The 144,179-nt window shown below is 42.7% G+C and overlaps 7 protein-coding genes across 10 annotated transcripts in view; all 7 read left to right on the top strand.

Moving 5' to 3' along the window:
• Positions 1–2,429, top strand: part of tfe3b (transcription factor binding to IGHM enhancer 3b) — an 11,771-nt gene extending 9,342 nt beyond the window's left edge. For all 3 annotated transcript variants that reach the window (XM_084172929.1, XM_084172930.1, XM_084172928.1), the window contains exon 9: positions 60–2,429. In XM_084172929.1, the coding sequence (XP_084029055.1) occupies positions 60–497 (438 nt within the window). In that variant the 3' untranslated portion in view covers positions 498–2,429. The remainder of the gene's footprint in view (positions 1–59) is intronic.
• A 23,559-nt stretch (positions 2,430–25,988) lies between these two features.
• Positions 25,989–34,370, top strand: cxxc1b (CXXC finger protein 1b). Of its 2 annotated transcripts, XM_084172924.1 has the most exons (14): positions 25,989–26,127; positions 27,070–27,182; positions 27,300–27,400; positions 27,494–27,636; positions 27,758–27,913; positions 28,031–28,177; positions 28,372–28,479; positions 28,691–28,869; positions 28,955–29,162; positions 29,337–29,447; positions 29,831–29,880; positions 29,982–30,078; positions 30,202–30,354; positions 33,173–34,370. In XM_084172924.1, exons 1-14 carry the CDS (start codon positions 26,125–26,127, stop codon positions 33,317–33,319), a joined length of 1,716 nt encoding a protein of 571 aa, XP_084029050.1. In that variant the 5' UTR covers positions 25,989–26,124; the 3' UTR covers positions 33,320–34,370. The 2 variants fall into 2 exon arrangements, with proteins under 2 accessions (XP_084029050.1, XP_084029049.1); XM_084172923.1 differs by lacking the exon at positions 25,989–26,127 and having other exon boundaries at positions 26,150–27,182.
• A 24,719-nt stretch (positions 34,371–59,089) lies between these two features.
• Positions 59,090–91,441, top strand: mbd1b (methyl-CpG binding domain protein 1b). The gene is made up of 17 exons (XM_084172921.1): positions 59,090–59,404; positions 60,463–61,166; positions 61,591–61,734; positions 62,020–62,158; positions 62,277–62,605; positions 66,462–66,544; positions 66,714–66,763; positions 66,966–67,106; positions 79,929–79,982; positions 80,215–80,235; positions 80,369–80,464; positions 80,745–80,909; positions 81,103–81,315; positions 88,845–88,922; positions 89,059–89,145; positions 89,346–89,522; positions 89,768–91,441. Exons 2-17 carry the CDS (start codon positions 60,748–60,750, stop codon positions 90,242–90,244), a joined length of 2,673 nt encoding a protein of 890 aa, XP_084029047.1. The 5' UTR covers positions 59,090–59,404; positions 60,463–60,747; the 3' UTR covers positions 90,245–91,441.
• Positions 91,442–104,474: 13,033 nt separating this feature from the next.
• LOC311138250 (coiled-coil domain-containing protein 120-like) lies at positions 104,475–112,513 on the top strand (the record flags this gene model as incomplete). Its single annotated transcript, XM_084172927.1, has 9 exons — positions 104,475–104,523; positions 105,374–105,492; positions 109,471–109,572; positions 109,675–109,795; positions 110,125–110,184; positions 110,579–110,729; positions 110,811–110,912; positions 111,290–112,306; positions 112,426–112,513. 9 exons carry the CDS (start codon positions 104,475–104,477, stop codon positions 112,511–112,513), a joined length of 1,809 nt encoding a protein of 602 aa, XP_084029053.1.
• Positions 112,514–116,629: 4,116 nt separating this feature from the next.
• On the top strand, positions 116,630–122,217 carry LOC311138249 (SRSF protein kinase 3-like; the record flags this gene model as incomplete). The annotated part of the gene is made up of 14 exons (XM_084172926.1): positions 116,630–116,942; positions 117,057–117,165; positions 117,281–117,368; positions 117,828–117,915; positions 118,035–118,141; positions 118,286–118,451; positions 118,738–118,763; positions 118,912–118,968; positions 119,518–119,884; positions 120,188–120,285; positions 120,451–120,558; positions 120,648–120,717; positions 120,813–120,905; positions 121,066–122,217. The coding sequence occupies 14 exons, from the start codon at positions 116,630–116,632 to the stop codon at positions 121,248–121,250; spliced, it is 1,875 nt and encodes a 624-aa protein (XP_084029052.1). The 3' UTR covers positions 121,251–122,217.
• A 6,907-nt stretch (positions 122,218–129,124) lies between these two features.
• On the top strand, positions 129,125–132,156 carry LOC311138348 (catechol O-methyltransferase B-like; the record flags this gene model as incomplete). The annotated part of the gene is made up of 5 exons (XM_084173016.1): positions 129,125–129,295; positions 129,767–129,890; positions 131,129–131,322; positions 131,468–131,599; positions 131,950–132,156. The coding sequence occupies 5 exons, from the start codon at positions 129,125–129,127 to the stop codon at positions 132,154–132,156; spliced, it is 828 nt and encodes a 275-aa protein (XP_084029142.1).
• A 4,736-nt stretch (positions 132,157–136,892) lies between these two features.
• The window catches only part of LOC311138246 (metabotropic glutamate receptor 6-like), a gene marked incomplete at both ends in the record, with an annotated part of 17,856 nt that continues 10,569 nt past the window's right edge, over positions 136,893–144,179 (top strand). The window contains 6 exons of the mRNA XM_084172922.1: positions 136,893–137,447; positions 142,790–143,006; positions 143,166–143,301; positions 143,469–143,623; positions 143,780–143,920; positions 144,037–144,179. The exon at positions 144,037–144,179 is cut by the window's right edge and continues 62 nt beyond it. Of these exons, the coding sequence (XP_084029048.1) occupies positions 136,893–137,447; positions 142,790–143,006; positions 143,166–143,301; positions 143,469–143,623; positions 143,780–143,920; positions 144,037–144,179 (1,347 nt within the window). The remainder of the gene's footprint in view (positions 137,448–142,789; positions 143,007–143,165; positions 143,302–143,468; positions 143,624–143,779; positions 143,921–144,036) is intronic.

Raw genomic sequence — 144,179 nt, 5'->3', positions numbered from 1 at the left:
CTATCATACAATGTATTTAGTGATTGTGACTAATTTTCCCTTATTGTTCTTTTGTGAAGGAGTTGGAGGTGCAGGCTCAGCTTCATGGACTCTCTGGTCTGAGTTCAGACCTCTCCCTCCTCCAGCAGCAGCACCTTCAGCAGGGACGTCATACACTAGGGCCCAGTGCTGGAAAGGCCTGCTCCCAAACCTTTCTCAGCCTGGGTTCAGCAGCCATGGCACAGCCTGTCCCTACCTCCTTCCTCTCTCCACCGTCCTCTGACTCCCCTGTGGGTGTGACCATAGACAGCCCCCTAGATCTGGGCAGTCTGAGCTTCGCAGAGCTGGATGACCCCTCCAATGCTGGGCTGTTCCCAGACGTGGGGTTGGGGGACATCCTCATGGACGAGGGGTGCACACTGTCCCCTGAGAGGGTGGACCTACTGTTTTTTGTGTCACCAGGTGCCTCAAAGACCAGCAGTCGTAGGAGCAGCTTCAGCATGGAGGAGGACTTGTAAAAGGGTCATATTGGGGTCAAGCTGGTCGATAGAGACAAGAGATTTGGGGAATGAAAGGGCTGGGGAAGGAGGAGGAGCCCAGGAAAATAAAAGCCCCAGAGTTAGAACACTGCATATGGCACTGGACTCTGCTTTAAAACAAAGCCAATTGTTTAACTAAACAGGACTTTGATCTGAATCATGCATCAGTATAAAATAAATGACAATCCTTTCCTCTCTTACCAAGTTAATATTGGTTCCTAAACGTAGAAAAATAAAACAAACTTTTCAGTACACTGTCAATAGTAATGCAATTATTTTCAAATGGAACATAGTAGAATTAGGATTTGGATATGGACAATGGACATTGATTTTTGCAAGCCTCAACTCAACCAAGAGTTCCCTGCAGAGAAATGAAAGAGGAAATAGTGGTGGTTTAGTCAAGTATATTATTGCTCCTTGTAGAGCATGCACTTTGCAACTTTTGTGGGAAGAAAGCAGTGAGGTTCTTGTGTCTTGGCATGAACTACATAATGGGTGCTCTATTGAATTTAGATATTTTTTAACTGACTTGAATCAGGATTTGTTAGCTTAAAGTGTGCCAGTGTATGCCTGTTTTTACACATCTCAGAAGGTTTGTCTAACAAAAAGTATTATTTATTAAATATATGGCACATTGTGTTTGTGATATAAAAAAACATTTGATGACCAGTAAAAACAAAAAAATCTAGATTTACTGTATCTTACATTTACTTTCAAAACATGTTTGTTGCACCTTTTCCTGTTGTCTATGCATTTATTAAAGCTTTTGTCCGTTGAATGGCTGTACAGCCGGTCAGTAACATAACAAGAGAAGGAGAGAAGTAAAGGCTACTGCAGCTAGTCAGCCAAAGCAGGCCACCTTTCACAGAACGGTCATATATTTAAGTCATTATACAGGTGTGTTATATATTTGTTATATAATAAATGGAAGTATAGCTTTAACGTATGTCAATCTCTGGAACACTGCATGCAACATGTGTGTTTGTGTTGCAAAAACATGTACTGGGTTGTGTGTAGTCGTCTATTTCTGAGACAGTCATATGGTCATTTGTGATGATATGATAGTAATAAGATTAATATAGCTATTTTCCAAGGCCTCTTAACATACAGTTAAAATGTATCCTTAATCCGCTACTTTTTCCTGAGTCATCTAATCTGAAAAGGAGTATGGTGATGGGACTGTAACATTCCCCATGATTTTCCCAGAGATTGAAATCTGTATATGGTTATTGTGTATCACTGCTCTAGCCCCCATAGTCTTTCTTTCATTTGTATTGACAAGCTTTTCAAAGAAAAGTACATTCATTACCTGTATATGTTTAGGGATCTGTTTCCACATCTGGAACTCTGTTTTGCTATGTATTGCCATTGATGCTTCCCAGATGCTTCTCACTGTTGAAACAATTGTGCCTTTCCTCCATGTCAATGAAGATACCTGCACAGTGTACTCTCCTAACACAGGCTTTTATACAGTAAAACACTATGAAGATGAAAATGTTTGAGACATGAACTCGAAAAACAATGCAATATCTGTCTGTCTGATTATCTGTTTCTAATGCACATTGTAGTGTTTGTTTGTGTCAATTAATCCCTTAAAGGATGTGTTGCCAACTGGCGGTTTGACACAAATACAATTTCATTTATTAATTAATTGTCTGTGATTTGATATGAGATCCTCTAATTTGAATCATTTAGAAAAATATATTTTTGCTGTTCTGATTTTCAGTAATGGTTCTGCTTTTACTGGAATGCAAACCTCTAACAGCCTTAAAGGGAATATATTGTTGTTGGCCACTTTTAATTATATTTGAATGTGTATGGAATTACTTGCTTTTTCTATACTCCGATAAGCAACCTGTCTAAATCTACACTATTGTCTGGTGTGTTTGTTTATTTTAAACTAAATAAAAATCTGGAAAAAACTTTTGCCTATGTTGATTGCTTTTCATTGCAGTGATGCAATTACAGTTTCATGCTTGGTCTATTTAATCATGGTATTTCACAATGGAAAAAGGGTTTTCAGAGTGCATTGTGTCTCTATGGTTGGCCTTCATTGTTCCAAACATGCTTTTCTTGCATACCCGCTGCTTTCTCAGACTGGCCCTTGGATTAGGAATGTATTCAATGGGTAAAAGCAATTTAGTAGTGTTGTGGCTTTCATTCCATTATAAATCATTTTTCTTGAATGTAAGGAACGGCAACACTAATTTTCTGTAAATGTATACAGTATATTTTTACATTTTTAGTCATTTAGCAGACGCTCTTATCCAGAGCGACTTACAGAAGCAATTAGGGTTAAGTGCCTTGCTCAAGGGCACATCGACAGATTTTTCACCTAGTTGGCTCGGGGATTAGAACCAGCGACCTTTCGGTTACTGGCACAACGCTCTTACCCACTAAGCTACCTGCCGCCGCTACCTGCCGTATACTTAGGTGACTTCTGAATATCAAACCATACTGAAAATGTGCCCTATCCTGCCAATATATTACATTAGTAGAATTCATCAACTTGATTGTCCATAATAATGGTACCATACTTCTGTTAACATTTCATTATCGGTTGTCCTTTCAAATGCTGATGCCTTCCTTGCTACTAAGAACTCCAGATCATTTACCCTACCCCCACCTCACTCACCACTTAAGGCCACTTTGCTCTGAAGTAAATGTACATTTGTATATGAGCAGAGTTATGGTTTAGTTAATCACTACTCTCAATTAACTGTACTTAGAGTGCAGTGGTACCCTCTCTCTCAACAGTCTCGCTCCCTTCCTATCAGCAATAAATTATCACAGAGTTGTCTGTATGTGGTTACAGTGGGCTCTCGTTTACATTGTGTTCCACCTTGAGTCATTGGTTAGAAAATCATGTTGCCAGTGCAGATTTCGAAATGCAAAGAACCAAGCAGACTTTGTCAGTTACCCCAAGATCTAAATTAAATGTAACAACTACATTTGTTAGATGACTGAGTGGATTCGTTATTGTCCTTTGAGTTTGGCCCACACGATCTCTACAATCTCTGACTCTTGACAGTGTTCACAATCGTTTGACACTAACCAGGTTAGTGGAAGAGCATTTGTGAGATCTCCATGCCTAGATCCACACACTCGGTGGCCTGTATGCATATATCACAGACACAGCACTCAAATCCTGGATCTACACACAGGCAGCAGTGGGCATCCATACACCCACAGCAGCCACAGTGATGGGTCATGTCCAGCAAAGGCTCCAGGGAATCAGGCTCACAGCAGCACACTGTGGTGCACAGGGAGGAGCACAGGGACGAGGCACAGGCATGGCATCCTTTCCCCGTGGCCAGTAAACAGTCCCAAGGCTGGCAGAAAATACATGCCAAGAGGATGGAGGCACACAGGTGTGAAAAGACAGGAAGCAGGGAAACATGGATTGGAAGGCATTTGTAAAGAGGAAAGTACAAAACTATAAATACAAAACTACATTTAAATCTATAAGTAATTTATTTCTTCACATTCAGAAAAGGCTCTCACCATCTCCATCCACTTGGTTGATCTGGACAGCAGAGGTTTTGTGGCTGCTCTTTCTGATTGAAGTGGATGGCTGTCTCATTTGGTATGGTGGGCAATGCTTTGAGGTGGTCAACTGTGGGGAAATGGGCTGTGGTTGTTATTTTGCCACAGACCATTGTTGTGCTTCATTCATCGTGTCCGTTGGTAAGGTAATATGGATGTTCTGGTGGTGAAATTCAGAATTCTCATCAATTGGAGGTTCTGAATATGATATGCAATTAGATTAAGAAATAAGTGGTTACTCTTTCAGCTAATGCAATGTCATCTTGTACAATATTCTTGTGTACAGATTGCTTCAATCTTCATTCAAAATGATACCTAATCTTGTTGTCGGTAATGCAGAATGAATAGGTAGCAGGCAGGAACTCTCATTGGCAGAAACATCAGTCAAAGATAGTTGACTGTCCTCATGATGCATCCAGTCCAACAAAGTGGTATCCTCTGTCAAAGATTATTTAATTGGGAAGAAAATACCATGTTACAACATGCAATATTAGTTTCCTGGGTGAGGGGAAGAAAACATAACACATAGCAATGAGATGAGAATACATAGCATCACCCAGATAATGGTGAACATTCACTTTGAAAGGCTAGCAATCTGAAGCACATGAAGTACCTGTGTGGTCCACTGTCGATCCATTGGGAGCATTTTGTGCACTTAGGTCGTCTATTACATAGCACAACTGTGATCTCTCTGGATTCACTTCTCCAGACTCCAGGTTACCATCCATGGCATCAGTTATGAAACATTTGCTGTCTCCAAAGCAGCACAGTCAATTTGAAATCTAAAAGGCAACAAAGAGACAAAGGATATTTCAGCCATTCACAAAATTGGTTCCAGGCAGTTTTAAGTACTTTCATTTACAATCAGGACCTGGTGGAAATGCACAGATATGCAAGAAATAGCATGGTTATTAATCTATTATTAATCTCCATTTTGGAAAAGACATCTGGATACTGGCCAGGATGAGGAAATGCTGACATCCTAATGAAAGTACAGGAGCACACCATTTTCTTTTTCTAGCAATAAGCAAGAGTTTTGATAGGTTTGTAAGTGTAGGAATTGACCTATACATCAGCACAACCCCCTTCACTGGCCAGGAGTCCCTTTTGAGGTACCAGTCTTGACCAGCAGGCACAGGATATATGGCCCCGATCAGCCTGCAAACTTAACCCATGTATATCATGTATTCTAAACATATTTAAAAATGAATATATAAAATACTTGTATTTGCTTTGACTACAATGAACGATAGAGAGTAGAATCCACATCACATTCAGAAGCAATTCAATGTTCATGTTTCTCAAGACACATAATACCAAATTATACTAAATGAAATATTGAAAGGGGTATTGGTTTGATCAAATGCATAGCAAATATGTTTTACTTATTGTGAATCTATTTCTAAATTGATTGAGAATAATTCATTTGTACAGGACAGAAGTATCACACAAAGTATCATGCACAGTATCATACACACAATGAATTGTACTACAGTTTTTCTCGATTGCTAAGACACATTTCTTGAAAGCTGCTCTCCTTTTCTCTTAACTGTGAAAACAAAACCCAATTTTCAAGCTACATTCACAAAACCTCAGACTCTTCTTGCAAAACCAAACTTTCACCTCAAAACAGTTCAATCTGTGCTCAAAACTGAACTATGTTGTCAAATCGTGCCCCGAGTCAATCAAAATTAAAAACACTACTGAACAGTCACTAAACACTACGTAGAAAAACAGAAAACACAATGCTCAGGACATGAAGCTGGAGAAATAAATGTTTATTGTTCACTGTAGGCTAAATGCATGTTGCAAAACAAAAAAAAAACTGTGCATTTAGCACTTGTACAAAAAGACAAAACAGAAATCTTGTGCATTTACATGTAGCACTTGTAAAAACAAACAGAAATCTTATGCGTTTGCCACTTGTGTACAGTAAGCCCATGTAAAAATAAAGTACAAAAATATACAAATAAGTGCATTACTCAGCCACAGCATCATGTCTCCGTACTGGGTCAGGCCACAGGACTTCATCCACATCACAGGCCACATTTTGTCTGGCCAGGCAACGGGGGAAAAAACCCCTGGCATGCCGTATCCAGGCTTGGCATGCCTCCACACCTATGTCACCACAGGCAAGTCCCATGGCTTGCAGGAGATTTACCCTGGTGTAAGGTTGGCGTTCATATACCTTCCACCGCCATGAGGAGAATAATTCCTCAATGGGGTTTAGGAAAGGGGAGTACGGTGGAAGGCAAAGATTGATAAAACCTTGGTTCATATTGTACCACTCTCTAACCTGGAGGGCTCTGTGAAAACTCACATTGTCCCAAACAACAACATAGATGGGATGCTCATCCTGCTGCCCTAACAAAGCATCTCGCATGTGATTGAGGAAAATGAGGAGCTGGTGAGTGTTGTAGGGCCCCAGGTTGGCATGATGGTGGACAACCCCATGATTGCTGATGGCAGCACATAATGTGACATTGCCACCACGCTGCCCAGGAACACCAACAATGGCCCGATGGCCAATCACATTACGGCCTCTCCTTCTCCTTTTGGTGACATTAAACCCAGCTTCATCCATGTAGATGTATTGATGGGGTCTTTCCATTGCATCCAGTTGAAAAACCCTCTGTAGAAATAGATATAGTTTTGTAAGTGATACGGAAAAAGTGATTTAGGCCACTACAGTAAATCACTACTTAGAGTAATCAACATTGAATGTGTCTGGATATATGCCAACCTGTACATACTGGAATCTTTGCTCTTTGACTCGGTCTGAGTTGCGATCAAAGGGCACTCTGTATAGCTGTTTCATGCGCAGTCTGTTGCGCTTGAGGACACGATCAACAGTAGAGAGGCTGACACTGTTGATACCCTCAAAATGTAAATGGTCCTCAATGATCTTCTGCTGAATTTCGCTCAGTTTAATGGCATTGTTCTCACGGACCATATCAACAATTAGGGTCTCTTGGTGTGGGGAGAACATACCTGTCCTCCCACCCCCATGTGGCAGTCTTTCAATTCTACAAAAAGAGAACATGGAGTTACAAAAAATATACATGGAATACTAGGCCTACAAACAGTTAGACCAACCCTCCATTACAATACTACAGTACATTGGTACAGTGATGTACTGAAACATATATTTACTTACAGTATATAGTATGTCATACAGTAATTGCTGTCAACATTTACATACTGTACTATAATGTCAAAAAAAGGTAATTACCTGTTCTCTTCTCTAAATCTTCGGATTATGGTGGACACAGTGAATCTACTGATGTTTGGTTGTACCCTTTGTCCAGCCTCCCTCATGCTCATACCATGGACAAGAACATGGTCAATCACAGTAGCTCTGATTTCATCAGATATTACTGTTCTTTGTCTTCGCTGACCACCTCGACCACCTCGACCTCCTAACACACGAACTCTTCCTCTCAGATTTCTATCCATTGTAGGGCCTCACAAACCAGTGCTCTCTGAACTGGCTTACTGTATATGTTCCCTCACATCATTAGCCACAAGTGTGATCAATTTTGAGTTGTTGTGTTCAAGTGGTGACACCTGTGCTCTAATTGTGTTTGACTTTTGTCACCTGTGCTCACCATTATGCAGCACGGGTGCATCACAATGAAAATGTGTTGGCAAGTTATGTCTAAACAGGTGAAAAGTGCTTATGGTTTTGCCAAAAGAGTGATTGATTCAATCAGTGGGTTCAGGCAACTGAGCATTTGGTTCAGACAATAGGGTTTAGTGTTTTAGCAATTGAGAAAAACTGTAATAGATAAATAAAGACTTTGCAATGCAACCACCGTAATTACATATTCTGTTATAAACTAAATGTACTTACATTAGAAGCTTGAGCTTGGATAGAAGCTCTCTGGCATTGTAGTCGAAAGTGGACATAGCCTACTGTACTAACAACCTAAACAACATTGCGGACTACCTATCCCCTCCCTCTCATGCTCCTCTCCCTGGTGTATGCGTGTGTGTGTGTGGGTGCGTGCGTGCGTGTGTGGGGGAGAGAGAGAGAGAGAGAGAGAGAGAGAGAGAGAGAGAGAGAGAGAGAGAGAGAGAGAGAGAGAGAGAGAGAGAGAGAGAAATAGAGAGGAGGGGGGTGAGATGAGACTTGATTCAGAAACAATAACTATGTGGGATGTAATGCTGCTATCTTAAATCTAACCAAGTCAAACAAGGTAAAACGTTTCACATTTGGAATGCACCCCATTTAGTGACGCCTTGATGATAGACGCCAACCAAGACATCCTGCAGTCACGGCAACTGGGGAATGCTGGGAGCGAGGAGGGTAAGCAGAGGGCATACGGGTGGACAATCGGGCAGAAGGTGGTAGAATATGGACTGGGGGAGAGAGAGATAGGGCCGGCAGTTGCGTTGGGGAACATTCCTCTGTGGCTGTTTCCGAAACCAAGTGTAGATGTGGACATGATTGAGGGCAGGAGAGAATGGGGTGAGGACATGACGGTGTGTGGTCCTCTGTAGCTCAATGTGGTCCTCTGTAGCTCAATTGGTAGAGCATGGCGCTTGTAACGCCAGGGTAGTGGGTTCGATCCCCGGGACCACCCATACGTAAAAATGTATGCGGACATGACTGTAAGTCGCTTTGGATAAAAGCGTCTGCTAAATGGCATATTATTATTATATAGATAATCGGTTTTATTCGTTTTTAAGGATACAGATGGTTCAAAGGATCCAGTCAGTGGAAGGGTGGGGGCTGGGGTGTATATCCCAGATTTCAATGTTAGAGTATATAAGTGGTTAACTGATTATTTGTCAGTGTATGCGGCAGAGTTGATGGCAATGATTTTGAGATCGGTGGACGAGGTGAAACCACTTAGAGTGGTGATCTGCTCTGATTCAGCTGCAGTGTTGAGTAGTGTGAAGACAGGCATGTTGGATAGGGGAGACTTGTTTTTGGAGATGATGGTGCTGTTAATGTGATTGGAGAGGATGGGAGTGGTGGTAAGCTTTTGCTGGGTTCCCGCCCATGTGGGTGGGTGTGGAGTGTAATGAGAAGGCCGATGTGGTGGCTAAGAATGCTGTGAGGAGAGAAGGGGTAGATATTCAGGTCCTGCTGGGCCGCAGGGAAGTCAAGTCCCTGATCCGGGCAAAAGGACTCGATCTTTGGCAAAGGGAGTGGGATGCTAGTAGTTAAGGAATAGGTGGGGATTATGGGATGTAGGAGGAAATTGTGTGGAGTAGACTACGGTTGTGGATGAAAGGGAAACATGAAACAGGTCTGTGTGATGAGTGTTTAGTTGAGGAAACGGTGGAGCATGTGTTGATATCTTGTGAATTGTATGACATAGATAGGGAGAGATTGTGTGAAAGGGTTAGGGAGGCTAGATGGTGTTGGGGTTTGGGGGGAGGAAAGGGGAGGGAAGTGGTGTCTAGGGCTCTATTTCACTTTCTTAAAGAAGCAGGACTAAGGAAGAGAATTTAATGTACAGTGGCTTGCGAAAGTATTCACCCCCCTTGGCATTTTTCCTATTTTGTTGCCTTACAACCTGGAATTATAATGGATTTTTTGGGGTTTGTATCTTTTGATTTACACAACATGCCTACCACTTTGAAGATGCAAAATATTTTTTGTGTGAAACAAACAAAAAATAAGACAAAAGAACAGAAAACTTGAGGCAAACTGCTCCAGCTCTTTCAAGTCGGATGGGTTCCGCTGGTGTACAGCAATCTTTAAGTCATACCACAGATTCTCAATTGGATTGAGGTCTGGGATTTGACTAGGCCATTCCAAGACATTTAAATGTTTCCCCTTAAACCACTCAAGTGTTGCTTTAGCAGTATGCTTAGGGTCAAGAACTTCCCTGTATTTAGCGCCATCCATCATTCCTTCAATTCTGACCAGTTTCCCAGTCCCTGCCGATGAAAAACATCCCCACAGCATGATGCTGCCACCACCATGCTTCACTGTGGGGATGGTGTTCTCAGGGTGATGAAAGGTGTTGGGTTTGCGCCAGACATAGCGTTTTCCTTGATGGCCAAAAAGCTCAGTTTTAGTCTCCTCTGACCAGAGTACCTTCTTCCATATGTTTGGGGAGTCTCCCACATGCCTTTTGGCGAACACCAACGTGTTTCCTTATTTTCCTGGCTTTTTTCTGGCCACTCTTGGCAGGTTTGTTGTGGTGCCATATTATTTCAATTTTTTAATAATGGATTTAATGGTGCTCTGTGGGATGTTCAAAGTTTCAGATAAAAAAATTTATAACCCAACCCTGATTTGTACTTCTCCACAACTTTGTCCCTGACCTGTTTGGAGAGCTCCTTGGTCTTCATGGTGCCGCTTGCTTGGTGGTACCGCTTGCTTAGTGGTGTTGCAGACTGGGGCCTTTCAGAACAGATGTATATATACTGAGATCATGTGACAGATCATGTGACACTTAGATTGTACACAGGTGGACTTTATTTAACTAATTATGTGACTTCTGAAGGTAATTGGTTGCACCAGATCTTATTTAGGGGCTTCATAGCAAAGGGGGTGAATAAATATATGCACGCACCACTTTTCGTTTTTTATTTTTTAGAAATTGTTTTCATTTCACTTCACCAATTTTGACTATTTTGATCTATGTCCTTTACATGAAATCTAAATGAAAATCAATTTAAATTACAGGTTGTAATGCAACAAAATAGGAAAAACGCCAAGGGGGATGAATAGTTTTGCAAGGCACTGTAGTTAGGCCGTGACTGGCCTCACACTCCAGTACAGTACGTGGCGGTGTATGCACCTTGAGATTTGGATGCGATCCGCCAACCCAATCCCAAAGAAGAAGAAGAAAAAGAAGAAGAAATCCCACTCCGTACATTCTATTGTTTTTTTATGAAGAGTATATACCTTATCACGTGTATTTGGGTTATATGAGATTCCCTGTGAGCCTTCATGCTCAAACCCATGCATTGTGATAAATGTAAATTATTTGGTCATGCGTCAAGTGTATGTAGACGGGAGGAGTATTATGTGCCAGCTGAGCCTAAATGCTACAATAGTGGCGATGAACATGCACCCGAATTTCAGAAGTGCAAGAATAAGGGCTGTCCAGAATGTATCCTATCCTGAGGCGTTGAGAAGAGTGGAAGAAAGGATTGAAGTTGAAGAAGTAATGGTAGAATCCGCTGCTCGTTGAGAAGAGTAAGAACGATACGTGCTTTCACGTCAGAGTCTCCAAAAGTCTCCATTTTTTTTTGGAAAATGTGTCGCTAGAGGTGTCTGAATACTTAGCGACAAAGTCACTAAGTTGGCAACACTGAAGGAGGGGGATGGTTGTTTGATTTACTTTTGTATTTTGTCAGGTCCCTGTACAGTAGGTGGCGGCAATACACAAATATGTGTAGTCTGCCATAAGAAGAAAAATGGTTGGTCAGAGTGTTGTTCAACAGTTGAGGGACACTGATATGCTGATTGTGAAAAATGTGGATTTTATTATGTTTATCACACGTGATTAATTGTACTGCACAAACGAACAAAAAGTCAAAGAAACTGGACATAATAGTATCTGCGTCTGAAAGGTTTTTGGGTTTCCAGAATTTTACTACCGAAACATTGCAAAGAATACTGTCCGAAGATGCTCTTCCTTCTCAGGCCTGTAGAGATGGGCGTTGGTAGTTGAATCTGAATAAAGGAGTACATTGAGTTGTGTTTTTGTTTAGTTTTATTTTGTTAAGTATTTGGGCAGATAGCCAAAACAGTAGGTGGTGGCATGCAACTATACGCAGCATATGTTTGCGGACCGCCATAATATTTACATTTTAGTCATTTAGCAGACGCTCTTATCCAGAGCGACTTACAGGTAGTGAGTGCATACTTTTTTTTATATACTGGCCACCCGTCGGAATCGAACCCACAACCCTGGCGTTGCAAACGCCATGCTCTACCAACTGAGCTACATCCCTGCCGGCCATTACCTCCCCTACCCTGGACGACGCTGGGCCAATTGTGCGCCGCCCCATGGGTCTCCCGGTCGCGGCCGGCTACGACAGAGCCTGGATTCGAACCAGGATCTCTAGTGGCACAGCTAGCACTGCGATGCAGTGACTTAGACCACTGAGCCACTCAAAGAAGAAGACCCATTACAGGAGGTGGCAGCAATACACCAATAGGTGTAGTCTGCCATAAAACTTTAAAGAGGCAGGTGTGTTTTGCAATGTCTGGCCCTCCAACTCCTCTTCCAAGCTGTCAGTGGGGTACTAGGGGGTAACTATCCCAATGGGACAACTGCCCTACAGTGAAGCATGGTGGTGGCAGCATCATGCTGTGGTGAAGTGTTTCAGCGGCAGGGGCTGGGAGACTAGTCAGGATCGAGGAAAAGATGAACGGAGCAAAGTACAGACAGATCCTTGAAGAAAACCTGCTCCAGAGCACTCAGGACCTCAGACTGGGGCGAAGGTTCACCTTCCAACAGGACAACGACCCTAAGCACACAGCCAAGACAATGCAGGACTGGCTTCAGGACAAGTCTCTGAATGTCCTTGAGTGGCCCAGCCAGAACCTTGACTTGAACCCGATTGAACATCTCTGGAGAGACCTGAAAATAGCTGTGCAGAGAAGAATGGGAGAAACCCCAAATACAGGTGTGCCAAGCTTGTAGCGTCATACCCAAGAAGACTAGAGGCTGTAATCTCTGCCAAAGGTGCTTCAACAAAGTACAGAGTAAAGGGTCTGAATACTTATGTAAACGTAATATTTCCGTTTTTTATTTTTAATAAATTTGCTAAAATTTCTACAAAACAGTTTTTGCTTTGTCATTATGGGGTATTGTGTGTAGATTGATGAGGAACAAATCAATTTGATCCATTTTAGAATACGTCTCTAACGTAACAAAATGTGGAAAAAGTCCAGGGGTCTGAATACTTTCCGAATGCACTATATTTACAAATTAGAATTGTGCAATAGCAGAGCATAAGAGAGTTGCCACATCAATGTTACACTGAATTAATGTTATATTCCAATGTTATTTAATGTTATTAGTTCTATTCCTACATTCTATATTCCAATGAATCTTTTTTTTTTTTATGAATTAAAACAACTATTGAAAACCTTTTGCTCCTGAATGTAATTTTAAAGATTGATGGGATTTAAAAGCTTGCATTATTTGAATCATATTTAGTGCAATTGTACATAATGGATAATATGGAAAAGGAACAACAAAGAAAGAACAAAGAAAATGTTAAAAAGAGGGACTTTACATCAAATCTCCTCATAGTGTGGATATTAATGGTGACATGTGCAACACCATTTCCCCCCCATATTTGATTTAAATAATAAAAATAAGACAACTAGACTTACCTTTTTAAGTATTACTTACTAAATAATTTCTAAATAAAACAGATGAAATGGATTTCAACACACTTGTGTGAAACCCTATCCCATAATCTTCTACCGGGGTAATCTTTTCTAAAAACAACATTTCATTAAATAACAAAAAAAGTGTAAACTGTAGCCATTTATTTCCCTTTATAGTTTAAGCATGACCTTCATCCACATACCAATTTTTTTCTCCAAATGTTGCTTTTTTGTGTCAGCAAATATACATTGTTCTAGTTACCCCCTAGTACCCTATAGCAAACTTCATATAGCTGCCCTTGTAGTAACTGTGTGTGTGTCTGTAAAGTTATGTAATTAAGCACGTGGAGTAATGAGTAGGATTCTGTGTTTTCACGTGAAAAGTGATTGCTATTGATGAAAACGCTTTATGGATTCCTGGGGCTGGTGCTAGTTGAACTCCTAAGAGTGCAAGGCGGTTGGTAAAGGGGTCGATTGCTGGTGACTGCTGGAGCCGAAGAGTCGGAAATGACTTCGAGTATTGCGGACGAAATGGAGGAAATGGAGAAAAAGTTGGTGAAGCAACAGCTGTGCTGGAATGCGAACAATATGGGTGTCAGTTTTGATGGTATGGAGCGGGAGGATGAGGGTCAAGGACCGGAATGGTCGGTAGTGGAAAGACATAGGAAGAAGAGAGATCATGATACAGAAAGCAATGGAGCGTCTAGTAAAGAAAGCATAAAGAGGGCCAAGGAAGCAAGAGTAATGATGTGTTGGAGTGGAAAGTGGTGATAGTGTTTGATGAGACCACAGGGCCTCACTTACACCCTATTCAACTAACTAATGCCTTAGAGAAAGAGGTAGGTGAAGTGAAATTAGCTTGGTTCAGCAAGAGAAGATTCTGAAAATGGAAAATTCTAATAGGAAGAAGATTAAAAGTCATGTCCCTGGTGCTTATGCTAGATTGAGGGGAGTCATTACTGGGGTCCCAATATCTAGGTCCATAGATTATATTAAAGAAAATGTGAAGTGAGGAATAGTGATTGAGGCCAGAAGGTTGATCAGTAGGAAAGAAGGTCAAAGTGAAAGCCTCAGTGCTGCTGAGGTTTGAGAAGGTTATGCATGGGGAAGTACAGATAGGAATCCTTAGTTTCAATGTTAGAGAGTTTGTCCCATATGCACTGCAGTGTATTAAATGCCAAAGAATGGGACTTGTAGCTGTTCAATGTAAAGGAAGGAAAAGATGTGCCAAGTGTGAAAATGAACATGATTACGGTAAATGTGGGCGCAATGTGAAGGTTAAGTGTTGTAATTGTGGGGGGGGAACATAGTGCAGCATTTGGTTGATGCCAGGTGCAGAGAGAGGCTAGAGAGGCTCAGAGATATAGAATTAGTCATGATGTATCGTATGCAGAGGCTTTAAGACAGATTGGTGGAACTACAGTGTGGAATGATGGAGCTTCAATAGCTGCTCCTGTAGTAAGTGGACCTAATGTCGGGGCTGGTGTTTCTGCTGGTCCTGGCATGGTGTCGAGGCCTGTTCAGAAATCTTGCGGTCATTAATGTGCTGTGTCAAAGGACGCTTTGATAATGAATCAAGTTTACTTCATAGCTTTTATTGGTAAGGTTATCAGTACGACTCGGGGGAGGGTGTGGTAGAAGCTAGTAGGGATATATTTGTTTTGTTTTTTATTTTCATGGTAGTACAGAATTGTTCAGATCATGATTGATCGTACATTCCAGTGTAACAGTACTCTTCTTGCGTTGTGTACAATCAATCATCAACACGAACTCCATCTTGTAACACCAGTCATGGAGCTTTATTCTGATAGGAACAGCACAAAATTGCACGTCATGCAATGCACGACTCACCATCCAACTCTGCACTCACGCACGCTGGTTTGGTGCTTGTGTAACAGGTCAAAGAATTACAGATTTTTGCAACCGTTCATTTTCTATTTTTTATGTTATTTTGTGAGTTGATTTCACCAAAATATTGTATTGTTCAGCATTTCGTGTAGTTTACAGATATTGGGAGAGTTAGTTGTGTAAGTGCGCCCTCTAGAGTGTTGGTTTGGTTATATGCGGAGGGGTCTCATGCTTTTCTCAGTCTGCATTGTACTCGACTGAGAGAGGTATGTGTTCACTTCGGCGTGATATAAACTTGATATACCTGTTAAAACTAAAACGTTTCAGTGCACATAGTAACTTGTATGTATATTATATGATGAGTGTACATACATTTAATCAAGCTGTTTCGTGAATTTAGCTGTTTTAGAGAGTTTGAGAAATTGCTAACTTAGCTAACCTCGTGTTTTGTTTAGCTGTAAGTTAGCAATCGTCATTCTATCCTCTTGTGTTGAAGCCCACGTTGTTCTTTTTATGTTAGGCGGATTCTGGTCGAGGGTAGAGTTTTGAACATTTTCTCTCCTTGATGTTGAACAGGTATGTATTCCCTATATCAGGTTAAAAATATGTGTTCATTTAAAATGTTTTCATGTATTGATTAGTGTTTAATGGCACTGAAAAGCTCAAATGTGAAGGATTACATGTTGCTTCGTGCATATTACTGTATGTATTACCTATTTGAAAGATGGTTTATGTCATGTTGCACAGTATTAATGTAAAGGCTAAAAGCTCAGAGTTTTTGGCAGAGATAACATGCAATATGACACATACATAAGATATACACCAGATGCGATGTTTATTTTCCAATTATGTTGTATTTTATTCCTTGTATTTTTGAATGTGATTATACTAAGTCTGCATTGTACTCGACTGAGAGAGGCGGATTCTGGTCGAGGGTAGAGTTTTGAACATTTTCTCTCCTTGATGTTGAACAGATTGAGAGAGTTGTACACAATAAAGTGCCTTCAAGTACGCCAGTGTCTTGTCTTCAGTGCACCGGAACACAACGCAGTAGTCGGCAACGAGCAGACCGCGCCGGCTACATTGGTGCCGTGACCCGGATATCTTCGCTTCAGATCATCGCCAGGGTGATCGCCGGTGGTTGCTGTGACGAGTAGGAACCTCTTCGGAACGTTGACAAGTATAAGGGCAAACATTAATGTGTAAATTGTAGCTCTTAATTGCTTACCTCAGCTACTTCTATCATTTTACATTTTTTTTTTCATATTCATATGTTCTGGTGATTCACATATCATTACCATAGTCTATTACAACTTTCTATTTAAAGAAAAAAAAATGACTGATCGTAAGGATGCACAGACACCATTTAGTGTTGGAGATGCTGCAGGGGTAAGCCTGGGGAGGGGCAGGTTTATGAGTAGGGTGGAGAGCACGCCGGTTAGGGGTGCTGGTATACTAGGCAGACCTGTACTCTCGTCCACACGCTTACGCACTGATGAATATTCCCCCGCACCACACATGCGTAGCTTAAGAGATGCTCCAGACATTGCAAGCAGCGTTAGTTCAGTGGGCCGCCCTGCATTTTCATACACTCACACCCAAACAGATGAACATTCTCCACGTCAGCCAGTGTCTAGTTCACATGTGAGTTCTGCAGACCTAGGGAGTCTCATCACACAGTTAGCTCATGAAATAGGAGAGAACATTGCTAGCCAATTACAGAGATCTGTTGGTAGTGCAGATAACCAAACCACTCCTACGCCTAGCCTGAACTTAGGATATGGACAGTCTGATTTGAACATGACAGGAGTAAAGTTAGTCATGAAGACAGATGTCAAAGAGCCGCCGTACTTCAGGGGTGATGGAACAGACAAACACACAGTGCATGAGTGGGAAGAGATTATGAGCGTTTACCTGAATAAGAGGGGTGTACACCCGCAAGAGCACTCCCATGAGATAATGTCAAGACTAATGGGAAAGGCTAGAGACATTGTTAAAGTTACCCTGCGCAGTATGCCATCGCTGCAGCCAGCTGAGAACTCCAAGCTCGTCTTTGATATTCTGAAACAACATTTCAGTGAGTTAACCTACTCCTCTATGCCTTTAGCAGATTTCTATAACACACTTCCTCTGGCCGGAGAAAGTCCCATGGACTATTGGATACGCTTGAACAAGGCTGTGGATGTCGCAGATGAGTGTCTGAGAAGGCAGGGGCGAAACATTGAGGACCCTTCTCACGAAGTCACAATGATGCTGGTGAAACACTGTCCCGACCCCGCTCTTGCAAGTGTCCTAAAGTGCAAAACAGCTGAAAAGTGGACAGCAAATGAGATTCAGGAACACCTCGTTGAACATCAGAGAGAGGCTAGAACAATGTGTCAAGCCAAATCTTATCGGCCAAAGAACATTGGTGCACATGCTCAGGCATTAACCACAGAGACAGTCGCTGCTGAAAACCCAACAGACCTTACTGGTTACCCAAAGGCAATGGGGCTTCCATCCTCTCCTCAGACAGAGAGCATCTGCATGCAGTCTCTCATTGGCTTGCTGAACCGTGTGCTAGAGCAGACGGCACACACAACAGCAGTCGTGCCACCAAGCAGGGGGCCAGCAGCCATTGTTCAGAGTAGATGTAAAGTCTGTCAGTCTGCCGAACACTCAACTACTGCACACTGTAGACAGGCGAACCTCTGTATGGGCTGTTACAAGCCCGGCCACTGGAAGAGAGAATGCCAACAGCGCCGGCCAATAATTAACGCTCAGCCACAGTTAGCGCACACACCACCTAACTCTGAGCAAGGTGGAGCCAGTTTAAACTAGATAGCTCACATACGGAAAGGGGATGTGTGAGCGTTGAAGATTCAACCCTTGAAGAAAGTGAAGAATTTAAGGAGATGTATGTCAATGTCTGTAAAGCAATGTCTGATAATTGCACGGTAATTGTTCAGAATATTCACAGAGTTGAGACGTTCAGTGAGTTATTTCACGCACCGGTGACAGTTAATGGCTGTGCTCAGTTGCAAGGGCTCCTCGATACAGGCTCAATGGCCTGCACGATAAGTGAAGAGGCAGAGCAGAGACTACTATCGGATAGCGTCTTGACCCCACATCAAGAACTCTCACAGCATATCATCCTTGTTGGCTGTGGAGGAGTACAAGTGCGCCCCAAGTGCATGTATGACATGGAACTAAGTCTGTATGGGGTAAAGTGCATGGTCCCAGTTCTGGTGATCACTGGTCAGAAAGACGACATAATAGTAGGCACCAACATGTTGAAACGTGTACTGCATCAGCTGAAAAACGAGAACAGTTATTGGACACTTATCTCGAGCAACACAAAAGGGTCTCCAGATGGCGAACAGTTTCTAGAAATGATGACCAGTCTCACAAGATGGAGGGGTGAAGATGTCCCAGGAAAAGTAGGGACAGTGAAGCTAACTCAGGCGGTGACTCTCCTTCCCAAACAAGAGTACCTGCTGTGGGGAAGACTGCCAAGTAATATGCCCAAGTCACCTGGGAGTACAGTTATGGTGGAGCCTACAACCTCCAGGTGTGTGCCTCGGGGCATTATGGTGGGGAGAGTGGTAACACCGCTATGGGGAGATGGCTGGACTCCCATGAAAATCACTAATATCTCAGACAAACCACTCACACTGAAAAGGAACAGCAAGCTTGCGGACGTCTCTACTTGTGTTGCAGCTGAAGATCTCACACTGTTCCAGGGTTCCTGTCAGAGTGATGCTGGCTCTGTTAGAGTGACTCATGTGAAACAGGACGACAACGGTGACCTGAAAGACAGATTGCAGAAGTCTGGTCTAGGAAATGTCGACATTGATCATTGTGAAGCGAGCCCCTCCACCAAGCTCCAACTTGTGACATTGCTGGAGAAATATCAGGATATATTTTCAAAGCATAATCTTGACTGTGGAGAAGCCAAGGGCTTTGCCCATAGGATCCGCCTCACTGACGACCGTCCCTTCCGTCTTCCATATCGCAGAGTGCCGCCAGCCCACTATCAAAAGCTGCGCCAAGTTCTCACCGAGATGGAGGAACAGGAAATCATACGGAAATCAATGAGTGAATATGCTTCTCCACTCGTGATGGTTTGGAAGAAAAATGGCGACCTCCGGATATGCACAGACTTTCGATGGCTGAATGCAAGAACTATCAAGGATGCTCATCCTTTGCCCCATCAATCGGACTGCTTGGCTGCCCTTGGCGGTAATGCTGTCTTCAGCACCATGGACCTCACGTCTGGATTTTATAACTTGCCCATGCATGAGGAGGACAAAAAGTATACCGCCTTCACAACACCATTAGGCCTGCACGAGTATAACAGAATGCCACAGGGGCTTTGCAACAGTCCAGCGTCCTTCATGAGGATGATGCTGAGTATCTTTGGCGATCTTAACTTCAGCAGTCTCTTGTGCTACCTAGATGATCTCTTGATATTTGCCCCCAATGAACAGCAGGCCCTCAGCAGATTAGAGGTTGTTTTCCAGAGGCTACGGGAGCACAATCTAAAGTTGAGTCCAAAAAAATGCCATCTGTTGCGGAGATCTGTGAAGTTTCTCGGACACATCGTTGACAGTGACGGTGTTGCTGTTGACCCAGAGAAGGTCGAGGTCATCACCAAAATGTCAAAGAGGGACTTGATGGAAGATGATGGCTGCACTCCTTCAGTTCGCAGAGTGAAGTCGTTCCTGGGGATGGTATTTTATTACCAACACTACATACCAAATTGCTCCTCCATCGCAAAACCCCTGTTTGCTCTCACAGCTGGCCAGAAACGGAGAGGAAAGGCCGGGAAGTACAGTCAGAATGCGGGAGTTTACAGAAAGCTCAAACCTGCGGATTGGACCCTTGACTGCGATTCCGCTTTCGCCGGCCTTAAGGGGAAGCTCCTGAATTGTGTGGTCCTTAGCCATCCAGACTTTTCTAAGCCCTTGGTTCTGTCCATTGATGCGTCTCTTGATGGCCTTGGGGCAGTTCTGTCCCAGATACCAGAAGGAGAAACGAAGGCACGCCCGATCGCCTTTGCCAGCAAGACCCTCACTGGCTCACAAAAGAGGTATCCTGCTCACCGACTGGAGTTCTTGGCGCTCAAATGGAGTGTTTGTGAAAAATTCAGCCACTGGTTGAAAGGCCACACTTTTACAGTGTGGACCGACAATAATCCTTTGACCTATATAATGACCAAACCAAAACTTGACGCTTGCGAACAGAGGTGGGTGGCAAAGTTTTCCCCCTACACCTTCAGTATCAAACACATTCCTGGGGTAAAGAACATTGTGGCAGATGCCCTGAGTAGAGATCCGTTTGCTAAATCAGTGAGCCAAAGGTTGATCAGTGAGCCCTATGGAAGTCTTTTGGCCGAGGCGGAGGGAACCAAAGAGGAGAAAGTCCAAGATCTCTTCCGGAGTAAGACCCAGTGTCTCCAGGCACATGATGCAGGGTGCTGTGTAACTATGGACCCCACTCAAGACAGGCTGGCCGGCAGTCAAGAACCCTCTCATGTGAAATCTGCTTGTGAAGCTCATGTAGAGTGGGAAAGGGGAGCAGAGATAAGAGCAACACAGTTTCTCAATGCTCTTCCCCAGGCGGTGCCCTCAGAACAAGACACACTTCCAGCCCTCTCCATCGGCGAGCTGAGGCACAGCCAGGAAATAGATCCAGTTATCAGGGAAGTCCTGCCACTCATTCAGAGGGGTGAGCCACCACCTAGGCGAGGGAGGAGGAGGTTAGCTCTTACGACCCAGACACTGTGCAAGCAGTGGCATCATCTAAAAGTCCAGGACGGAGTCCTATATAGGGTAACCAAAGACCCATTAAGCAGAGAGAAGAGGTATCAGTTTGTGCTGCCTGCTAGCTTGAAGGCCAAAGCTCTCGCTGGTGTGCATGATTTCGCTGGGCATCAAGGGCAGGCTAGAACAGCACACCTCGCCCGACAGCGTTTCTTCTGGCCGCAAATGGGAAGAGACATCAAGGAATATGTGAAATGCTGCCAACGCTGTATCCTTGCAAAGACCCCTGAACCAGCTGCCCGAGCTCCCTTGGAGAGCATTCGCACTTCGGCACCCATGGAGCTGGTGTGCATTGATTTTTGGAGTGCTGAGGACTGTAAGCAAAGATCTGTCGATGTGTTAGTCATAACAGACCACTTTACAAAATTGGCTCATGCCTTTCCCTGCATAAACCAAACTGCAAAGCAAATAGCAAAGAAGTTATGGGATAACGTATTCTGCATCTACGGTTTCCCAGAGCGAATACATTCTGATCAAGGGGCCAATTTTGAAAGCAAACTCATAGCTGAACTCCTCAGCCTCACAGGGATTATGAAAACACACACAACAGCATACCATCCCATGGGAAATGGGCAAACCGAAAGGTTCAATAGGACACTTGGCAGTATGTTGCGTGCCCTACCCCTGACAGCTAAGCAACACTGGGTCCAACAGATACAGACTTTGACTTTTGCGTATAATGCCACCACTCATGAAACAACTGGTTATCCTCCATTCTATTTGATGTATGGTCGAGTCCCCAGACTCCCAGTAGACATGGTCTTCAAACAAGTCTTGAGGGATCCAGTCGTGGTGAATTATAAGACCTATGCAGAGAAACTGATGGCGAACCTCCATGTGGCTGCCGACATAGCTCAGCAGCATGCGAGGAAAGGACAGCAACATCGAGCTGATGGCTACAACAAGAGAGTTCATGGAACCCACTTGAACGTTGGCGACCGAGTTTTGTTAGCTAATAAAGCAGAGAGAGGGAAGAGGAAGTTAGCGGATAAGTGGGAAGCCACTATGTATACCATCATAGACCGGAACCCTCAGACTCACGTTTACAAAGTCAGAGACGAAAGTGGGAAAACAAAAGTTGTTCATCGGAATTTGATGTTGGACGTGAGCTTCTTGCCCATGCCAGAACTAAGCGATGAAGAGATGAATGGAGCTACCTCGGATGTGGCCAGTGAGTTTCAGCCTCCTTCTGTTGATGCTTTGAGTGGCCTAGCAGTAGATGCTTCTGAGGACCGTACATGTTCGTGGTTAAACGCATCCTCTGACTCTGAGTCTATTGGAGAAGCTGATGAGTCTGAGATGGAGAATGAGATGCCCCACTCTCTGTCCAGGAAGTCTGTTCAACTGACACCCACGAGAGCCCAGTCTAAAGAGGTCAGAGGCCAAGGGGAAAATGAATACTCACCTGTGAGAGACTTGTCGGATTCCAGTGACCCCCCTGATTTGCACATGACTGACACTGACTCTGTTGCCCCAATTGATGTTCCTGACTTAGATGAGACAGGGTCTTCGGACGTCAATTCACCTGTTACACTGACTGATAGTCAGATACCCTCCCAAGTACAAGGGTTTGAAAGTCAGGTTGTCAGAACACGTACTGGCAGGGTTGTTAAGGCAGTCGATCGCTTGATAGAGAACATGATGCAAAAACCACTCACCAAGGGTTTTGTTACAGGAGTCAGAAGGTCACTGTCTTTCCGTTCTTTATTTTAGATACATTTTTGAGATTAAGATATTTTTCTTTATTACCAGTAGTATGACCTGGGTCATGAGATGTTCATAATGGAGGGAAAGTGTTCCAAGATTTCATATGATGTATAAGGCATCATATTCACTAGAAGGGGCAGTAGCCTGATCAACTGCTGTTTTCTTTTAACTTACTTTGTAAGTAGCTTTATACGCTGTATATGGGAAATGGAGTCCCAGGGCTATCTTGGACCAAGTGGACAAGAGTTTTATTCTATATGGTGTTGGTTATTTTCCACCCTCGACGTGCGAAGGATTTTGGTGAAATTAAAGAGGGGTGAATGTAACAGGTCAAAGAATTACAGATTTTTGCAACCGTTCATTTTCTATTTTTTATTTTATTTTGTGAGTTGATTTCACCAAAATATTGTATTGTTCAGCATTTCGTGTAGTTTACAGATATTGGGAGAGTTAGTTGTGTAAGTGCGCCCTCTAGAGTGTTGGTTTGGTTATATGCGGAGGGGTCTCATGCTTTTCTCAGTCTGCATTGTACTCGACTGAGAGGTATGTGTTCACTTCGGCGTGATATAAACTTGATATACCTGTTAAAACTAAAACGTTTCAGTGCACATAGTAACTTGTATGTATATTATATGATGAGTGTACGTACATTTAATCAAGCTGTGTCGTGAATTTAGCTGTTTTTGAAAGTTTGAGAAATTGCTAACTTAGCTAACCTCGTGTTTTGTTTAGCTGTAAGTTAGCAATCGTCGTTCTATCCTCTTGTGTTGAAGCCCACGTTGTTCTTTTTATGTTAGGCGGATTCTGGTCGAGGGTAGAGTTTTGAACATTTTCTCTCCTTGATGTTGAACAGGTATGTATTCCCTATATCAGGTAAAAAATATGTGTTCATTTAAAATGTTTTCATATATTGATTAGTGTTTAATGGCACTGAAAAGCTCAAATGTGAAGGATTACATGTTGCTTCGTGCATATTACTGTATGTATTACCTATTTGAAAGATGGTTTATGTCATGTTGCACAGTATTAATGTAAAGGCTAAAAGCTCAGAGTTTTTGGCAGAGATAACATGCAATATGACACATACATAAGATATACACCAGATGCGATGTTTATTTTCCAATTATGTTGTATTTTATTCCTTGTATTTTTGAATGTGATTATACTAAGTCTGCATTGTACTCGACTGAGAGAGGCGGATTCTGGTCGGGGGTAGAGTTTTGAACATTTTCTCTCCTTGATGTTGAACAGATTGAGAGAGTTGTACACAATAAAGTGCCTTCAAGTACGCCAGTGTCTTGTCTTCAGTGCACCGGAACACAACGCAGTAGTCGGCAACGAGCAGACCGCGCCGGCTACACTTGTTCACTGGGGCATGTAGTTACCAAAATAATACAATTACAATATAATATCTTTAACAATGTACCTGATAGGAACAGCACAAAATTGCACGTCATGCAATGCACGGCTCACCATCCAACTCTGCACTCACGCACTGTACAAAATATACAAACCCCCCACCAGACACAGTAAGTTGCTAGCTAGTATTAGCTGGAATTCTCTACAACAAAATGCACAACAAATATTCCCCAAAAAACACTGCATCTTATGTGTGATGTTCGAATAACATTTACAAACAAATTGATATAAATTATACATTTACATCATCACTTGGGAGTATAAAAATCACTTTTGACGTACAGTGCTTTGCAACCAACAACTTACCGCTGGTTTGGTGCTTGTTCACTGGGACGATTCTAACTGAAACATCCTCCCTCGTAAGCAAGCTACGCCAACCAGCCAATAAGATGCCATGTTGAGTAGGTGAAGGCAAGACAAAACCAAAAACCCATTGGCTTAACAATAAAGTGGCAAGGGGAATCACCAATATAACCCTGTTACACCAGCACAGTAGGTGGCGGCATGCACTTAAACGATTGTTTGCGGACGGACATGATATCATAGAAGCAAACTTTAAAGAAGAAGAAGAAGGGTTGGTCCGATATCCGAGGCCACTGTAAAGTGGAATCGGTGAGGGTAACCAGAAGTGGTCTAGTGATAATTGTTTGTGTTTCTGTTGGTCAGAGGAAGCTCAATTGGTAGAGCATGGCGCTTGTAACGCCAGGGTAGTGGGTTCGATCCCCGGGACCACCCATACGTAAAAAATGTATGCACACATGACTGTAAGTCGCTTTGGATAAAAGCGTCTGCTAAATGGCATATTATTATTATAGGGAGAAGGCGCTCAGATTTAGACAAATGGGGGAAAGAGTGGTGAATTGTTTCGCTCTCAAGAAAAGGGCGCCATTGAAAGGAGTGATTACTGGGGTAGCAGTAAATGTAAAAATTGACCAACTGAAGGGGAAGATTCCCGGTGTGTGTGATGCTCATCGTTTGGTGCGACACAAACAGGGGGGCAAGAGTGGGGAAACAGAGGAGTCATTGTCTGTTCTTTTGAGTCTTTGCCTGATAAAGTGAAGTTAGGGTATATAAGTTATCCTGTACGAGCTTATGTGCCGAATACATTACGATGTTACAGGTGTCAAACTTATGGGCATGTGGCAGCAGTGTGTAGGAGGGAGGTTCCAAGGTGTGAGAAGTGTGCAGAAGGTCATGAGACAAAGGAATGTGTAGCATTGGGGAAAGTAGTGGTATGTGCTAATTGTATGGGTGCCAATGGAGCTGGGGATCAGAAATGTCCTGTGCGAGAGAGGCAGGTTGAGGTTTCCAGGGTAAGAGTAGTGAAGAAGTTGCCATATGCTGAGGCAGTGAAGAAAGTATAGGAAGATGGGTCAAGGGGGATGAGTGGTGAGAGTAGTAGAGATGTACCAATGCAGAGGAATAGGACAACAAGTGATATGTTTCAGTAAGATTGGATTTTTAGCATTTATAGCAATGGTTATTAATTGTACTGCAGGGATGGAACGTAATTCTAAGAAAATTGAGGTTGTGGTGGAGAGCTGCAGAGAGGTATTTGGGTGTGCGAGACTTAACATCAGAAGAGTTACAGGAAGTGGTGATGTTCCATCATCTCAGGTTGAGGGCATGAGGTAGGAATGAATATATTTAAATAGTGGAGTGGGGTGGTGTTAATTATTAATAATAATTTTGAATTTGTGAGTGTAGTGTTAGATGGTAGGGTATTTTTTTAATTTTTCAAGCAAAATATAAGGGAGTTGTACACCAGTCTAGTAGGTGGCGGTAAAGCAACAAATTGGATGCCAACCGCCGTTAAACCTCATCGAAGAAGAAAAAGAATGGTCCGATATCCGAGTTCAGCCGATTATTTGATTTCCGGCGTCTTGAACCCAGATTGTGACCCTGAGCAGTTGTTTAGCTAGGTACTATCGTTGAAGTTTGATCGAGGATTGCAAATACATCACACATGGTACTGTTAGTTAGCTAAGTTAATGCAAAGAAAACCGTTTTGGTTTATGTGAATTTCATGTTTAGTTGCCTAACATAGCAGTTGGCTAGATTGGTGTCTTCGCCTTGCTAAACCAGCTACAATGCTAGCCAGCATTTTTAGCTAGCTAACGGTAGCTAGCTGTGTTAGCTAGCTAGCCAGTCGCAATGGAAATGCAAACAGCTTGCTGATTTATTTTCAGACTTTTGGCTTGTTACCTTTATTGTTAGTTAAGCGTTAGCAATCTGTTTAATGTCTGAAGTTATTACTACCCAGCTAGATATAGCTAGCGAAGTTGCCATCTGGAATGCGGAATACATTTTTTTAACCAACAAAATATTGTATCGTTTGGGCAGACTAGTATGTCCGAGTCGATGTAGAGTAGACAGTAGTATAATAACTTTTGATATTATACAAATTAATATATGTTGTGTTTGCCATCAGAGTGGAGGTCTATCCGACGGTCCATTGAAAGCATGGTGCATTTATTTTCAACTAACATTTACTTGACTATACTTGCACTGGCGTGTCTTTATAAACGGATGTTTCCAGTTGCAGGGGTAACTCCAAAAACGAGAGAATATTCAGAAAAATTAGGAATGGCTTGTCGCATGTGTGTAAATCTTTGTTTGGGTTGTTTGCGAGATATCCAGCAGATAAAATGCTGAGGGAACTCCGTGCAAAAAGTGGATTTTATATTTTAATGAACATTCTCTGGTTATCTGAGTTCCACCTGCAAATGGAAACAGATGTCTAAGACACCAGTGCCTAACAAATCGAGAATGAAAAAAGTATCGCCAAGTAAAGGTTGAAAATAAAATTGGCAAGCTTTCAATGGACCATCTGATCGACCTCCAGTACAAGCAGTATTAGTTATGCCGCTGGAGGTTCAGTCTGGTTGGCTAGATGATGTTTCTCTTCCAGGACAGTGAAGTGTCAGACTTTGAGCCTGCACCAGGGCTTGAGAGCAGTATGGAGGGCGAGAATGCACCAGTGTACTGCATTTGTCGAAAACCTGACATCAATTGCTTCATGATGTGAGTTTAATCAGATGATCATAACAGCAACACCTTCAACACAAGTAATCATAACATGACCTTGAAACATTCCATAACCTTGATTTCATGGGGCTCATATCTGTGTTTTTCTTGTAGTGGTTGTGACAACTGTAATGAGTGGTTTCATGGTAACTGCATCAATCTCACAGAGAAGATGGCCAAAGCTATCAGGCAGTGGTACTGCCTGCGATGCCGAGGTGAGGTTTTAATGGTTTCCCATTCACTATCATCCACATGGGTACTTGTCACATGCGCTTACTAATCTTACAATGTCTGTTACTTTTGATTAGACAAAAACCCATCATTGGAGATAAAATACCGTCCAAAGAAGAGCCGTGAAAAAGAGGCAGAGGGCCAGAGAGAGCCAGAGAGAAGATTTGAAAGACAGAACAGCACTCCAGATTATAAATCTGAAAGGCGCCGTGGATCTAAGGTTAGTTATTTTACATCTAAACGTTATGTCCCCATTTTCCTTCAATGTATCTCTAAAATTGTGCGTCTTTGGAACTACTCTGTTGGCAAACATATCTTTGTCTCTTTTGTGTTTGTCTCAGGTTAAGCGCTCTGCTCGTATGTGTGGGGAGTGTGAGCCCTGCTTGAGGACTGAGGACTGCGCCACATGCGACTTCTGCAAGGACATGAAGAAATTTGGGGGTCCCAACAAAATAAGACAGAAGTGTCGATTTAGGCAGTGTGATGTCCGAGCCAGGGTGAGTTTCCTAATGAGACTATTCCATCTATTTTTCTGCTAACATCTTTTCAACTGGTGTAGTCAAAAAAACATGTAGTCTTGCAAACGGTGAAACAATGCCTCGTATTCTCTGCAGAAAATGTTGCGTGTAAAGGATGAAGAGTTTAATTTGCGTGAAAGGCGGGATAATTCCTACCACCGGCGAAGACGATATTCAGACGACTACGATAGTGAGGCAGAACTCTATGAAAAGTACAAGGCAGCGGGATACGACGACAACATGGTATTGCAATAGTCTTCAGCCATGTTTCTCATTCATCTATCAAGAACTATTTGAAACACATTCAAAATACACACAGATCCTTATTATTGTCCTACTGTTGCACTTACACTCCCATATCCACTTGTTCTTTAGCTTGAATAGCCCTTTTTCAAGTATTTTGAATCTGTTCATCTTATTGTTTCTGTTCAACCCAGCCATGGCTCAGTGATGAGGATGACGGGCCTCCCTTCAGCCCTGTCCTGCGAAAGAAAGCTGTGAAGGTCAAGCATGTGAAGAGACGGGAAAATAAATTTGACAAGAAAGTAAGCTAACTTAATTTTTTACATCTTGCAGACACACAATGATTATTGTAAATTTTTATCCATGCAGTTGCAGTCCACATCTACCAAATATTTGAAGCTTTTAGCTTTTTTTATTGCATCATGGGAATATTACTATTGACAGAATTCATAAGTACAATGATTTTACATGTTAATGTGTGCAATGCGATTTGTTTTTGTGAATGCACATCAGAAAGAGTCACGGCGGCACAAACAGAAGCAGAAGCACAAGGACAAAGTCAGGCACAGCGATAGGGGCGATGCCAGGGATGGAGTAGGGCAGCGACAGTGCCTCGGGCCCAGCTGTGTGGAAGCTGCACGAGCCAACTCCAAATACTGCTCAGAGGAATGTGGCATGAAGCTGGCTACAAAGTAAGCGCACAAACACCAAAACTACAACCCTGACACATGCAACTGTAAGAAAGTTAATCAACTGTAAAATACTTTGTCTCTGTAGCCGGCTCTATGAGATCCTCCCTCAACGTATCCAGCAGTGGCAGCAGAGCCCCTGCATCGCTGAGGAGCAGGGCAAGAAGCAACTGGAGCGGATCCGAAGGGATCAGCAGAATGCACGCATGCGTCTCACCGACATGGAGAAACGCTTCCACGAGCTGGAGGGCATCATTGCTAAGGCCAAGCAGCAGGTAGTCCAGCAGGATGAGGAGGTGAGTCACTTTAGTATGTTTACTTTTTATTGGCCACTGCGGTATTTATCCAGTGGGGTCAGAGCTCCTCGGCTAGAGAAATGTTTTGCCCGTTCAAGCCTGTGTTCAAATCTTTCAGGTGCTTCCTGGGTGAAACATTGTTTTGAAATGTTTTTCTTTTGGTTCTCGTTTCAGACGAATGAAGGGGACAATGAGGAAACAGACCTGCTGATTTTCTGTGTGTCCTGCAGTCACCCTATCAACCCAAAGGTGGCACTGCGACATATGGAGAGGTGTTATGCTAAGGTGAGCCTGTGGATGTTGATCCAAAATTCTTACTTTTTATCCAGCCTATATGTCAAACCCAAAAATGCTTTAGCGTATCCTTCCTTTAACACCTTCCCTCTAACTCAGTTAGCTTAGCGCAACAGGGTTTCAGACTGCAGCCATTTTCTTGTACACGGTAAGACAGAGACTTCCTATTTAGTTCTCTGATCTTGGTTGTGACAGTTTGTGGTATACATCCAGAGTGCAGTGGCTGATAAGTGTCTGCAACATCCTATATGGGGAGAGGATGACATGTACAGAATTAAACTTAATATAGAGTACTAGCAATACGAATATATGTTGCCAATATGCACTTCTGATAATATTCTGATATATACTCTCGCTCTTTTTTGCATTGACAGTATGAGAGCCAGACATCTTTCGGTTCCATGTACCCAACAAAGATCGAAGGGTAAGAGTCAAGCACTTTGAATGGGTTTGCTAGAAGTGAACAAGTTTTTTTGTTTCCATATTGTTTCACCACGGTAGTCTATGTACCTTTTGTATTCTCAGAGCAACAAGACTCTTCTGCGACGTGTACAACCCCCAGAGCAAGACCTACTGCAAGAGGCTTCAGGTCTTGTGCCCAGAACATTCCAGGGACCCAAAGGTCAGTGATGATTGGGAAGTCAAATGCAAAAAACGTTGCCAATAAAGCACACTAATTGTCCTGCTGTATGACTTATGATGTATAATCTTGGCTTCTCTTGCCCTTATCTTGTTTTGTGGTTAGGTCCCAGGGGATGAGGTGTGCGGCTGTCCTCTGGTCCGTAATGTGTTTGAGGCAACAGGCGAATACTGCAGGGTTTCTAAACGCAAATGTAATAAGCACTACAACTGGGAGAAGCTCAGGAGAGCTGAGGTGGACCTGGAGCGTGTCAGAGTGGTTAGTAGTGGAATGCACCACATCAATCTCTTATTTTGGGCCACTTTGTCAGGGTTGTGGCATGTCTTGTGGGGTATGCATGGTTGTCCGAGCTGTGCGCCAGCAGCTCAAACAGACAGCTTGGTGCACTCAACATGTCAATACGTCTCATAAATACAAGTAGTGATTGTTAACTCAAAATGACACAACGACTAGGTTCCAGTTTAACAACGTTTACTTCACTGTATTTCCACAGTACACAGTTGCCATTGCACTCAGGCCAGGTCCATCAACAGAGAGACTACCGCGCAGGCGTACTCATAAGAGGGAAGGCACCGTAATAACAGAAATCTAGGGATACTTAAAACATGAACTTAACAGTGATGAAGTCAATCTCTCCTCCACTTTGAGCCAGGAGAGATTTAACATGCATATTATTAATATTAGCTCTCTGTGTACATCCAATAGCCAGCCATGCTGCCCTGTTCTGAGCCAATTACAATTTTCCTAAGTCCCTTTTTGTGGCACCTGACCACACGACTGAACAGTAGTCCAGGTGCGACAAAATTCCTGATTCTACCTGGATTATGTTGGAGAGGCTTCCATTAGACAGGTACAGTGCCTTGCAAGTATTCATCCCCCTTGGCATTTTTCTTATTTTGTTGCATTACAACCTGTAATTTAAATTGATTTCTATTTGGACTTCATGTAATGGACATACACAAAATAGTCCAAATTGGTGAAGTGAAATGAAAAAAATAACTTGTTAAAAAAAAATCTCAAAAATAAATAACGGAAAAGTGGTGCGTGCATATGAATTCACCCCCTTTGCTATGAAGCCCCTAAATAAGATCTGGTGCAACCAATTACCTTCATATGTCACATAATTAGTTAAATAAAGTCCACCTGTGTGCAATCTAAGTGTCACATGATCTGTCACATCATCTCAGTGTATATATATACACCTGTTCTGAAAGGCCCCAGAGTCTGCAACACCACTAAGCAAGGGGCACCACCAAGCAAACGGCACCATAAAGGCCAAGGAGCTCTCCAAACAGGTCAGGGACAAAGTTGTGGAGAAGTACAGATCAGGGTTGGGTTATAAAAAAATATCCGAAACGTTGAACATCCCACGGAGCACCATTAAATCCATTATTAAAAAATGGAAAGAATATTCCACCACAACAAACCTGCCAAGAGAGGGCCGCCCACCAAAACTCACGGACCAGGCAAGGAGGGCATTAATCAGAGAGGCAACAAAGAGACCAAAGATAACCATGAAGGAGCTGCAAAGCTCCACAGTATTTGTCCATAGGACAACTTTAAGCCGTACACTCCACAGAGCTGGGCTTTACAGAAGAGTGGCCAGAAAAAAGCCATTGCTTTAAAAAAAAAAATGCATGTGGGAGACTCCCCAAACATATGGAAGAAGGTACTCTGGTCAGATCAGACAAAAATTGAACTTTTTGGCCATCAAGGAAAACGCTATGTCTGGCGCAAACCCAACACCTCTCATCACCCCGAGAACACACCAGCATGGTGGTGGCAGCATGTTGTGGGGATGTTTTTCATCGGCAGGCACTGGGAAACTGGTCAGAATTGAAGGAATGATGGATGGCGCTAAATACAGGGAAATTCTTGAGGGAAACCTGTTTCAGTCTTCCAGAGATTTGAGAAGGTTCACCTTCCAGCAGGACAATAAGCATACTGCTAAAGCAACACTCGAGTGGTTTAAGGGAAACATTTAAATGTCTTGGAATGGCTTAGTCAAAGCCCAGAATGAGCTGGAGCAGTTTTTCCTTGAAGAATGGGCAAAAATCCCATTCTTGCCAATAAAAAAATAATTTAAGTAGTTGGCAATATCAGTTTTTGTGATGAATGAGCCATCTGGTTCAATGAGTGATGGAGCTGAGTTTGCCTTTTTCCCCAAAATTCCATTTTAAGCTTTTTACTATCATTCTTTGTCATTTATCTTTGATTCATAGTGTAGTTTCTTCTTTTTATTCAGTTTAGTCACATGATTTCTCAATTTATTATACGTTTGCCAATCGGTTGTGCAGCCAGACTTATTTGCCATTCCTTTTGCCTCAACCCTCTCAACCATACAATTTTTCAATTCCTCATCGATCCATAGGGATTTAACCGTTTTTAGTCATTTTCTTAATGGGTGCATGCTTATTAGTAACTGGAATAAGCAATTTCATAAATGTGTCAAGTGCAGCGTCTGTTTGCTCCTCATTACACACCACGGACCAACAAATATTCTTTACATCAACAACATAGGAATCACTACAAAACTTATTGTATGACCTCTTATACACTATATTAGGCCCAGCCTTTGGAACTTTTGTTTTTCCTAGATATGGCTACTATATTGTGATCACGACATCTAATGGATCTGGATACTGCTTTCAAGCAAATTTCTGCAGCATGAGTAAATATGTGATCAATACATGTTGATGATTTCATTCCTGTGATGTTTGTAACTACCCTGGTAGGTTGACTGATAACCTGAACCAGGTTGCAGGCGCTGGTTACAGTTTGAAGCTTTTTCTTGAGTGGGCAGCTTGATGAAAGCCATTCAATATTTAAGTCACCCAGAAAATATACTTCTCTGTTGATATCACATGCATTTCAGAAAGATCCCAGAATTCCAGTGATTTTTAGCTAACGTGAAAAGAAATTGACTAAGACCCTGGTTATAACAAACATATTATTGGCCATCATAAATGGTAGTTGATATGAATTATGAAAGTGAGTTAGACAGTTGATTTTCAAAGAGTTTTGGTATATTAATCATTACCCCTTGCTTTTCTCCCAAAAATGTATTTGTGAACAGTGGTACAAGCTGGACGAGCTCTTTGAGCAGGAGCGCAACGTCAGGACTGCTATGACCAACAGGGCTGGTCTACTTGCTCTCATGCTGCACCAAACCATTCAGCACGACCCCCTGACAACGGATCTCCGTTGCAACAAGGACAGATAGCCAGCTGCATCTTCATGTTATTTCTGAGTGGCATTTTCGTACATTTATGTTAGATTTATAGTATATATATTAGATTTAGAATATAATCCTTTATCTTTTTGTAGAGACTTTGGATTTTAAGACTTTTGTGCTGAAGTTGAAAAACTGAAATATTTGAATGGTAAATGAATATATATTTTCCTTGTGTCCAGCACTATCGCTGTCTTGTCACTGCTGGTATCTCGCTCATTATAGTCCAAAAATAAAGACTGCGGTCAAGCTATCCTGCAAATGAAAATCCTCGGTCAAGCCATCCGCCCTGTAGAATTTGTGTGCACGCATGCACTCACATTATGGTAGGGCTGACCCCATTTAGTTGACTGGTTGATTGTTTGGTAGATAGGCTGTTGGTCGAGCGAGATTTCTTTAGTCGAGCTTGTAGCAAAAATAATAATGTAATTGTGTACAAGACACCTGTCTGATTCGTGCCTGTCTGGGTGGACTCATCCATTGTGGAGGCCGTGGGGATGGCATAGTCCCATCAGTCTAAGAAATGTGCTACTGAAATTGTATATGGTTATATTACATAAGAACAATGGTGCAACACTAATAACCATTATATTATTTTAAAACAAATGCGCTTTCTCCCGTGTTGGATAGTGGTCGCTGTCCACGGTTCAGAAAAATGTCAGTGCGCTCTTGAATTGGCGCCTTTTCCTAGACCATGTTGCTATGTGCATAATAGCAGAGTTAACCGGCATATTGGTGTTGAGAACAATGCAGTGGAGGCAGCCCTTGCCTTAATTGTCTAAAGAAAAGTGAGGAGAAAGGGAAACTCAACTTAATTAGGTCTAATCAGTAGCCTAACTGTTAAATGTGCCTGGCTTTATAAATCAATATATCTACAGAAATAAGACAGATCCTGCTTCTGTTGCATGTTTGAGTGTTTGTTTAGTAGCCTACTGATTCAGTGAGCACCAAGCCTCACACAACTACATGTCAAGTAAACCATTTTACAAATTCAGCTGTTTTTAATCTTTGCTTTGCTGTAATAAAGGCTTTATACTTTTCAGCCTCTGGTATTATTTATTTAGTGTTAACACTTCCCAATTGTCAGAAAAAATAATAATGCTACTTTTTCTTGATCTCCTTATTGTTATTTGTAGTTGTGTTTATTAAGGATTCCCATTAGCTGCTGCTTTGGCAGCAGCTACTCTTCTTGGGGTCCAGCAAAATGAAGGCAGTGAAACCATTAAAAAAGCATTACAAGACATTCACAACACATTAAGTGTGCACCTTCAGGCCCCTACTTTACTACAACTTATCTACCACAAACGTGTGTACGTGTGTGTATAGTGAGTATGTTTTGTGTGTGCATGCATGTGTCTGCCTATGTTTGTGTTGCTTCACAGTCCCCGCTGTTCCATAAGGTGTATTTTTATTTTACTGCTTGCATGAGTTACTTGATGTGGAATAGAGTTCCATGTAGTACTGTGCGCCTCCCATAGTCTGTTCTGGACTTGGGGACTGTGAAGAGACCTCTGGTGGCATGTCTTGTGGGGTATGCATGGGTGTCCAAGCTGTGTGCCAGTAGTTGAAACAGACAGCTTGGTGCATTCAACATGTCAATACCTCTCACAAATACAAGTAGTGATGAAGTCAATCTCTCCTCCACTTTGAGCCAGGAGAGATTGACAATGTTCGCTCTCTGTGTACATCCAAAGGCCAGCCGTGCTGCCCTGTTCTGAGCCAATTGCAATTTTCCTCTCCATCTTAGCTACTGTTGTAGCAATATGTTTTGACCATGACAGTTTACAATCCAGGGTTATTCCAAGCAGTTCAGTCACCTCAACTTGCTCAATTTCCACATTATTCATTACAAGATTTAGTTGAGGTTTAGGGTTTAGTGAATGATTTGTCCCAAATACAATGCTTTTAGTTTTTGAAATATTTAGGACTAACTTATTCCTTACCACCCACTCTGAAACTAACTGCAGCTCTTTAAGTGTTGCAGTCATTTCAGTCGCTGTAGTAGCTGACGTGTATAGTGTTGAGTCATCCGCATACATAGACACACTGGCTTTACTCAAAGCAAGTGGCATGTCTTTAGTAATATTGAAAAAAGCAAGGGGCTTAGACAGCTGCTCTGGGGAATTCCTGATTCTACCTGGAGAGGCTTCCATTAAAGAACACCCTCTGTGGGGGCTGTTTTGTTAGACTTCAGTGCTGCTTTTGACATTATCGATCATAGCCTGCTGCTGGAAAAACGTATGTGTTATGGCTTTACACCCCCTCCTATATTGTGGATAAAGAGTTACCTGTCTAACAGAACACAATCTATGATCATAAGTAATGTCATTATCATTAGTAAGCAGCCTTGTATAACCACCATTGAGCTGTAGGCCTAAGAGTGCATCCTGTTTAGTCTTAATACCGTAATTTACTTAGGCCTATATTTCAATACTTATATAGGCTACTGTATCAATCATTCATTTGTTCATGTCATCACACAGCATACGAGTCATTCATGATTTTAAATGCAATCAAGCGTTTTAAAATAAAGAGAGCGTTGAATAATTAGCTTAAACAAATAAACCATTCCATTTTGGAAGTTGCGTTCACGGATATATGCTACTATTTTGGTCTTTGCTGTAATAAAGGTTTAACAAAAAAATGCTAACAGACTCTCTGGTACGTTTTAATTTATTTAGTGTGTACATTGATCCAAATTATATTGTAATCTATACAGCACCTTTTTGGCACACATAATATGCACGCAGCGCTTGCTCCTTACCTTATTTTTCTTGATCTCCAGTAACTAGTCAAATTTATTCCAAACATCTGACTTTCCCTTTACCTCCTGAACAACCAGTAAACATTCTCCCATTTGAAGTTTATTTGTCACGTCCTCTACATCCATTTTGCTGTCATGTGTTACGGTGTTCAGAGTTTGTTATAACCAATTTATTGATGTGATATGTTATAGGTCAGGCCCTATTGAGCCCTATTCAGACGGGATTAGTTTTACTGGGCAGGTTGGGTAATGTAATTATGTGCTGCAGCAGGGAGGAGAGAGAGGAAACAGGTTCTAGTCACATAGTCGTCTTTTTTTTTTTAACACAGTGCAGCAAGTTTGACCCTGGCACAATCAAATCAATTGCTGGTCGGACTCCATCTAGTCATTTGTGTGTCTTAATTATTTAATCAAACGGCGTGCTTAAAGCATCAGACAAGCTCAGTGAATATAGTTGGTTGAAATAAAACACATAGGATGTGTCAATATATGGAAAAATACTGTACATGTTTTAGTCTGGGACAGCACTACATTATGGTATCACGCAGAATATGCATGAAAGGGAGAGATGCTCCATTCTCTGAACCTCTTCTAAACAGATTGTCGCCAGTGAATTGTGTGATATGTTTATAGCCAGTAACTTCATTCAAAAAGTTAAGGAAATTGGGAGCTGTGTGCGTAGGGTCGTTATCCTGTTGGAAGGTGAACCTTTGCCCCAGTCTGAGGTCCTGAGCGCTCTGGAGCAGGTTTTCATCAAGGATCTCTCTGTACTTTGCTCCGTTCATCTTTGCCTCGATCCTGACTAGTCTCCCAGTCCCGGCCGCTGAAAAACATCCCCACAGCATGATGCTGCCACCACCATGCTTCACCGTAGGGATGGTGCCAGGTTTCTTCCAGAAGTGACGCTTGGCATTCAGGTCAAAGAGTTCAATCTTAGTTTCATCAGAACAGATAATCTTGTTTCTCATGGTCTGAGAGTCTTTAGGTGCCTTTTGGCAAACTCCAAGCGGGCTGTCTTGTGCCTTTTACTGAGGAGTGGCTTCTGTCTGGCCACTCTACCATAAAGGGCTGATTGGTGGAGTGCTGCAGAGATGGTTGTCCTTCTGGAAGGTTCTCCCATCTCCAAAGAGGAACTCTGGAGCTCTGTCAGAGTGACCATCGGGTTCTTGGTCACCTCCCTGACCAAGGCCCTTCTCCCCCAATTGCTCAGTTTGGCCGGGCGGCCAGCTCTAGGAAGAGTCTTGGTGGTTCCAAACTTCTTCCATTTAAGAATGATGGAGGCCACTGTGTTCTTGGGGACCTTCAATGCTGCAGAAGGTTTATGGTACCCTTCCCCAGATCTGTGCCTCGACACAATCCTGTCTCGGAGCTCTATGGAAAATTCCTTCGACCTCATGGCTTAGTTATTGCTCTGACATGCACTGTCATATAGACAGGTGTGTGCCTTTCCAAATCATGTCCAATAAATTGAATTTACCACAAGTGGACTCCAATCAAGTTGTAGAAACATCAAGGATGATCAATGGAAACAGGATGCACCTGAGCTCATATTGGAGACTTGAAAGTTTAACATACTGTTTCAAATATGTACCATTTTGAAAATACACATATCGCATTCATAGTAATTAAGAAATAAGGCCTGAGGGGGTGTGGTATATGGTCAATATACCATGGCTAAGGGCTGATCTTAGGCATGACGCGAAGTGAAGTGCCTGGATACAGCCATTAGCCGTGGTATATTGGCCAAATACAACAAACCCCCAAGGTGCCTTATTGCTATTATAAACTGGTAACCAACATAGAACAGTAAACAATTATTTTTGCATCATACCCATGGTGTGTTGTCTGATATACCACGGCTTTCAGCCGATCAGCATCCAGGACCCAAACTATAATGGCATTTAACCCATCTTTGAGACTCAATTAAAGAACCATTTCAAATATGTAGTCAGCAAACTCAATGGATTAATAGAGAACAACTAGTCATCTATGTTATGGACTGGAAGCATTTTTACACTACCATTTTGAAAATGCACCCCTCCAAACCTACTTACATCGCATACGTGATAATGGCATTTATCCTATATTGGAGACTCAATTAAAGTAATGTTTCAAATACTTTGTCAGCAAACTCAATGGATTAATAGAGAACAACTACCCATCTATCTATGATATGGATTAGAAGCATGCTGAGACTAAATCAGAGATTAAATCCATGCTATTCTATACCTTCACCATAAGTACTGACATCTACCTCTGGACTGCTTGGACGTGTGAACTGTTAACACACCAACCACCTACCATCATTACCCACCCTGTGCAACTCCTGTAACACCCTCCATTGACTCCTGCTCAATGGCTTCCATGTTCCGAGTACTCTACTTCTCCAATATTCTTAAATCTAAGGCCCTCACTGCAATTGGAAGGAAGGATGTTTCTTGGTCCTTGACAGTACTTCGTTTTATGTTCATGATGCTGGTGTGGCAGGACTATTCTTTGTATTGCTAAATTCATTTTGTTTGGGACAGACTGATGGACCTTAACGATATGTTGATATCCTTCTGCTCCCTTCACTTTTATACCAAATTAAGGACATCTACATACACTGTAGCTCCGCTCTAAGTAAAAAAAGATAACATATACAGAAATAAATGACAGGTTATAGCATTTAACTTAAGAGGAATTGTTGCAAGGTGGAATGGAATTGGAGGAAACTTCAAAAACATTATATAGGACCTGAAGAACAGTTTGCAGTTCTCCCAGGGTCAGCTCGATGAGGTGAAACAGGAGAACGGCAAGATGACGGCAATCTGTAAGTCATTGAGAGAGGACATCAGTTCTGTGTGTGAATCCATGATAACAATGACGGATAAATCAGACTCGAGGGCCAATGAAGGCGGAACAACATGGTTTTGCACGGAATTGCAGAATCTCCACATGAGACCTGAGAAATTGAAGATGGACCACAGGAAGATTGAGATGGAGCGCGCCCACAGGACTGGAAAACCCACCACCGGCCAGGTGCCAGGCTCAGGCCGATAATGGTAAAGTTCCTGAGGTTCAAGGACAAGGTAGCTGTTCTGGAAAGAGCCAAGAACTTGAGAGGAACATATATCTTCCTCAACAAGGACTATCCTGAAGCTGTGCGCCAGAAGAGGAAAGAACTTATCCCAGCCATGAAAGCTGCCAGAGCGTGTGGGGACATTGCTTACATCCGCTATGACAGGCTCATTGTCCACCCTCCCTCCCAGAAGCCTGGAAGGGATGAGAGAGCCAAGCCTATGGGTTCGTAGCTTCAACCCCGCAGCACACACACACACACCAATTGATTAATGGACTGCTGAATGTATATATTTTTTATCTAGCTTTATTTGCGCTTTTCCATATTATGTCTATCTCTGATAAGCTACCCAGGAAAGGGCTGATAACATTCATATACATTCATCAGATAACATTAATCAGATAACATTCATATTAGCCATTTCTGAGACTCGCTTAGACAATTCATTTGATGATAGAGCAGTAGCAATACAAGGATATAACATCTATAGAAGCGACAGAAATGCTTATGGGGGAGGTGTTGCTGTATATATACACTGCTAAAAAAAAATACTAACACTAAAATAACATCCTAGATCTGAATGAATGAAATAATCTTATTAAATACTTTTTTCTTTACATAGTTGAATGTGCTGACAACAAAATCACACAAAAATTATCAATGGAAATCAAATTTATCAACCCATGGAGGTCTGGATTTGGAGTCACCCTCAAAATTAAAGTGGAAAACCACACTACAGGCTGATCCAACTTTGATGTAATGTCCTTAAAACAAGTCAAAATGAGGCTCAGTAGTGTGTGTGGCCTCCATGTGCCTGTATGACCTCCCTACAACGCCTGGGCATGCTCCTGATGAGGTGGTGGATGGTCTCCTGAGGGATCTCCTCCCAGACCTGGACTAAAGCATCCGCCAACTCCTGGACAGTCTGTGGTGCAACGTGGCGTTGGTGGATGGAGCGAGACATGATGTCCCAGATGTGCTCAATTGGATTCAGGTCTGGGGAACGGGCGGGCCAGTCCATATCATCAATGCCTTCCTCTTGCAGGAACTGCTGACACACTCCAGCCACATGAGGTCTAGCATTGTCTTGCATTAGGAGGAACCCAGGGCCAACCGCACCAGCATATGGTCTCACAAGGGGTCGGAGGATCTCATCTCGGTACCTAATGGCAGTCAGGCTACCTCTGGCGAGCACATGGAGGGCTGTGCGGCCCCCCAAAGAAATGCCACCCCACACCATGACTGACCCACCGCCAAACCGGTCATGCTGGAGGATGTTGCAGGCAGCAGAACGTTCTCCACGGCGTCTCCAGACTCTGTCACGTCTGTCACATGTGCTCAGTGTGAACCTGCTTTCATCTGTGAAGAGCACAGGGCACCAGTGGCGAATTTGCCAATCTTGGTGTTCTCTGGCAAATGCCAAACGTCCTGCACGGTGTTGGGCTGTAAGCACATCCCCCACCTGTGGACGTCGGGTCCTCATACCACCCTCATGGAGTCTGTTTCTGACCGTTTGAGCAGACACATGCACATTTGTGGCCTGCTGGAGGTCATTTTGCAGGGCTCTGGCAGTGCTCCTCCTGCTCCTCCTTGCACAAAGGCGGAGGTAGCAGTCCTGCTGCTGGGTTGTTGCCCTCCTACGGCCTCCTCCACGTCTCCTGATGTACTGGCCTGTCTCCTGGTAGCGCCTCCATGCTCTGGACACTACGCTGACAGACACAGCAAACCTTCTTGCCACAGCTCGCATTGATGTGCCATCCTGGATGAGCTGCACTACCTGAGCCACTTGTGTGGGTTGTAGACTCCGTCTCATGCTACCACTAGAGTGAAAGCACCGCCAGCATTCAAAAGTGACCAAAACATCAGCCAGGAAGCATAGGAACTGAGAAGTGGTCTGTGGTCACCACCTGCAAAACCAGTCCTTTATTGGGGGTGTCTTGCTAATTGCCTATAATTTCCACCTGTTGTCTATTCTATTTGCACAACAGCATGTGAAATGTATTGTCAATCAGTGTTGCTTCCTAAGTGGACAGTTTGATTTCACAGAAGTGTGATTGACTTGGAGTTACATTGTGTTGTTTAAGTGTTCCCTTTATTTTTTTGAGCAGTGTATATTCAGAGCCATATCCCTGTAATGCTTAGAGAAGATCTTATGTCAAGTGTTATTGAAGTGTTGTAGTTGCAGTTTCACTTGGCACATCTAAAGCCTTTTCTTTTGGGGTGTTGATATAGGCCACCAAGAGCTAACAGTCAGTATCTAAATAATATGTGTGAAATGCTTGATAGTGTATGTGATGTAAACAGAGAGGTCTACTTTCTTGGGGACCTGAATATTGACTGGTTTTCATCAACCTGTCCGCTCAAGAGGAAGCTTCTCACTGTAACCAGTGCCTGTAATCTGATTCAAGTTATTAATCTACCTACCAGGGTGTTTACAAACACTACAGGAACAAGATCATCCACATGTAACGATCACATTTTTACTAATACTGTAGAACTTCGTTCTAAAGCTGTATCCGTACCCATTGGATGCAGTGATAACAATATTGTGGCTATATCCAGGAAAGCCAAAGTTCTTTAAAGCTGGGTCTAAAATAGTGTATAAGAGATCATAAAAAATATTTTGCTGTGACTCCTCTGTGGATGATGTAAACATTATTTGTTGGTGTAATGTGATTAATAAGGAGCATCCATAGGCTGCACTTCATGAATTTATGAAATTGCTTCTTCCAATTATTGATAAACATGCATCTGTTAAGAAACTAACTGTTAGAACTGTTAAGGCTCCATAGATTGATGAGGAATTGAAAAACTGTATGGTTGAAAGAGATTGGGCAAAAGGAGTGGCTAATAAGTCTGGCTACACATCTGACTGGCTGACTTACTGCAAATTGAGAAATTATGTGACTAAACTCAACAACAAAAAATAAGAAACTGTCTATGAAGCCAAGATCAATGATATAAAAAATGATGGAGAAAAAAACTTTGGAGTACTTTAAATGAAATTATGGGCACAAAGACAAATTCATCACAAAACCATTTGATGTTGCCAATTATTTTAATGATTACTTCATTGGCAAAGTGGGCAAACTTAGGCAGGAAATGCCAACAACGAACAATGAGCCATCGTATTCATGCATAAAACTACAAATAATGAAAAAGCACTGCAAGTTTGAATTTTGTAAAGTTAGTGTGGTAGACGTGGAAAAATGATTGTTAACGATCAATAATGACAAACCTGGCATTGACAACTTAGATGGAAAGCTACTGAGAATGGTAGCTGACACTATAGCCACTCCTATCTGTCATATATTTAATCTATGCCTAGAGGAAAGTATTTGTCCTCAGGCCTGGAGGGAAGCCAAAGTAATTCCGCTACCCAAGAGTGGTAAAGCGGCCTTTACTGGTTCTACCAGCAGACCTATAAACTTGCTGCCAGCTCTTAGCAAACTGTCGGAAAAAAATGGTGTTTGACGAAATACAATGCTATTTCGCTGTAAACGAATTAACAACACACTTTCAGCATGCTTATAGAGAAGGGCACTCAACATGTACTGCACTGACACAAATGACTGATGATTGGTTGAAAGAAATTGATAATAAGATTGTGAGCTGTACTTTTAGATTTCAGTGCAGCCTTTGATATTATTGACCATAACCTGTTGTTGAAAAAACATATGTGTTATGGCTTTTCAACCTCTGCCATATAGTGGATTCAGAGCTATCTATCTAATAGAACTCAAAGGGTTTTCTTTAATGAAAGCTTCTCTAATTTCAAACATGTAAAGTGTGGTGTACTGCAGGGCAGCTCTCTAGGCCCTCTATGTTGACCAATTACAGTGAGGGAAAAAAGTATTTGATCCCCTGCTGATTTTGTACGTTTGCCCACTGACAAAGAAATGATCAGACTATAATTTTAATGGTAGGTTTATTTGAACAGTGAGAGACAGAATAACAACAACAAAATCCAGAAAAACGCATGTCAAAAATGTTATAAATTGATTTGCATTTTAATGAGGGAAATAAGTATTTGACCCCCTCTCAGTCAGAAAGATTTCTGGCTCCCAGGTGTCTTATACAGGTAACGAGCTGAGATTAGGAGCACACTCTTAAAGGGAGTGCTCCTAATCTCAGCTTGTTACCTGTATAAAAGACACCTGTCCACAGAAGCAATCAATCAATCAGATTCCAAACTCTCCACCATGGCCAAGACCAAAGAGCTCTCCAAGGATGTCAGGGACAAGATTGTAGACCTACACAAGGCTGGAATGGGCTACAAGACCATCGCCAAGCAGCTTGGTGAGAAGGTGACAACAGTTGGTGCGATTATTCGCAAATGGAAGAAACACAAAAGAACTGTCAATCTCCCTCGGCCTGGGGCTCCATGCAAGATTTCACCTCGTGGAGTTGCAATGATCATGAGAATGGTGAGGAATCAGCCCAGAACTACACAGGAGGATCGTGTGAATGATCTCAAGGCAGCTGGGACCATAGTCACCAAGAAAACAATTGGTAACACACTACGCCGTGAAGGACTGAAATCCTGCAGCGCCCGCAAGGTCCCCCTGCTCAAGAAAGCACATATACAGTGGGGAAAAAAAGTATTTAGTCAGCCACCAATTGTGCAAGTTCTCCCACTTAAAAATATGAGAGAGGCCTGTAATTTTCATCATAGGTACACGTCAACTATGACAGACAAAATGAGAGAAAGAAAATCCAGAAAATCACATTGTAGGATTTTTAATGAATTTATTTGCAAATTATGGTGGAAAATAAGTATTTGGTCAAAAACTAACGTTTCTCAATACTTTGTTATATACCCTTTGTTGGCAATGACACAGGTCAAACGTTTTCTGTAAGTCTTCACAAGGTTTTCACACACTGTTGCTGGTATTTTGGCCCATTCCTCCATGCAGATCTCCTCTAGAGCAGTGATGTTTTGGGGCTGTCGCTGGGCAACACGGACTTTCAACTCCCTCCAAAGATTTTCTATGGGGTTGAGATCTGGAGACTGGCTAGGCCACTCCAGGACCTTGAAATGCTTCTTACGAAGCCACTCCTTCGTTGCCCGGGCGGTGTGTTTGGGATCATTGTCATGCTGAAAGACCCAGCCACGTTTCATCTTCAATGCCCTTGCTGATGGAAGGAGGTTTTCACTCAAAATCTCACGATACATGGCCCCATTCATTCTTTCCTTTACACGGATCAGTCGTCCTGGTCCCTTTGCAGAAAAACAGCCCCAAAGCATGATGTTTCCACCCCCATGCTTCACAGTAGGTATGGTGTTCTTTGGATGCAACTCAGCATTCTTTGTCCTCCAAACACGACGAGTTGAGTTTTTACCAAAATAGAACTGGTTTCATCTGACCATATGACATTCTCCCAATCCTCTTCTGGATCATCCAAATGCACTCTAGCAAACTTCAGACGGGCCTGGACATGTACTGGCTTAAGCAGGGGGACACGTCTGGCACTGCAGGATTTGAGTCCCTGGCAGCGTAGTTTGTTACTGATGGTAGGCTTTGTTACTTTGGTCCCAGCTCTCTGCAGGTCATTCACTAGGTCCCCCCGTGTGGTTCTGGGATTTTTGCTCACCGTTCTTGTGATCATTTTGACCCCACGGGTGAGATCTTGCGTGGAGCCCCAGATCGAGGGAGATTATCAGTGGTCTTGTATGTCTTCCATTTCCTAATAATTGCTCCCACAGTTGATTTCTTCAAACCAAGCTGCTTACCTATTGCAGATTCAGTCTTCCCAGCCCGGTGCAGGTCTACAATTTTGTTTCTGGTGTCCTTTGACAGCTCTTTGGTCTTGGCCATAGTGGAGTTTGGAGTGTGACTGTTTGAGGTTGTGGACAGGTGTCTTTTATACTGATAACAAGTTCAAAGAGGTGCCATTAATACAGGTAACGAGTGGAGGACAGAGGAGCCTCTTAAAGAAGAAGTTACAGGTCTGTGAGAGCCAGAAATCTTGCTTGTTTGTAGGTGACCAAATACTTATTTTCCACCATAATTTGCAAATAAATTCATTAAAAATCCTACAATGTGATTTTCTGGAAATTCTTTCCTCAATTTGTCTGTCATAGTTGACGTGTACCTATGATGAAAATTACAGGCCTCTCTCATCTTTTTAAGTGGGAGAACATGCACAATTGGTGGCTGACTAAATACTTTTTTTCCCCACTGTACAGGCCCGTTTGAAGTTTGCCAATGAACATCTGAATGATTCAGAGGAGAACTGGGTGAAAGTGTTGTGGTCAGATGAGACCAAAATCGAGCTCTTTGGCATCAACTCAACTCGCCGTGTTTGGAGGAGGCGGAATGCTGCCTATGACCCCAAGAACACCATCCCCACCGTCAAATATGGAGGTGGAAACATTATGCTTTGGGGGTGTTTTTCTGCTAAGGGGACAGGACAACTTCACAGCATCAAAGGGACGATGGACGGGGCCATGTACCGTCAAATCTTGGGTGAGAACCTCCTTCCCTCAGCCAGGGCATTGAAAATGGGTCGTGGATGGGTATTCCAGCATGACAATGACCCAAAACACACGGCCAAGGCAACAAAGGAGTGGCTCAAGAAGAAGCACATTAAGGTCCTGGAGTGGCCTAGCCAGTCTCCAGACCTTAATCCCATAGAAAATCTGTAGAGGGAGCTGAAGGTTCGAGTTGCCAAACGTCAGCCTCGAAACCTTAATGACTTGGAGAAGATCCTCACAGAGGAGAGCGACAAAATTCCTCCTGAGATGTGTGCAAACCTGGTGGCCAACTACAAGAAACGTCTGACCTCTGTGATTGCCAACAAGGGTTTTGCCACCAAGTACTAAGTCATGTTTTGCAGAAGGGTCAAATACTTATTTCCCTCATTAAAATGCAAATCAATTTATAACATTTTTGACATGCGTTTTTCTAGATTTTTTTGTTGTTATTCTGTCTCTCACTGTTCAAATAAACATACCATTAAAATTATAGACTAATCATGTCTTTGTCAGTGGGCAAACGTACAAAATCAGCAGGGGATCAAATACTTTTTTCCCTCACTGTATCTGCCACTGGCATTAAACAAAGCATGTGTGTCCATGTATGCTGATGATTCAACCATATACGCATCAGCAACCACAGCTAATGAAGTCACTGAAACCCTTAACAAAGAGTTGCAGTCTGTTTTGGAATGGGTGGCCAGTAATAAACTGGTCCTGAACATCTCTAAAACTAAGAGCATTGTATTTGGTACAAATCATTCCCTAAGTTCTAGACCTCAGCTGAATCTGGTAATGGATGGTGTGGCTGTTGAACAAGTTGAGGAGACTAAATTACTTGGCGTTACCTTAGATTGTAAACTGTCATGGTCAAAACATATATATTCAATGGTTGTAAAGATGGGTAGAGGTTTGTCCGTAGTAAAGAGATGCTCTGCTTTTTTGACACCACATTCCAAAGTCCTGCAGGCTCTAGTTTTGTCTTATCTTGATTATTGCCCAGTCATGTGGTTGAGTGCTGCAAGGAAAGACCTAGTTAAACTGATTGAGAGGGGGTCAAATACTTATTTCCCTCATTAAAATGCAAATTAATTTATAACATTTTTGACGTGCGTTTTCTGGATTTTTTTGATGTTATTCTGTCTCTCACTGTTCAAATAGACTGATATATAGACTGATAATTTCTTTGTCAGTGGGCAAACGTACAAAATCAGCAGGGGATCAAATTCTTTTTTCCCCTCACTGTATATCCATAGTAAAATGAGTCCTATATCAACATAACCTGAAAGGCCGCTCAGCAAGAAAGAAGCCACTGCTCCAAAACCGCCATAAAAAAGCTAGACTACGGTTCGCAACTGCACATGGGGACAAAGATCGTACTTTTTGGAGAAATGTCCTCTGGTCTGATGAAACAAAAATAGAACTGTTTGGCCATAATGACCATCGTTATGTTTGGAGGAAAAAGGGGGTGCTTGCAAGCTGAAGAACACCATCCCAACCGTGAAGCACGGGGGTGGCAGCATCATGCTGTGGGGGTGCTTTGCTGCAGAAGGGACTGGTGCACTTCACAAAATAGATGGCATCATGAGGAAGGAAAATTAAGTGGATATATTGAAGCAACATCTCAAGACATCATTCAGGAAGTTAAAGCTTGGTCGCAAATGGGTCTTCCAAATGGACAATGACCCCAAGCATACTTACAAAGTTGTGGCAAAATGGCTTAAGGACAACAAAGTCAAGGTATTGGAGTGGCCATCACAAAGCCCTGACCTCAATCTAATAGAACATTTGAGGGCAGAACTGAAAAAAGCGTGTGTGAGCAAGGAGGCCTACAAACCTGACCCAGTTACACCAGCTCTGTCAGGAGGAATGGGCCAAAATTCACCCAACTTATTGTGGGAAGCTTGTGGAAGGCTACCTGAAACGTTTGACCCAAGTTAAACAATTTAAAGGCAATGCTACCAAATACTAATTGAGTGTATGTAAACTTCTGACCCACTGGGAATGTGATGAAAGAAATAAAAGCTTAAATAAATCATTCTCCACTATTATTCTGACATTTCACATTCTTAAAATAAAGTGGTGATCCTAACTGACCTAAGACAGGGAATTCTTACTAGGATTAAATGTCAGGAATTGTGAAAAACTGAGTTGAAATGTATTTGGCTAAGGTGTATGTAAACTTCCGACTTCAACTGTAAATACTATGCATGCCAGTCTCTCTTGGCTAAGAGTTGAGGAGAGACTGACTGCATCACTTCTTATTTTTATAAGAAACATTAATGTGTTGAAAATCCCAAATTCTTTGCATAGTCAACTTACACCCAGCTCTGACACACACAGTTACCCCACCAGACATGCCACCAGGGGTCTTTTGACAGTACACAAATCCAGAACAAATTCAAGAAAGCGTACAGTATTATATGGTGGTCCTCTGTAGCTCAGCTGGTAGAGCACGGCGCTTGTAACGCCAAGGTAGTGGGTTCGATCCCCGGGACCACCCATACACAAAAATGTATGCACGCATGACTGTAAGTCGCTTTGGATAAAAGCGTCTGCTAAATGGCGTATTATTATATAGAGCCATTATTGCATGGAACTCCGTTCCATCTCATTTTGCTCAAATGAACAGCAAACCTGGTTTTAAAAAACAGATAAAGCAACACCTCACATCACAATGCCTCTCCCCTATTTGACTTAGATAGTTTGTGTGTATGTATTGATATGTAGGCTACGTGTGCCTTTTTATATTTTTTAATTGATGTAGTTCTGTTCTTGTCTATTAATGTTCTGTATTATGTCATGTTTCATGTTTTTGTGTAGCTAATGGGGATCCTAATAAAATACCAAAACTCCAACTCCTAGTTGCTTGGAAGCGTGGAAAGAAGGCCACAACAACCTCTCTTTGGGCGTTTTATTACCAGCTTGTAAATAGTACAATGCACTTAGACCGACTAGCTCCAATATGAGAACTAGCTTGGTTCCGTACTGGGGCAATACGTACAGTCAAAATCTGACGTTTCTTCTTCGTCAGTGAGGTTTAACGGTGGTTGGCATCTAATAAGTTGCTGGCGGGCAGGTTCATGGGTCTCTTGCAGCTGTGTTTGCAGGTTGTCCACAAAGGTAGGTATGTCTCTTTCCTTGTTTTGCAGTTCTGCTGTGTGAAGCCAGTTGTCCTGCGGTTGATGCACCTCTCTGCCCACCATCATTCTGTTGGGTGTGAACCCAGTTGTAGAGAGTGGGTAGGCAGCAGTGAGTAGGGGTAAGTGCTGGTCCCAGTTCTTTTGATTCTCGTCGATGTGGCAGTGGATCATCTGCAGGAGCATGCGATTAAAGTGCTCTACCTGACCATTTGAGGATGGATGGTAACGTGTGGTTTTTGTTATCTGCAGTAGGCGGCACACTTCCTTCAGTCAAAATCTGACGCCTAAACCAAAGTGCAAGAAATACAGTACCAGTCAAAAGTTTGGACACGCCTACTCATTTCAGGGTTTTTCTTTATTTTTACTATTTTCTACATTGTAGAATAATAGTGAAGACATCAAAACTATGAAATAACATTTAGGGAATCATGTAGTAACCAAAGAAGTGTTTAAAAAATCAAAATATATTTTAGATTCTTCAAATAGCCACCCTTTGCCTTGATGACAGCTTTGCACACTCTTGGCATTCTCTCAACAAGCTTCACCTGGAATGCTTTTCCAACAGTCTTGAAGGAGTTCCCACATATGCTGAGCACTTGTTGGCTGCTTTTCCTTCACTCTACAGTCCGACTCATCCCAAACCATCTCAATTGGGTTGAGGTCGGGGGATTGTGGAGGCCAGGTCATCTGATGCAACACTCCATCACTCTCCTTCTTGGTAAAATAGCCCTTACACTGCCTGGGGGTGTGTTTTGGGTCATTGTCCTGTTGAAAAACAAATGATAGTCCCATTAAGCCCAAACTAGATGGAATGGCGTATCGCTGCAGAATGCTGTGGTAGCCATGCTGGTTAAGTGTGCCTTGAATTCTACGTAAATCACAGACAGTGTCACCAGCAAAGCACCCCCACACCATAACACCTCCCCCTCCATGTTTTACGGTTGGAAATACACATGCGGAGATCATATTTTCACCCACACCGCGTCTCACAAAGACAGCGGTTGGAACCAAAAATCTCAAATTTGGACTCCAGACCAAAGGACAAATTTCCACCGGTCTAATGTCCATTGCTCGTGTTTCTTGGCCCAAGCAAGTCTCTTCTTATTGGTGTCCTTTTAGTAATGGTTTCTTTGCAGCAATTCGACCATGAAGGCCTGATTCACGCAGTCTCTGAACAGTTGATGTTGAGATGTGTCTGTGACTTGAACTCTGTGAAGCATTTATTTGGGCTGCAATTTCTGAGGCTGGTAACTCTAATGAACGTATCCTCTGCAGCAGAGGTAACTCTGGGTCTTACATTCCTGTGGCGGTCCTCATGAGAGCCAGTTTCATCATAGCGTTTGATGGTTTTTGACATGCCAGGTCATCTGATGCAGCACTCCATCACTGTCCTTCTTGGTCAAATAGCCCTTACACAGCCTGGAGGTGTGTTGGGTCATTGTCCTGTTGAAAAACAAATGATAGTCCCATTAAGCCCAAACCAGATGGGATGGCGTATCGCTGCAGAATGCTGTGGTAGCCATGCTGGTTAAGTGTGCCTTGAATTCAAAAAATTATCACAGACAGTGTCACCAGCAAAGCACCCCCACACCATAACACCTCCTCCTCCATGCTTTACGGTGGGAAATACACATGCAGAGATTATCCGTTCACCCACACCGCGTCTCATAAAGACACGGCGGTTGGAACACAATATCTCAAATTGGACTCATCAGACCAAAGGACAGATTTCCACCGGTCTAATGTCCATTGCAAGTCTCTTCTTCTTATTGGTGTCTTTTTGTAGTGGTTTCTTTGCAGTCTCCTCTGAACAGTTGATGTTGAGATGTGTCTGTTACTTGAACTCTGAAGCATTTATTTGGGCTGCAATTTCTGAGGCTGGTAACTCTAATGAACTTATCCTCTGCAGCAGAGGTAACTCTGGGTCTTCCATTCCTGTGGCGGTCCTCATGAGAGACAGTTTCATCATAGTGCTTGATGGTTTTTGCGACTGCACTTGAAGAAACTTTCAAAGTTGAAATTTTCCGGATTGACTGACCTTCATGTCTTACCGCCGAGTGGCGCAGTGGTCTAAGGCACTGCATCGCAGTGCTAGCTGTGCCACTAGAGATCCTGGTTCGAATCCAGGCTCTGTCGTAGCCGGCCGCGACCGGGAGACCCATGGGGCGGCGCACAATTGGCCCAGCGTCGTCCAGGGTAGGGGAGGGAATGGCCGGCAGGGATGTAGCTCAGTTGGTAGAGCATCGCGTTTGCAACGCCAGGGTTGTGGGTTCGTTTCCCACGGGGGGTATAAAAAAATAATGTATGCACTCACTAACTGTAAGTCGCTCTGGATAAGAGCGTCTGCTAAATGACTAAAAATGTTAAAAATGTTAAAGTAATGATGGACTGTCGTTTCTCTTTGCTTATTTGAGCTGTTCTTGCCATGTTACTACATGATTCCATATGTGTTATTTCATAGTTTTGATGTCTTCACTATTATTCTACAATGTAGCAAATAGTAAAAATAAAGAAAAACCCTGGAATGAGTAGGTGTGTCCAAACTTTTGACTGGTACTGTATGCAGAGGTTGAGATGTGTGTCCTGGTGAAAGGAGAGGAAGGTCATGTTTTTCAGGACGTTCTTCCTCAGAGGGAGCAGCATCAGAAGCAGCAGGCTAGAGCCCTAACACACTAACCCCTTCAGATAGGACAGAGGGTACGACAGTCTGCCTCCTCACTCCCCTCCCCCCTCACACATACACATGCACACACACAAATCTCGTAAGATTCTCGGTGCAGACTAAGCCTTTCTATGTGGAAATTACGACCATGTGTGTGTCCGTGTGTGCTCATCCATTCCTGTTTGTGCGTGTTACCTGTAGGGAGTGGTCTAGCTGCTGCAGCAGCTCCATGTCTATGGATGTTCTTCTCTACTGAACATGTGTAGGATGTGGGGGATTGTAAGGGCCTGTAATTCTGCATCCAGCGTCTATGGAGAATGAAGAATCTACACACAGAGTCAAATACAAAGTCAATTTAGATCATCGCAAATTACACACGGCCCCTGTCCCTCCCTAGAAAAACAAAGGGGAAATACAGTGGGGAAAAAAGTATTTAGTCAGCCACCAATTGTGCAAGTTCTCCCACTTAAAAAGATGAGAGAGGCCTGTAATTTTCATCATAGGTACACGTCAACTATGACAGACAAATTGAGAAAAAAAAATCCAGAAAATCACATTGTAGGATTTTTAATGAATTGATTTGCAAATTATGGTGGAAAATAAGTATTTGGTCAATAACAAAAGTTTCTCAATACTTTGTTATATACCCTTTGTTGGCAATGACACAGGTCAAACGTTTTCTGTAAGTCTTCACAAGGTTTTCACACACTGTTGCTGGTATTTTGGCCCATTCCTCCATGCAGATCTCCTCTAGAGCAGTGATGTTTTGGGGCTGTCGCTGGGCAACACGGACTTTCAACTCCCTCCAAAGATTTTCTATGGGGTTGAGATCTGGAGACTGGCTAGGCCACTCCAGGACCTTGAAATGCTTCTTACGAAGCCACTCCTTCGTTGCCCGGGCGGTGTGTTTGGGATCATTGTCATGCTGAAAGACCCAGCCACGTTTCATCTTCAATGCCCTTGCTGATGGAAGGAGGTTTTCACTCAAAATCTCACGATACATGGCCCCATTCATTCTTTCCTTTACACGGATCAGTCGTCCTGGTCCCTTTGCAGAAAAACAGCCCCAAAGCATGATGTTTCCACCCCCATGCTTCACAGTAGGTATGGTGTTCTTTGGATGCAACTCAGCATTCTTTGTCCTCCAAACACGACGAGTTGAGTTTTTACCAAAAAGTTCTATTTTGGTTTCATCTGACCATATGACATTCTCCCAATCCTCTTCTGGATCATCCAAATGCACTCTAGCAAACTTCAGACGGGCCTGGACATGTACTGGCTTAAGCAGGGGGACACGTCTGGCACTGCAGGATTTGAGTCCCTGGCGGCATAGTGTGTTACTGATGGTAGGCTTTGTTACTTTGGTCCCAGCTCTCTGCAGGTCATTCACTAGGTCCCCCCGTGTGGTTCTGGGATTTCTGCTCACCGTTCTTGTGATAATTTTGACCCCACGGGGTGAGATCTTGCGTGGAGCCCCAGATCGAGGGAGATTATCAGTGGTCTTGTATGTCTTCCATTTCCTAATAATTGCTCCCACAATTGATTTCTTCAAACCAAGCTGCTTACCTATTGCAGATTCAGTCTTCCCAGCCTGGTGCAGTTCTACAATTTTGTTTCTGGTGTCCTTTGACAGCTCTTTGGTCTTGGCTATAGTGGAGTTTGGAGTGTGACTGTTTGAGGTTGTGGACAGGTGTCTTTTATACTGATAACAAGTTCAAACAGGTGCCATTAATACAGGTAATGAGTGGAGGACAGAGGAGCCTCTTAAAGAAGAAGTTACAGGTCTGTGAGAGCCAGAAATCTTGCTTGTTTGTAGGTGACCAAATACTTATTTTCCACCATAATTTGCAAATAAATTCATTAAAAATCCTACAATGTGATTATCTGGAGAAAAAAATGCTCAATTTGTCTGTCATAGTTGACGTGTACCTATGATGAAAATTACAGGCCTCTCTCATCTTTTTAAGTGGGAGAACATGCACAATTGGTGGCTGACTAAATACTTTTTTCCCCCACTGTATGTAATTATACTCTAATACAGGGGTATTCAACTCTTAACCTACGAGGTCCGGAGCCTGCTGGTTCTGTTCTACCTGATAATGAATTGCACCCACCTGGTGTCCCAGGCCTAAAATCAGTCCCTGATTAGAGGGGATCAATGAAAAAGGGCAGTGGAACAGGCTTGGAGGTGCAGAGTGTAGTTTGAGGGCTCTAGTATATACAAAGCTATACAATAATGTCAGTTATGGGAGCTATGTGGAGCCGGAGGGTCAGACCCAGACCCAGACCTCCAGCATGGGCAATGGAGAGGGATATGGCATGAGTGAGGAAGAGGACGATGATGAGGAAGAGGCAGCTCGGAGGAGAGGTCCCAGTGTGCTGTCCCAGGTGCAGCTGAGTGAGGATGAGGACAGCGAAGAGTTCAGGTCCATTGGGGGTGACAGTGACATGGACTCAGACAACTAGAGAAGTGTTCCACCGCACACACACACACACTTAAAGACGCAAATGCGGTCTACAATCATTATAACAGACAGATCCACATCCATACATGTGAGCTCAGGCTCACTGAATGAATACATCTTAAAAACTTGCAGGCTGAATTACATGCATGTACTGTCATAACTTTATCTCATGTCAGTCAATCCCCCAATGATAGTTCAGACTGTTTGCTGTCCAGTCATTACCACACCTATGAAGACTCTATGATAAACTCCTCTGTGAGATCAATATTGTACAAAATGTTCAATCAAACTGAAGTGAGCTTGTTTATCTGTAATGGCAGGATTTGATTGGAGTTGATGCTTTAAATCAATGTTTTCTACTGGTTATGCTCTTTTCAGTGTACCGACACATGTATATATACTTTTTACAATTATGTACTATTATGTATTATTTTATGGTTGTGCAGAACTTTGGCCAAAATGTAGATATTTGAATAGTCAGCTTTGACAATTGTTTGTTTTCAGTGCCAGGTCTCATCTCAACTTTTTGTGTTGAGACACTGGGTTGAGTGATCGAAAAATACTGTTATTCCCCATTAACTTTTATGGTTGCATCCTGGATTTTCAGGCATTTCAGGCACTGTTATTAGGAAACTCAAACTTCCAAGGAGATCCTAAATAAAAACCAGATATGATGCCATCATCTTTTCATTGTTTGATTTCGGGGATAAATGTTAGCGGTATCTGATGTAACCACGTTGAAGTTGTCCTTTCGTGTTATGCTGTCTTGCTTATCGAAAGTAAGAGGCACTGTTCAATACCAGTCTGCAGTAACACATTAACAAGAATATGTAATTTTATTACAGAAGTCTGTAGTGTGTTCTATCATCAAGGTGCTTCCTCTTTCCCTGCTTTTTTCTATCCTGCCATACCTTACAGGCTTTCCCTTGTTCATATCTTAGTCAGGACAGTGATCATACAAGCTGAACATGAACTCTGTTCCACCGTAAACTCATGATTATTGTAGGGAGTCACGTATATAACGTGTCAAGTATAAAATAGTACAGTACGTGTGTGAAGATCCCCTGTAGCTCAGTTGGTAGAGCATGGCGCTTGCAACGCCAGGGTTGTGGGTTCGTTTTCCACGGGGGGCCAGTATTAAAAATGTATGCACTCACTAACTGTAAGTCGCTCCGGATAAGAGCGTCTGCTAAATGACAAAAATTTTAAAATGTAAGGCAGGGAATGGCAGAAGTGTTGTGCCTGCCTACAGTGGCTTGCGAAAGTATTCACCCCCCTTGGCATTTTTCCTATTTTGTTGCCTTACAACCTGGAATTAAAATGGATTTTTGGGGGGTTTGTATCATTTGATTTATACTTTGAAGATACAAAATATTTTTTATTGTGAAACAAACAAGAAATAAGACAAAAAACTGAAAATGTGAGCGTGTATAACTATTCACCCCACCCCCCCCCCCAAAAGTCAATACTTTGTAGAGCCACCTTTTGCAGCAATTACAGCTGCAAGTCTCTTGGGGTATGTCTCTATAAGCTTGGCACATCTAGCCACTGGGATTTTTGCCCATTCTTCAAGGCAAAACTGCTCCAGCTCCTTCAAGTTGGATGGGTTCCGCTGGTTTACAGCAATCTTTGAGTCATACCACAGATTCTCAATTGGATTGAGGTCTGGGATTTGACTAGGCCATTCCAAGACATTTAAATGTTTCCCCTTAAACCACTCGAGTGTTGCTTTAGCAGTATGCTTAGGGTCAATGTCCTGCTGGAAGGTGAACCTCCGTCCCAGTCTCAAATCTCTGGAAGACTGAAACAGGTTTCCCTCAAGAATTTCCCTGTATTTAGCGCCATCCATCATTCCTTCAATTCTGACCAGTTTCCCAGTCCCTGCTGATGAAAAACATCACCACAGCATGATGCTGCCACCACCATGCTTCACTGTGGGGATGGTGTTCTCGGGGTGATGAGAGGTGTTGTGTTTGCACCAGACATAGCGTTTTCCTTGATGGCCAAAAAGCACAATTTTAGTCTCATCTGACCAGAGTACCTTCTTCCATATGTTTGGGGAGCCTCCCACATGCCTTTGGGCGAACACCAAACATGTTTGCATATTTATTTTTTCAAGCAATGGCTTTTTTCTGCCACTCTTCTGTAAAGCCCAGCTCTGTGGAGTGTACAGTCATGGTCAAAAGTCTTCACAAAGTTCGCTGCTTCAGTGTTATGAGATATTTTTGTCAGATGTTACCATGGTATACTGAAGTATAATTACAAGCATTCCATAAGTGTCAAAGGCTTTTATTGATAATTAAATTTTTCAAGACCTCTGCAATCCGCCCTGGCATGCTGTCAATTAACTTCTGGGCCACATCCTGACTAATGGCAGCCCATTCTTGCATAATCAATGCTTGGAGTTTGTGGGGTTTTGTTTGCCCACCCGCCTCTTGAGGATCGACCACAAGTTCTCAATGGGATTAAGGTCTGGGGAGTTACCTGGCCATGGACCCAAAATGTCGATGTTTTGTTCCCCGAGCCACTTAGTTATCACTTTTGCCTTATGGCAAGGTGCTCCATCATGCTGGAAAAGGCATTGTTCGTCACCAAACTGTTCTTGGATTTTCACTCCCTTGGTTGAGAAGCAACCCTACACATGAATGGTCTCAGGATGCTTTACTGTTGGTATGACAGAGGACTGATGGTAGCGCTCACCTTGTCTTCTCCGGACAAGGTGTTTTCCGGATGCCCCAAACAATCGGAAAGGGGATTCATCAAAGAAAATGACTTTACCCCCAGACCTCAGCAGTCCAATCCCTGTACCTTTTGCAGAATATCAGTCTGTCCCTGATGTTTTTCCTGGAGAGAAGTAGCTTCTTTCCTGTCCTTCTTGACACCAGGCCATCCTCCAAAAGTATTCGCCTCACTGTGCGTGCAGATGCACTCACACCTGCCTGCTGCCATTCCTGAGCAAGCTCTGCACTGGTGGTGCCCCGATCCCAAATGCTGGACTTTCTTGGGCGCCCTGACGCCTTCTTCACAACAATTGAAACTATCTCCTTGAAGTTCTTGATGATCCGATAAATGGTTGATTTAGGTGCAATCTTACTAGCAGCAATATCCTTGCTCGTGAAGCCCTTTTTGTGCAAAGCAATGATGACGGCACGTGTTTCCTTGCAGGTAACCATGGTTAACAGAGGAAGGACAATGATTTCAAGCACCACCCTCCCTTTAAAGCTTCCAGTCTGATATTCTAACTCAATTAGCATGACAGAGTGATCTCCAGCCTTGTCCTCGTCAACAGTCACCTGTGTTAACGAGAGAATCACTGACATGATGGCAGCTGGTCTTTTTGTGGCAGGGCTGAAATGCAGTGGAAATGTTTTTTTGGGATTAAGTTCATTTTCATGGCAAAGAGTGACTTTGCAATTAATTGCAATTCATCTGATCACTATTCATGACATTCTGGAGTATATGCAAATTGCCATCATCAAAACTGAGGCAGCAGACTTTGTGAAAATTAGTATGTGTCATTCTCAAACCTTTTGACCACAACTGTACGGATTAAAGTGGTACTCCAGATACTCCAATCGCCGCTGTGAAGTTTTGCAGCTCCTTCAGGGTTATCTTTGTGGTCCTCTGTAGCTCAGCTGGTAGAGCACGGCGCTTGTAACGCCAAGGTAGTGGGTTCGATCCCCGGGACCACCCATACACAAAAATGTATGCACGCATGACTGTAAGTCGCTTTGGATAAAAGCGTCTGCTAAATGGCATATTATTATTATTATTTATTATTATTATTATCTTTGGTCTCTTTGTTGCCTCTGATTAATGCCCTCCTTGCCTGGTCCGTGAGTTTTGGTGGGCAACCCTCTCTTGGCAGGTTTGTTGTGGTGCCATATTCTATCCATTTTTTAATAATGGATTTAATGGTGCTCCGTGGGATGTTCAAAGTGTCTGATCTTTTTTTATAACCCAACCCTGATCTGTACTTCTCCACAACTTTGTCCCTGACCTGTTTGGAGAGCTCCTTGGTCTTCATGGTGCCGCTTGCTTGGTGGTGCCCCTTGCTTAGTGGTGTTGCAGACTCTGGGGCCTTTCAGAACAGGTGTATATATACTGAGATCATGTGACAGATCATGTGACACTTAGATTGCACACAGGTGGACTTTATTTAACAAATTATGTGACTTCTGAAGGTAATTGGTTGCACCAGCTCTTATTTAGGGGCTTCATAGCAAAGGGGGTGAATACATATGCACGCACCACTTTTCCGTTATTTATTTTTCAGAATTTTTTGAAACAAGTAATTTTTTTCATTTCACTTCACCAATATGGACCAATTTGTGTATGTCCATTACATGAAGTCCAAATAAAAATCCATTTAAATTACAGGTTGTAATGCAACAAAATAGGAAACATGCCAAGGGGGCTAAATACTTTTGCAAGGCACTGTTATGTGTAGTGTCACTGTCAACACTGTCAGCTTCAATCTCACCCTGTGGTGCAGGTGTAGTGGTGGCCATCCACAGGCATACTCAGCATGCCCATCAATTTCTCTACAGATATACTTACTAATTACCATTGAGAATAATTGAATTATTTAACAAATGAACAATCAATCTTAATTCCTTTCATCTCTGTCTTTATTAGGTGGAGTGAATGACCACCTATAGCTAGCTACCTACACCATATAGACAATTAATTCATACTCACCTGATTGCAGAGAGAGGGTGATGGTCAAACCTTGGTATGTCAATAAGTTTTTGCGATCCTTGTACAGTATAACTTTACAGACAGACTGACACACGCACCTGTTTGGTATGATAACTACTACAGTAGGTAGCTTTAGCATATAACGTTAGCTCGATGCTTGGTGGCTTTTAATATAAGCTCCTTGTCTTGTCTGTCACTATCAGTAAAGCCACCAAGTACTGAAGGCAGCTAACTAACTACCGTTACTTGTTGGTGGCCCTATTCAGAACTAACCTGGCGAAAGCTAGCTAGCTGGAGCGATGATCAGGTAACGTCAGATAGCCACACATATTTTACTTAGAAAACAGCTAGCACTGCTAGTAGTAGCATACGTATCGTCATAATTTGTATAACTAAACCATCATGGTTCTAACTGTGGTATAATGTTGTAGCCCCTCCTTTCTACGTCAACAGTCTCTGTTCATTAATTAAATATTGTGGACAGGACAACATTAGAAAGCTTGATCGTTATGTAGCACGTCTGGTATTTCAGATCAGTGGGCATGTGACATCAGAATGATGATTCGGCGGGACAAGCCTTGGCAATGCCAGACGAATTCAGGCGTAGTTACGACAAGTTAGTTTAGTAGCTAGCTAGCGACTGAAAGCAGTCAACCCTTGGGACGAATCCGGATGTCCATATACCCTAACCATTTTAAACGTCAACTACGTCCCAAGGATACCGAATAGCACAGACCGTCACGCGTGCGTATTGTGTTTCCGGGTATGTTGCAGGTGATTACCGGTTTTTAAACCGTCGATGGTAAGTTTTCGATATTTTATACTGTTTTGAACATATTTTCTGCCGTTTTGTTTTGGAGCGGCGTCCTTTCATCACAATGGTGTATTTCATAGCAAGCGGTGCAAATGGTGGGTTAGCATGTTAGCTCTGTTCACTGTTGTCTCGTAACCAACGTCACCATAACCAAATAGCTAGCTAACGTGACAACTGCTAATGGCTATCAATGCTTCCGCTAGCAATGATTCTAATAGCTAGCTAGCTAACCGTAATAGCTAGTTTTCCTATTTGTCTGCGGTATCTTGGTAGTTGTTTGTATTTGATATGTGACCTTGATTTAAATTACTTTTGTCTTCTTTGGCTTTGCATAACGTTACCATGGTGGTCGTGAAGGGTTGTTAGCTTGTTTGTTAACGTTAACTAACTAGTAACGTTAACTGCGGTGCAACCAAGAGTTTTGACACGTTGTGCAGTACAATGTCAAAACTCTCTTGGTTGTATTGAAAATAACTAACTAGCTGCTATGTTACCAATCTAGCTAGCTATCAACCAAAATGAGTGAAGTACGGTAGCATTAACTAACTAGGCTGTATAATAATGCTACTAGCACTTATTATCTTGTTCCCTACAAAATAATATCTGATAACGCCGACACTTAAAATAATCCCAACAGAGAGAGCGGAGCATTAACGTTACCTAACTAGAAGTTAATTGATTGACGTTAGCTGATTGTAGTTTACGTTAGCTAGTAAGTTACGGTATGCCTGAATTACCATATATTATAGCTAGCCAGCTGACTGTAAATCCAGCTAACTACGTAGATGATCTTACTTGACGAAATATAACGTTAGCTATAATATGAATAACTCACCGTCTTTGACAATAGCAGACTGACATGAACGATGACGACGCTTGACTGACAGTGGCTCGACTCGGTTGAAAGGTCCAGCTCAGTTTACTGTATTGGCGATGGTATTATGATCTGGATGCATTGATTCAGGATATACCCATGTGAAACACTGTTAAAGGTCTGTGTAAAGCCGATGATGATGTAATCTATTTCAACTTTCTCTCATTACCAGCTCCTATACCTCAATGGGAAGACATAACGGTTTTGGAAAGCCCTGGTGAAGCAAAGTTGTTGCTTGAATTACTCTCGGACCCCACTGGATGTGAGCACTCCTCTGTATTGTTATGCAAAGTATTGGAAGTGTGAACCTAAGAGTGTGAACATTAGAAGTCATTGTTCAATAAAACATTTTGGAGAACCTTAAGTCCCTATGGCTTCATGACTGCATAGAGCCCCAGAAATTAGTGAAGTACTGCTGGATAACTGAATTTCAGGGAGAGGGCCAGGGAAGGAAGACATGGAGGTCGACGGAGTGGTACTCAAACCTACAAATGATGCACTTATAGAAAGGGAGGAGAGGACTGAGGTCGGGGACAATGGGATCGAGAGGACCTCAGAGGTCCTATCGCCACTGGAGGCCCTGGCTCCCTCGGACAGCCTTGACATTCAGGATCATGCCACCTCAGGTCCTGTGATGAAAGGCCATGGCCATTCAGAGAAGATCCCAGGGGGGGTTGCTGAAGAGCCCCCTATAGACTGGTTTGAACCCCTGGAGGATGACAATTATGAAGATGACACACAGGGCTGGGACATGGGCCTTGCTATGGGGGAGCGACGCATGAATAGCAGAGGGGATGCCGAAGAGGAGAGTGTTGCAGGGAGCGAAAAGAGCGGAAGCGTGGCAGGCAGTGAGAGGAACATCAAGAACAACAACCTGTATGTTGAGTGATATGTGACACTTGATTTGACTAGCTTTGACTGCTGTTGTAGCAATGTTATTATAGGGCAATTCCACGGTAATAGTGACACTGAAACTCAGAAATCTTTACAAAACACATTTACTTGAAGAACAGTGCAGATGCAAAGATTGGTAACAGAATGACGGCACAAACCGTCAGGATTTCACAGGCCCAGACTAAAGCAATACAGAAGTTGGATAATTTACTCCCCAACATAAAAGTAGCCTAAATTTAAAGAAGGATTTATCTGGGTCAGTGAAATAGGCCCCAAATGTTCTTACTTGTAGCAAATATGTAGCCAGTCAAACTATACAAACTAGCCAGTCGATATGCTTTCCTGTTATGTTTTATGCTCTTATGATGAAAATACTTTGCTGACATTTGTTTTTATTTTATGCCAGGTTTTCTGTTTATAGACGGAAGAAAAGAGTGACAACTGAAGAGGGCTGGGAGGACTGGCCGGCACTTGGAGAGGGGTGGAAGCGTAAAGCGGTTGTTCGTCGCTCGGGTTCTAGTGTTGGCCAGAGTGATGTTTATTACATGAGGTAAAAACATTCTGGCAAAACTCTACATTTTTATTCAAGGGCCAGTTTATATTTATAACCACTGATATTGTCTCATGACACGAGGTTCATTGTTATCTACTAAGGCTGCTGTACCCATTGTGTGAATATACCACACACAAATGTGGTAGAAACAATTTACCTAATAATACAGGCTCACAGCACATGCATTTTATTATGTCAGTATTATATGCTTTTAGGTGACTATAAACCATTGATGCCACTAATGGGTCACACTATCTTTCTTCCCTTCTCTGTTCCCCGAAGTCCGAGTAATGAGCGTGTGAGAAGTAGGGTTGAGCTTTCCAAAGTCCTGGCAGATACTCTGGACATGACAATGTTTGATTACAAAGCAGGGGTGTTCAGGGATGCTGGACAACCCAAGACCGTGCGCCTGAGAAAGAAGGTTATAAAAAAAGCTCCCAGCATTTACACTTGAAATTATACCTTTTCTTTCCCTTCACTAATTTCAATGTGTTTTCTAACAACTTCCATCTCGTCTCTTCCAACCCATGGTCTGTTAGAACATACAGAAGGATCATTCTACCTCCGTGGACTGTGGCTTTTCCTCAGAGTCTAGCTTGATGGACAGAGGGGACCGGGCAGACAGTCCTGACTCCCGTCACAGACTGACCCCTCTAAGTCGCAGCTCCATGGGCACGCCAAGCAGAGACCCCCACCTCCAACATATCACTCCCCCAAGACCAAACACCTCTCTCACAAAGATAAGTTCAGCCTCTGTCGCTCATGATGTGGAAGGTTTGAAGCACAGTGCAACTAAACTGCCCTGGAGCCCTGTGTCAGCGCTTTCCGTCTCCATCAATGGGAAGGCTGGTTCAGAGCCCTGCTTTCGGTGAGTCAAATGCTCCTATATTATCTCATATAGCCAACACCTCCTTTGGCCGCCATTCCTTCCAGTTCTCTGCTGCCAATGACTGGAACAAATTGCAAAAATCTCTGAAGCTGGAGACACTTACCTCCCTCACTAACTTTAAGCATCAGTTGTCAGAGCACCTTACCGATCACTGCACCTGTACACAGCCCATCTGAAATTAGCCCGTCCAACTACCTCATCCCTATATTGTTATTTATTTGGATCATTTGTACCCCAGTATCTCTATTTGCACATCATCTCTTGCACATCTATCATTCCAGTGTTAATACTAATTGTAATTATTTTGCACTATAGCCTATTTATTGCCTTACCTCCATAACTTGCTACATTTGCACACACTGTATATATATTTATTTCTGTTGTATTTTTGACTTTGTTTTGTTTTACCCCATATGTAACTCTGTGTTGTTGTTTTTATCGCACTGCTTTGCTTTATCTTGGCCAGGTCGCAGTTGTAAATGAGAACTTGTTCTCAACTGGCTTACCTGGTTAAATAAAGGTTAAATAAAATAAAAATATATATAATTTTATTGCTGAGAATTAAATATCTTAAATGTAATCTATAATGTACATAATCCCCGACAGTAATTATTTATCATGAGAGGACCATAAACAGTAACTAGTTATGCTGCATACTCCAATAAATATTGAAATTTCACCTTTCTGGAAAGAAAATAGTTATAAATTGCTGAGGTGTAGTCACTTTTGAGGACTCAAGCTCAAGTACAGAGTACAAATATGATAAAAATATTTTATGACTTATTTCCTATTCAAACGAAACTGTATGAATAAGGCTTGAAATAACTTATATGCTTTCTAAATAGGGTATAATCAAATGATAAAACCACTAACTATAAGATTTCACCTTCCTTATAACTGTAAAATACATATTTGTATGTTTAGTGTTAGAGAAAATGTGCATATTTTCTGAACATCTCTCTTGATCGAAACGTCAGCCCCCACCGCTGTGAACATCACACAGAGCTCTAGCTTGGCTTCCTGAACTCGTTAGGAACTCTCCTTTCATCTCATATTTAATATTGTCCATCTATGACATCGGTCACCAACCTTTTCTCAGTCAAGATCACTTTCGCATTCAAAAAGCAAACCGAGATCTACCGCTCAGATATTTTTTTTAAACAACAGTCTCTCTGTGGTCATGGTTTTAAAAGTTATTAAATCTTACGTAGGCTAGTATCAAACCTGTGGCCAGGGTTGTGGGAGCTCTGTAGGCATGGTGATTTGAGCTATCCGATTGGCCAGCACAGTAGGCGCACGAGTTTGTCTTTTCAAACATATTAAATGGTTCAAAATAGGAACACTTTGCTTACCCGGTGCGCAGGGCTTCTGAATCAAGTGCACCTTCCGCCAACAGTGCAACACAATAAAAATATTATAATAATAAGTGCGCAAGCTTTTATCATTGGCTTTTCTACAGAAATGTTTGGTGATCGACTAGGAATGCCTTGAAGATCGACCAGTTGATTGTGATCGACCGGTTGGTAACCACTGATCTATGACAAACAGAATGTTTTTTGTTTAAAGTCTATTAATTATTTTAGGTTAATGGCTATAAATCGATCTATGAATGTTCTATAGTGATGAAACCACTATCTCCTGCTGCGTTACGATGTAAGGATGGCAGGCATGTGCGTTGTCAGTGGCTGTGAGGTCGGGTTCAGCCAGGAGTTGATGGACAGTCGGAAGAGCGAATGAAATGGTAGCCGGGACATCCCAACTTCAAGTGGTTTCAGATTTCACATCCTACGTCACACAGGCTAAAACAATATACTACTGTGTCCGTGGGAACCAGGGCTATCGCTCAATGCTAGCCATTTCGATCTACGCTGTACACAGATTTCTAAGCAAAAAAAATTCGGTCGGAGCCGGTACCAGAACCACTCAGGTCCCCTAAACAGGGGACTTTATATCTAAGAGGTTTTTAAGTTTAACACATTCCTCATACGTAATCATGGTTTAGGCTATATGTCAGCTTGAGTGTTTTTTCTTCTTCCTGAGACAGCTTTTGTACGTAAAATAAGCAAAGAATACATGGGAGTGATTGAAGGGGTAGATGTTAATATCTTGAGGATGATTGTGAGAATACAGTGGGGAGAACAAGTATTTGATACACTGCCGATTTTGCAGGTTTTCCTACTTACAAAGCATGTAGAGGTCTGTAGTTTTTATCATAGGTACACTTCAACTGTGAGAGACGGAATCTAAAACAAAAATCCAGAAAATCACATTGTATGATTTTTAAGTAATTAATTTGCATTTCATTGCATGACAAGTATTTGATCACCTACCAACCAGTAAGAATTCCGGCTCTCACAGACCTGTTAGTTTTTCTTTAAGAAGCCCTCCTGTTCTCCACTCATTACCTGTATTAACTGCACCTGTTTGAACTCGTTACCTGTATAAAAGACACCTGTCCACACACTCAATCAAACAGACTCCAACCTCTCCACAATGGCCAAGACCAGAGAGCTGTGTAAGGACATCAGGGATAAAACTGTAGACCTCCACAAGGCTGGGATGGGCTACAGGACAATAGGCAAGCAGCTTGGTGAGAAGGCAACAACTGTTGGCGCAATTATTAGAAAATGGAAGGAGTTCAAGATGACGGTCAATCACCCCCGGTCTGGGGCTCCATGCAAGATCTCACCTCGTGGGGCATCAATGATCATGAGGAAGGTGAGGGATCAGCCCAGAACTACACGGCAGGACCTGGTCAATGACCTGAAGAGAGCTGGGACCACAGTCTCAAAGAAAACCATTAGTAACACACTACGTCGTCATGGATTAAAATCCTGCAGCGCACGCAAGGTCCCCCTGCTCAAGCCAGCGCATGTCCAGGCCCATCTGAAGTTTGCCAATGACCATCTGGATGATCCAGAGGAGGAATGGGAGAAGATCATGTGGTCTGATGAGACAAAAATAGAGCTTTTTGGTCTAAACTCCACTCACCGTGTTTGGAGGAAGAAGAAGGATGAGTACAACCCCAAGAACACCATCCCAACCGTGAAGTATGGAGGTGGAAACATCATTCTTTGGGGATGCTTTTCTGCAAAGGGGACAGGACGACTGCACCGTATTGAGGGGAGGATGGATGGGGCCATGTATCGCGAGATCTTGGCCAACAACCTCCTTCCCTCAGTAAGAGCATTGAAGGTGGGTCGTGGCTGGGTCTTCCAGCATGACAACGACCTGAAACACACAGCCAGGGCAACTAAGGAGTGGCTCCGTAAGAAGCATCTCAAGGTCCTGGAGTGGCCTAGCCAGTCTCCAGACCTGAACCCAATAGAACATCTTTGGAGGGAGCTGAAAGTCCGTATTGCCCAGCGACAGCCCCGAAACCTGAAGGATCTGGAGAAGGTCTGTATGGAGGAGTGGGCCAAAATCTCTGCTGCAGTGTGTGCAAACCTGGTCAAGACCTACAGGAAACGTATGATCTCTGTAATTGCAAACAAAGGTTTCTGTACCAAATATTAAGTTCTGCTTTTCTGATGTATCAAATACTTATGTCATGCAATAAAATGCAAATGAATTACTTAAAAATCATACAATGTGATTTTCTGGATTTTTGTTTTAGATTCCGTCTCTCACAGTTGAAGTGTACCTATGATAAAAATTACAGACCTCTACATGCTTTGTAAGTAGGACAACCTGCAAAATCGGCAGTGTATCAAATACTTGTTCTCCCCACTGTACATGGGAGTGATTGAAGGGGTAGATGTTAATATCTTGAGGATGATTGTGACGTTATGCACTTGGAACCTTAGGTAACTTGCTTCAATACTCTTTATTTCAGCGTCTGTGCCGTTTGTGATAATTCATACACAGGCTTTGAGTATGAAAGGCAGATGAAGAATCCCTGTTGCCCCAAATGCAGGGGTATGTCATCTTTTTAATGTCAATCTAATTAAAGGAAAGCCATTTCACAAATTCCTTTAAAGAAGAACATCATTTACATATTTTAAGACATTGTAAATGTGCCTGTTTTTTACTGTTTTAATGAAGGTTCCGTTTGAGATTGTGTTAACAGTATCTCTCATTTCTTTAGCCAAGAATCCAGCTATAGGCAAGAATCCAGTTTATCAAAGATTCAGAAAGGTAAACAAGTGTTCCTCAACTAACTAGTCTACTACTCTCATAATTTCTCTGTTTTTAACACACTTTCATGCTCCATATAGTTTGTGTTTTGGACGGTTTCCCTTTACTTCATTCAGGTTTACATAGTTATACAATGATTAATCAACATTGGTCTGAATGGAGGGGAGTACTCTAACTCCAGAATTTTTCTTGTCTGTTGTAGTGGATTCCTTGTGGTAACTGTAAGGCTTGCCTTACCACAGAGGATTGTGGGAGCTGTGCTAACTGCAAAAAAGCGCTGAACCCTGACTCCAGAAAACCTGTCAGCTGTCGGAAACGCAAATGTTTATGTCCGATCCGCAAGGTACAGACTCGGATCACATTTTTATTTTATTTGTCACATGCGCCGAAAACAACAGGTGTAGACTTTACGCTGAAATGCTTGCTAACAAGCCTTTCCCAACGATGTAGAGTAAAAAATAAAAAATAACAATACAAATAGTAACACGAGGAGGAAAATACACAAGAATGAAGCCATTATACAGGGAGTATCAGTACCAGATCAATGTGCAGAGGTACTAGGCATTTGAGGTAGATATGTATACTGAACAAAAATATAAATGTAACAATTACAAAGATTTTACTGAGTTACAGTTCATATAAGGAAATCAGTCAATTTAAATACATTTCTTAGGCCCTAATCTATGGATTTCACATGACTGGGAATACAGATATGCATCTGTAGAAAACCAGTCATAATCTGGTGTGACCACCATTTGCCTCATGAAGTGCAACACCTCTCCTTCACATACAGTGAGGGAAAAAAGTATTTGATCCCCTGCTGATTTTGTACGTTTGCCCGCTGACAAAGAAATGATCAGTCTATAATTTTTATGGTAGGTTTATTTGAACAGTGAGAGACAGAATAACAACAAAAAAATCCAGAAAAATGCATGTCAAAAATGTTATAAATTGATTTGCATTTTAATGAGGGAAATAAGTATTTGACCCCCTCTCAATCAGAAAGATTTCTGGCTCCCAGGTATCTTTTATACAGGTAACGAGCTGAGATTAGGAGCACACTCTTAAAGGGAGTGCTCCTAATCTCAGTTTGTTACCTGGATGAAAGACACCTGTCCACAGAAGGCATCAATCAATCAGATTCCAATCTCTCCACCATGGCCAAGACCAAAGAGCTCTCCAAGGATGTCAGGGACAAGATTGTAGACCCACACAAGGCTGGAATGGGCTACAAGACCATCGCCAAGCAGCTTGGTGAGAAGGTGACAACAGTTGGTGTGATTATTCGCAAATGGAAGAAACACAAAAGAACTGTCAATCTCCCTCGGCCTGGGGCTCCATGCAAGATCTCACCTCGTGGAGTTGCAATGATCATGAGAACGGTGAGGAATCAGCCCAGAACTACACCGGAGGATCTTGTCAATGATCTCAAGGCAGCTGGGACCATAGTCACCAAGAAAACAATTGGTAACACACTACGCCGTGAAGGACTGAAATCCTGCAGCGCCCGCAAGGTCCCCCTGCTCAAGAAAGCACATATACAGGGCCGTCTGAAGTTTGCCAATGAACATCTGAATGATTCAGAGGAGAACTGGGTGAAAGTGTTGTGGTCAGATGAGACCAAAATTGAGCTCTTTGGCATCAACTCAACTCGCCGTGTTTGGAGGAGGAGGAATGCTGCCTATGACCCCAAGAACACCATCCTCACCGTCAAACATGGAGGTGGAAACATTATGCTTTGGGGGTGTTTTTCTGCTAAGGGGACAGGACAACTTCACTGCATCAAAGGGACGATGGACGGGGCCATGTACCGTCAAATCAGCCAGGGCATTGAAAAATGGGTCGTGGATGGGTATTCCAGCATGACAATGACCCAAAACACACGGCCAAGGCAACAAAGGAGTGGCTCAAGAAGAAGTACATTAAGGTCCTGGAGTGGCCTAGCCAGTCTCCAGACCTTAATCCCATAGAAAATCTGTGGAGGGAGCTGAAGGTTCGAGTTGCCAAACGTCAGCCTCGAATCCTTAATGACTTGGAGAAGATCTGCAAAGAGGAGTGGAACAAAATCCCTCCTGAGATGTGTGCAAACCTTGTGGCCAACTACAAGAAACGTCTGACCTCTGTGATTGCCAACAAGGGTTTTGCCACCAAGTACTAAGTCATGTTTTGCAGAGGGGTCAAATACTTATTTCCCTCATTCAAAATGCAAATCAATTTATAACATTTTTGACATGCGTTTTTCTGGATTTTGTTGTTATTCTGTCTCTCACTGCTCAAATAAACCTACCATTACAATTATAGACTGATCATGTCTTTGTCAGTGGGCAAACGTACAAAATCAGCAGGGGATCAAATACTTTTTTTCCTCACTTTAGAGTTGATCAGGCTGTTGTTTGTTGCCTGTGGAATGTTGACCCACTCCTCTTCAGAAGCAGTGTGAAGTTGCTGGACAATGGCGGGAACTGTAACACGCTGTCGATCTAGAGCATCCCAAATATGCTCAAAGAGTGACATGTCTTAAGTATGCAGGCCATGGAAGACCTGGGACATTTTCAGCATCCATGAATTGTGTACAGATCCTTGCGACATGGGGCCATGCATAATCATGCTGAAACATGAGGTTATGGCAGCAGATGAATGGCACGACAATGGGCCTCAGGATCTCGTCACAGTATCTCTGTGCATTCAAATTGCCATCGATAAAATGCAATTGTGTTCGTTGTCCGTAGCTTGTAAGTCGCTCTGGATAAGAGCGTCTGCTAAATGACTTAAATGTAAATGTAAATGTTAAGCCTGCACATACCATAACCCCACTGCCACCATGGGGCACTCTGTTCACAACATTGACATCAGAAAACCACTCGTCCACATGACGCCATACACGTGGTCCGCGGTTGTGAGGCCGGTTGGCCGTACTGCGAAATTCTCTGACGGTGGCTTATGGTAGAGAAATGAACTTTTAAATTCTCTGGCAACAGCTCTGGTGGACATTCCTGCAGTCAGCATGCCAATTGCACGCTCCCTCAACTAGTCATCTGTGGCATTGTGTTGTGACACAACTTCACATTTTATTGTCCCCAGCACAAGGTGCACCTGTGTAATGATAATTCTGTTTAATCAGCTTCTTGATATTCCACACCTGTCAGGTGGATGGATTATCTTGGCAAAGGAGAAACGCTCACTAACAAGGATGTAAACAAATTTGAGAAATATGCTTTTTGTGTGTATATATAATTTCTGGGATCTTTTATTTCAGCTCATGAAACATGGGACCAACATTTTCCATGTTGCGTTTTATATTTTTGTTCAGTGTACATGAAGGCAAGGTAAAGTAACTAGGCACCAGGATAGATAATAATAAGAGTAAAATAAAGAACAGAGTAGCAGCAGCACATGATGTGTTTGTATTGTGTGGATGTGTGTGTGGGTTTTGTGACTGTCAGTGTAGTGCAGGGTTCCCCAACTGGCGGCCCGCGGATGGATTTTTATTTGTATTTGGCCCCCCAAGTTTTAATTGTTCGACATAAGACTGAAAAACCAGCAAATCAGCTCCAAGTGATTTTAGTTTTGAAAATTTGTTCCCAAGTATTCCCATGCATAATAGAGAGAGGGATATGTATGTATGTATGTATGTATGTATGTATGTATGTATGTGTGTGTGAAAAACATTGGGAACACCTTTTCTAATATTGAGTTGCACCCCCTTTTGCCCTCAGAACAGCCTCAATTCGTCGGGGCATGGACTACAAGGTGTCAAGTGTTCCACAGTGACACTGGCCCATGTTGACTCCAATGCTTCCCACAGTTGTGTCAAGTTGGCTGGATTTCCTTTGGGTGGTGGACCATTCTTGATCCACACAGGAAACTGTTGAGCGTGAAAAACCCAGCAATGTTGCAGTTCTTGACACATTCAAACTGGTGCACCCCGTTCAAAGGCACTTAAATATTTTCTTTCCCATTCACCCTCTGAATGGCACACATACACAATCCATGTCTCAAGGCTTAAAAATCCTTCTTTAACCTGACTCCTCACCTTCATCTACACTGATTGAAGTGGATTTAACAGGTGACATCAATAAGGGATCATATCATTCATCTGGTCAGTCTGACATGGAAAGACCAGGTGTTCCTAATGTGTTGTACAGTAAGTGTATGTAATCGTATACAAATGTAAGTAAGGTTTGAAATGATTGTTTCAGTAAAATAGTATCTGTTTTGGCTTCTTGCAGTCTACAAATTATTAGTAATTATGTTCCGGCCCCCTGACTATACGCTCAAGAAAAAATCGGTGCGTGTCTGGATCTAGTTGATGATCCCTGGTGTTGTGTGTGTGTAAGAATATACACTGCATTCGGAAAGTATTCAGACCCCTTCCCATTTTCCACGTTTTGTTACGTTACAGCCTTATTCTAAAATGGATTAATGACAAAGTGAAAACAGGTTTATACATTTGTGTGTGTGTGTGTGTGTGTGTTATATACACACACACAGCTGCGGAAAAAATTAAGAGACCACTGCAAAATTATCATTTTCTCTGGTTTTACTATTTATAGGTATGTGTTTGGGTAAAAATAACATTTTTGTTTTATTCTATAAACTACTGACAACATTTCTCCCAAATAAAAATATTGTCATTTAGAGCATTTATTTGCAGAAAATGACAACTGGTCAAAATAACAAAAAAGATGCAGTGTTGACAGACCTCGAATAATGCAAAGAAAATAAGTTCATGTTCATTTTTAAACAACACAATAGTAATGTTTTAACTTAGGAAGAGTTCAGAAATCAATATTTGGTGGAATAACCCAGATTTTCAATCACAGCTTTCATGCGTCTTGGCATGCTCTCCACCATTCTTTCACATTGATGTTGGGTGACTTTATGCCACTCCTGGCTTTGTTTAATGGCTTGTGACCATCCATCTTCCTCTTGATCACATTCCAGAAGTTTTCAATGGGGTTCAGGTCTGGAGATTGGGCTGGCTATGACAGGGTCTTGATCTGGTGGTCCTCCATCCACACCTTGATTGACCTGGCTGTGTGGCATGGTGCATTGTCTTGCTGGAAAAACCAATCCTCAGAGTTGGGGAATAATGTCAGAGCAAAAGAAAGTACGTTTTCTTCCAGGACAACGTTGTATGTGGTTTGATTCATGCGTCCTTCACAAAGACAAATCTGCCCGATTCCAGCCTTGCCGAAGCACCCCCAGATCATCACTTATCCTCTACCAAATTTCACAGTGGGTGCGAGACACTGTGGCTTGTAGGCCTCTCCAGGTCTCCGTCTAACCATTAGATGACCAGGTGTTGGGCAAAGCTGAAAATTGGACTCATCAGAGAAGATGACCTTACTCCTGTCCTCTACGGTCCAATCCTTATGGTATTTTGCAAACTTCAGCCTGGCTCTTCTTTGCTTCTCATTGATGAAGGGCTTTTTTCTAGCTTTGCACGACTTCAGCCCTGCCCCTAGGAGCCTGTTTCAAACCGTCCTCGCCGTGCACTTCACCCCAGCTGCCGTTGGCATTCTTTTTATAGGTCACTTGATGTCATCCTCTGGTTGTTGAGTGACATTCGAATGAGTTGGCGGTCATCCCGGTCAGTAGAGAGTCGTTTTCGCCCTCTGCTGGTCTGTAGCTTTGTTGTCCCCAATGTCTGCTTGTCCTGGTTCTTATGAACCGCAGTCTTTGAAATTTTAAGGATGGAAGCAACCTGACGCTCACTGTATCACTCTGCCAGTAAAGCCAGAATTGAACCCTTATTTTCCTCTCTCAAAACTTTCCTTTTCAACTCTTTTGGCATGGTCAATAGTTATTTTTTGATTAATATTACTTTTGAGGTACTATTAGCACTGTTTTTCCCATCCAGCTGGTCCTATTGCAAGCGGATAGTGATGACCACAGCAGTGGTTTTTATACTTTTCCTCGTTAAATAAGATTTGGTTCATGTGATCACATAATCAGTACCTAATTCAGTAGAATGAGGTGTGCCTGTGTTGGAATTCAACAGACACTGGAATGGAATGGCTGTCATACATGTAGAGATGCTGATTTAAGAAAAATGTGCAGTGGTCTCTTAATTTTTTCCACAGCTGTGTGTGAGAGAAATACAAATGCAGTTGTGCCAAGCTTGTAGCGTCATACCCAAAAGACTTGAGGCTGTAATCGCTGCCAAAGGTGCTTCAACAAAGTACTGAGTAAAGGGTCTGTATACTTATGTAAATGAGATATTTCTGTTTTTTATTTTGAATGAATTAGCAAAAATGTCTAAAATCCTGTTTTTGCTGTGTCATTATGGGGTATTGTGTGTAGATTGATGAGGGGGAACAAACAATTTAATCAATTTTAGAATAAGGCTGTAACATAACAAAATGTGGAAAAGGTCCAGGGGTCTGAATACTTAACGAACACTACCGGCCAAAAGTTTTAGAACACCTACTCATTCAAGGGTTTTTCTTTATTTTTACTATTTTCTACACAATAATAGTGAAGACATCAAAACTATGAAATAACACATATGGAATCATGTAGTAACCAAAAAAGTGTTAAACAAATCATAACATATTTTATTTTATATTCAAATAGCTACCCTTTGCCTTGATGACAGCTTTGCACACTCATGGCATTCTCTCAACCAGCTTCACCTGGAATGCTTTTCCAGCAGTCTTGAAGGAGTTCCCACATATGCTCATCCCACATATGCTGAGCACTGGTTGGCTGCTTTTCCTTCACTCTGCGGTGTGACTCATCCCAAACCATCTCAATTGGGTTGAGGTCGGGGGATTGTGGAGGCCAGGTCATCTGATGCAACACTCCATCACTCTCCTTCTTGGTAAAATAGCCCTTACACAGCCTGGGGGTGTGTTTTGGGTCATTGTCCTGTTGAAAAACAAATGATAGTCCCATTAAGCCCAAACCAGATGGAATGGCGTATCGCTGCAGAATGCTGTGGTAGCCATGCTGGTTAAGTGTGCCTTGAATTCTATGTAAATCACAGACAGTGTCACCAGCAAAGCACCCCCACACCATAACACCTCCCCCTCCATGTTTTACGGTTGGAAATACACATGCGGAGATCATACTTTCACCCACACCGCGTCTCACAAAGACAGCGGTTGGAACCAAAAATCTCCAATTTGGACTCCAGACCAAAGTACAAATTTCCACCGGTCTAATGTCCATTGCTCGTGTTTCTTGGCCCAAGCAAGTCTTCTTCTTATTGGTGTCCTTTTAGTAATGGTTTCTTTGCAGCAATTCGACCATGAAGGCCTGATTCACGCAGTCTCTGAACAGTTGATGTTGAGATGTGTCTGTGACTTGAACTCTGTGAAGCATTTATTTGGGCTGCAATTTCTGAGGCTGGTAACTCTAATGAACGTATCCTCTGCAGCAGAGGTAACTCTGGGTCTTACATTCCTGTGGCGGTCCTCGTGAGAGCCAGTTTCATCATAGCGTTTGATGGTGTTTGACATTTTCCGTATTGACTGACCTTCATGTCTTAAAGTAATGATGGACTGTCATTTCTCTTTCCTTATTTGAGCTGTTCTTGTCACAACACAACTGATTGGCTCAAACACATTAAGAAGGAAAGAAATTCAACGATAACAAAGAAAATGGCGCCGGAGGGGATGGCTGCCGTTTTACGGGCTCCTAACCAACTGTGATATTTTGTTAGTTTCTTTGCGTTGTTTGGAATTTATTTTGTAACTTATTGTGTACATAATGTTGCTGCTACCGTCTTTTATCACCGGAAATAACTTCTGGACATCAGAACAGCGATTTCTCGTCTCGAACTGGACAAAGATTTGTTTATTTAACGAGCCCGACGCAAAGGATATGCTGCTTTCTCGGGAACGGGCCCAAATCCCTGTCATTTGCGTAAAGAAAAGGCGGAGAAAAAGGGGGCGGAGGTCGGGCTGCCTTCTGAGAATTCGTAGGCCAGTGAGTAAACCTCCACTACCATCCGTTCTATTGGTCAACGTGCAATCATTGGAAAACGGATGATCTATGATCAAGAATATCCTACCAACGGGACATTAACTGTAATATCTTAAGTTTCACAGAGTCGTGGCTGAACGACGACATGGATAATATAGAGCTGGCGGGATTTTCCATGCATCAGCAGGACAGAGAAGCTACGTCTGGTAAGACGAGGGGCGGGAGTGTGTGTCTATTTGTCAATAATAGCTGGTGCCCGATGTCTAATATTAAAGAAGTCTTGAGGTATTGCTCGCCTGAGGTAGAGTACCCTAGTTGCCGGGGTCTTTAATGCAGGCAAACTTAAATACATTTTACCTCATTTCTACCAGCATGTCACTTGTGCAACCAGAGGGGCAAAAAACTAGACCACCTTTGCTCCACACAGAGACTCCTACAAAGCTCTCCCTCGCCCTCCATTTGGCAAATCTGACCATAATTCTATCCTCCTGATTTCTGCTTACATGCAAAAACTAAAGCAGGAAGTACCAGTGACTCGCTCAATACGGAAGTGGTCAGATGACGCGGATGCTACGCTACAGGACTGTTTTGCTAGCACAGACTGGAATATGATACGGGATTCATCCAATGGCTTTGAGGAGTATACCACCTCAGTCATCGGCTTCATCAATAAGTGCATCACTAAGCTAAGGTTCCTGGGACTAAACACCTCCCTCTGCAACTGGATCCTGGACTTCCTGACAGGTCGCCCCCAGGTGGTAAGGGTAGGCAACAACACGTCTGCCACGCTGATCCTCAACACTGGGGCCCCTCAGGGGTGCGTGCTTAGTCCCCTCCTGTACTCCCTGTTCACCTACGACTCCGTGGCCAAACACGACTCCAACACCATTAAGTTTGCTGACGACACAACAGTGGTAGGCCTGATCGCCGACGACGATGAGACAGCCGATAGGGAGGGGGTCAGAGACCTGGCAGTGTGGTGCCAGGACAACCTCTCCCTCAATGTGAGCAAGACAAAGGAGCTGATCGTGGACTACAGGAAAAGGCGGCCTGAACAGGTCCCCATTAACATCGACAGGGCTGTAGTGGAGCGGGTCGAGAGTTTCAAGTTCCTTGGTGTCCACACCACCAAAGAACTATCATGGTCCAAACACACCAAGACAGTCGTGAAGAGGGCACGACAACACCTTTTCCCCCTCAGGAGACTGAAAAGATTTGGCATGGGTCCCCAGATCCTCAAAGTTATACAGCTGCACCATCGAGAGCATCCTGAAGGCGCTACGGAGGGTAGTGCGTTCGGCCCGGTACATCACTGGGGCCAAGCCTCCTGCCATCCAGGACCTATATACTAGGCGGTGTCAGAGGAAAGCCCAAAAAATTGTCAAAGACTCCAGTCACCCAAGTCATAGACTGTTCTCTTTGCTACTGCACGGCAAGCGGTACCGGAGCGCCAAGTCTAGGACCAAAAGGCTCCTTAACAGCTTCTACCCCCAAGCCATAAGACTGCTGAACAATTAATCAAATTGACCCCCCCCCCCCTTTACCCCTACCTACATGTACAAATTACCTCGACTAACCTGTACCCCCGCACATTGACTCGGTACCTGTACCCCCTGTATATAGCCTCGTTATTGTTATTTTATTGTGTTACTTTTTATTATTTTTAACTTTAGTTTATTTGGTACATCTTTTCTTAACTCTTTCTTGAGCTGCGTTGTTAGTTAAGGGCTTGTAAGTAAGCATTTCACGGTAAGGTCTACCACCTGTTGTATTCGGCGCATGTGACAAATAAAGTTTTTGATTTGAAATTTCACAAATTAACTTTTAAGAAGGCACACCTGTTAATTGAAATGCAAGTGACTACCTCATGAAGCTGTTTCAGAGAATGCCAAGAATGTGCAAAGCTGTCATCAAGGCAAAGAGTGGCTATTTGAATAATCTCAAATATATATTTTGATTTGTTTTAACACTTTTTTTCGGTTACTACATGATTCCATGTGTTATTTCATAGTTTGTCTTCACAATTTTTCTACAATGTAGAAAATAGTAAAAATAAAGAAGAACCCTTGAATGAGTAGGTGTTCTAAAACTTTTGACCGTGTGTGTGTGTATGTATATGTGTGTGTGTATATATATATATATATATATATATATATATATATATATATATATATATATATATATATATATATATATATATATATATACATACATACATACATACATACATACATACATACATACATACATACATACATACATACATACATACATACATACATACATACATACATACATACATACATACATACATACATACATACATACATACATACATACATACATACATACATACATACAATGGGGGAAAAAAAGTATTTAGTCATCCACCAATTGTGCAAGTTCTCCCACTTAAAAAGATGAGAGAGGCCTGTAATTTTCATAATAGGTACACGTCAACTATGGCAGACAAAATGAGAATTTTTTCCAGAAAATCACATTGTAGGATTTTTAATGAATTTATTTGCCAATTATGGTGGAAAAATAAGTATTTGGTCAATAAAAGTTTCTCAATACTTTTTGTTATATACCCTTTGTTGGCAATGACACAGGTCAAACGTTTTCTGTAAGTCTTCACAAGGTTTTCACACACTGTTGCTGGTATTTTGGCCCATTCCTCCATGCAGATCTCCTCTAGAGCAGTGATGTTTTGGGGCTGTTGCTGGGCAACACGGACTTTCAACACCCTCCAAAGATTTTCTATGGGGTTGAGATCTGGAGACTGGCTAGGCCACTCCAGGACCTTGAAATGCTTCTTACGAAGCCACTCCTTCGTTGCCCGGGCGGTGTGTTTGGGATCATTGTCATGCTGAAAGACCCAGCCACGTTTCATCTTCAATGCCCTTGCTGATGGAAGGAGGTTTTCACTCAAAATCTCACGATACATGGCCCCATTCATTCTTTCCTTTACACGGATCAGTCGTCCTGGTCCCTTTGCAGAAAAACAGCCCCAAAGCATGATGTTTCCACCCCCATGCTTCACAGTAGGTATGGTGTTCTTTGGATGCAACTCAGCATTCTTTGTCCTCCAAACACGACGAGTTGAGTTTTTACCAAAAAGTTCTATTTTGGTTTAATCTGACCATATGACATTCTCCCAATCCTCATCTGGATCATCCAAATGCACTCTAGCAAACTTCAGACGGGCCTGGACATGTACTGGCTTAAGCAGGGGGACACGTCTGGCACTGCAGGATTTGAGTCCCTGGCGGCGTAGTGTGTTACTGATGGTAGGCTTTGTTACTTTGGTCCCAGCTCTCTGCAGGTCATTCACTAGGTCCCCCCGTGTGGTTCTGGGATTTTTGCTCACCGTTCCTGTGATCATTTTGATCCCACGGGCGGGGTGAGATCTTGCGTGGAGCCCCAGATCGAGGGAGATTATCAGTGTATGTATGTCTTCCATTTCCTAATAATTGCTCCCACAGTTGATTTCTTCAAACCAAGCTGTTTACCTATTGCAGATTCAGTCTTCCCAGCCTGGTGCAGGTCTACAATTTTGTTTCTGGTGTCCTTTGACAGCTCTTTGGTCTTGGCCATAGTGGAGTTTGGAGTGTGACTGTTTGAGGTTGTGGACAGGTGTCTTTTATACTGATAACAAGTTCAAACAGGTGCCATTAATACAGGTAACGAGTGGAGGACAGAGGAGCCTCTTAAAGAAGAAGTTACAGGTCTGTGAGAGCCAGAAATCTTGCTTGTTTGTAGGTGACCAAATACTTATTTTCCACCATAATTAGCAAATAAATTCATAAAAAATCCTGCAATGTGATTTTCTGGAGAGAAAAAAATTCTCAATTTGTCTGTCATAGTTGACGTGTACCTATGATGAAAATTACAGGCCTCATCTTTTTAAGTGGGAGCACAATTGGTGGCTGACTAAATACTTTTTTTCTCCACTATATATATATATATATATATATATATATATCCTGTGAGTGTGCATAGTCAGTGCAAGATAAGATCAATGCAGGTAGTCCGGGTAACAATTTAATGAACTATTTAGCAATCTTATGGCTATTTAGCTTCTACCCCCAAGCCATTAGACTGCTGTCTTGGAGCCTGTTGGTCCGAGAGACGATTCTCCGGTACTGTTTGCCGGACGGTAGCAGAGAGGACAGTCTATGGCTTGGGTGGCTGGAGTCTTTGCCAATTTTTCGTTCCTTCCTCTGACACCGCCTGATATACAGGTCCTCGATGGCAGGGAACTCGGCCCCCTTGATGTACTGGGATGTCCGGACCACCCTCTGTTGTGCTTTGTGGTTGAGGGCTGTGCGTTTGCCATACCAAGCGGTGATGCAGCCAGTCAAGATGCTCTCGGGTGCAGCTGTATAACTTTTTGAGGATCTGAGGGCCCATGCCAAATCTTTTCAGCCTCCTGAGGGGGAAGAGGCGCTGTTGTGCCCTGTTCACGACCGTGCAGGGGTGTGTGGACCATGTTAAGTCCTTAGTGATGTGGACGCCAATAAACTTTAAGCTCTCGACCCGCTCCACTACAGCCCTGTCAATGTGGATGGTGGCGTGCTCTCCCCTCATTCTCCTGTAGTCCACGATCAGCTCTTTGGTCTTACTGACGTTGAGACGGAGATGGTGGTTGTCCTGGCACCACACTGCTAAGTCTCTGACCTCCTCCCTGTTGGCTGTCTCATTGCTGTCGGTGATCAGGTCTACCACAGTCGTGTCGTCAGCAAACTTCATGATGGTGTTGGAGTCATGTGTGGCCACACAGTTGTGGATGAAAAGGGAGTACAGGAGGGGACTAAGTGCACACCCCTGAGGGGTCTGGGTTGAAGGTCAGCGTGGTGGAGATTTTGTTGCCTACCCTCACCACCTGGGGCCGGCCTATCAGGAAGTGCAGGATCCAGTTGCATCTCTGATAGGAGACTCTCAAACTAAACTCTTCCATCTTATTCTCGAGTGACTGGACATTTGCCAATAGAACAGAGGGGAGTGCCAGTTTTTTTTCTCTTCGTCTCAGTCTGGTCAGGATGCCGGCCTGTCTGCCGTGTCTATGCCTGCCGTGTTTTAATAGCCCATGAAACAAAGGAATGGTGTCCTGTATGAACAAGGGAACAGCTGAATCTAAGTTAAAGACTGACAGAAGAAAAGAGGGACAGAGAATTAAGAAATAAAAGTTGTATCCTGTTTTGATTGATTGTTTATTGGTTTTGTATTTCAGCACAAACCCGATGGTCCCCAAAAGTTGGATCCCCATCCCATGACGAATTTCAAGGTAATTGACTAGAACCCTATTACCAAGGGTATCCTAATTTCTTCTTCAAAGTAAATAACATCTGAATGCATGTATATGAAAAATGCTGAAGGCTATTGAGTCTATATCTATTCCGCTTACTCAATTAAGAGCAGCATTTCCCACATGTGAACATAGGCAGTTCATTTGTAATATTCTCTTCACGTCTCCATGAAAAGCTCCCATAACTGAATGTAAATCTTTTGTTTTTCAGATTGACAGCGGAGAATTGCAGGTAACAATACCCAGCCATCTCTAATAATACTCCTCCAATCCTTACCTTAATGTTAATTCAATATGCAATGGAAACAATTAATTTAATTGAATAAAGACCCTCTCAGACCAGATCTTTTTCATTATTCCCACAGAACTCCTCTCAATACAGTGATCCCGAAGACTTCTCTGTGAATGTCGATATAGATGATGATGATGAAGAGTTTGATGGTGATGATGCTGACTATGAGGTGAGCTCTGCTTCAAGAAATAAGTCCTAACCCACTTCTATCTATGAGTTCCTTCTGCTGGCCAATTACACCCCCCCCCCCCCCCAATATAAAAACCATGCTCTTCCTAGGGTGGTCTCCATCTGAAGTTGGTCACAGTTTGGGCCAACGAGCTGCTCTCTGTCAACTGAATATCTAGACAGTGACATGTACTTGTTGTATTTTACAGTTAATGGTATTAGTTCAAATAATATTTGTTTCTTCCTAATTTCCATATTTTCTCATTATTCTGTCTTTTCAGGCTTGGATGAGGAAACGTAAGCGACGTTCCTGTGGGAAGTGTGAAGCTTGTAATAGTAGGATGGACTGTGGCACTTGTGATTTCTGCGTAGACAAACCAAAGTTTGGAGGCAGCAATAAGAAGAGACAGAAGTGCCGTCTGCGGCAGTGCCAGAGACAGGCCATGGTAAGGGTTGATTGCTCACCTATGTTGAGATGATTGTCAATTATATGAGCATTTGAGGGTGACAAGATTTTTTGCAAATACTGTTTGAATTAGTCCTTGTAATTAAGCTATGGCCATACTCATTGTTATGCCATGAATGGACTCCTAACAATGTTTTCAATGGTGCTCTTATGTGTATGTATGTGTTTGACAGAGACACTTGTTGCCCTTTCAGTTGGGTCAGACTGATTTTGGGTCCGAAGAGGGGTGGGTGCAGCTTGGCAGGCCTAGACCTCACTTTACATACAGTCGCAAGACTACCCCAAAGAAAAGTAAAACACAGCAGCAGGAAGTGGACCTGGAGTTCACTGACGATATAGACGAGCCTCTGCAGGAAGAAGAAGAAGATGATCACTCCATGGAAACAGTGAGTTCTGCAATGTGGAGATTACAAAATAGGGAAAGGCTGTGTTAAAATATATGTATTATTGTTGTCCCATCTCAACGTCACATTATTGTGATTGTCTTGAGTACAGAATTCCATGCAAATACTGATACTTTTGGTCATGTAGTGTATGTATGTGGACACTTGCTTGTCGAACATCTCATTCCAAAATCATGGGCATTAATATGGAGTTGGTCCCCCCGTTGCTGCTATAACAGACTCCACTCTTCCGGGAAGGCTTTCCACTAGATGCTGGAACATTGCTGCGGGGACTTGCTTCCATTCAGCCACAAGAGCATTAGTGAGGTCAGGCACTGATGTTGGGCGATTAGGCCTTGCTCGCAGTAGGCGTTCCAATTCTTCCCAAAGGTGTTTGATGGGGTTGAGGTCAGGGCCCTTTGCAGGCCAGTCAAGTTCTTCCACACCAATCTCGACAAACCATTTCTGTATGGACCTCGCTTTGTGCACAGGGGCATTGTCATGCTGAAACAGGAAAGGGCCTTCCCCAAACTGTTGCCACTAAGTTGGAAGCACAGAATTGTCAAGAATATAATTGTATGCTGTAGCGTTAAGATTTCCCTTCACTGGAACTAAGGGGCCTAGCCCGAACCATGAAAAACAACCACAGACCATTATTCTTCCTCCACCAAACTTTAAAGTTGGCACCAGGCATTGGGGCAGGTAGCGTTCTCCTGACTTCTGCCAAACCCAGATTTGTCCGTCGGACTGCCAGATGGTGAAGAGTTATTCATCACTCCAGAGAACGCGTTTGCACTGCTCCAGAGTCCAGTGGCGGCGAGCTTTACACCACTCCAGCCGACGCTTGGCATTGCGCATCGTGATCTTAGGCTTGTGTGCAACTGCGCGGCCATGGAAAACCCATTGGTTAAGCTCCCGATTAACAGTTATTGTGCTGACGTTGCTTCCAGAGGTAGTTTGGAACTCTGTAGTGAGTGTTGCAACCAAGGACAGACGATATTTATGCTATACATGCTTCAGCACTCAGTTGTCCCGTTCTTTGAGCTTGTGTGACATTTTACGAACTGACTTGTTGGAAAGGTGGCATCCAATGACGGTGCCACTTTGAAAGTCACTAAGCTCTTCAGTAAGGCCATTCTACTGCCAATGTTTGTCTATGGAGATTGCATGGCTGTGTGCTCGATTTTATACACGTCAGCAACAGGTGTGCCTGAAATAGCCAAATCTAATAATTTGAAGAGGTGTCCACATACAGTGAGGGGGAAAAACGTATTTGATCCCCTGCTGATTTTGTACGTTTGCCCACTGACAAAGACATGATCAGTCTATAATTTTAATGGTAGGTTTATTTGAACAGTGAGAGACAGAATAACAACAAAACAATCCAGAAAAACGCATGTCAAAAATGTTAAATTGATTTGCATTTTAATGAGGGAAATAAGTATTTGACCCCTCTGCAAAACATGACTTAGTACTTGGTGGCAAAACCCTTGTTGGCAATCACAGAGGTCAGACGTTTCTTGTAGTTGGCCACCAGGTTTGCACACATCTCAGGAGGAATTTTGTCCCTCTCCTCTTTGCAGATCTTCTCCAAGTCATTAAGGTTTCGAGCCTGACGTTTGGCAACTCGAACCTTCAGCTCCCTCCACAGATTTTCTATGGGATTAAGGTCTGGAGACTGGCTAGGCCACTCCAGGACCTTAATGTGCTTCTTCTTGAGCCACTCCTTTGTTGCCTTGGCTGTGTGTTTTGGGTCATTGTCATGCTGGAATACCCATCCACGACCCATTTTCAATGCCCTGGCTGAGGGAAGGAGGTTCTCTCCCAAGATTTGACGGTACATGGCGCCGTCCATCGTCCCTTTGATGCGGTGAAGTTGTCCTGTCCCCTTAGCAGAAAAACACCCCCAAAGCATAATGTTTCCACCTCCATGTTTGACGGTGGGGATGGTGTTCTTGGGGTCATAGGCAGCATTCCTCCTCCTCCAAACACGGCGAGTTGAGCCAATGAGCTCCATTTTGGTCTCATCTGACCACAACACTTTCACCCAGTTCTCCTCTGAATCATTCAGATGTTCATTGGCGAGATCTTGCATGGAGCCCCAGGCCTAGGGAGATTGACAGTTATTTTGTGTTTCTTCCATTTGCGAATAATCGCACCAACTGTTGTCACCTTCTCACCAAGCTGCTTGGCGATGGTCTTGTAGCCCATTCCAGCCTTGTGTAGGTCTACAATCTTGTCCCTGACATCCTTGGAGAGCTATTTGGTCTTGGCCATGGTGGAGAGTTTGGAATCTGATTGATTGATTGCTTCTGTGGACAGGTGTCTTTTATACAGGTAACAAACTGAGATTAGGTGCATTCCCTTTAATAGTGTGCTCCTAATCTCAGCTCGTTACCTGTATAAAAGACACCTGGGAGCCAGAAATCTTTCTGATTGAGAGGGGGTCAAATACTTATTTCCCTCATTTAAAATGCAAATCAATTTATAACATTTTTGACATGCGTTTTTCTGGATTTGTTTTGTTATTCTGTCTCTCACTGTTCAAATAAACCTACCATTAAAATGATAGACTGACCATGTCTTTGTCAGTGGGTAAATGTACAAAATCAGCAGGGGATCAAATACTTTTTTCCCTCACTGTGTGTGTGTGTGTGTGTGTGTGTGTGTGTGTGTGTGTGTATATGTGTATGTACACTGCTCAAAAAAATAAAGGGAACACTTAAACAACACAATGTAACTCCAAGTCAATCACACTTCTGTGAAATCAAACTGTCCACTTAGGAAGCAACACTGATTGAAAATACATTTCACATGCTGTTGTGCAAATGGAATAGACAACAGGTGGAAATTATAGGCAATTAGCAAGACACCCCCAATAAAGGACTGGTTCTGCAGATGGTGAACACAGACCACTTCTCAGTTCCTATGCTTCCTGGCTGATGTTTTGGTCACTTTTGAATGCTGGCGGTGCTTTCACTCTAGTGGTAGCATGAGACGGAGTCTACAACCCACACAAGTGGCTCAGGTAGTGCAGCTCATCCAGGATGGCACATCAATGCGAGCTGTGGCAAGAAGGTTTGCTGTGTCTGTCAGCGTAGTGTCCAGAGCATGGAGGCGCTACCAGGAGACAGGCCAGTACATCAGGAGACGTGGAGGAGGCCGTAGGAGGGCAACAACCCAGCAGCAGGACCGCTACCTCCGCCTTTGAGCAAGGAGGAGCAGGAGGAGCACTGCCAGAGCCCTGCAAAATGACCTCCAGCAGGCCACAAATGTGCATGTGTCTGCTCAAACGGTCAGAAACAGACTCCATGAGGGTGGTATGAGGGCCCGACGTCCACAGGTGGGGGTTGTGCTTACAGCCCAACACCGTGCAGGACGTTTGGCATTTGCCAGAGAACACCAAGATTGGCAAATTCGCCACTGGCGCCCTGTGCTCTTCACAGATGAAAGCAGGTTCACACTGAGCACGTGACAGAGTCTGGAGACGCCGTGGAGAACGTTCTGCTGCCTGCAACGTCCTCCAGCATGACCGGTTTGGCGGTGGGTCAGTCATGGTGTGGGGTGGCATTTCTTTGGGGGGCCGCACAGCCCTCCATGTGCTCACCAGAGGTAGCCTGACTGCCATTAGGTACCGAGATGAGATCCTCAGACCCCTTGTGAGACCATATGCTGGTGCGGTTGGCCCTGGGTTCCTCCTAATGCAAGACAATGCTAGACCTCATGTGGCTGGAGTGTGTCAGCAGTTCCTGCAAGAGGAAGGCATTGATGCTATGGACTGGCCCGCCCGTTCCCCAGACATGAATCCAATTGAGCACATCTGGGACATCATGTCTCGCTCCATCCACCAACGCCACGTTGCACCACAGACTGTCCAGGAGTTGGTGAATGCTTTAGTCCAGGTCTGGGAGGAGATCCCTCAGGAGACCATCTGCCACCTCATCAGGAGCATGCCCAGGCGTTGTAGGGTCATACAGGCACGTGGAGGTTACACACACTACTGAGCCTTATTTTGACTTGTTTTAAGGACATTACATCAAAGTTGGATCAGCCTGTAGTGTGGTTTTCCACTTTAATTCTGAGGGTGACTCCAAATCCAGACCTCCATGGGTTGATACATTTGATTTCCATTGATTATTTTTGTGTGATTTTGTTGTCAGCACATTCCAACTATGTAAAGAAAAAAGTATTTAATAAGATTATTTCATTCATTCAGATCTAGGATGTGTTGTTTAAGTGTTCCCTTTATTTTTTTGAGCTGTGTATATCTCACGTGTGTGTGTGTGTGTGTGTGTGTGTATGTGTATATATATATATATATATATATATATAACACAGTGAGGGGAAAAAAGTATTTGATCCCCTGCTGATTTTGTACGTTTGCCCACTGACAAAGAAATGATCAGTCTATAATTTGAATGGTAGGTTTATTTGAACAGTGAGAGACAGAATAACAACAAAAAGATCCAGAAAAACCCATGTCAAAAATGTTATAAATTGATTTGCATTTTAATGAGGGAAATACGTATTTGACCCCCTCTCAATCAGAAAGATTTCTGGCTCCCAGGTGTCTTTTATACAGGTAACGAGCTGAGATTAGGAGCACACTCTTAAAGGGAGTGCTCCTAATCTCAGTTTGTTACCTGTATAAAAGACACCTGTCCACAGAAGCAATCAATCAATCAGATTCCAAACTCTCCACCATGGCCAAGACCAAATAGCTCTCCAAGGATGTCAGGGACAACATTGTAGACCTACACAAGGCTGGAATGAGCTACAAGACCATCGCCAAGCAGCTTGGTGAGAAGGTGACAACAGTTGGTGCGATTATTCGCAAATGGAAGAAACACAAAATAACTGTCAATCTCCCTCGGCCTGGGGCTCCATGCAAGATCTCACCTCGTGGAGTTGAAATGATCATGAGAACGGTGAGGAATCAGCCCAGAACTACACGGGAGGATCTTGTCAATGATCTCAATGCAGCTGGGACCATAGTCACCAAAAAAAACAATTGGTAACACACTACGCCGTGAAGGACTGAAATTCTGCAGCGCCCGCAAGGTCCCCCTGCTCAAGAAAGCACATATATATGCCCGTCTGAAGTTTGCCAATGAACATCTGAATGATTCAGAGGAGAACTGGGTGAAAGTGTTGTGGTCAGATGAGACCAAAATGGAGCTCTTTGGCATCAACTCAACTCGACATGTTTGGAGGAGGAGGAATGCTGCCTATGACCCCAAGAACACCATCCCCACCGTGAAACATCGAGGTGGAAACATTATGCTTTGGGGGTGTTTTTCTGCTAAGGGGACAGGACAACTTCACCGCATCAAAGGGACGATGGACGGGGCCATGTACCGTCAAATCTTGGGTGAGAACCTCCTTCCCTCAGCGAGGGCATTGAAAATGGGTTGTGGATGGGTATTCCAGCATGACAATGACCCAAAACTCACGGCCAAGGCAGCAAAGGAGTGGCTCAAGAAGAAGCACATTAAGGTCCTGGAGTGGCCTAGCCAGTCTCCAGACCTTAATCCCATAGAAAATCTGTGGAGGGAGCTGAAGGTTCGAGTTGCTAAACGTCAGGCTCGAAACCTTAATGACTTGGAGAAGATCTGCAAAGAGGAGTGGGACAAAATCCCTCCTGAGATGTGTGCAAACCTGGTGGCCAACTACAAGAAACGTCTGACCTCTGTGATTGCCAACAAGGGTTTTGCCACCAAGTACTAAGTCATGTTTTGCAGAGGGGTCAAATACTTATTTCCCTCATTAAAATGCAAATCAATTTATAACATTTTTGACATGCGTTTTTTCTGGATTTTTTTGTTGTTATTCTGTCTCTCACTGTTCAAATAAACCTACCATTAAAATTATAGACTGATCATTTCTTTGTCAGTGGGCAAACGTACAAAATCAGCAGGGGATCAAATACTTTTTTCCCTCACTGTATACACCACTATGACAGACAAATTGAGAGAAAAAAATCCTGAAAATCACATTGTAGAATTTTTAATTTATTTATTTGCAAATTATGGTGGAAAATAAGTATTTGGTCACCTACAAACAAGCAAGATTTCTGGCTCTCACAGATGTGTAACTTCTTCTTTAAGAGGCTCCTCTGTCCTCCACTCGTTACCTGTATTAATGGCACCTGTTTCAGTATAAAAGACACCTATCCACAACCTCAAACAGTCACACTCCAAACTCCACTATGGCCAAGACCAAAGAGCTGTCAAAGGACACCAGAAACAAAATTGTAGACCTGCACCAGGCTGGGAAGACTGAATCTGCAATAGGTAAGCAGCTTGGTTTGAAGAAATCAACTGTGGGAGCAAATATTAGGAAATGGAAGACATACAAGACCACTGATAATCTCCCTCGATCTGGGGCTCCACGCAAGATCTCACCCCGTGGGGTCAAAATGATCACAAGAACGGTGAGCAAAAATCCCAGAACCACACGGGGGGACCTAGTGAATGACCTGCAGAGAGCTGGGACCAAAGTAACAAAGCCTACCATCAGTAACACACTACGCCGCCAGGGACTCAAATCCTGCAGTGCCAGACGTGTCCCCCTGCTTAAGCCAGTACATGTCCAGGCCCGTCTGAAGTTTGCTAGAGTGCATTTGGATGATCCAGAAGAGGATTGGGAGAATGTCATATGGTCAGATGAAACCAAAATATAACTTTTTGGTATAACCTCAACTCGTCGTGTTTGGAGGACAAATAATGCTGAGTTGCATCCAAAGAACACCATACCTACTGTGAAGAATGGGGGTGGAAACATCATGCTTTGGGGCTGTTTTTCTGCAAAGGAACCAGGACGACTGATCCGTATAAAGGAAAGAATGAATGGGGCCATGTATCGTGAGATTTTGAGTGAAAACCTCCTTCCATCAGCAAGGGCATTGAAGATGAAACGTGGCTGGGTCTTTCAGCATGACAATGATCCCAAACACACCGCCCGGGCAACGAAGGAGTGGCTTCGTAAGAAGCATTTCAAGGTCCTGGAGTGGCCTAGCCAGTCTCCAGATCTCAACCCCATAGAAAATCTTTGGAGGGAGTTGAAAGTCCGTGTTGCCCAGCGACAGCCCCAAAACATCACTGCTCTAGAGGAGATCTGCATGGAGGAATGGGCCAAAATACCAGCAACAGTGTGTGAAAACCTTGTGAAGACTTACAGAAAACGTTTGACCTGTGTCATTGCCAACAAAGGGTATATAACAAAGTATTGAGAAACTTTTATTGACCAAATACTTATTTTCCACCATAATTTGCAAATAAATTCATTAAAAATCCTACAATGTGATTTTCTGGAGAAAAAAATTTCTCATTTTGTCTGTCATAGTTGACGTGTACCTATGATGAAAATTACAGGCCTCTCTCATCTTTTTAAGTGGGAGAACTTGCACAATTGGTGGCTTACTAAATACTTTTTTCCCCCACTGTATGTACATTAATCTGAATTATAACAAAGGTTTTAAATTAATGTGCTCCTGCTTTCTTCTCACTGTCTTATGTCTGTTATTGTTGTAGGCACATTGGCGTCCTATGCTTCCCAGCAGTAGCATTCCCCAGGATGAGAACTTCAGAAACCAGCTACCGACAGTCCAGGTTAGTATCAAATTGGATTTAAGCTTTTGTTTAGGTGTACTTTTGTGGCATTCACGTTTTGGCATTGATATTGATTTAAAAATGCACTTAACATTCCAATGCACAATCATTTGAACAGATTTCTCATATTTTACAGGTGCATAAAGAGACAATGGAAATTGTCAAAAAGAATGCGCTTATGGAGCGTGTCCCGCATATCCTCAACCATTTAAGTTCTCCAGCAGTGAGTCACCCTTCTCTTTACCTTATTGAAATTCTCTTAAGCATGCAATGTTTTACACTACAGTATAGTAAAATCACACTCCAGGAGAGGTAAGCTCTAGTAATTGTTTGACCAATGGCTAGTGTGCTCTTCAGTGTTTCACTTTTAACATTTAGACCGGAGTATGGTGTAATGGTGTATTTCTCTTTGTTGTTGCCCAGTATTGCACACTGTTCAAACCGGCAGATCCCCCGGTGCAATATGGTGGACCCCCAGGTGAGAATATGTCCTTGGCAGCCCCGGACGGACAGAGTGGAATGAACGGAGGAAGGCTAAGTGTGGAGAAGGATGTAGAAACGCTGTCTGGAGAGCCTGAAGTAGAGGAGATCACGCCTATGGTAAGTGCCCACTTCCAGCTTTGGTGCATAGGTACACTTTACAACATTGTAACCAATATTTAAGGCTAATAATGACCTTTTCGTTTCAGACTACAGGAAGTTCAGGATTATAATTATTATGGTTGGATTTTAAATGTTAAGATATTCTATAGGAAATACATGTGCACGTAAGTCTCTAATTGGAGTTAGAGTGGCGTGGAATTGATTCCGACTGTATTTTGTTACCCCTATTATGTTCTCTGTAGATCACTCAGATCTTCAGTTTGGCTGACAGTGCAGGAACAAGTGGGATTGACCAGGACCATGAGCTGCTGAAGCTACTGGAGTCCCTGCGCAGCTCTGCACTCCCCACACTCTGGTTTGCCATAATGGTGGAGGGCCCGATGCTACAGCTACTGCAGTGCTCCAAGCTCTCCCACATGGTGGACACAACTGTGCAGATTGACCTGGGTTTCTGCTATCAGATCTGTGTACAGGGCCAGCAGCTGCTCCTCACCCACCCGCTGTATGAAGCTCACCCATCTGGCCTGACTTCTGTGCCCCAGGTGGTGAACCTGCTCCTGGATCTGGAGAAGTACAACGTGTGCCAGGGGGTCCCGGCCAAGGAGCAGCGATTCAGCCAGACTCCAATCATCATTGAGCGGGCATCGACCTGTGACTTTCTGGTACTTAAAGAAACAGAGCACTGTCCTAAGTGTAAGGCCTTATCCTGTAGCTATTAAGAACATTTGGTGCCGCAGGGTTACCAGCACTTAGCATGAGAAAACAAACAAGTGGCCACAGTACAAAGCATCACAGCTCTGCCCTCACAGAACATATCATGTCTTTGCTGGGGATGGACAACCAGGACTGGTTTACACACATACCACTGGACTTTGTAACAATATTTGTTAAGAAATTTAGAAACGGGATGTTTTTATTGCCCATTTCGTAAGTCTATCTTACAAATAAATGTACAAATCATGAGGGTTTAAAGCCTGCTTTTTTGCAATAGCTTTTCAGGTTGATTGGGGCACTAGTACAGAATACAGATATTATAGTTTTCAGCTGCTCTCTGACACCCAATGTGAACCGTGTGGCCTGTTTATTTTTCTCCTGTTTAGTGCTCAATGTGGAAGGTCACAGTGCGTCCACATTTCCTCATGTAGATAAACCACTTATTATCTTGGTAACGTAAGCAACCTTCAAACAAGTTATTGACCATAAGCACATGAACATTGTTCGATTAGATCATTGATTTACATATTTATCAATATGTGAAACCAATGTCCCACATGAAGACCTAAATGGATGGGATTATCACATTCTGTCAACCGTTGGCTGATTTAACCCAATGTTGTTTTGAGAGCAGGGCTTCCAGAACCTCTTCTGGAGGGTGAGACAGTGCGTGATAATCCTTATGTGTCATCTTCCCATTGCACTGTCAGTCATAATCTGAAGAGAACCACAGCCGAATGGCTTGTTTGATTTGAGTTACATAGTCAGTGCTCATAGAGATTCTGTTAGGTCTCTACAGTGAGGTCTCTCTGTTCAAGATGTGGTCTCTTCAGATAGACACATCTGAAAAATACAGATGTGCTAAAATTGAAGCAGTAGTACTTAGTTCTCTGTACAGCTGTTTTCTAAAACATTTATTTTACATGAAAGTAAAATATGCATTAAAAAAAAGTAAACACTGCAATTATTCTATCATGATTTGAAAAAATCAATTCCTGAGTCTTATTGCCCCTTGTTTGACGTGTGTGAATTCTATTCCTATGGCTCTGGTCCTTCTTTTTACAGTCTATGTTCTGGTCAGTGTATTGATTTTTTTGTACTTTAGACAGTTATTCCATATGGTTTCTTTATAAGGTTTGTTATAATGGAGAAATATGGATTTGTAAAATGAGCAAATTCTGCTGATTTTAATAAAGCCTATTTTTAAAAAAAAAAGTAAGTGGTGGTTTATGATGTAAATATGGGAAGTATTTTAGCCAAACAAATGGCTGTGATTCATAAACATAATTTATATTGTATAAAAGTCTAACACATTTTTTCAACAACAACAACAATCTTCAGGATAGGATTAATTTTTAAATGTCAGGGTACAACAGGAGGCCGGGAATGACCATACTGAAAGAAAAACTACCTCGAGGTCTTATAGCTCCAAGGCTATAGGCTATTTGGTTATTTTATAAGGCTAGAGCGCGTTACTAATTTACATATTAGGTGTGACCATGGTTTGTGAATTGAGCGAACAGTAATGTAGGACGACATGAGCGCGCCACGGCATTGGAAATATAGTCTTGCAAAACGCAGGTATTTATTTAATTCTAAAACATGACAGTTCAATTATACTAATATGATGTGACATGAAGCCTGCTTTTAAAAACATTATATATCTTATCCAAGTAGGACAACCTTTCCCGTGAAGACGGATTTCACGTTTGTTTGAGATGCGCATCGACGCTAGGGCGGATGGGGGTTGTAGACGCGCGAGAAAAGGGCAGCTGATGAATTTCAATTGGAGTATGGAGCCACATTGGATACGCAGAAGAACAATATCGGGAAATTATAGCGGATGGGCCATTGCTAGGCTACATTGTAACATTTTAGTCTTTGATCGGGCAGTCTCCCGTGGCTTTACAACATTGAACAGCACCATGGAGACCACCGAACACGTCAGTCATATTCTCAGGGATGTGGATTCTATAGGCTCTATGTACTCTTCGTTGTAACAGTATAGGGACGTGTACATCACAGAAAATATTATAGCCACAATCCTTGAGTTCATGGCACGTCTTCGTTAATTTGATATTCAAATCTTCATCATCACTGGGCTCCTTTTCAGGCAAGTAACCTTCTGCAATATAATTTTGTAGAATTACTTTATAGCAAAAACGTGCATTCAAAGTCTGTCCTGGCGTAATTAAGAAATGTGATATATGATGCCTTCAACCCTACTGTTTGTGTCCATCTGCGTAGGCTATTGCTGTTTTAGCCTGTTAAACCGGGCTTAATTGAATGGGGAGATGGCCATATGTCGCACGCTGTTAGAATTACAATAATTTTTAATCAGTGATATATTTTTTAAATAATTATACTATTTGACAACCTCACTACTGACAAGGTAATGTATTTACATTTTAGTCATTTAGCAGACGCTCTTATCCAGAGCGACTTACAGTTAGTGAGTGCATACATTTTCATACTGGCCCCCCGTGGGAAACGAACCCACAACCCTGGCATTGCAAGCGCCATGCTCTACCAACTGAGCTGCATGGGACTATTTGTAGCGTTCCCACTGCGTTCTAATCCTGTCTCGCATGAAAAATCAAAATATCTGCCTATTTTGGTTTGTGATTAACTTACTTCTGGTTGTAGTTTACCCTACATTTTGACATTTCATCATGACACATTGATGAATTCCCATATCATGTTGGACACAGTCAATTGCCAGGAGATTTCAAAATATTATTCTGAATACTACAAAATTCTATGTTTGTAGGATTTCCTGACATATGGGAATGTATCATCTCCTCGAGCTGTTGCTGCATACATGCATAGGAGGATGATATGGAACATACATACACTACACAGTGCCCATCAATAGTTAATGCACTTACAACCTAGAGGTTTTACTGCTTGTTCTCCGAAGCAATTTTCTTGTAATCTGTCCCTGTTAGTGTCCTAAAACTATCCTACAGATTAAAATATTTATGTATTTTCTCAACTTTTAAAATGGTTACTTATGTTACTTTATGTTTATCATTTCAGCTTTAACAGTGGAGTTATTAGAGACAAGGTCTGTAAGGTGTGCATGTTCCCACACTCATTAACCAGCACTGGTATTAACACTATTATGAACACATTCTTGAACAAGGATATCTAGAGCTGCCAGGATCTCCCGGACAGTGCCTCAGGGTAATTCACTGCTGCTGCCGCTTTGATCTGTCTGGGAAACACTGCTGTTCTCATAAAGGGATTTTCTACATGGTTGCCAATGCAGTGGTATTTTTTGGTACTGATCACTTTAGAAGTGATATTTTTCGCATGGTCTTTGAGTTAATTGAGCATGACAATTAGAGGATGTTACAGTACATCAAGTAAAGTAAAAAATGGTCCAGAAATCAGTGGGTGGCAGACAGTAAACCTTTTTGAGTGCTTGTAATAATATAATAATAAAATGCCATTTAGCAGACACTTTTATCCAAAGCGACTTACAGTCATGCAGACATTTTTTGTGTATGGGTGGTCCCGGGGATCAAACCCACTACCCTGGCGTTACAAGCGCCGTGCTCTACCAGCTGAGCTACAGAGGACCAGGGGTAACATTTGTGCACACTGTTTTCTTGTAGCCCAAGTTAACTACAGCCAGTCATTCATTTGATTTATGAGTTACAGGTTGGTTTGGCCTTCATGTCATTGTTTCATATGAATTTCGGTATAATGATTATTCTACTTTTCTACAACCTGACCTTGTGTACTGTCAATTCCACTTCACGGCGTGGAAAGGGAGTTTGCAGACACAGGTGGAAACAAACATGATAGTTGTCTGTTATGCCAACGAGACACCATGTCCATGCCATTTATGTCCAACTGACAGGATTCGAGCAGCTGGCTTGATGTTCCATGAAAGTACCTATAAGCTGCCGTACATAAGGATCTAAACAAGGATCTCCTTGGGTCACACCCAAACTGACCCAGACTCAGCTGGATAGGTGAAAGTGCAGAAAGTGGTATACATTGTATCATACACATTGTGATATGTCAAGATTTTTGAACCAATATAAAGGGCTGGGGATTTCTAGGACAACATTTTTCACTGCAAGGATTTCTTTGTATTATAATTGTTTAACTCTGCATTGTTGGGAAGGGCTCGTAAGCAAGCATTTCACGGTAAAGTCTATACCCAATGTATTTGGTGCATGTGACAAATAACATATGATTTGATTTGGAATAGATACAGAGACCCTTCAGGTGTTACGGATCATGGGAAAACAGTATATTAATTATCTCCTGGGACACATTCCATTCTTTGTTCCATTCTCTTCTATCTTGAACCTACCAGATATCTAGTAGTGGAGGAATCACTGGATTGCTTTCTCCTATACCGTTGTTTCAGATCGGCATAGGGGAGTGAGCCATCAAGGACAGAGGGAAGGGCTTCAAAATGGGAATACTGGGCTGGCCATAGGATTAGCCCCCATGTGCTAAACTGCTCTGGGCTGTGCTGAGAAGCATGTTATGATCAGTAGTTCAGGGAGGTACAGAGAGTGAGAAGAGATCATATTGGAAGGTCACCTGACCCTCCATAAGCCCTCCAACCCTCCATAAGCCCTCCACAGGGTCCAGCTGGTGGCTGGCTGTTCAGATGCAGCTTGTTGAATGAGAGGCAGACAGACTGTAATAAATCCTGAGGACTGTATTTACTTGAGTTTAAAAAAAATCCAAGCCTCACTCGCCCCCCAAATAAATGGCTTCCCTCCTTCTGCCTACTAAAAACATTGACTTTTAGTGCACCAGTTAGCTCTTTTTGACTTCATGTCTTTGTGATCTTCATTCTTTAGATTAGGAAACAATGATATTGTAGTGATAGAGGGAGAACAGCTAGAGCCAGAACAAGCAGATGCCTACTTTCTCTTACCTGCCCCTAACTCAGGCAAAACCAACTGGGACTTTTAGAGGGTAAGCAAATGAAAATGACTATAAAATTAACTAAACGGAAAATGTATTTTCGGCCAAAATGCATATGCTAAGATATATATTTCAAACTCTGTATTTTCAATTGAAGTTCCTTCCCAGTTGTGGACATTTCCTCAGTTGTCTTGTTAACTTTCTATCCCCCACCCCTTATGTTAAGGTAATGGTTTAGTCTCCCTAACTGTCCTCAGGGAATACTTTTATTTGGAATTATCAGAATTAAGTCAGGTGAAGAAAGTAACACGAACGAACACAGAGAAAATATGGCACAGCTACAGAAGAGAGCAGGTATATTAAAGATATCTGTTATCAGCAATGCTTACTTATGAGAGAGAGCTCTTCTAAAAAGAGGATGCTGGTCAGGGAATGTTCTTAATGAAAAAAATAGGTTACTTATTATTAGTGTATATGTAGCATATCTGTTGAAGTGAGTTTGTGTGTCATTTGAAATAAATGGAATGGAGCTAAGCACAGGCAAAATCCTAGAGGAAAACCTGGTTTAGTCCCCTGTAGCTCAGTTGGTAGAGCATGGCGCTTGCAACGCCAGGGTTGTGGGTTCGACTCCCACGGGGGGCCAGTATGAAAAAATGTATGCACTCACTAACTGTAATTCGCTCTGGATAAGAGCGTTTGCTAAATGACTAAAATGTAATTTGACAGTTCATGACAGAAGCAGCCAGCAGCTGTGTAAACAATGGTTGTAGCCACTACCAGGAGTGAGTGTGTCACTGGATCCTCACCTGTCTGTCTCCACTGGAGCCGAGGTCACATTTCAGCTGCTCTTCTTTGGGTGTATTCTAGTAGCATCAACATCATAATGGTATCAAGGCATCGGGTTGCTATAAATAACAAAGGATTTCCCTTTGGCAAGGACATACAGTAGTGGCCTACATCACAGCATTTAAAGTAGTATGCACTAAAATATGCAAATGAATATGTATTTGGACAGACACTTTGTTAACTGAGCTGTGATGGGTTTTTGCCTGCCCTGCGGTGGTGGGGCTATACAGCTTGTGAATATTATCATATAATAAGCTAAGTTTGTAAGGATACGTGGGTTTGTGAGAGTGGACATGGTAGTAGAGAGAGAGAGAGGCCTGCCCTGCAGCCTTGACCATGTGTCCCCTGGACTTGAATATTAAACTCCTGGCTGGTTTGCATTTGTATGCGTGTGACGCATGCTGCACAGGGGCTGCCTGCCTGCCTGCACTCACAGCACAGTTCATGTTTTAATCAGCATGTTTCCCTCCACAGCTCATCTTTATCACGATAACCATTGTCTAACTCCTAGCATGTGCTAGCGGGGTTTCCCTTTGTTTTGTCCTATATTTTGCTACCTTCCCGTAGCCTATAGCCAGGGTTTTCCCCAACATTTCCCCCCAAGTGGGCCAGCCTCCTAGCAATATGAGCTTCAGCCTCTCGCCATTTGAGTGACAGCTAGCAAGATGCACACCCAATAGAGCACGAGAGAGCGCAACGACGTGGTGCACATATCTGCACATTTGTGATGTGGTACACAATTTCGGGGACCACTTTTGGCTCGTGGATGCTACTTTAAGAACTGCTGTCTAAAAAGTATACAAAAGTACCAGAGAATATCTTTAAACTTTAATATTTTTTCAATGCTGAATTGAATGTCATTGATAAAATAGAAAGGTATCATGTATTTTTTTCGCAAACATCCTTTCTGAATTTAAAAGTAATCCAAGAAGTAATCATCTAGTTTTTCAAAAGTATCTGTAATCTCATTACTATATTTTTTGCTTGTAACATGACTGATTACAGTTTTTTATTTATTTATCAGATGACATGTAATCGGTTACTCCCCAACCCTTCCAATAGCCTTATCGTATTGTTAAAACTCACAGGTGTCCATCTCATCTAGTTACTCCCTGATGTTTCTATGATCATCTCACTGTCTCTCATCTCATTTGGTCTTACTGAGTGTTGATTTTCCTTTAAAACTCCTTTCTTTCCCATAGGATTCACTCAGGAATGTGATTTTAGTGCTGAGTTATTGTACCTGTGTCTCTGAACACATCTGCCCTCCTGATGTGTCAGTAGTTACCTCTGACTCACACCATAGGAGTCCTGTTGTATTTTACCAGCCACCCCCCTGTCTTCACCCCTCTCATGCCATGTTTCCCTTGATTACTTATAAACTTTCTAAACTGATTGTGGAATGTTGAGATCTAGCTACTCACACTGCCTTGCTGTGCTTTGTGTATTGATTGGTTTGTGTTAAGGAAAACATTCCTAGATGCCGTGCCTACCTTATGGCTCCAGGCATCAACTCAGCACTTCCCTCCAAGAGGACACCCAACTGTTCCTGTTGGTTAACCCAACTGTTCCTGTCTGTCTCTCCATTTTTCCTCTCAATCTCTCAGTCTTGCTCCTTATCCCATGTTTTTAGACTGTTGAATGGCACATTGTTAAGACTTTTGGTCAAATGTTGGTCAACCACCTCCCTCTGGTCAATAACAATTACATTTACATTTACGTCATTTAGCAGACACTCTTATCCAGAGCGACTTACAAATTGGTGCATTCACGCTATAGCCAGTGGGATAACCACTTTACAAAAATATTTATTTATTTATATATTTTTTAAAAAAAATTTGGGGGGGGTAGAAGGATTACTTTATCCTATCCCAGGTATTCCTTAAAGAGGTGGGGTTTCAAATGTCTCCGGAAGGTGGTGAGTGACTCCGCTGTCCTGGCGTCGTGAGGGAGCTTGTTCCACCATTGGGGTGCCAGAGCAGCGAACAATGTCCTCTTCAGTGCAGATTAAGTTAAATGAAGAATTTGATCATTATTGAATAGGAATGGAGTGGATTAATGTGATGTGCTGGGTCAGACTATCAGTGTCAATACACAGTGAATCGTTACTGTGACAGTTGTTTGTTTAAGAGGCTCCTCTGTGTCTGTCAATAGGAGGTCACACAGGGGGAATTTCACACTAGTATGAGCAAACAGAACGGTCTCAATTCCAGGACTGGAACCCATGTGAAATGTGTGAGGTAAACTATATATACAAAAGTATGTGGACACCCCTTCAAATGAGTGGATTCGGCTATTTCAGCCACACCCATTGCTGACAGGTGTATAAAATTGAGCACACCGCCATGCAGTCTCCATAGACAAACATTGGCAGTAGAATGGCCTTACTGAAGAGCTCAGTGACTTTCAACGTGGCACCGTCATAGGATGCCACCTTTCCAACAAGTAACATTTCTGCCCTGCTAGAACTGCCCCGGTCAACTATAAGTGTTGTTATTGTGAAGTGGAAACGTCTAGGAGAAACAACGGCTCAGCCGCGAAGTGGTAGGCCACACAAGCTCACAGAACGGGTCTGCCGAGTGCTGAAGCGCCTAGCCCGTAAAAATCGTCTGTCCTTGGTTGCAACACTCACTACCGAGTTCCAAACTGCCTCTGGAAGCAACGTCAGCACAAGAACTGTTCGTTGGGAGCGTCATGAAATGGGTTTCCATGGCCGAGCAGCCGCACACAAGCCTAAGATCACCATGCGCAATGCCAAGCGTCGGCTGAAGTGGTGTAAAGCTCGCCGCCATTGGACTCTGGAGCAGTAGAAACGCGTTCTCTGGAGTGATGAATAACGCTTCACCATCTGGCAGTCCGACGGACAAATCTGTGTTTGATGGATGCCAGGAAAATGGTACCTGCCCCAATGCGTAGTGCCAACTGTAAAGTTTGGTGGAGGAGGAATAGTGGTCTGGGGCTGTTTTTCATGGTTCGGGCTAGGCCACTTAGTTCCAGTGAAGGGAAATCTTAACGCTACAGCATACAATGATATTCTAGACGATTCTGTGCTTCCAACTTTGTGGCAACAGTTTGGGGAAGGCCCTTTCCTGTTTCAGCATGACAATGCCCCCGTGCACAAAGCTAGGGCCATACATAAATGGTTTGTCGAGATCGTTGTGGAAGAACTTGGCTGGCCTGCACAGAACCCTGACCTCAACCCCATCGAACACCTTTGGGAGAAATTGGAACGGCGACTGCGAGCCAGGTCTAATCGCCCAACATCAGTGCCTGACCTCACTAATGCTGTTGTGGCTGAATGGAAGCAAGTCCCCGCAGCAATGTTCCAACATCTAGTGGAAAGCCTTCCCAGCAGAGTGGAGGCTGTTATAGCAGCAAAGGGGGGACCAACTCCATTTTAATGCCCATGATTTTGGAATGAGATGTTTGACGAGCAAGTGTTCACATACTTTTGGTCATGTAGTGTATTTGAAGCATGGAGCTCCTGTATTGTATGACTGAGGTGGTAGATAAGTGTTACTTTTTTAACGATGATAATATGGTGCCGTTATCTGTACAGATCTTTAAAATGATCAAACCTTAGTCTTAGCCCTAGAGGCATTCTGTGTTGTTGATGGTGTTTTGTTTAGGAAAGAAGCATTTTATTATTTAGTAGACTGCAAGGAGCTGCCTGTTGTTTATGACTGAGATTCTGGAGTCTGAGTGAGCGATGCTTTGGCACTGAATAGTATCACTACTGTTTGCTCTCTTTGTAACGTAAGGGAATAAGGGCTGATTTGGAACAAAGCTTGCATGCAATTCAGGATAATACCACAAAGTAGAATGATAGGCTACCTCTGATTTCTTTAGACTGAGATGAGCAACCTCCTGCTTTGGCCAATGCTGGCAGGCTTTAAAGGTTCTTGTTGAGATGTTAGATATACACTATACAGTGCTATGAAAAACTATTTGCCCCCTTTCTAATTTTCTCTACTTTTGCATATTTGTGATACTGAATGTTATCAGATCTTCAACCAAAACCTAATATTAGATAAAGGGAACATAAGTGAACAAATAACACAACAATTACATATTTATTTCATTTATTTCATAAACAAAGTTATGCAACACCTAATTCCCCTGTGTGAAAAAGTAATTGCCCCCTTACACTCAATAACTGGTTGTGCCACCTTTAGCTGCAATGACTCCAACCAAAAACTTCCTGTAGTTGTTGATCAGTCTCTCACGTCGCTGTGGAGGAATTTTGGCCCACTCTTCCATGCAGAACTGCTTTAACTCAGTGACGTGTGGGTTTTCAAGCATGAACTGCTTGTTTCAAGTCCTGCCACAACATCTCAATTGGGATTAGGTCTGGACTTTGACTAGGCCATTCCAAAACTTCCAATTTGTTGCTTTTTAGCCATTTTCATGTAGACTTGATTGTGTGTTTTGGATCATTGTCTTGCTGCATGACCCAGCTGCGCTTCAGCTTCAGCTCACAGACGGATGGTCTGACATTCTCCTGTAGAATTCTCTGATACAGAGCAGAATTCATGGTTCCTTCTATTAAGGCAAGTCGTCCAGGTCCTGAGGCAGCAAAGCATCCCCAAACCATCACACCACCACCACCATGCTTGACCTTTGGTATGATGTTCTTACTGTTGAATGCAGAGTTTGGTTTTCACCAGGCATTACTGGAACCATGTCGTCCTGTTAATCTGTTTTTCCAAAATGATTAATCAGGACCCACTTGTGGGCCATGTTCCTGACTAAAAATATTGTTTTTGTTTATTTGGTGAGTTACAAGAAAATCCCAAAGGCTCGGCTCACAACACAAACAAGTTTGGGAGCCACTGTGTGGAAAACGCTGTCAATTGAAATAAACTGTTGGGTGCCCGCTGTCTTCAGTGAATTTGTGCAACTGTGCATAAACAAAGGATGTTTTGTCTTACTTTCAGGGCAAGGTCATTGCTGTTACTTTTGGTTCATTCTTTTTTTGTGTGTTGGTTACCTTTGACATTTGAGACATTAAATACACACATGGTTTAGGTTTCTCTCCATCTGTTCTTCTCCATACATTATTTATGCTGTTTCGCTTTCACTCCTCTTCTAAGACATTATTGTCAGCTCTAAGAGATACATTTTACCTACACTGAACAAAAATATAAACGCAACATGTAAAATGTTGGCCCCATGTTTCATGAACTGAAATAAAAGATCCCAGAAAATGTCCATATTCACAAAAAGCTTATTTCTCTCAAATGTTGTGCACAAATTTGTTTACATCCCTGTTAGTGAGCATTTCTCCTTTGCCAAGACAATACATCCACCTGACAGGTGTGGCATATCAAGAAGCTGATTAAACAGCATGATCATTACACAGGTGCACCTTGTGCTGGGGGCAATGAAAGGCCCCTCTAAAATGTGCAGTTTTGTCACACAACACAATGCCACAGATGTCTCAAGTTTTGAGGGAGTGTGCAATTGGCATGCTGACTGCAGGAATGTCCACCAGAGCTGTTGCTAGATAAATTAATGTTAATTTCTCTACCATAAGCCACCTCTAACGTTGTTTCAGAGAATTTGGCAGTATGTCCAACCGGCCTCACAGCCGCAGACCTCAAGCCAGCCCAGGACCACCACCTCTGATTTCTTCACCTGCTGGATCGTCTGAGAACAGCCACCCGGACAGCTGATAAAAGTGTGGGCTTGCACAACCAAATAATTTTTGCACAAACTGTCAGAATCCGTCTCAGGGAAGCTAATCTGCGTGCTCATCGTCCTCACCAGGGTCTTGACCTGACAATATCACCCATGTTTGGGATGCTCTGGATCGACGTGTACGACAGCGTGTTCCAGTTCCCCCCAATATCCAGCAACTTTGTACAGCCATTGAAGAGTAGTGGGACAACATTCCACAGGCAGCAATCAACAGTGATCAACTGTATGCGAAGGAGATGTATCGCGCTGCATGAGGCAAATGGTGGTCACACCAGATACTGACTGGTTTTCTGATCCACGCCCCTACTTTTTGTTTTAAGGTACAGTGAGGGAAAAAAGTATTTGATCCCCTGCTGATTTTGTACGTTTGTCCACTGAAAAAGAAATGATCAGTCTATAATTTTAATGTTAGGTAACAACAAAAAAACAACAACAAAAAAATCCAGAAAAACGCATGTCAAAAATGTTATAAATTGATTTGCATTTTAATGAGGGAAATAAGTATTTGACCCCTCTGCAAAACATGACTTAGTACTTGGTGGCAAAACCCTTGTTGGCAATCACAGAGGTCAGACGTTTCTTGTAGTTGGCCACCAGGTTTGCGCACATCTCAGGAGGGATTTTGTCCCACTCCTCTTTGCAGATCTTCTCCAAGTCATTAAGGTTTCGAGGCTGATGTTTGGCAACTCGAACCTTCAGCTCCCTCCGCAGATATGTTTGGGATGCTCTGGGGCGGCAGGTAGCTTAGTGGTTAAGAGCGTTGTGCCAGTAACTGAAAGGTCGCTGGTTCTAATCCCCAAGCCGACTAGGTGAAAAATCTGTCGATGTGCCCTTGAGCAAGGCACTTAACCCTAATTGCTCCTGTAAGTCGCTCTGGATAAGAGCGTCTGCTAAATGACCAGTTAATTAATTAATAAAATATTCTATGGGATTAAGGTCTAGAGACTGGCTAGGCCACTCCAGGACCTTAATGTGCCACTCCTTTGTTGCCTTGGCCGTGTGTTTTGGGTCATTGTCATGCTGGAATACCCATCCACGACCCATTTTCAATGCCCTGGCTGAGGGAAGGAGGTTCTCACCCATGATTTGACGGTACATGGCGCCGTCCATCGACCCTTTGATGTGGTGAAGTTGTCCTGTCCCCTTAGCAGAAAAACACCCCCAAAGCATAATGTTTCCACCTCCATGTTTAACGGTGGGGATGGTGTTCTTGGGGTCATAGGCAGCATTCCTCCTCCTCCAAACACAGCGATTTTAGTTGATGGCAAAGAGCTCCATTTTGGTCTCATCTGACCACAACACTTTCACCCAGTTCTCCTCTGAATCATTCAGATGTTCATTGGCAAACTTCAGACGGGCATGTATATTTGCTTTCTTGAGCAGGGGGACCTTGTGGGCGCTGCAGGATTTCAGTCCTTCACGGCGTAGTGTGTTACCAATTTTTTTCTTGGTGACTTTGGTCCCAGCTGCCTTGAGATCATTGACAAGATCCTCCCGTGTAGTTCTGGGCTGATTCCTCACCGTTCTCATGATCATTGCAACTCCACGAGGTGAGATCTTGCATGGAGCCCCAGGCCGAGGGAGATTGACAGTTATTTTGTGTTTCTTCCATTTGCGAATAATCACACCTACTGTTGTCACCTTCTCACCAAGCTGCTTGGCGATGGTCCTGTAGCCATTCCAGCCTTGTGTAGGTCTACAATCTTGTCCCTGACATCCTTGGAGAGCTCTTTGGTCTTGGCCATGGTGGAGAGTTTGGAATCTGATTGATTGATTGCTTCTGTGGACAGGTGTCTTTTATACAGGTAACAAACTGAGATTAGGAGCACTCCCTTTAAGAGTGTGCTCCTAATCTCAGCTCGTTACCTGTATAAAGACACCTGGGAGCCAGAAATCTTTCTGATTGAAAGGGGGTCAAATACTTATTTCCCTCATTAAAATGCAAATCAATTTATAACATATTTGACATGCGTTTTTCTGGATTTCTTTGTTGTTATTCTGTCTCTCACTGTTCAAATAAACCTACCATTAAAATTATAGACCGATCATTTCTTTGTCAGTGGGCAAACGTACAAAATCAGCAGGGGATCAAATACTTTTTTCCCTCACTGTATCTGTGACCAACAGATGCATATCTGTATTCCCAGTCATGTGAAATCCATAGATTAGGGCCTAATTTATTTATTTCAATTGACTGATTTTCTTATATGAACTGTATCTCAGTACAATCTTTGAAATTGTTGCATGTTGAATTTATATTTTTGTTCAGTATAGATAGACAGGCAGGCAGACAGGGAGATCGGCTCCACCTCGTCCCTACGACTGCAGCACAGCCGTGCTTAAGCAATCCTTTGAATGAACCTGTTAACGTGAAGCCATCCAAATTGCATCAAGCATACTTTTTCTATAATGCACATATGATTGACATAGACAGGCTAGGTCTGATAGTCTGTCACATTCTGTATTAACTGTAGGCCTATTCGTGTTTAGTCACATTACTGAAAATGTAAATGCTCTGTCTCTTTCCGTTACAGGATTTAACATTAGACACCTGATCACTTTACTGTTGGGACGGATGTGTAAGATGCACATTTCTTACTGGCTTAACAAAAATAGATGGCTAACCAAACAACTGGAGAACATATGCTTGAAATTGCAAGGTATTTTAATGTATGTAAGCCAACCTGTGCTCTGTGCCAAGTTATTTGTTAGGTAACGACAGTGCTCTCTCTGTAGGTGAGGTTTTGATTGGCTGAGGTTTGAGAAGCAAGACCTCACGAATCAGACCACATGGAGGTCAAAGGGCGCCTCATCACATCCATGGGTGTGGGGGCTCCAGGTGAGTTTTACACCTCCACAAAGAGATTTTGGGGTATTTAGTAATCTCGCATGAACAGACGCATGTAAGATAGGATGGTATCATAGCGTCTGTCAACAAACAGACTGTGGGATGTGACGACTAACAAGGAAATTTGTTCCGTTGTACAGATTTTTTCGTCACTGATTTGGACAATTCCCGATTTCGCAGGTGTTTGCATCTTTCGAATTTCGGAAGGGGATAGGACATTTGGCCCATAGACTTGCCCGAAACTTGCAGAGAAAGGGGGGTGGAGCTACCACCCTGCTTCCGCTCCTCGTTGTAGTATATTTTCTAACTATCAGACATGTTTTTGAGTTATGTACCCAGTAGGTCCCTCAGGTCCTCTGGCACTGGCCTTTTAACTATCCCAAAGCCTAGGACCAAGAGGCATGGAGAGGCAGCTTTTAGTTACTATGCACCCAGCATCCGGGAAAAAGCCTGCCAGAGAACCTAAGGGGGGCTGAAACTGTGGACATATTTAAAAGAGATCTTAAAACACCTTTTTTGCTTTGCTTTTTTAGTATTTCAGTTTTTATTGTTATTATTTTGTTTTTCTATCCTCTTATGTTTGTTGTTCAGTAATTATTTCTGTTTTTATTTTCATTGTTGTTGTTGTTGTTTTGGGGGGGGGGGGTTGAAATGTGCTGTATAAATAAAGCTTGATTTGAACACATCTGCCCCCAGAACTTAATTGAGCATCTGGCACAAGTACGCAATATTTTAGTTCTGGGTTTCTGATATTAGGTACTTAGTAACACCATTGCTGTTACATAGTAATTGTGTACTTGTTGTCTTAACTGAATATGTTGATGTGTTTGTTGGTGTATAGATCAGGACAGCAAGCTGCAAGCTGAGCGCATCTCCGCACTGCAGGAGAGAAAGCAACTCCTGGAGGATATCCTCAGCAGCCGAGTGGGAGAGCTGAGACAAGTGTGTCTGCTGGAGGCGGTCAGTTCCTCTCTCCTACCTCTTACCTATTGTAGGGCTCAGGTCAGTTCCTCTCTCCTACCTCTTACCTATTGTAGGGCTCAGGTCAGTTCCTCTCTCCTACCTCTTACCTATTGTAGGGCTCAGGTCAGTTCCTCTCTCCTACCTTTTAACTATTGTAGGGCTCAGGTCAGTTCCTCTCTCCTACCTTTTAACTATTGTAGGGCTCAGGTCAGTTCCTCTCTCCTATCTCTTACCTATTGTAGTGCTCAGGTCAGTTCCTCTCTCCTATCTCTTACCTATTGTAGGGCTCAGGTCAGTTCCACTCTCCTACCTTTTAACCATTCTAAGGCTCAGGTCAGTTCCTCTCTCCTACCTTTTAACTATTCTAAGGCTCAGGTCAGTTCCTCTCTCCTACCTTTTAACTATTCTAAGGCTCAGGTCAGTTCCTCTCTCCTACCTTTTAACTATTGTAGGGCTCAAGGCATGTTAGAGAGAATGGCTCCATACACCCAAGCCATGCTATAGAGATGCGTGCTTTATGAGATTATTGGAAAGCAAAAACCAACGTTAGGTTTGTTTTCTGTATCTGACTCAATACAGAGCAGCTCTAAACCGCTGTAAACCTCAACCACCTGAAATAATAAATCAGGCTCAATGAGTTTGGCTGCACAGATGAAAGAACAATATTTTGCAACTTGACATTACAAAGCAAAGTTTAAAGAGCAACTGCCCCTAAAAACCAACTTCTCGTTTAGAAAACAGCCTAAGTGGCATGGATATGAGTCAGAAACATTTATTCTACTGTAATAATTTACTACAAAGTGTAAATAGGATAATTTTGGTCATAAAGTCAGTCTCATCCAAAACAGAGTTTTGTGAGACTTGTGGTCGTAATTGCATCACAATGTCCACATGGCAGCACACAAGTAATCAGCATTTCGGAGTGCAGCTGTACTTGACCCAATTGTAATGCTGTGGTAAATATGGGTTGACTTTGGAAATCCCTATAGGACTAGTTAGGGACCATCTGCAAAATTCCAATAGCTCCAAATTTCAATGACTTAAAAACCTCAAACCAACTATTAATTGTAGAAATTCATATACAAATATTGAAAGCATTTATGAGAACTAAAAGGTGTGCAACAAAATATTGTCTAATTTACAATGTGTAATTTATTGACAGACCCTAATTAGCCCCGGAGATAGGCTATCCAAAGTCAAACCAACTTTGCCACAGTCGCACACCAGCCAACTAAAGCTAATTGGCTAAATCATTTGGCTAACTCTTGTGAACACACACAAGAGACACCCACATCAAACCACACCCCTAAACCAACTCGCGTTCTAATTCAGTCATGGCCACTAGCATTTTCTAATAAACCAAATCTAAAACGAGGTAAAATCAGGAAGTGCAGTCACCTTTTAAAGTTTCCCCTTGCAGAGCAGCGTCAGTTAAGAATATGTAGCGAAAGTGTATGAATATTAGCCTGATTTCTCCTGAGACAGAGACAGATATACTGTACCAGGCACCAGATCCAGCTTTTCACTCACAGCTGTTTCACACATTCCCCCTGATTTTGGTTTAGAATTCAACACAGATGTGTCTCAGCTTCTCTCTAGACTAAGATTATTCATGCATGGAAATGCTCTCTATATACTGTTTAGTGCATTAGATTTGGTGATTTGATGCACTACCATTCAAATGATACTATTCTTGACCAACATAGTTTAATTTACATTTACATTTACGTCATTTAGCAGACGCTCTTATCCAGAGTGACTTACAAATTGGTGCATTTACCTTATAGCCAGTGGGATAACCACTTTACAATATGTTTTGTTTTGTTTTTTGGGTGGGGTAAGGGGGGGGGGGGGGGGGGTAGAAGGATTACTTTATCCTATCCCAGGTATTCCTTAAAGAGGTGGGGTTTCAAGTGTCTCCGGAAGGTGGTGAGTGACTCCACTGTCCTGGCGTCGTGAGGGAGCTTGTTCCACCATTGGGGTGCCAGAGCAGCGAACAGTTTTGACTGGGCTGAGCGGGAACTGTGCTTCCGCAGAGGTAGGGGGGCCAGCAGGCCAGAGGTGGATGAACGCAATGCCCTCGTTTGGGTGTAGGGACTGATCAGAGCCTGAAGGTACGGAGGTGCCGTTCTCCTCACAGCTCCGTAGGCAAGCACCATGGTCTTGTAGCAGATGCGAGCTTCAACTGGAAGCCAGTGGAGTGTGCGGAGGAGCGGGGTGACGTGAGAGAACTTAAGAAGGTTGCAGCATTCTGGATGAGTTGTAGGGGTTTAATGGCACAGGCAGGGAGCCCAGCCAACAGCGAGTTGCAGTAATCCAGACGGGAGATGACAAGTGCCTGGATTAGGACCTGTGCCGCTTCCTGTGGAAGGCAGGGTCGTACTCTCCGAATGTTGTAGAGCATGAACCTACAGGATCGGGTCACCGCCTTGATGTTAGCGGAGAACGACAGGGTGTTGTCCAGGGTCACGCCAAGGCTCTTCGCACTCTGGGAGGAGGACACAACGGAGTTGTCAACCGTGATAGCGAGATCATGGAACGGGCAGTCCTTCCCCGGAAAAAAGAGCAGCTCCGTCTTGCCGAGGTTCAGCTTGAGGTGGTGATCCGTCATCCACACTGATATGTCTGCCAGACATGCAGAGATGCGATTCGCCACATGGTTATCAGAAGGGGGAAAGGAGAAGATTAGTTGTGTGTCGTCTGCGTAGCAATGATAGGAGAGGCCATGTGAGGATATGACAGAGCCAAGTGACTTGGTGTATAGCGAGAATAGGAGAGGGCCTAGAACTGAGCCCTGGGGGACACCAGTGGTGAGAGCACGTGGTGCGGAGACAGATTCTCGCCACGCCACTTGGTAGGAGTGACCGGTCAGGTAGGACGCAATCCAAGAGTGAGCCGCGCCGGAGATGCCCAACTCGGAGAGGGTGGAGAGCAGGATCTGATGGTTCACAGTATCAAAGGCAGCAGACAGGTCTAGAAGGACAAGAGCAGAGGAGAGAGAGTTAGCTTTAGCAGTGCGGAGAGCCTCCGTGACACAGAGAAGAGCAGTCTCAGTTGAATGACCAGTCTTGAAACCTGACTGGTTTGGATCAAGAAGGTAATTCTGAGAGAGATAGCAAGAGAGTTGGCTAAAGACGGCACGCTCAAGAGTTTTGGAGAGAAAAGAAAGAAGGGTCTGTAGTTGTTGACATCAGAGGGATCGAGTGTTGGTTTTTTGAGAAGGGGTGCAACTCTCGCTCTCTTGAAGACGGAAGGGACATAGCCAGCGGTCAAGGATGAGTTGATGAGCGAGGTGAGGTAAGGGAGAAGTTCACCGGAGATGGTCTGGAGAAGAGAGGAGGGGATAGGGTCAAGCGGGCAGGTTGTTGGGCGGCCGGCCGTCACAAGTCGCAAGATTTCATCTGGAGAGAGAGGGGAGAAAGAAGTCAAAGCATAGGGTAGGGCAGTGTGAGCAGGAACAGCAGTGTCATTTGACTTAACAAACGAGGATCGGATGTCGTCAACCTTCTTTTCAAAATGGTTGACGAAGTCATCCACAGAGAGGGAGGGGGGGAGGGGGAGGAGGATTCAGCAGGGAGGAGAAGGTGGCAAAGAGCTTCCTAGGGTTAGAGGCAGATGCTTGGAATTTAGAGTGGACTGTACCAGGCACCTGTACCAGGCATCTTCATATTATCACAGTAGCATTAGTTCTAGCTAATTTTAAGATACACAGGCTGGAGACTGTAACAGTGTATGATATAAATGTTTATTACATTTGTTCCTATTGCTCTATTATATAACCATATTTTATAACAGACATTATGAAATTTGACTTGGCAGTGGACATATGAAAACAGTGGTAAAAAAGGATGAAAATGTATGCACTCACTACTGTAAGTCGCTCTGGATAAGAGTGTCTGCTAAATGATTGCTTTTTACAAATGTTAGCTTTGTAATCAAACTATGCTAATTCTGTTGCATGAATGTTGTCTGCAGGAGCTGACCGGGATGGTCCCACATGCTTTTCCCCTGGAGACAGGAGAGAGAGCTCCCGTTGTACAGCGCAGGGCTGGCCTGGCACATAACACCAAGGGAGAGGTCAGAGAACATTCAGATACTATGACATTGGTCACAGAGGACCTGTATGTCTGTTAATACTGGTTATCATCACATCACTGACTAAGTTATTGCTTTGTGCAGGATGAGACAGGTCAGCGAAGGCAGATGAAAACACTCTTCAGTGGTGCTCTGTACAGACACTCAGAGTCAGACAGGAATGTCCCCAACAGCAGGAGGACCGTTCACCGGGGATGCCACACAGGTAAGGTAGTGCTGCGTACAGCAAGAGTTCAAAGACGTATTAACAGCTATACATAAAGATCTTGCACAATGTTTCCATGATATCCATAGAGAAAAGGCTGAACAACCTCTCACCACACATATAATTTCACTTTGATATGAGGCAGTTTCCTCTCCGATGCTGTGATGGCCTGTGTATTTGGTCTCCACTTCCTGCCTATGTTGTACTGTGTAAAAAACACATTTCACTGCACCTATCCAGTGCATGTGACAATAAAACATCTTTATTTATTATTTATTACTGAGGTTGTTGTTGCCTGTGATGACAGATTGTGTTTGTTTATCTTCCAGAGGACACGGTGATGTCGGAGAGTACTAGCTCCATGTCAGATTCAACATCCCATGACAATGGTGAGTCAGCCAGACCTGCAAATACAATAATAATAACTGAATCTGTAAAAGCTGGTCTGTAAAATCATTGATCTTTGTCTGTTCCACAAATACAACAGTCTTGCAAAATATTCTCAAAATGTCTAGGCGGAGTTAGTATCATTACATTATTCTGTGAGGCTACAGAAAAGAGAGATTGTATGATTGGTACTGTTCACATTCACAGTTTATAATTCAATTACTGGATGACAGATCAGATTTCAGTCCCGATCGTGAAAATGAGAGGGACGAAGAATCACATTTCTCCTCCTTAAATTCTGAATTACACGGCTGCTGCCTGAGTATGTTCATGAAAGAGAATAACCTGTTAGAGTGACTCAAGTTAAGACCAAACCCCATCTTCTCCCTGCCTCAGAGGAGTCCTCTCCCAGTGTGGCAGAAGACCACCGCTCCATGTCCCAGCCCCGTCTGGGCAGTCCAGAACACCAGGTCTGTAGGAAACTGTCCCCAGTGGAGATATACTATGAAATGAGAACACGCCGTAACTCTGTGACCAGCTCTATCAGGTAATGTCAGTGTGTGTGTGTGTACGTGTAACGCACTCCTTCTTCTTGTGTCTAATGCTATGTTCTGATGTTTTTCCCTAGCCCTAGTCATTCTCTACCAAGGAGTGCATCTAATGTTGAAGGCAGAAGTGTTCCTGCTACCCCCCTCCTCGCCCGAACCGCCCCAATCAGTGTTCATGTCAGGTAATATTCCTCCTCTGGTCCAGTGCTTCTGCTTAATGCAGCACATCCACTGCTACCCACCCACTATGATGACAGAGAGGCTGACCGAATGACCGATGAGTGCAGCAGGTAATTAGGCTACAGAACATGCCAGTGATGGAAAACGTTATATCAACATTTTATTATCAAGGCAAGATGATTTATTTTGTGAGAAGTCAGATGCTTAGTGTCATATTGACTTATATCATGTTATTTTTTAAAATGTCTTTATGTATTAGGTTTGATATCACAAATTCAATCAATTGAAAATGAAATGTAAAGATAGTGTGTTTACATTATGACAATAACCTATCATAATAAGCTCATCAAATGCTCATTGCTCTCTATCGCTCCTTCAGATCGGATGGCTCTGGTGGGATTTCACTAAAGCAGTGGTCTGGCAGCCTGGATGTACCACATATGGAGCCCCTGGCCCAGGAAGGTTCCTCCTCGGAGCGCAGAGGCTGCCCTTACAGCTCCCGTGCCCGGCGGAGCAACAGTTCTGAGGCCCTGCTTGACCGCTCCAGTCTCCCTGAGGACTCAGCCCCCAGAAACGGGATGCCCCCCAGAGGAGGGCCCTACAAAAGCTCTGAGGCCCTCACTGACGGCAAGCTGAGGCACATCCACCTGGGCAGTCCTGAGAGACAGGAGCAGGGCAACCTGCGGCTGTCCATGGGTGGGAGAGGAGAAGCAGCAGGAGGAGGGGGTTACAATGAGCTCCTAATGGATTACATCTGGGGGAAGCAACAGAGGATGCAAGTGCAACACCAGCTGTACCAATCAACAGGTAGAATCTGGCAGGACATTTCCTCTCCTCGATCGTCCACTGCTGCAGTGCCTCCTCACGCCAACGGCTTCTCCCACTCCCAGGTGCATCTTCCCAGCGCTGCCCCTCCCTACAGTCCCATGGTGATCCGTAGCTCCCAGGCTGAGCCTCGCAGAGTCAAAGTCACCCGGACCAAGTCCTGCGGACCCTTCATCCCCCTGCAGCAGGACGCCATCCTGCTCTCTGCCTATGAGTCTCCCCACCCTGCCCCAAGCTCCACTACCTCCTCCATTCCCAACCTGCACCCCTTCCAGACTGAGCTGTCCGGCCCGTCATTCAATCGCAGGCCTCCCCAGTTCTCTCTCCCCACCCCTGAGGACTCGACAAGGAGTCTGCATAAAGCCTTGGCACTGGAGGGTCTCAGAGACTGGTACCTGAGGAGCGCCCTCGGCTACCCTACCACCACGTCAAAGGGGCATGATGCAGGGGTCTCCCACCTCTCACACCCCCACCCTTTGGTGCACCAGGCTCAGTCTATACAAGGTGATCCACTCCATAGGTCCCAGATGTCTCAGTCAGCCAGCTTCCATGGCCACCCACTGCATGGAAGGTGAGTATTTCTCTGCTTAGGAATGATTGTTGGTAACATTCACACAGGTGCACATTACGGTACTTTTGATCATGTTTGTTTGCTGAGTACTATAATGATTTGTGCCCTCTCTATGGCAGGTCAATGGAGTTCTCACTCTATCAAGAGCCCATTCATCCTCAGAAGCAAGACATGACTCCCAGTGCTGACCCTGGCACTTTGGTCTAATGTAGCTGAATATATATTCAAACACACATGTGCACAGGCGCACACACGCGCACACACAGACAGACACAGACAGACAGACACACACACACACACAGACACACACACAGATCCAAACACTGTAAAAAGGAGCTGATATAAGGTGACCTCACAAGCTAAAAAAAAAAACATTACAACCCCAGCAGAAAAAGACTGTAAGGCCATGCTGAATGCCCTCTGTTGAAAATGAGCCCACCCACTTTTGACCCCTAGATCGCAAAGCGAGGAATGGATTTGCACTGGATCTGTCCCCGGAGTCTCAGAATATATTGTTATTCTGTAGCTACTGTATACTGTATTGTATTTTATCGTTGGTCAGACCCAAGCCACATTTAACAAACATCCTCCTTGTTTAACCTAACAAATCTCCCAATATATAATTTTTTACAGAATAAAGTATATGTATTCTAAATTACTATTTTGTATCTTCTGAGATATAAATAATAGTTATATAAAATAGGTAATTTCGTGTCTTGTGATTTACAAAAATATGTAATGAACTCATATCAACTAAAAAGTATTTAGACACACCAGTGAATGTGTAAATTAACCTGTTTGTAAACATGAATATATATGTCTTATCTCTTCATCTGTCCATCAAACATACACATTTCAACTGTGCTTGCTATTTCTCATGTTTGTTAAATGAACACAAATCCTTTCAAAGCTTGGTCTTCAATCAACAAATGAAAGCAATTCCTGATGTTGCCAAATTGTGTTGTTTCATGCAAGCTAATTATTCTGCATTTCCTAAGAGTCCAGCTGCTGAAAGGACATAATAGTCAAGTTCAGATAAAACCCTGAGGACTTTTAGAGGTCTATGACAGTCGTTTAATGAACTTTCTATTAATTTCTATTCATTCAGTTGCGTAGCACGTTTTCCGTCAGAGCACTTTATGAACATCAAAAGCCTTATCCAATTGCAGCAGTGGGATGGGGAAATTGTCCCCAAGAGAGAACACACTAAAACCAGAAAATGGTTGACAGGGTATGAAGTTTGAGCAAATAAGAAAAGTGTTACCAGGTTGAAGTTCATGTTCAAGTCTACGTCAAGGTGGAATGTTTGTGGCCCATTTGGACATTCAAGATCAAAGTGATGTAGTGTATAATATTATGTATATATCAGATTGTAACAACATTATCAACAATAAACCACATATTTGGATATGTATGTATCATGATAATAAGCTAGATTTGATGCTAAATTCCTATATAAACTGATGTCAACTTAATGTGGAGAAATGAAACGGGGTCTAACTAGAACAGGGCTAGGGGATGGGACTGTTGGCATGAGCAGGCCTTATGTCAGAACTCATAAGTGTGCTAGTATGAGATTCCGTTTCCATTGTATCATGTCATACGCTACTCCTATTGGATCATGTCATACGCTACTCCTATTGGTGGCACAATGTTATCATAATGGTAAAAAAATATTTAAAGTAATTCATGCCATGCCCAAATACCACCGCAGTTCAAGAACGACACATTTATAAGCTTCCCATGACATGTGCTTGTCTGTTCTTGTGTATCTTAGGTTCATGATTATACCATTATAAAAGGGCATCACTAACAACATGAATGGTAGGAAATGAATACCTCTGGAAAGAAATGTATGAGTAGCTAATAATGATCTTTCATTTTAACTGAGGAAAACAGACTCGTTAATGTCATGGCTTCATCTATTGACATGTTTTACAGGTGAAGATATTCCTTTTATCTCAAGTACCTTTAGTGGAATGTTATATTGGTTTTAAATGTTGGTGTTTTCACATTCAATAGTTAGTGTGTGAATTTCTTCAAGCTAGTCTAAACCTGAAACTGATGACCAAACTGCTGTGCATTGGGGGGTTGTAAATGTATTTTTCAGGTGATGTACTTATGTCTGTAAAACATAAATTAATATACATTTAGCTTGAAGGAAATTTATCCAGAATATATATTGTATATTTATGAACTTATAACATTTTTTATCTATTTGTGAAATACACTTCTGTCATAAAACCCATTCAGCACCAGCCAGAGAAGTGTGGTGTTAACTAACATTTAAAGTGTATTAGTTGTAGCTTTTCAGAGAATGAGTTATGTTGATTGACTGGAATTGGTTGTGACATATTGACTGAAATCCCCTTCAGTTTTTCTCCTGATTTTTTTTCATCCTATTACACTATGACCATATTTCAAAGGGGTGAGAAATACAGTTTCTGTTTGAGGCGGATGGGGTACATTCATTGATATTTTTTAAATAAAGTGTCATCATGGTAAATTCAACATCTTGAATTGGAATCATTAAAAAAAAAACTATATTGATTTTCGTTTATTTACAATGTAATTACTGTGAGTGATTTGCCTCAATAAAATAAAATATGTATATCATAGGACATTTCATCAGTTCATCCTTATTAGCCTAATTCTAATGGCTTTGGCTTTGCTAGAAGAATTTGGCACAATTTGACATATTACTTATTTAAAACATTTTTAAATAGCTAACTAGTGTAGCTTATGGTGCTGCCAGCCACACAGCATGTACTGTCCAGTCAGCCACTGGCACAGCTCAGCTCATGTCATTTTCAGAAGGTGTGCTTTGCTTATGGGCAGACACGCACGCGGAGCAAACTAGCGATGGGCATTCCGAGTCTTTTCGGTGAGCCGGCTGGCTCATTTGCTCCGTTCACGTAAAAAAGCCGGCCTATTTGGCTCCCAAACGGCTCATTGTTCAAAATGTTTAAAAATCGAACTAGAACCATGAAAAAGGGCAAATCTTCAATGTAACGCCCAAAAGGTAGGCAACCATTATGTCAGATCGTGAAATGCGCGTTCAAATATATTTTTACCTGGCCAAATTATTACTTTTTGCATGGACCAGATTGATGCGCTCTCCCCACTATTTATTGTTTCTGCAGTGAGGATTCACCTTCTTTAGGTAATTATTTTGTAACTTATCTGCAGAAAAACGTTATTTTGAGCTAAAAAAGTAGTAGCAGTAGTATGCAAATCAGGGAGCCAAATGAATGAATCTTTCACTGATGCGATTCGGTTCCCGACGTTAACCAAAAAGATCCTTTCAAAAAGAGCCGTTCGTTCGCGAACCATCACTAGAGCAAATGTTGACGAGGAAGGAACGGTCCCTCAGTTTACTGGTGAAATCGGAGGACTCCGGTTTTCATTATTATATGTAAGTATTTGGGTAAATATTACATTGTTTTTTCCCAGTTACAGGGTGTAAAAAAAGTTTATAACCAATTGTTACTTGATTATGTCACATTGTAACAGCTGCACGAACTTGAAGTCGGTTGCTTAGCTATAATCTTCAAAGCAATGACAAGCTGCAACAAATAACGTTAGCTAAACAACTTTTGTGGAGAACAGACTCAGGGTAATTTCCGCGTTGCATTAGCTAGCTAGTTAGTTATAAAAATCTGTTATAAAAATGTAAAACATATCTGTTACAAAACATGTTATTTTTCTTTAGAGGACATAGCTAGGTTTGTTGGACTTGGCAGTTCTGAATTGGTCAAAGGATTGACTTTTTTTCTTACCAACTCTTTGACACCTTAATGACTTGACTGAGAGAATGACTTGACTGAGACGATCGTATCTATAGCTGTAATTGTCACAGGTTTAAATGAAAGACTCTCCTAGACAGCATGCACTCAGTCAATAAAGTTACAGGCCAGCTTTGAAGAGCTATTTACGTTGACATGCCATTCATCTAAACCCAGCTAAAAATAAATGGACTCTTGCGTATTCACTGGACCCTTTCAAATGTCATTGCAGATAGGCTCTAGAACTATAAGATTTACTCAATTTGAATAGGCTTACTCAGTGTGTACATATATTGGCCATGTGTGTCTTCTGATTTAACCTCATAGATCCTACATATGAATGCCTATGAGGTCAACTTATAATAGTGTGAACTGTGAAAGATAGTGAACAGTTTGTCTTTTTTTTTTTTTTTTTTGTCGTAGGCCTTCTGCTTGTACCAACTTCATCTCCATTTTCTTCAATCCTGCCCTTGCATGACCTGTGCTGTCTAGGCTAGAAGGCGTCGGCTCCCTGTTCTATTGTGTATCCCTTGTCACAATGTCCAATGCACCTTCATCTAGATATGCTGCTGCATTATCAGCCCTTTCCCTCAGTTTACCTGCTGTTAACCCCAACCCAAACCTTACCCTCAGTTCATCCACTGCCCCTGACCCACCGCTTACCCCCAAACCACCCCTTACCCCCAAATCCCTTACCACTAAACCACTAGTTGTCCCTACCCCCAAACCACCCCTTACCATCAAACTACCCCCTGCTGCCAGCCCAGCCCCTTTAAATTCATATCCCCCTTCACCTGAGATTTTTGGATCAGATGACGAGGAACGGGAGAATCCATCTGATTACTGCATAGGTACTTCACCAGTGTGCCAAATATAACCAAACAACAATACAATCATGTGTGGTAGAAGGAGTTGTTTTATACAGTTTATTGTTGATCGGAAAGAGGTTTCACTGTTTATTGTAGGTGGGTACTACCCGGTGGAAATTGGAGAGATATTCATTGACCGTTACCAGGTGGTGAAGAAGCTGGGATGGGGCCACTTCTCTACTGTGTGGCTAGGCTGGGACATGGAGTAATTATAATAGTTATACTGATAACATTTTTTTTGTTATTGATTGACCTTCGGTTTCATATTGTGATTATGACAGCTGAAGCAAGTGATTCACATTGTTTATTTGTATGTGCAGGAAGAGGCGTTTCGTGGCTCTGAAGTTGGTAAAGAGTGCTCCAACCTTCACAGAGACCGCTTTGGATGAGATCACGCTTCTGAAATGTGTCAGTGTTATATACCCATGTTCAACATTTTATTCTCTGCTATGTATGCCTAATCACAGGTTGCCCAGGAGGCAGCTCTACAGAGTGGTCACTAGCTGGCACAGCCACAAAGTCATAAAATCTGATTTTGATTTTAACATTAACCTTAATCACACTGCTAACCCTAATCTTAAATTAATACCAAATTAATACAACATTTTTGTTTTCATGAATTTTTATGATATAGCCTATGTTGACTTTGCTGCTGGCCCATCTAGCGGAAATCGCTCAGTTCTGCCTCCAGGGCAAGATTCATGACAATAAACGTCAACATGTGGCCTAATCAGTGTAATAACTTGCTTGTTCATCAACCAGAACCAGGTTTAGTAGGAACTATTGCATTTTATTAGTTGCACAATAGTGATAATGAAAAGTAATATGTTTACTCCCCAGTTATGTCCTGTTATAAATTGCTTTTAGGTAAGGGACAGTGATCCATCTGACCCTAAACGTGACACTGTTGTGCAACTTATTGATGACTTCAAAGTCTCTGGAGTCAATGGGGAGCGTATCCTTTAAAAGCCACCTACACGTTATCCTTTTACCCATAATCTCTTTCTCTATGTGTCATATGTTAACTTGCACATTTGAGTGAAATGGTTTCTCCTTGATTCAGCTATGTGTCAGATGTATGCATGGTTCTTGAAGTGCTGGGTCACCAGCTGCTGAAGTGGATCATCAAATCCAACTACACTGGCCTTCCCCTGCCCTGCGTTAAGAGCATCCTTAGACAGGTGCTGTGTCTTTCCCCTGTGATCTCCAAATCCTCTCTTTAGCATTTATCATCCAGAGCAGCTTTTGTGAACGGGTTATCTCCTTTATGTGTTCCCTGGTGTCATGTAGCCACAGTATATCACCATTGTTGTCTCATATCACAGGTTCTTCAGGGCTTAGATTACTTGCACACTAAATGCAAGATTATCCACACAGACATCAAGCCAGAGAACATCCTTTTGAGAGTGGATGAGGTTTACGTCCAGGAGCTGGCAGCTGACACCAAGCTATGGGAGCTGCCAGTGTCTCCTGCTCCCACAAGCTGTTCAGGTTAGGATTGCTCTCAATTCCATGTTGGCATACACGTGTCGCTAAGTACATATCCCTGTGGCATTCCTCTGTCTGTTTTACTTATTTTATTTTTAGATGGAGGGAAATGGAAAATATTTGTTACAGAGAAATGGAGATGCAATAACAGTGCTGAATATTAGGAATATATTATTAACAAGTTTAATATGACTTCAATAGATGGGTCTGTTTAAAACATTTATTCTCTATGATTTGATTTCATGCTCTCTTGTGACCTGCTGATCTCTTCATCTACTACTGATGCCAGCAAACACCAGTCTAAGAGAGAAGCAGGTATGACAATCAACTCTTTATTATTGTCTCAAAGCATAAACCAACCATACTGCTACAAAGGCGGAAAACATATTTTCTGTTCATCATTTGATTACCTCATCTGTCACCTCTGTCTCTCCTACTGCTCATATCATAACCTGGGTATTAGATTGTGTCAAACTTGATGGGGAAGTTGACGGTGGCTTTCCAGGCTCTTGGGGTTTGGGTAAGATGGCCTTGGCATTGTGAGTGTGTGCTGATTCACTGCATCTTGGCCCTCAGAAGAAGAAGGTCCTTTTGGAGAAAAGCTTTGATCTGGGAATCTGGAAATGTGCTTTGTTATATAGTTTGTTTTGGCTGTTGTCAATAGTTACGCTATTGTTTCAGGTTTTCTACTCATTCAACCATGAAAGCAGTGCAGTGCAGTGGTGTGTGTGTGTGTGTTATTTAAAATGTGTATAACCTGCACATGAACTGCATTTCTGAATGAAGGTTCACTATCTACAAATTGCTGTTTGTATTCAGTATGTATGTATTCATTCAGTATGCATAACTACACCTTTGCATTTGTAGTGAAATTGCTCACCGTGATCAACTCATCAATAATTAGCATGCACTGCATGAAAAAGGGATATGCGGTTCTGATATTTAAGGAAATGTAAGATATTGGCAGAGATTGTTTTAAAATATGTTTGAACACTGTTGCATGCTGCAACATGAGACATATGAATCCAATTTTAAGTTTCCCATCAAACGCCTGTGTCTGTGCTCATAGACTGGGAAGGTCTCCAGGATCCCGAGGGCCAGGTTGTCGAGGAAGGAGAAGAAACAACAACAGCAGAAGGGCGAGGACACTTTAGTTGGCCGTCAGAAGAGGGAGAAACATGTGTCATTCTCTAATATCACCACTCCCTGTAGCACCCCTAATTCTACTTCGTCCCCTAAGCCTTCAGGTCCTGTGCATACTACTTGGAGACGGACCCTGCTGCATGAAGAAGCAATGGGCTCTGACAGCAAGGAGTCGGCCTCATCACCTATGGAAGATGCACTATCATTGACTACAATTTCTCACTGCTCTAGACAATCTATAGTGTTACATCATTCTACCCAGAGAGACAACCAGCCCTCATCACCATCACATGGTCAGTCTTGCTCTGGAGCCGGCAGTATAGAGTATATTGTAACAACATATTACCGTGTAGTATACATGTCAGAATACCCGTCAACTAGTCTTTCAAATTAACTTTTATGATTTGCGATATAGTATGTCATGCATATGCTGATGATTAAGTTAATTTATATGAATGATATTGCATGTTGTAATACCTCGTACAAAGCAACCATTTTACACCAGAGCACTCACAGCGCATCCGTTATTGTAGTGGACAGGTGTAGAATTATTCAGTAATATCTATCTGTGGTATCTGCTTTGTGTTTTGTTTCAGGGTTAAGTGAAACAGATCTGTTGGTGAATCTTCTGAAGCCACAGAATGCTGATAAAATCAGCATCAAGATTGCAGATCTGGGAAACGCCTGCTGGGTGGTGAGTTACTATCTGACTACAGACATTATGGATTTGAATGAAAATATGTATTAATAAATATGGTGTCTTAGAAGACAAAATACATTACATAAAAATGATAAGGCCTATTATCAACTAATTGCTCATGGTATGGAGTGCTAAGTCTTCATCTCTGCTCTCCTCCAGTACAAACATTTCACAGAGGACATCCAGACCTGCCAGTACCGCTCTGTTGAGGTCCTGATTGGGTCTGACTATGGCACTCCTGCAGACATCTGGAGCATAGCCTGCATGGTGAGAACCGAGGAGCACCACATCCACCCTTATGTTAATGTTAGCTGTCCAAAATATCTATTACTAAGAAGTCTTACATTTCCATACAGGCGTTTGAGCTGGCCACCGGGGAGTATCTGTTTGAACCCCATTCAGGGGACAACTTCTCACGAGAGGAAGGTAAGCCTTGTCCTTTCTCCTCTCTGTCCTGTGTTTTTCATGGTGATTGTCCTTGCTAAAAAAATAATAATATTTGCTTTAATGTCTCCCATCAGATCACATTGCTCACATAATTGAGTTGCTGGGACCCCTGCCATCCCAGTTTGCCCTCTCAGGGAGAAACTCCAAGCAATATTTCAATCACAAAGGTATATCTATTCACAATTGTTGTATACACCATAGTGGTTTCTTTTAGCATATGATTGATATTTTGGTGAAAAAGTACCCTTATTTTAGTTTCCTGAACATATCCTGTTCAGTCCATCCCCAGTGTAATCATGTAACAGTCTTTCCCTTGTTTGCTCACAGGGCAGCTGCGGCGCATCTCAAGGCTGAAACCGTGGAGTTTGTGTGAGATCCTGCTGGATAAGTATGAGTGGCCGCGGGAACAGGCAGTCCAGTTCAGTGCCTTCCTCCTCACAATGCTGGAGCCCCTCCCAGAGAAGAGAGCCACCGCTGCCCAATGTCTAAAACACCCCTGGATCTCCTCATAGACACACAGTCACCACCGCTGCACAGTGTCTAAAACACCCCTGGATCTCCTCATAGACACACAGTCACCACCGCTGCTCAGTGTCTAAAACCCCCCTGGATCTCCTCATAGACACACAGTCACCACCGCTGCTCAGTGTCTAAAACCCCCCTGGATCTCCTCATAGACACACAGTCACCACTGCTGCACAGTGTCTAAAACACCCCTGGATCTCCTCATAGACACACAGTCACCACCGCTGCTCAGTGTCTAAAATCCCCCTGGATCTCCTCATAGACACACAGTCACCACCGCTGCTCAGTGTCTAAAACCCCCCTGGATCTCTTCATAGACACACAGTCACCACCGCTGCTCAGTGTCTAAAATCCCCCTGGATCTCCTCATAGACACACAGTCACCACCGCTGCTCAGTGTCTAAAACCCCCCTGGATCTCTTCATAGACACACAGTCACCACCGCTGCTCAGTGTCTAAAACCCCCCTGGATCTCCTCATAGACACACAGTCACCACCGCTGCTCAGTGTCTAAAACCCCCCTGGATCTCCTCATAGACATCATACCACTGCCCGGTGTCTAAAACCCCCCTGGATCTCCTCTTGGACACAGAGTCACCACCGCTGCCCAATGTCTAAAACCCCCCTGGATCTCCTCATGGACACAGAGTCACCACCGCTGCCTGGTGTCTGAACCCGATCTGGATCTCCTCATGGATACAGAGCAGTCTCACTGAGGCCACAGGGGTTACACAGGTGACACAGTGTCTAACATGCTGGGAGAAGTCCCTTAATATGATGTTTGAATTGTGGGTAACGGCTGATATTCAGCAAGTGTTCTTTTTTCAGCTGATTTTCTGCAAGTGTTATTTTTCTGTTTGCTCAGGGAGAGCATTCAACTATCAATATATTTTGTCTGATGATTTAAAACCTTTGATGTGGAGAAAATAACTTTTGTTTTGGAGCGATATAGCCAAAAATAATAATAATAATAATAATAATAATAATAATAATAATATGCCATTTAGCAGACGCTTTTATCCAAAGCGACTTACAGTCATGCGTGCATACATTTTTGTGTATGGGTGGTCCCGGGGATCGAACCCACTACCTTGGCGTTACAAGCGCCGTGCTCTACCAGCTGAGCTACAGAGGAGCACAAAAACATGCTGTTTTTGTCAAGAGTCTATCCCGGTTTGGCTTTGTACATGAGTGCCCTTGACAAGTTTTCAAATATATAACCAGTTTATTTAAAACAGTCACTGTAGAAGTTTACAGTTATATCTAGATATTACATTTATATTCCAGATTCTTTCTGACACGATGGCTTGTGTTCTGATTATTCAAATTTAAGCACATCAATGACCAAAATCAAGACTTAATGGAATCCTGACTGTAAAAAGGACACTGGGAAACAGGGGCGGACTGGGACCAGAAATCGGCCCTGGCATTTCTGAAACACTGGTCCATTTCTTTCCTTGAGGCCCCCACACAGAGAAATTTTTTCGTTAAAGCCACAACACCGGCCCATTTTTTTCCTTGAAGCCTCCATTATTAGCCAGATAATAAAATAAGTTAGATAGGCCCAGTGGGCAAAAAATGGACCAGCCCATCTGGCATTTCCCCGAAATGCCAGATGGGCAGTCCGCCCCTACTGGGAAAGCTTTACTTTAGTTTTTGAGTTTCATTGAATAAATGTTGTTTGTTTATACAAAGCTTTCATTATCTACCACTTTTCTCTGAATAATAAAATACATTTTCTGTTGTTGACAGAATTTATAGAAATAGGGTTAGACATTGTGTTAATTTAGCCAATTCATGGATGAATTCAGAATACTCTATGGCTGCATTTAGACAGGCAGCCCAATTCTGATATTCTTTTCACTAATTGGTGATTTAGGCTGCCTGTCTATACGCAGCCTATGTAATTCACCTGACTCCTGTCATAAGACCAGTGGAGGCTGCTGAGGGAGGACGTTTGATAATAATGGCTGGAATGGAGCGAATGGAATGGCATCAAACCATGTGTTTGATGTATTTGATACCATTCCGCTCCAGCCATTACCACAAGCCCGTCCTCCCCAGTTAAGGTGCCACCAATGTCCTGTGCATAAGACCTAATGGAATGACGAGGAAGCAGTGGCTTCAAAGGGGATTAGGATACTGTTGAGTAGGGCTCAAAACTGCAGCCCAGTCACCCAGTCCATGCAGGGTAAGCCATACCTCCCCACTTTTCACTGCTTCCTTCTGTGCCGTCCCTCCTTATGTGTGAGTTTTCTGTGAGTATGTGTTGATGACTGAAAGTGTGATTTAGTGAGGCCTCCACAGTCACATATTCCTCTCAGTTCACATTAAAGTAGCAATCCGCAGTTCAAACAATTATAAAGCGGGCACCCCGCCACTGATTAGGTAAACAGCTGAGGGAGGGGGCTGGAGAAATGTAACCACTCTCAAATTGATGGACAGGGCTATAGATACAAGGACTGACCATCCATGATATCAAAATTATAGTTTGAATCATGTTTTGAGGCTATACAGTGTTTGTTCACGTTCACATTGTTTACAAACAAAGGAGTAAAACAAGCTTATATATTTTGTTCTGATGGGGAATGACAGCTCATGAGGCGTCAACAAGTTATATTCTTGAAATAATTAATGGGTATATATCATTCATTTAAATGTCAAAAAATGAATGTAGCAACTGCAGATTGCCGCTTTAAGGGTTAGCTTTAATTTAGCAGCTGGGAGAGAGGGGAAGGGTTGGCAAGTAGGGAGGGGTTAGTCTCATGAAAATGTGAGTGTGCACAGATGTGTGAGACACAAACTGTGTTGGCAGGTGTGAAACAGTTCTATGGTGAGAGAGGCGGGATCAAGAAGAAGTGTGAGAGTGAAGAAAAGGAAGAATATCACCACCCTGATTGGAGACAGACAAGCTTCAGATGGAAGTGAGACCTGTGTTATATTATGGCATTTACATGTCTTTGATCTGTCTTTGCATTCTGAAATAGTAAACTAAATAGCTACTACTTTGTGCATGCTTGCATTGTTGGTTTCAACTGTGTTTTTATGTTAACAGTGCAGAGAATTGTCTTCTCCTTTTAAAAATCTTGCGATATTGCAGAGCATTTTAACATTTTTGACTGACTGAATTGTGTAGATTTTAATGGAACTCTTCAGATGCCATAATTACATCAGAGGTGATTGGAGCTAAATATGTGTGGCATGTGTTTTTCTCGTATGCCAATCTCTTCACCTCACCCTGGAATGATCTTCAGAGTTGTGTTTCATTGAGTTCTCTCTCTGCAGTTTATAATCATTTAGTATAATCTGACTTTAATATTTTGTCTTTTATATAGATTTTCAGTTTAGTCACCAAGCACCTTGATTCACTGGGGTGTAATGCCCACTGGAATATGGTATAGTTAATCTGCTTCATCAAACAACTCAAAGTATATTTGCCATCAAATGAAGACACTATCTCAAAGCGCCTGATTGAGCAAACCATGCCTTATGAATTTCCAGAGGCTTTTATGTATGTAGCTACAGTACATGTGTAAGAAAGCCAAACTACAGCCCCAGTAACATGGCTTTTGTTTCACAACTCTTGACCTGTTCTGCCCGTTGCTATGCAACTCAAAGCCCAACTTAATAGGCATTACCTCAGCTCAGCCTCTCCTGGTCTTTCAGACATGAGTTGCATTTTCTATGAAAGGTTTAAGAGTCGTCCGTCCCCCCCCCCCCCCTGCTCTTTTTCTGTTTTCACAGAAAACCAAAAATCCATTTTTTTCTGTGTTTTGGCTTTAGGCTGAGTTCTTATCCCTTTTTGCACTTTTCTTCAACTCAACCACTATGTTTCAGAGGTGGTTTGGATTTTCAATATAAGCGCTATATTGTTGACTATCTTTTCTTAATGCATAGACACTATATATTTGTCATAGTCCAGTGGGATTAGTTAGTATTATTTTGTAACACATGGATACATTCATGTATTTGTTTATAATATTATTATAAATAGCTCTCTGCTGGAGAGTAATGAGTGGCTATGACAACAGGGGTTAAATGATAATGCAGGAGGAAATGTTTGAATGTCATCTGCTGCATAGTAAACACCCATTTCATTAGCCTAGTACAAAAGTAGGAATGAAAGGAGCTATTCATTTCGCTATGATCACACAGATTTCTTGTGGACGTACTGTATTGCAAAATATTTTTAAATACTGTACCAAGTTAGCTAGCTGAATAAACTAAGTTAGAGTCTATTCCTAGAAAACATTGAACCGCTGTAGTTTACAACAATTATAATGTCTAAAGTGGAAGTTGGGAGAGTTATATTTGAGTGTTTCAGTGAAAGGTAAGTGAGGGAGGCCCCGCTCTCTTGCTTTCCCAGATGTTTAGTAAATTTCATTCCGATCTCCTTTGCATTATTGTAGCCTTTTTCTGTAGCCGGTCAACTATGTGTCTATCCCTGTTCTCTCCTCTCTGCACAGGCCATACAAACACTTCACACCGCGTGGCTGCTGCCACTCTAACCTGGTGGTCCCTGCGCGCACGACCCACGTGAAGTTCCAGGTCTCCGGCAGCCTCTGGAACTGCCGTTCTGCGGCCAACAAGGCAGAGTTCATCTCAGCCTATGCTACCCTCAGTCCCTCGACTTCTTGGCGCTGACGGAAACATGGATTACCACAGAAAACACTGCTACTCCTACTGCTCTTTCCTCGTCTGACCATGTGTTCTCGCATACCCCAAGAGCATCTGGTCAGCGCGGCTGTGGCACAGGAATCCTCATCTCTCCCAAGTGGACTTTCTCTCTTTTTCCTCTGACCCATCTGTCTATCTCCTCATTTGAATTCCATGCTGTCACAGTCACTAGCCCATTCAAGCTTAACATCCTTGTCATTTATCGCCCTCCAGGTTCCCTTGGAGAGTTCATCAATGAGCTTGACGCCTTGCTAAGTTCCTTTCCTGAGGATGGCTCACCCCTCACAGTTCTGGGTGACTTTAACCTCCCTACGGCTGCCTTTGACTCATTTCTCTCTGCCTCCTTCTTTCCACTCCTTTCCTCTTTTGACCTCACCCTCTCACCGTCCCCCCCTACTCACAAGGCAGGCAATACGCTTGACCTCATCTTTACTAGATGCTGTTCTTCTACTAATCTCACTGTCTCCAACCACTACTTTGTATCCTTTTCTCTCTCGCTCTCCTCCAACACTACTCACTCTGCCCCTACTCCGATGGTAATGTGCCGTCGCAACCTTCGCTCTCTCTCTCCCGCTACTCTCTCCTCTTCCATCCTATCATCTCTTCCCTCTGCTAAATCCTTCTCCCTCCGATCTCCTGATTCTGCCTCCTCAACCCTCCTCTCCTCCCTTTCTGCATCTTTTGACTCTCTATGTCCCCTATCCTCCCGGCCGGCTCGGTCCTCCCCTCCTGCTCCGTGGCTTGACGACTCATTGTGAGCTCACAGAAGAGGGCTCCCTGCGGACCTGTCATCTTTTGAGGAAAACTAGACTCCCTGCGGACCTGTCATCTTTTCACTCCCTCCTCTCTACATTCTCTTCCTCTGTTTCCGCTGCTAAAGCCACTTTCTACCACTCTAAATTTCAAGCCTCTGCCTCTAACCCTAGGAAGCTCTTTGCCACCTTCTCCTCCCTGCTGAATCCCCCTTCCCCTCCCTCATCCCTCTCTGTGGATGACTTCGTCAACCATTTTGAAAAGAAGGTTGACGACATCCGATCCTCATTTATTAAGTCAAATGACACCGCTGGTCCTGCTCACACTGTCCTACCCTATGCTTTGACTTATTTCTCCCCTCTCTCTCCAGATGAAATCTTGCGACTTGTGACGGCCGGCCGCCCAACAACCTGCCCGCTTGACCCTATCCCCTCCTCTCTTCTCCAGACCATTTCCGGAGACCTTCTCCCTTACCTCACCTCGCTCATCAACTCATCCTTGACCGCTGGCCATGTCCCTTCCGTCTTCAAGAGAGCGAGAGTTGCACCCCTCCTCAGAAAACCTACACTCAATCCCCCCGATGTCAACAACTACAGACCAGTATCCCATCTTTCTTTTCTCTCCAAAACTCTTGAGCGTGCCGTCTCTAGCCAGCTCTCCTGCTATCTCTCAGAATGACCTTCTTGATCCAAACCAGTCAGGTTTCAAGACTAGTCATTCAACTGAGACTGCTCTTCTCCGTGTCACGGAGGCTATCCGCACTGCTAAAGCTAACTCTCTCTCCTCTGCTCTTATCCTTCTAGACCTATCCGCTGCCTTTGATACTGTGAACCATCAGATCCTCCTCTCCACCCTCTCCGAGTTGGGCATCTCCGGCGCTGCTCACTCTTGGATTGGGTCCTACCTGACAGGTCGCTCCTACCAGGTGGCGTGGCGAGAATCTGTCTCCGCACCACGTGCTCTCACCACTGGTGTCCCCCAGGGCTCAGTTCTAGGCCCTCTCCTATTCTCACTATACACCAAGTCACTTGGCTCTGTCATATCCTCACATGGTCTCTCCTATCATTGCTACGCAGACGACACACAATTAATTTTCCCCTTTCCCCCTTCTGATAACCAGGTGGCGAATCACATCTCTGCATGTCTGGCAGACATATCAGTGTGGATGTTGGATCACCACCTCAAGCTGAACCTCGGCAAGACAGAGCTGCTCTTCCTCCCGGGGAAGGACTGCCCGCTCCATGATCTCGCCATCACGGTTGACAACTCCATTGTGTCCTCCTCCCAGAATGCAAAGAACCTTGGCGTGACGCTGGACAACACCCTGTTGTTCTCCGCTAACATCAAAGCGGTGACCCGATCCTGCAGGTTCATGCTCTACAACATTCGGAGAGTACGACCCTACCTTACACAGAAAGCGGCACAGCTCCTAATCCAGGCACTTGTCATCTCCTGTCTGGATTACTGCAACTCACTGTTGGCTGGGCTCCCTGCCTGTGCCATTAAACCCCTTCAACTTATCCAGAACGCTGCAGCCCGTCTGGTGTTCAACCTTCCCAAGTTCTCTCATGTCACCCCGCTCCTCCGCACACTCCACTGGCTTCCAGTTGAGGCTCGCATCTATGGCTTCCAGTTGAGGCTCGCATCTACTACAAGACCATGGTGCTTGCCTACGGAGCTGTGAGGGGAACGGCACCTCCTTACCTTCAGGCTCTGATCAGACCCTACACCCAAACGAGGGCACTACGTTCATCCACCTCTGGCCTGCTAGCTCCGCTACCTCTACGGAAGCACAGTTCCCGCTCAGCCCAGTCAAAGCTATTCGCTGCTCTGGCACCCCAATGGTGGAACAAGCTCCCCCACGACGCCAGAACAGCGGAGTCACTGACCACCTTCCGGAGACACTTGAAACCCTACCTCTTTAAGGAATACCTGGAATAGTATAAAGTAATCCTTCTTCCCCCACCCCATAAAAAAAATACAAAAAAGTGGTTGTCCCACTGGCTATCATAAGTTGAATGCACCAATTTGTAAGTCGCTCTGGATAAGAGCATCTGCTAAATGATGTAAATGTAAATGTACAGTGTTTCTATGGTCACTTATGTTGTCCTCTGTAGCTCAGCTGGTAGAGCACGGCGCTTGTAACGCTAAGGTAGTGGGTTTGATCCCCGGGACCACCCATACACACAAAAAAAAAATATGTATGCACGCATGACTGTATGTCGCTTTGGATAAAAGTGTCTGCTAAATGGCATATTATTATTATTATTATTATATTATTATGTTTATCATAAATACTCCGTATGTGTCTCGGGGGGAGTTGGGATATGCAAAAAACACATAGGACAAATATAAGCAGCCAGTAAACTAGAAATATTTTATATTACAGTGAATTCATTTTTATAAACAGCCATCTCTTGTGTGTCCTAGGATGTGGCTGAGCCTTCTCTCTGGTTTGATCGGCGGATCAGCTGTCCTCTTTGCTCTCTACCGTTGGGTGATCCCCACAGCTGTGCAGTATCATGGAGGACTGGCACTACTGTGGCACGATGTCATCGTGGAGCGTGCAGTGGACACTTTGACCCGGACATCACGTCCTCAGGTGAGCTCTCTAAACAGATTTACACATCAGTCTTTGCTTTTTACAATTTTTTCTATAGTATGTTGGTATTGTGATTCTCCCAGACCTATCATGAAAGGTTTCATGACAGTATTTCCCTTTGAGAGTTTCAAAGTAAAATGACAGTGTGTGTCATCCCTTTAATGTAGGCCTACTCATGTAACGTAATGTATGCCTCATCGTAGGGACAATACCAGCTGTCATTTCCCCCCAGAAATATCTGGCATCTTCTGAAGGCAGTGCAAAGGAAAGCTTGTCAATTTCGTTGATTGAAGGCTCGGACCAAGGTGCAGCGTGGTAGGCAAACATATTAATTTATTAAATGAAACACAGACAAAACAACAAAATAAACACGAACGTAAAGTGCTGCAGGCTACAAAGCAACCATACAAAAACAAGATCCCACAAACTAAGGTGGGAAAAGGGCTGCCTAAGTATGATCCCCAATCAGAGAAAACGATAGACAGCTGGTCAGGGCGTGACAAAGCTACTGTAGGAGACCCCCAGAGTGTGATCACAGCCATCGACCACCTCTGCAAACATAGAGAATGGGTCATGAATGTGGGGGATGAGAAAGGTGCTGTATGGATGAAATGTTATTTGAATGGGTTATCGATAACCAGCTGAATGCCAAGACCTTTTAATACTTAATCTTCTTTTTATCTACATTCACCTCCAAAATTATTGGCACCCTTGATAAAGATGAGCAAAAAAGTCTGTATAAAATATATATATTATTTTATACTAATACATTTGCTCAGAGAAAGAGATTTTGTTTAACGAGTAAAGAAAATGGCACCCATAAAGATTATTATAAATAAAATCAAACAAAATAAAATCTGCATTAACATTATACTTTCTTAAAGTTAATCTCAGTTTAAGGAACTGTACTGTGGCCTTACATGGTTTCCTGTTTCACTGGGGTATCAAAATTAGGTAACACGCATGTAAAATCACAATTGTTAAATGCAAGGAACTCACAAATTAAAAGAGACAAATGGTTGTTGACTTTCATAAATCAGGCAATGGGTACAAAAAAAACGACTTAAAAGACAAATATACCACAGTGGTAAACTTGCCTGGTAGAGGACGCATGTGTATCTTGTCCCCACGCACTGTGAGGAAGATGGTTCAGGAGACAAAGAAAAGTCCAAGGGCCACAGTTGGAGAATTACAGAACTTGGTCGCATCTTGGGGTGACCAAGTCTCCAATTCTCTAATTACACGCCACCTCTTGGCCAATGGGCTAGTTGGAAGGGTTGCCATATAAAAGCCTTCATTGAGATCAACAAACAAATGTAACAATTTGAAACCGGGTGCTATGGTGAGTTGAGACGAAAAACGTTTTTGAGATCTAGATTTTTTAGATTAAAAAAAAACTTGTTAAACAAAATATTTTTCACGAGCAATTGTATTAGTATATAAGAATATATATATATATATATATATATATATATATATATATATATATGTATATATATATATTTTGCATACAATATAGCTCAGTATTTGTTTTATTTATTTTATTTATTTTATTTATTTTATACAGTTTTTTGCTTATCTTTATCAAGGGTGCTAATCATTTTGGAGGTGACTGTATATATTTTTTTCAGTCTCATTGTATGATTATTGGATAGAGAGAGATAGAGGTGAAAGAGAGAGTGCTGGAAGAGCAGTAGGCTGCAGCAGTATATACCGTATGCGTTCCAGAGGCAAAGGCTTAGACCGCTAGACCACCCCAAGCCACATGTCTACCTGGTCTTGACTGTGTCCACATCTTTGTGAGTGTCTATTTACTGTATGTGTTCATTACAGGCTCCATTCTGGACTCGGTGGTCAATGAAGTGAGTCCAGTTACTGTCTTGGAGTTAGGCACTTACTGTGGCTACTCAACAGTGCGAATAGCCTGCCTATTACCCCCTGGCGCTAGTGTCATTACCTTGGAGTTCAACCCAGATTATGCTGCCATTGCTCGTCAAGTCATCAGATGGTCAGGACTGGAGGATAAGGTAAAAGGAGATTGGGATGGATTAACATAATGACATATGATGATGAACGGGATGTACATTCATGTAAATATGGGTGGTAGATGTTACAAGATACAGGTCAGTTGTAGCTCAGAAGCTTAGATGATATCTCATTACAGTTGTCCAGGTGCAGCTAGTGGAGGGAGCCTCAGGAGCTTGGATCCCTCGGATGAAGGAGCAATTCGGGGTCCAGGTGTTTGAATTAGTTTTCCTGGACCACTGGAAAGATGGCTACCTTCCTGACACAAAACTGCTGGAGGTAAGTAAGATAACTAATTTGACCATCCTGTGATTATAGGGAATCATTGATAGTCTTACACTCTTACATTGATATGATCAATCAAAGCCCAAAACAAATGTCATTATTCGCTCTTCCTATCTCCCTCTCTTTCTCCCATTCCCCCAACTCTATCTCTTCCTATCTCCCTCTATTTTTTCCCATTCCCCCAACTCTATCTCTTCCTATCTCCCTCTCTTTCTCCCATTCCCCCAACTCTATCTCTTTCTATCTCCCTCTCTTTCTCCCATTCCCCCAACTCTATCGCTTCCTATCTCCCTCTCTTTCTCCCATTCCCCCAACTCTACCTCTTCCTATCTCTCTCTCTCTAGGAGTGTGGACTCATACAGAAAGGCACAGTGCTGCTGGCAGACAATGTCATCTGTCCAGGAACCCCTGACTATCTGGAGTACGTCTGCAACAGTTCTCGCTACAACAGTCACTACGACAGATCCCACCTGGAGTACACTAAAGCAGAGGACGGCCTGGAGAAGTCTGTGAGCCTCTTGCTTTACAGCTGCAGAATTACGGTTGTGTGATGTCTTTTTCAAACATGGATTTAAAACACTAGGTAGCAGTAGTGTGCCTTTTTAGAGATTCATTCAGACAACTGAAAAGCAGCATGCAGTGGTCCCGTCATAACTTCATAGCATTTATAGCCTTCTTTACGGTTTAGGCAGACAGAAAATGGTCTAAAGTCTTACACCATATCTAGCAACTTAAAATACTTATTAATGTTTTGTTATGACACTATCAGATCTACATTGAGTTATTAAAGGTTCTGCGAGAAAGGTCTATGTTGCGCTGCTTTAAACTAATTTTATAGACTTAAGTCTTTGATTTGATCAAATCCAATGGGTATCAAACAGATCACTAAGGTATAAACTTAAGCCGGATATTAACAGTACTGATTAATGTGACTTATCCTGGAGATGCTATAAAAAATGATCGTATCTATACAGTAGAGAAACAGATGCACCTTTATAATTTCCGTGTGATTATGAATCACAGTATTGTTTTAGTTGATAGTTGGTAGAACATGTTCCTTACATGATATTCTACATGTGAATTAACAGGTGTGAATGAGAATGTATGAATAAAATCAATGCCTTTCTAATCTCCCCTGCAAAGAGTGACGGAGTTCCATCATAAAAGGGGGAGGGACTACATATAGTACAGCTGCATAAAAATATATAGGCTAGTCCACCTAGGGATTTCTTCCGCATGATAATCCCAATCTGTGCCCATTAGTGCACTGAGAGAGAAGAGGGTTCGAGAGAGAGAGGAAGGGGGGTCAACAGAGAGAGGAGGAGTGACAGAGAGAAACAGAGAGCAAGAGGGGGAGAGCTTTTAAGGGATTTGGCAGTGATTTGTAGAATCTCAGTGGCGTAATGTGCTTTTTCTACTTTTCTACTGATTCAGACATGATGCTATACACTGAAGCCTCGAAAACCAACGTTTTTTATACGTTTTTATGAACTAAAACAATTATTTTAATGATATTGAACGATTTGAGTCCATTACAGTAATTTTGGGAAAATAAATATAATATCTGAGATGTTAACGGATGTACTTTTTGCTAAAACAACGAAGAAACCGACACTGAATATCATCACATATTAAATATGGGAATAGGTCTGTTTTGGAATGATGGAGTGATGGATGAAATCAAGACTAGTCCAAATGGAATGCTCAGGTAAGCAGTCAATTCTTATATTTATGTACAAATATGTGGCACATATTTGTACATCTCTATTTCAATGCATTGCAGAATTTGTGTAGACTTCAGGCCAGTATCCAACACAGTTTTTTGATTGTTTGAACAATATTGATATGTGCATCAAATGATAGCATGTGATGTTTGGTTGGATGATAATAAAAAAACATGGAAAGATAAAGCTTTAATTAAACTATATTATTGTAATTTCAATATCTTTAGTCGGATATGTCTTAATAACCTTTTACTGCAGTGGGCTAAATCAGAGTCACACAGAGTGTTTCTTGGTAGTCTTAAACAAATCTACTTTGAAACAAAAGTATACACCTCACACACAGGGTTATGGGCAAAATAAAAAGACACCTGTATCATGTCAGATATGTATTACATTTTGAGTTTGTATTCCAATATTACACTTTATACAGTGGGGAGAACAAGTATTTGATACACTGCAGATTTTGCAGGTTTTCCTACTTACAAAGCATGTAGAGGTCTGTAATTTTTATCATAGGTACACTTCAACTGTGAGAGACGGAATCTAAAACAAAAATCGAGAAAATCACATTGTATGATTTTTAAGTAATTAATTTGCATTTTATTGCATGACATAAGTATTTGATCACCTACCAACCAGTAAGAATTCCGGCTCTCACAGACCTGTTAGTTTTTCTTTAAGAAGCCCTCCTGTTCTCCACTCATTACCTGTATTAACTGCACCTGTTTGAACTCGTTACCTGTATAAAAGACACCTGTCCACACACTCAATCAAACAGACTCCAACCTCTCCACAATGGCCAAGACCAGAGAGCTGTGTAAGGACATCAGGGATAAAATTGTAGACCTGCACAAGGCTGGGATGGGCTACAGGACAATAGGCAAGCAGCTTGGTGAGAAGGCAACAACTGTTGGCGCAATTATTAGAAAATGGAAGAAGTTCAAGATGACGGTCAATCACCCTCGGTCTGGGGCTCCATGCAAGATCTCACCTCGTGGGGCATCAATGATCATGAGGAAGGTGAGGGATCAGCCCAGTATTACACGGCAGGACCTAGTCAATGACCTGAAGAGAGCTGGGACCACAGTCTCAAAGAAAACCATTAGTAACACACTACGCCGTCATGGATTAAAATCCTGCAGCGCACGCAAGGTCCCCCTGCTCAAGCCAGCGCATGTCCAGGCCCGTCTGAAGTTTGCCAATGACCATCTGGATGATCCAGAGGAGGAATGGGAGAAGGTCATGTGGTCTGATGAGACAAAAATAGAGCTTTTTGGTCTAAACTCCACTCGCCGTGTTTGGAGGAAGAAGAAGGATGAGTACAACCCCAAGAACACCATCCCAACCGTGAAGCATGGAGGTGGAAACATCATTCTTTGGGGATGCTTTTCTGCAAAGGGGACAGGATGACTGCACCGTATTGAGGGGAGGATGGATGGGGCCATGTATCGCGAGATCTTGGCCAACAACTTCCTTCCCTCAGTAAGAGCATTGAAGATGGGTCGTGGCTGGGTCTTCCAGCATGACAACGACCCGAAACACACAGCCAGGGCAACTAAGGAGGGGCTCCGTAAGAAGCATCTCAAGGTCCTGGAGTGGCCTGGCCAGTCTCCAGACCTGAACCCAATAGAACATCTTTGGAGGGAATTGAAAGTCCGTATTGCCCAGCGATAGCCCCGAAACCTGAAGGATCTGGAGAAGGTCTGTAAGGAGGAGTGGGCCAAAATCCCTGCTGCAGTGTGTGCAAACCTGGTCAAGACCTACAGGAAACGTATGATCTCTGTAATTGCAAACAAAGGTTTCTGTACCAAATATTAAGTTCTGCTTTTCTGATGTATCAAATACTTATGTCATGCAATGAAATGCAAATTAATTACTTAAAAATCATACAATGTGATTTTCTGGATTTTTAGATTCCGTCTCTCACAGTTGAAGTGTACCTATGATAAAAACGACAGACCTCTACATGCTTTGTAAGTAGGAAAACCTGCAAAATCGGCAGTGTATCAAATACTTGTTCTCCCCACTGTATATATCACAGAAGACTGAATATATAAGAAAACCGTTTAACATAGAAACAATGGATTTTTAGCAGCTTATTTTGTGTGTGTTATTAATTATGAAATTATGAATAATATAACATTCCACCCATGAGACCACTAGGTCATTTGACCGCAGGAAAGGTCTACACCAAATATTTTACAAATGTTCAGTACTGTTATAACTTAATGGGATCTCCCCCTCACACAGTGAAATTGTAAGGAAAGTAAGCTGGATAGGCAGTCAAACTGAGCTATAAATATTTCAGTATATATATTCTTAGCTTCAGATCAGGATGAGACCCTTAATGATTCTATTTCTCAGCCCTATGTTTCTCCTATGTTTCATTAAACCTTAACAGTATTACAGAACATAATGAAAACAACATAAAACACATATACTTTATCTGTCCATGTTAGCTTTTGTGCAATATTTATGAGATGTTATCACTATGCTCTTTGCTGCTCTCTTGGCTGTGTTTTACTTGCCCAACCTTTTCCGTACAGATAACCTTTACTCATCAAGACTGTCTTTGCTGTGGGGTTTGAGTGGGACTATGTTTAAGTCTAGGAGCAGTAGATATTCTCGGACACAGACACATACTTTTAAACAAATGTGTTATGCTCATTTTGATATTGTGGTGAAGAACTGAAGTGGCATGTCCTATATTTTCCGCTTGAATGAGAATGTTTGGTAATATTATACACTCACATGCAACAACTTCAAAGATTTTATTGAGTTACAGTTCATATGAGGAAATCAGTCAATATAAATAAATAAATTAGGCCCTAATATATGGATTTCACATGACTGGGCAGGGGCGCAGCCATGGGTGGGCCTGAAAGGGCATAAGCCTACCCACTAATGAGCCAGGCACACCCACTTGGGAGCCAGGCCCAGCCAATCAGAATGAGTTTTTCCCCACAAAGGGGCTTTATTACAGACAGAAATACTATTTTTGTGCGTATGGAACATTTCTGCGATCTTTTATTTCAGCTCATGAAACATGGGACCAACACTTTACATGTAGCGTTTATATTTTTGTTCAGTATATATGCCAGTGATGTCAAGACATACTGTACAGTAATTTCTGCTGCCATGGTTAGAGAACTTGCAGATCAATTTGTATGAGAAACAGTTATTTGACTCATGCAGTGTTAGTTTAAAATTGATGTAATGAAAGCTACACAGATGTAGGATCTTCATTTGAGCCAGTTTGCTACAGCAGGAAAATAATCCAGCAGAAACAGGAAATATGAATTATTATGTGGATTATAATTAATGGACATTTTTTTAGGGGTTGATAGTTTTTTCATCAGGAAATCAAGTCTGAAATTTCAAAGTGGAATTTACAAACTTCAGAAGCCTTTTTAAACCTCAAATACAATACACTAAAAGTAAAAAATGTCCTGCATTGCACTGATAACTTAACCAAAGACCAACATGTCCTCATTAAACTGTTCACAGGTATCAAAGGTAGAGGGAGGAGCCTGCTACTTTAACGCTGGATACAGGAACCTTTGATGGCCAAAATCATGACATCACAGTGCCACAAATCCCAGTCCTGCTGTGGGTTTGGTCCACCATTTGGATGTCATGTAACAACATTGCCCAGGTTACTGTTAATGTTGTTTTTGGGTCTAAGTCCAGAGACATGGGCTCAGCAGGGCACACAACCACACTCCATCAAGATCGAGGGGGACATCACCCTGGGTGGCCTGTTCCCATTGCACTCCCGTGGGCCAGCTGGTGTGCCCTGTGGGGAGATCAAGCGGGAGAAAGGGATCCACCGTATGGAGGCCATGCTGTATGCCCTGGATCAGATCAACAGTGACCCTGACCTCCTGCCTAACATCACCCTGGGGGCCAGGATCCTGGACACCTGTTCTAGAGACACCTACGCCCTGGAGCAGTCGCTCACCTTCGTCCAGGCCCTCATCCAGAAGGATAACTCGGACGTGCGCTGCTCCAATGGCGAGCCACCCATCATTCCCAAACCGGAGAGGGTGGTGGGAGTAATCGGGGCATCAGGCAGCTCAGTGTCCATCATGGTGGCCAACGTGCTGAGACTCTTTGCGGTGAGATTCCTTCCTGTGCTGTGCATTGTCAGCCCTCACTGTACTATATTCCCATGCTGCATCCTCATCCTCACACACATATATATTTTCTTCATCAGAGTTAAAGACCCAGTGCAGTCAAAAACATGATTTTCCTGTGTTTTATATATATTTCCACACTATGAGGTTGGAATAATACTGTGAAATTGTGAAATTTATGATCATGTCCTTATAGTGTATGAACTGTTTGAAAAGATTGAAGCTATTATTGTTTATTTTTGAACATTTTAATTAAAAACAATCACAGTAAGGTACTTAATTGTGGTCCTCTGTAGCTCAGCTGGTAGAGCACGGCGCTTGTAACGCTAAGGCAGTGGGTTCGATCCCCGGGACCACCCATACACAAAAATGTATGCACGCATGACTGTAAGTCGTTTTGGATAAAAGCGTCTGCTAAATGGCATATTATATTATTATTATTATTATTATTATTATATTTAATTGTTACCTAGAAATTATTTTATATTGAGATAAACAGCTGCATTGGACCTTTAATATACCTTTTAAATTACTTAATGTGTGGGGCAATTGTGTGTTTTGATATAAATCAAAACTACACGTTGAACTGACGTCTGTGCCCAGTGGGATGTAGCAGTAGGGTATGACGTCTATGGAATGTGAACCATATTCCCCTGTGAACCAATGTTCTGAGCCGTGAATAGGTTTTCCTGATGAATCAGCTGTGAACTCACACCCTGGCATTTTCCTCAACTGTTTAATTTCACACAAACTTAATATAAGAAACTAAGACTAAGATATATTTTTATGGAACTGCATGAAAGTCATATACTTGATTTATTCTCATCTATATGCAGTTGCATGTTGGCCTTCCAAGAAGGATGTTGGACAAGAGTGCCATTCTGTGAGCTGTGAGATGTTGCAGGCACAACCCCTAATTTGGAGTTCAGGAGTTAGGTGATAAAATACAGAGTAAGAAACACTGCAGTTTTGATAAAAAATAATAGTGTGTTATAAACACCTTTCAAAATACCGCAGTAGGTAATCCTAGTCATGTAGTGAATGTATTTGTTGATGCATTGTGGAGTTGTTGAGAGATGATTGACCTCTGATCATTGACTACACTGCTCATTGCTGTAATGGGACACTGAGGCTGCCTAAATCCCTCAGTGACTTAGTGACATGACCCATTAATGACCCACTAGTAATCTAGAAATGTAGCTGTTAAAACAAGCCATTTCAACTGGGTCAAATAATCTTCAGGTTCAAGAAGCTAAGCATCTACCATCTCTAGTCCTCTGTCACTAGTTAGTTCTCATTATGGAGAGCTATTAGTTGGGAACCAAGGAGTCAGTTTGCATATCGTGCAGATGTTAACTACAGAATTATAGATCCCATCCTCCATGAAGCCCCTCTCAGCAGCTCAAGACCCTGTCTGAAAATAGAGCATCAGGCCAGAGGGATGACATTGGTTCTACGATCAGCAACTTTCTAACCGGTGTTCAGCAGATTTAACTAAGTGGTGGGCTTGTCCTGTACATACAGTTGAAGTCGGAAGTTTACATACACTTAGGTTGGAGTCATTAAAACTAGTTTTTCAACCGCTCCACAAATGTCTTGTTAACAAACTATAGTTTTGGCAAGTCGGTTAGAACATCTACTTTGTGCATGACACAAGTAATATTTCCAACAATTGTTTACAGACAGATTATTTCACTTATAATTCACTGTATCACAATTCCAGTGGGTCAGAAGTTTACATACACTAAGTTGACTGTCCCTTTAAAAAGCTTGGAAAATTCAGAAAACTATGTCATGGCTTTAGAAGCTTCTGATAGGCTAATTGACATCATTTGAGTCAATTGGAGGTGTACCTGTGGATGTATTTCAAGGCCTACCTTCAAACTCAGTGCCTCTTTGCTTGACATCATGGGAAAATCAAAATAAATCAGCCAACCACGTTCATCTGTACAAACAATAGTACGCAAGTATAAACACCATGGGACCACCGCTCAGGAAGGAGACGCGTTCTGTCTCCTAGAGATGAACATACTTTGGTGCGAAAAGTGTAAATCAATCCCTGAACAACAGCAAAGGACCTTGTGAAGATGCTGGAGGAAACAGGTACAAAAGTATCTATTTCCACAGTAAAACGAGTCCTATATCATAACCTGAAAGGCCACTCAGCAAGGAAGAAGCCACTGCTCCAAAACCGCCATAAAAAAGCCAGACTACGGTTTGCAACTGCACGTGAGGACAAAGATCGTACTTTTTGGAGAAATGTCCTCTGGTCTGATGAAACAAAAATAGAACTGTTTGGCCATAATCGTTATGTTTGGAGGAAAAAGGGGGAACTTGCAAGCCGAAGAACACCATCCCAACCGTGAAGAACGGGGGTGGCAGCATCATGCTGTGGGGGTGCTTTGCTGCAGGAGGGACTGGTGCACTTCACAAAATAGATGGCATCATGAGGAAGGAAAATTATGTGGATATATTGAAGCATCATCTCAAGACATCAGTCAGGAAGTTAAAGCCTGGTCGCAAATGGGTCTTCCAAATGGACAATGACCCCAAGCATACTTCCAAAGTTGTGGCAAAATGGCTTAAGAACAACAAAGTCAAGGTATTGGAGTGGCCATCACAAAGCCCTGACCTCAATCCTATAGAACATTTGTGGGCAGAACTGAAAAAGCATGTTTTTATTTATTTATTTATTTAACCTTTATTTAACCAGGTAAGCCAGTTGAGAACAAGTTCTCATTTACAACTGCGACCTGGCCAAGATAAAACAAAGCAGTGCGATTAAAAACAGCAACACAGAGTTACATATGGGGTAAACAAAACATAAAGTCAAAAATACAACAGAAAATATATATACAGTGTGTGCGAATGTAGTAAGTTATGGAGGTAAGGCAATGAATAGGCCATAGTGCAAAATAGTTACAATTTCGTATTAACACTGGAATGATAGATGTGCAAGTAGAGATACTAGGGTGCAAATTAGCAAAATAAATAACAATATGGGGATGAGGTAGTTGGGTGGGCTAATTTCAGAATGGCTGTGTGGGAGCAAGGAGGCCTACAAACCTGACTCAGTTACACCAGCTCTGTCAGGAGGAATGGGCCAAAATTCTCCCAACTTATTGTGGGAAGCTTGTGGAAGGCTACCCGAAACGTTTGACCCAAGTTAAACAATTTAAAGGCCATGCTGCCAAATACTAATTGAGTGTATGTAAACTTCTGACCCACTGGGAATGTGATGCAAGAAATAAAAGCTTAAATAAATAATTCTCTACTATTATTCTGACATTTCACATTCTTAAAATAAAGTGGTGATCCTAACTGACCTAAAACAGGGCATTTCTTACTAGGATTAAATGTCAGGAATTGTGAAAAACTGAGTTTAAATGTATTTGCCTAAGGTGTATGTAAACTTCCGACTTCAACTGTATGTACTCAGGGATGGAAATTAAGCTAGCCCGCTAGCCCGAGGCTAGTACTTTTATAGACCAGGCTTGTAGAAACTGTGTTTACAAATATTGCATGGCACAGATTTTGGACCTGGGCTACTTAAAAATGTGGTCTACTAACTGGCTAGTGCCCAAAATCCTTAAGTTCCATCCCATAATGTACTGTTCTAGAGTTTGCACAGTTAGTTAGTCTGATGTGTGATGTCCTCAGTCTGATTTAATACACACAGTATCACTTCTATCTAATACCAGAGTCAGAGCGAATTTGTTTAAAAGCGTAATTTTCATGATTTAATGTGATTGTTCTCTCATTTTAATCACATTACATAATATTCTAACATGACATCTGAACTACATGTTCTTTGTGGTATTTATTAAATGTTTGCATTGTCCTGGTCTTGAGAGTGTAAGAGCACAGGGAAGGGTTAGGTTTGTCTATAGGGTTGAGGTCAGAGATCCCTGTAAATGTCATTGAACTCAACACACATGGCACTGACAATAAACATGGCGCGGCCAAATAGCCAGTTAGGGTTGCAACATAGCAGAACAGTCTATTTCTTTTTTGATAGACTGTCTGACAGCCATAATCAATTGATTTCTGAAGATAATTGATGGCATCCTTGTCTTTTGGTTTAAAGGAGGCTTAATGTTGTTTTAGGAATTAGTGTTGGAATGTAAATATTTGAAATGAATGTTACTATTGATGTTATCATTGATCACATCATTGTTTGGTATATTCAAGTTCACTCTCCCCAACAGAAGATTATATAGTAGGAGCCATATATGGTATACATACAGATGTAGGATCTTAATTTGAGCCAGTTTACTACAGCAGGAAAATAATCCTGCAGCAACAGGAAATGTGAATTATTATGTGGATTATAATTAATGGACATTTTTGTAGGGGTTGATATATTTTTCGCAAGGGAAAATCAAGTCTGAAATTTCAATGTGGAAATTACAAACTTCAGAAGCCTATTTAAACCTCAAATACACTACATTAGTTATCCTGCAACGGTGTGATCAAATTAAGATTTTACATCTGTAATAGAGTAATAGATTAATGTTCTCACTAAAGGGAAAGGGTTAAAGTAAAGCAACAAATTTAAGCTGCATGTGGCCGTCAGAATTAAATATATTGTATGGCTTACAGCTGAGAAATGGTAACGTTGTCTCTTGATCTCTGTCTCTCTCCCTCTGTGCTTGACGCAATTTGACTAAAACCCATATAATCCTTCCAGATAATCTGTGAAATGGTTCTCTCCCTCTTCTCTCCTTCTCCCTTCACAACCCCTTGTGTCTACCTTTCTCTCCTCGTCCCTCTAAAGAACCTCTCATTAAACCATGGGCAGGCATTAGTGGGGTCAGAGCGAAGCCCACTCACATAAACTGTGTCATTAAGGATGTAGCACACCAGTAAATTCATCTTTTCATCACATTTTTTCCAAACAAATGCTTTTACTGCAGTGAAACGTATCATCTGTATTTTACCATGACGTTGGCTTTTATGGCCGACACAGACCAGTAGTTAAAGCTGTAGAAATATTACACTGTCTGAATGTTCCAGTGGATGACATTGGCTGGACAAGTGAGAACTATTCAGCACCCTCCATTATAGTGTTGTTTTGGGACAAAATGCCTGGCAATGTGTCATCATAAGGTATTATGTGGTTTGTTTACCAACTGTGTGTAGGATTTATCCACACAAAGATTGATTTTATAAATGACACATGGTGTCTGGTGCTGCAGAGAAAAGCCCATATGGTTCAGTAACTTTCCAACATCCAGTAACCCTCCTTTTGAATCTAATGATTGTCTCTTCTTAAAATTCAGCACATGCAGCCATTAACATCATGTAACATCTGTATCTTTCAGATCCCTCAGATTAGTTATGCGTCCACGGCTCCAGAGCTGAGTGACAAAAGCCGTTATGAGTTCTTCTCCCGTGTGGTCCCTCCTGACTCCTACCAGGCCCAGGCCATGGTGGACATCGTCAAGGCTATGGGGTGGAACTACGTATCTACACTGGCCTCAGAAGGAAACTACGGAGAGAGCGGCGTCGATGCCTTCCTCCAGATATCTCGAGAGGCAGGTTTGTACTGAATTTAGTGGTAAATTGACATTTTCTGATGTAGCCTAACCATGGCCACCATGGTGTTGCAGTTGATGGTACTGTATTGGGAGGATTTGATGTCCAATGGAGGAGCCACCTTGATGGTTTGGATCTTGTCTTTCTTCTCCCTTTATTCAGGAGGTCTATGCATCGCCCAATCCATCAAAATCCCTCGAGAGCCCAAACCAGGGGGCTTTGATAAGATCATCAAGAGACTAATGGAGACCTCTAATGCTCGTGGTGTCATCATCTTTGCCAATGAGGACGACATCAGGTGAGTGGTAACCTAGTAGTAACTTCTCCTTTCCTTTCCTTTCCCTAGGAACATTGTCATATAACCACCATGCTACTTGTTCTCTAAGCACTACAGTACCAAGTTCCTATAGACTCTAGAGCAAATAAAGGACCAGCGTGCTAATGCCTTACCACCACTTCTCACAGATGTGTCTTAGAGGCAGCAAAGAAGGCCAACCTGACGGGTCACTTCCTTTTTGTGGGCTCTGACAGCTGGGGGGCCAAGAGCTCTCCCATCCTGGACCAGGAGGATGTGGCTGAGGGGGCTGTCACCATCCTCCCCAAGAGGGCCTCCATTGACGGTAAGGAAAACATATGGAAAAGGTATTGCAGAGATACATTATATTTTGGTTTTCAGTATGACTATAACTTCAGTGGGTGATGGGGAAAGTCTGGGAAAGTCTTAAACATATGGTGATAATGATGCTCTGTTTGTCCTCTGTTGGTTCTTTGCCCAGGGTTCGACAACTACTTCACCTCGAGATCTCTGGAAAACAACAGAAGGAACATCTGGTTTGCTGAATACTGGGAGGACGACTTCAAATGTAAACTGACTCGACCAGGTATCAAGTACGACCTTGGTAGGAGAAAATGTACAGGTAAGAGAAGAGGTTATTTCTGACATATTTTAATTGTTTATATCTCACATAAGCAGATTTATTTATAGGCTACACTGGCTTTAACCATTGTATGCCACCCTTTATCCCTTCTTCAGGTGAAGAGAGAATCGCTCAGGAATCTCAGTACGAGCAGGAAGGGAAGGTACAGTTTGTGATCGACGCGGTGTATGTCATGGCCCATGCCTTACACAGCATGCACCTGGACCTCTGTCCGGCCTCCATGGGCGTCTGTGAGAAG

Source organism: Coregonus lavaretus, assembly GCF_964263955.1.
Source record: "Coregonus lavaretus genome assembly, chromosome: 12".
NCBI lineage: Eukaryota > Metazoa > Chordata > Actinopteri > Salmoniformes > Salmonidae > Coregonus > Coregonus lavaretus.
This window is presented reverse-complemented; position numbering and strand designations above follow the sequence as displayed.

Coding starts and splice junctions, on each gene's coding strand:
- mbd1b (XM_084172921.1), top strand. CDS start 60,748: ATGGAGGTCGACGGAGTGGTACTCAAACCTACAAATGATGCACTTATA. Junction 61,735..62,019: donor AGTGATGTTTATTACATGAG/GTAAAAACATTC, acceptor TGTTCCCCGAAG/TCCGAGTAATGAGCGTGTGA. Junction 79,983..80,214: donor ATCCCATGACGAATTTCAAG/GTAATTGACTAG, acceptor TTTGTTTTTCAG/ATTGACAGCGGAGAATTGCA.
- cxxc1b (XM_084172923.1), top strand. CDS start 27,052: ATGATGTTTCTCTTCCAGGACAGTGAAGTGTCAGACTTTGAGCCTGCA. Junction 27,183..27,299: donor GACATCAATTGCTTCATGAT/GTGAGTTTAATC, acceptor TTTTTCTTGTAG/TGGTTGTGACAACTGTAATG. Junction 27,637..27,757: donor AAAGGCGCCGTGGATCTAAG/GTTAGTTATTTT, acceptor TGTTTGTCTCAG/GTTAAGCGCTCTGCTCGTAT.